Consider the following 144179-nt stretch of genomic DNA (forward strand, 5'->3'; position numbering starts at 1 on the left):
CCATTTACGTTTCTGGTCATTGCCAACATTCAAAACAATTGAAAGGGAACAAAGCACAGGCAGGGTATGTGGTATGCAGTTGTAGGAAAGCAGCATCCATCATCAGAGATCCCCACCACCCAGACCATGCTCTCTTCTTGCTGCTGCCAACAGATAGAAGGTACAAGAGCCTCAGGATTCGCACCACCAGGTTCAAGAACAGTTACTACCCCTCAACCATCAGACTCTTAAGCAAAAAGGGATAACTACACTCAAATTCACTTGCCCCATCATTGAAATGCTCCCACAACCAATGATCTCAATGTTAAGAACTCATTATCTCATGTTCTCGTTATTTATTGCTATTTATTTATATTTGCATTTGCACAGTTTGTTGTCTTCTGAACACGAGTTGATCTTTCATTGATCCTGATATAGTTATCTCAGAACTGGATATGGTGACATATATGTACTTTGATAATAAAATTTACTTTGAATTTTGGTAGGACTTTTCTTGCTTGGAATGGTTACCACCTGACACCTACTGGTGGGAATGTTGTTTCATTTCACCCTGGTCTGCAATCTTGTGCCTATCCCTACCTGGCCTGTATAGAAGGTGGGTAATCAGGAATCCATCAGCAGGGGTTCCAGTATATTAAGGCTGAAGGCTGAGGGTAGCTGCTGCTGAAGAAGGAACATTTCTGTTTTGCGCACTGTAACCACTTGTGGATGCTGGAGACTGCCTGGGTTTAGTTTCTTATCAGGTGAGTTGTCGCCTGTCGGCAAATAAAAAAATGCTGATCTTACACAAAGAGGAAAGGAAATGTTAAACTATGATGTACTAAACCAGCAAGGTTTGAATCCCAGCACTGCTGTAGCAGAAACAAAACTGAAGTGAATGTGCTACATATATTTTAAAACTAAGACTAACCCCAGTAAGATGTACATAGCACATTTCCATTTCAATAAAAAATGAGTGTCAGTTTCTCACGCTAGCAGTTTAAATTCAGCAATAATCAGGGTATTGCAACAACATTCTATCAGGTTCTTGTTGATAACATATAGCAGAAGACTGAAGTTTCCATGGAAACAGGCCTTACACATATTGCTGGAACTATTCTATTAAAGACTTTTGAGCGACTACCTGATTTCCTTTGATATAAAAGTCTGTCTTAAAAAACAATTATAAATATAACTGCCGCATCATAACAGGTAGGGTGCATGCCTGCAGATGGACGAAAGGGGCACTTTATCCAGATGACAGCCTTGCCCTATTGCCCACCAGTCAGTACTATAGGCAACCAGTATAATTTTTGACTAAATAAAAACTCTTCCCTTGTCAGGAGCACAGGGTTTATCACACGATACAATGTGCAACTTCGCTGCTCAGTTCAATGCATCATCCGTTTCTCTTGAAGGACATTTTCCAGAGATTAGAATGCAGTTGACATGATAATCTCCACAGTGCTTTGTGGGAGTGAACCGTTAGCTGGCACATGGAGCAGTGCGTTTTGGAAGAGCTTTCTTTTCTTGAATTCTTCGGTGATTTCGAGTGGTGTCTTGCCCCTTGTTTCGACTATGATGAAGGAACCCAGGACAGAGAGCGCTAAGCAGACTGCGCTGAAGATCAGGAAGCAGAGGTAGCCCAGACTGTCCTGTAACAGAAAGGGATAAGGACAAACAAATCCTTGCTGAATGAGGTCCCCTTAGGTCAAACACATAGAGAGGTCAGTGAGTGAGACTTGAATACAGTAAGGGAGTGAGATGAAGAAAGTGTGTCAGTGTAAAGATTTTGGAGAGAGACTGGCAGAAGGTAAGTGAGTGACAGAGGGTCAGTGAGAAGGACTGAGGGTCAGTGGGAAGAGGTTCAGGGATTGAGGCTGGGAGAGGGTCAATGAGTGAGAAAGGGTCAGTGAAACAGACCCGGACCCAGGGTCAGGGAGTGAAACTGGGAGAGGGTCAGGGTGTGGGAAAGGGTTGGTGAGACAGACTGAGGGTCAGGGATTGAGACTGAGAGAGAGTCAGGGAGTGAGATAGGGTCGGTGAGACAGACTGAGGGTCAGGGGGTGAAACCAGGAGAAATTTTGTGCGTGGATTACTTAGTGACTGAGACTGAGGAATTATGAGCAAGAGAGCGTGAGTGGGTAAGTGAGACATTGGACGGGCCAGTGAAGTGGAAACTGGAGGAGTTAGGACAAATGTGATGGTGAGGAGGGGCTCACTCCATGAAGAATCTGATATAAGTATGGAAGAGTTAGGACAGGTGTGACGGTGAGGAGGGGATCACTCATGAAGAGTCTGATATAGGTATGGAAGAGTTAGGACAGGTGTGACGGTGAGGAGGGGCTCACTCCATGAAGAGTCTGATATAAGTATGGAAGAGTTAGGACAGGTGTGACGGTGAGGAGGGGCTCACTCCATGAAGAGTCTGATATAAGTATGGAGGAGTTAGGACAGGTGTGACGGTGAGGAGGGGCTCACTCCATGAAGAGTCTGATATAAGTATGGAGGAGTTAGGACAGGTGTGACGGTGAGGAGGGGCTCACTCCATGAAGAGTCTGATATGGGTATGGAAGAGTTAGGACAGGTGTGACGGTGAGGAGGGGCTCACTCATGAAGAGTCTGACATAGGTATGGAAGAGTTAGGACAGGTGTGACGGTGAGGAGGGGCTCACTCCATGAAGAGTCTGATATAAGTATGGAGGAGTTAGGACAGGTGTGACGGTGAGGAGGGGCTCACTCCATGAAGAGTCTGATATAGGTATGGAAGAGTTAGGACAGGTGTGACGGTGAGGAGGGGCTCACTCCATGAAGAGTCTGATATATGTATGGAAGAGTTAAGGCAGGTGTGACGGTGAGGAAGGGCTCACTCATGAAGAGTCTGATATAAGTATGGAAGAGTTAAGACAGGTGTGACGGTGAGGAAGGGCTCATTCATGAAGAGTCTGATATAGGTATGGAAGAGTTAGGACAGGTGTGACGGTGAGGAGGGGCTCACTCCATGAAGAGTCTGATATAAGTATGGAAGAGTTAGGACAGGTGTGACGGTGAGGAGGGGCTCACTCATGAAGAGTCTGATATAAGTATGGAAGAGTTAAGACAGGTGTGACGGTGAGGAAGGGCTCATTCATGAAGAGTCTGATATAGGTATGGAAGAGTTAGGACAGGTGTGACGGTGAGGAGGGGCTCACTCATGAAGAGTCTGATATAAGTATGGAAGAGTTAAGACAGGTGTGACGGTGAGGAAGGGCTCATTCATGAAGAGTCTGATATAGGTATGGAAGAGTTAGGACAGGTGTGACGGTGAGGAGGGGCTCACTCATGAAGAGTCTGATATAAGTATGGAAGAGTTAGGACAGGTGTGACGGTGAGGAGGGGCTCACTCCATGAAGAGTCTGATATAGGTATGGAAGAGTTAGGACAGGTGTGACGGTGAGGAGGGGCTCACTCATGAAGAGTCTGATATAAGTATGGAAGAGTTAGGACAGGTGTGATGGTGGTGAGGGGCTCACTCATGAAGAGTCTGATATAAGTATGGAAGAGTTAGGACAGGTGTGACGGTGGTGAGGGGCTCACTCATGAAGAGTCTGATATAAGTATGGAAGAGTTAGGACAGGTGTGACGGTGAGGAGGGGTCACTCATGAAGAGTGATATAGGTATGGAACTGACCACTTGAAGACTGACAAAGGATACTTACAACCATGGAGGAGAACAATATTCCGAGAAGGAAAAGGCCAAACCAGTTGAGGAGGCCATTGATGACAAAGCCAGCCGGCCGATCAGACTGCAGGAATATTTCCGAGGGTAGGATGAGAGCCACTCCGCCTGGAAAATATTGTTTATATTACACATAGCTTCAAAAGGCCAATGCCTTCGCTTTTTCAGAATGCTCTGCGGTGGGAAGCAGAAACATTGCAATGCAAACAAAAATTGGAACTAGGATGATACTATCCGAGAGTCAGTCAGAATGATAGAAGCTGGAGAAGGACATCCCGTGGCAGTGTGTCGATGCTGCACAGTTTGCTGCTGTTCACTAGTGAGCAGGAAATGGGGATTCTGTGCCAGGAGTGGCAGTCTGTGACAAAACCCTCAAATACTACAGAGAGTCCCATTTTAGAGAAGCATTAGCATGTGTAAGGTCGTAAATCTAGTCAGCTCCATCTTGGGTACTAGCCTACAAGGTACCCAGGACATCTTCAGGGAGCGGTGTCTCAGAAAGGCAATGTCCGTTATTAAGGACCTCCAGTCACCCAGGACATGCCCTCTTCTCATTGTCACCGTCAGGTAGGAGGTACAGAAGCCTGAAGGCACACACTCAGCAATTCAGGAACAGCTTCTTTCCCTCTGCCATCCGATTCCTAAATGGACATTGACTCTTTGGACAGTACCTCACTTTTTTTTAAATATATATATAATATTTCTGCTTTTGCACATGTTTTAAATCTATTTAATATACATAATTGATCTACTTGTCTATTATTATTACTATTTTTATTTTACTTATTATCAGTATTTTTCTCTGCTAGATGATGTATTGCATTGAACTGCTGCTGCTAAGTTAGCAAATTTCGCATCACATGCCAGTGATAATAAACCTGATTCTGATTCAATTTAAAACAAACATCAGCAGGAACAAGAATTCTAGGATATAGTAAGCAGCTTCCAGCCAGGACCCCTGAGGCAAGGGAGCTTAGCCATATGCACTCAGAGGCCACTTTATTAGGTACACCTGCTCGTTAATGCAAATATCTTATCAGCCGATCATGTGGCAGCAACTTAAAGCATAAAAACATGCAGACATGGTCAGAGGTTCTGTTGTTGTTCAGACCAAACATCAGAGGAGAGAAGAAACATGATCTAAATGACTTTGACTGTGGAACAATTGTTGGTGCCAGAGGGGGCGATTTGAGTATCTCAGAAACTGTTGACTTCCTGGGATTTTGACGCACCACAGTCTCTAGAGTTTCCAGAGAGTGGTGTGAGAAAGAAGAAGCATCCAGTTGTGTGGGTGAAAACGCCTTGTTAATGAGCCAGGCTGGTTCAAGCTGACAGGAAGTGGAGTAACCATGCGTTACAACAGTGGTGTGCAGATGAGCATCCCTGAACGCACACTTTGACCGTTGGAGTGGTTGGGCTACAGCAGCAGAATACCATGTACAGTGGCCAGTTTATTAGGTACAGGAGGCATCTAGTAGAGAGGCCGCTGAGTGCACGTTTACATGTATTAGGAATTTGCTGTAGTGTGGTGATGCAACTTGCAACAGAACAACTTTCAGCAATGATAAGGAATAAAGAATTATAAAAAATAAAGTTTGAGGTTAAAATACAGATAAGGACTAAAATATGCAGAAATACATAAATATTAGCTTGTATTTACAATGTAATCTGCCTTACAAAAAATGGTTTCAAGTGTTTACAGTGACTAAATTGGTTGATCTGATTAACTGTTTGGGAGAAGAAATTTTTAAGATGGGGTGATGTTTTTGTTTTAATAGCCCTATCGCATTTCCCCGAAGGAAGCTTTTGGAAAAGACAGTTTGCAGGGTGGGTAGTGTCCACAAAGATTCTTCCTGGTAGACTGCAGCTAATTACCTTTCCTATTGTCCTGACAACTTTCTGTAGTTTTCATTTATTCCGAGAGGAGTCTGCACAAAACCAGACAGTAGTGGTTGATGTGTGGATGCTCCCTATGATGGCAGTGTTGAATTACACCAGTGTGTTCTGGGCAAGAAGGAATTTTACCACCTGCCACAGGAAATACATCGTCAAGACAATATTTTTATGGTTCACCCACATGACATTTGGCAAAATAATGATGGGCAGAAACCAGCATGTGAACTGGTGCTAACAGCAGAATTGTTGATGATGAGTGAGTGGTGAAGAGGGACATTTCTCCTGAAGTTGATATGCATCCTTGAAGGCATTCAGCTCCAAGTTGTTGTGATTGCACTGGGGCACTAGCTTGTAGGTGGTAACTTTCTGGTGGTACTTGGATATGTTGCCTCTGGTGATTAGTCCAATGATAGTGGTGTCTCGTCAAACCAATGGGTTGATAAAGTCAAGGCATTTAGTGCCTTGTCTGTTCTGTTGCTGTTCTGAAAGTCCAGTGCTCATCACTGCCTCTTCCACTTTTGGTGTCCGGTGTCCCCTGACAGCCAAGAGAAGGAGAAGCTCTCCCGTTCTTAGAATTTAGATGAAACAAATCTCTACCTTGTGGACAGTGAAACTGAAACTAAACCCTGAAGCAATACAAAAGCAATTCATTGGGTTGGGGCACAGCAGCAGCCGGTATTTCTACCGTCAGTAGACAGCTGACAGCTGACAGCTGTTTACAGTCTGCTCTGACAGTCAGTAGGAGCATGGCAGTTCCAACTTTGGCCTCACACCATTCATTCCCTTTGTCCCCACGCCCCTCCACTTCCTTGTAGTTTAACTGTCCATCAGCCTATGCCTTGAATACATTTAATGATTCTTTTTCAGTGGCTCCCCAGGAGATTTGCAACTATCTGAGAGAAGAAATTCGTTAGCATTGCTGTCAAAAATTGGTAAACCTTTTGCTATGAAACAATGCCTCTTATTTCTAGATACGACCACTAGGGGGAAGATTCTCCCAGCATCAAAGACTGAGATAAGTTGTTGAAGAGATTAGAGAAGAAAAAACTGAAGCAGAGTTTGATTATCTTTTCTGGCTCCCCTCCTACCCCTTCCCTTCTCATATGCCCTTCATCTCCCTCATGTGCCCCCCCTCCTACTATTTCTCCCATGGTCCACTATCCTCTCCTATCAGATTCCTCCTTCTTCAACCCTTTACCCTTTCCACCTATCACTTCCCTTTTCAGGCAGAGACCCTGCATCACTGCCCTGATGAAGGATCTTGGCCTGAAACATTGGCTGTTTATTCATGATCTTATATGCTGCCTGACCTGCTGAGTTCCTCCAGCATTTTGTGTGTGTTGTTCTTGATTTCCAGCATCTACAGAATATCTTGTGTTTATTATCTCCTAACTTCTAGCTTCATCCCCCCAACCCCCACACACCCTGCTTCCGCTCAACCTGACTTCACCTATCATCTGCCAACCTCACACCTTCCCTTCCCCCCCTAACATCTTGTTCCGGTTTCTTCCCCCCCCCCCCCCCACCTTTTGCAGTCCTGATGAAGGTTTTTGGCCCAAAAGATCGACTGTTTATTCCCCTCCATAGATGCTGCTTGACGTGCTGAGTTTCTCCAGCTGGTTATGTATTGCTCTGCATTTCCATAGTCTCTTGTGTTTTGAGTTTGATTATGACAAGTTACATTGAATTTATTGTAACTTACAATATTAACTTGAGCACAGCCCCCCAGGAGCAGTCCAGACTCTACAAATGTTATATTATTGACACAGTTAAAGGACAAAAGAACCCAGCCAACAACGTTCAATCTGCTCTACAGATGTGCAGTAGAGAGCACCCTAATGTGTTGCCTCACTGCATTGTACAGAAACCGCACGGAGGCACTGCTACGGGTTGTCAAATCTGCTCAATGCATCACCAGCCATCAAACACATCTATAAAGAAAGGTGCCTGAAATGGCCAGTATCATCGCAAAGGATCCCACCCACCCTGGTCATGGACTCTCTGTCCCACTCCCATCAGGGAAGAGGCCATGTAGCATCCACACTAGAACCACCAGACTCAAAAACAGTTACTTTCCCCAAGCAGTAAGGCTGATCAACACCTCCACCCACTAACCCACCCCTCCACACCCCCAACCACCACTACTTTATCATTTCCTGTCAGTCACCTTATGTACAGACACCCCTGTGCCTGGCATCACTTTATGGACATACAATCCATCGATGTATAGAAGCTATTTTATGTTTTTGTGTTTTTATTGTTATTATGTTCTTTACCATGGTTTGTTTCTTTGTGCTGCATTGAATCCAGAGCTTTTATTTTCTTCTGCCTTACACTTGTGTACTGGAGTGACGTTAAGCAATCTTGAGCATTGAATCTTGAACAGTTTTTGCGTTCCCTGATGATGAGCTTATACAAATCCACATTTATTTGTCTCAATGCTCTTCCATAGGGACAAAAAAAATCAATCTGGATGACCATCGTTGATACAGAGCAACTTTTGAGCCTTTTTATGGGAGAATGCATCTTCATCTTCAGTGCAGCAAGCTGCTGCTGAGTCATTATTGAACCTATGTACCGTACCTGACTTCCACTCCATTTAATCCACTGGAAAACATGCACTGGTAATTCCATAGTGCAACTGCTCCCTCAGACTGTCACCTAGGTGAGATCTTACTGCACCATCTCTGGTATCTGGCTAATACTCTTACTCATATATAATTCAATCCTTGCCTCTTCTTCAATGCTGAGGTCCATGGGCAAGGGTATTCATATCCAGGATATAAATACCCTGAAAATCGGCTTCTGTTTTGCACTGGAACACAGTACGTGACAAACATAAATTAGATTGATCTAAATTACCATACAGTAAATCACACAGTTTACAGGATAAAAAATAAGAAGAAATAAATCTGACAAAAGTGCAACTTGACAGAAATATAGTCTGAGGTAGAAGTAGTGTCCTTCAATTTGGTTTAGGAACCTGATGGCAGCAGTGACTAAGCTGTTGTTGAACCTGCAGTCATTTAAGACAACAGGGAGAGGGGAAGCAAAGTGGCATTGAAGTCAAGATTAGATCAGTTGTGATTTTATTGAATAATAGGCCCCAGCTGAAGGGCCAAATGGCCTCCTCCTATTCCCAATCACATACCTCACAAAGCTGATGAAATTGTGAAGTTAAATCTACTGGGTTAGTTCAAACCAATAGGATATGCAGTGTACTCACGGAACACCCTGGGATCATTGTGCAGAAGAGAAGAACCTTCATCATCTGCTCATTTTACATGTACAAGATACAACACGCCCACTGTATTTGATGTAAATGTCACAGCAACATCAGCTCTGTCCTGTGGCCCAATCCAAGCTGAGGTATAGAAACATAGAAAATAGGTGCAGGAGTAGGCCATTCAGCCCTTCGAGCCTGCACCGCCATTCAGTATGATCATGGCTGATCATCCAACTCAAAACCCTGTACCTGCTTTCTCTCCATTCCCCCGATCCCTTTAGCCACAAGGGCCATATCTAACTTAATATCTAACTTGAGTTTGTGCTGCTTGATTTTGTTTCAGAGAGTGGTCTGTCGGTGTGTGAGTGGCAGAGTTCCTCAGGTTACAATGAGTTTAACAAAACATTCTCATTGCAATCACAAGTCAGCATTCCATTTGAATTAAGCTCGGCGGCTACAGCTGCCTTAATTTCTATACATTCACTATTACAGGGAGTAGATTACCACCAGGAATCCACAAATGTCAACTTGAAGGTGAACCTGTAGCTTTGAGGGTGGCACTCGCCTATTTTCATGTGTGATGCCGCTGTAGGTGGTGGCTTTCAAGACCAGGGAGGTTGACTGGGGAGCGAGGAGCGCCTGCACAACTTGGCTCACCTGGACCGAGTCCATAGCTGATAATGTAAGCAAAAATGAAGATGAGGCTGCAGTACGGCATCCAGCTGACAAGATGCTGCAGAGAAAAAGCAAGGCAACGTGTCAGCTGTGGGGAACAATGCACAGCTCCTCACCTCCTCCATCCCTCACCCTTGTTCTGCTTCATTCACTCCATCTCACTGAGGACCACCGTGAAGATACAAGATTAGCAAACACAAAGTCCAGTCAGCCCTCATCCACCCTCACATCAGTCATGGTATTGTGCCGGTGAAATTTATTGGTAACTCATCCCCCGTTACTTTGCAAAGTAGTCCAGATATTTACATTGGGGATATTAGTAACTACAGAATCGTATAGTACAGACTGTGGCCAATAGTCCACTTTACCTGTGGAATTTCTGCCAAAAACTTGTCCGATTTGTCCTACCCCTTAACTCCAAGCTATTGACTTGCTAGTGTTATCTTTCCTAAAGATCAAAGTCCTTTGAAAGTTTTTAGTGAATCTTCCTCTAACGATCTTCAAATAAAACCGAACGTAGCAACTCACTGCATTAAAAATATCCTCCCTTCTGCACCTTTGGCAGTTTTCCTTAAGTCCGTGGTTACAGGCCTCCAGCCAGTTGAAATGATGACTCCCTCTTAACTCAATAATCTGTTTATGTTTTGAACATATCTATTAAATTTCCTTCACTTCCTGCCTATAAGTGGAGTCCTTTGATGCTGGTACCATACAAATAACTTTCCTTTTCTAACTCATAGCATGGACGCTGTGTAAATCTTACGTTAGTTTTCTGCAGGAATAATCACAGTGATAAACACAGACAATTCCCTTCTCTTGCCAAAACTCAAACACACTGTTGGGACTATGTGCAGTCTTTGGTGGCCCTTGGAAAACGTTGCACTTGGCGTACTTAGTGTATATATATATATACTTAGTGTAATTGATTTACTTACTTTTTTCATATATTACCATAAGGCATAGGAGCAGAATTAGGCCATTTGGCCCATCAAGTCTGCTCTGCCATTTCATCATGGCTAATCCAATTTTCCTCTCAGCTCCAGTCTTCAGCCTTCTCCCCGTATCCCTTCATGCCCTGACCAATCAAGAATCTATCAACTTCTGCCTCAAATATACATAAAGACGTCCTCCACAGCTGTCTATGGCAAAGAATTCTACATATTCACCACTCTCTGGCTAAAGAAATTCCTCTTCATCTCCATTCTAAAAGGACACCCTTCTAATCTGAGGCTCTGTCCTCTGGTCTAAGACTTTCCCACTATAGGAAACATCCTCTCCGTATCCACACTAGCAAGAACTTTCACCATTTGATTGGCTTCATTTAGGTCACCTTCTCATCCTTCTGAATTCCAGTGAATATGGACCCAGAGCCATCAAACACTCTTCATATGACAAGCCATTCAATCCTGGAATTATTTTTGTGAACCTCCTTTGAACACTATTGCTTTTATAGCAGGAATACTGTATAATATGATGAATGTGTGGTGAAATGACGGGACTGTGTGGCGGAATGAGGGGACAGTGTGGTGGAATGAGGGGACTGTGTGGTGAAATGAGGGGACTGTGTGGTGGAATGAGGGGACTGTGTGGCGGAATGAGGAGACTGTGTGGCGAAATGAGGGGACTGTGTGGCGGAATGAGGGGACAGTGTGGTGGAATGAGGGGACTGTGTGGCGAAATGAGGGGACTGTGTGGTGAAATGAGGGGACTGTGTGGCGGAATGAGGGGACAGTGTGGTGGAATGAGGGGACTGTGTGGTGAAATGAGGGGACTGTGTGGTGGAATGAGGGGACAGTGTGGTGAAATGAGGGGACTGTGTGGTGGAATGAGGGGACTGTGTGGCGGAATGAGGAGACTGTGTGGCGAAATGAGGGGACTGTGTGGCGGAATGAGGGGACAGTGTGGTGGAATGAGGGGACAGTGTGGTGAAATGAGGGGACTGTATGGTGGAATGAGGGGACAGTGTGGTGGAATGAGGGGACAGTGTGGTGAAATGAGGGGACTGTATGGTGGAATGAGGGGACTGTGTGGCGGAATGAGGGGACTGTGTGGTGAAATGAGGGGACTGTGTGGTGGAATGAGGGGACTGTGTGGTGGAATGAGGGACTGTGTGGTGAAATGAGGGGACTGTGTGGTGAAATGAGGGACTGTGTGGTGAAATGAGGGGACTGTGTGGTGGAATGAGGGGACTGTGTGGTGGAATGAGGGACTGTGTGGTGGAATGAGGGGACTGTGTGGCGGAATGAGGGGACTGTGTGGTGAAATGTGGGGACTGTGTGGTGAAATGAGGGGACTGTGTGGTGAAGTGTGTTTTGTTTTGTCATATTTTGTCTTATTTCCACTAGGACAAATACATTCTCTTTATTCTATTTAACATTTCTATCATTTTAAAACATCACAAATTGATACTCATTCATTCTACAAAACTCAAGGTAATCCAAGCTGGGAAATGGACAGTTAACATTTCGGATCAAAACCCTTCATCTGGACTCGAAAGAGTACTGACTGATGACTCAGAATGTAAACTGCACATTTCCCCCCAAGTTGCTGTCTGGCGTATTGAGTTCCTTTATGTGTTTGTTCAGATACCCAGCATCTGCAGTTTCGCTCATGTCCCTAGGTGATCTGTGTTGTTTCATCCAAAAAGTCCTTTCTCTCTTCATTTTCTCCTTTCTTCCCCTGTTCCCCTGAGGCCTGTAACTGTCTTTTTGCCCTTTCGTTAATGTCCACAGATCAGAAACCTGAATAGTTATGAATGCTTCTTTCCTTCTGGCCCCACCCATTGGTGCTCACCTGCAGAGCAAAGGTGATCGTCAAAAGTCCTGTCCACAGGCCCATAAAGCCTAAGCCCCCACAGAGAAGGGATTTTCTTCCAGTTCGTTCAACAAAGAAGCCCTGTACATTAAGATTCACAAAATAAAACACAGAGTTTAAAACACACAGAATCCCCTTTGGCTACAGGGGAAGTGCCAGAGGACTGGAGAATGGCAAATGTAGTTCCCTTGTTTAAAAAAGGTAATAGGGAGAAACCTGGGAACTATAGACCAGGGAGTCTTACATCGGTGGTCTGCAAACTATTGGAAAGGATTCTTGAGGATAGGATCTACGAGCCTTTGGAGAAGTACAGTCTACTCAAGGATAGTCAACATGGCTTTGTGAAGGGAAGATCGTGCCTCACGAGCCTGATTGAGTTTTTTGAAGAGGTAACAAAAGAAATTAATGAGGGTAGGGCAGTGGATGTGGTCTACATGGACTTTAGCAAAGCATTTGACAAGGTCCCTCATGAGAGACTCATCCAGAAAGTCATGAGGCATGGGATCAGTGGAACCTTGGCTGTTTGGATAAAAAATTGGCTTAAAGGAAGAAAGCAGAGGGTAGTTGTGGAAGGAAAGTATTCTGCCTGGAGGTCGGTGACTAGTGGAGTGCCGTAAGGATCTGTCCTGGGACCCCTGCTGTTTGTGATTTTTATAAATGACCTGGATGTAGAGGCGGAAGGATGGGTGAGTAAGTTTGCGGATGACACAAAGATTGGAGGAGTTGTGGATGGAGCTGTAGGTTGTCGAAGGTTACAAGAGGATATAGACAGGCTGCAGAGTTGGGCAGAAAAATGGCAGATGGAGTTCAATCCGGATATGTGTGAGGTGAAGCATTTTGGAAGGACAAACCAGAAGACTGAGTACAGGATTAATGGTCAGTTACTTAAGAGTGTGGATGAACAAAGGGACCTTGGGGTTCAAATCCATACATCCCTCAAGGTTGCTGCGCAGGTTGATAGGGTAGTTAAGAAGGCCTATGGGATGCTAGGTTTCATTAACGGGGGATTGAGTTCAAGAGTAGAGCAGTCATGTTGCAACTCTACAAATCTCTGGTGAGACCACACAGAGTATTGTGTTCAATTCTGGTCACCTCATTATAGGAAGGATGTGGAAGCTATGGCGAGGATGCAGAGGAGATTTACCAGGATGATGCTTGGTTTGGAGAAAAAGCCATATGAAGCAAGGCTAGCAGAGCTGGGACTTTTCTCTTTGGAGCGTAGAAGAATGAGAGGGGACTTGATAGAGGTCTACAAGATTATGAGAGGCATAAATAGGGTGGATAGTCAGTACCTGTTTCCCAGGGCACCAATAGCAAACACCAGAGGGCATATGTACAAAAGTAAGGGAGGGAAGTTTAGGGGAAATATCAGGGGTAAGTTTTTTACACAGAGGATTGTGAATGCCTAGAATGACTTGCCAGGGATGGTGATAGAGGCTAAAACATTAGGGGTATTTAAGAGCCTCTTGGACAGGCACATGGATGAAGGAAAAATGGAGGGTTACGGGGTAGTGTGGGTTTAGTACTTTTTTTTAAGGATTATATGGATCAGCACAACATGGAGGCCTGAAGGGCCTGTACTGTGCTGTAGTGTTCTATGGTTCTATAGTTACAGTGAAGCTCTGACTGTGGTTACCTTTGTCTTGGCCTTGGGAGATATTTAGTGTTAATAAACTTGGGTTGAAAGATTTATTCCCTGATCTCATGGAACTCTGATGCTGCTTTTGGTTTTCAATCCAAGGAGAGTAGACCTGGACCCACTTGTACTATTGGTGTTGTCAGAGCATCATTAAGTTTCATGCTACACATGCCTTCTGAAAATATCAGCACCTATTCATTTGTGCTGGAGATGGTCAGGTACTTAACATGGGTAGTTCTACACTCTTCAGCCACTCTTTCTAATGGGACATTAATAATTCCTTAATTTGGCAAATCCAACAGAAATCTGCTTCAGTATAAAGCTGAACAATCCATGGAGCATTGTTGCACATTCAGAAGAGGCTGAGACTACGGATGTGAAGATTGAAACACCAAGATAGAAACTGACTCCAATATTTTCACCTTATATTTTACTAGGGCAGGAAGACTTCCACAGTGCTCTATAAAACTCGGGTCATGATGCACCATCAATAACTCTCTCTGAGATGTAAAGGCGAGATATCGGCTTTTATTGACTGGAAGAAGGAACAGGCAGTGGTTGACCACCATACTACATCCTGGAGACTGAGAGGCCGGGCTCAGGCCTCAATCGCCTTTATACCGGGGTCTGTGGGAGGAGCCACAGGAGCAGTCAGCAGGACTGTCCAGACAGGTATATGTAGTTCACCACAGGTCAGACCAGAGTTCTATGTTTAGTACTAGTTGCTTCATTATAGGAAGAATGTGGAAGTTTTAGAGAAGGGGCAGAGGAGTTTTACCAGGAAGATGCCTGCATTAGAGAACAGGTCTTATTAAGAAAGTTTGAGTGAACTAGGGCTTTTCTCTTTGGAGGATGAGAGGTGATATAGTAGAGGTGTTTAAGATAATAAGAGGCAGAGATAGAATGGACTGCCCTCACCTCTTTCCCAGGGAGACAAAGGCCAATCCCAGAGGACGTCCTTTTAAGGAGAGTGGTGGAAAGTTTAGGGGAGGTGTCAGAGGCAGGTCAGTTACTGGGATAGGCTGCCGTGGTAGTAGTAGAGACTGACACTTTGGAGACATTTAAGAGACCCTTAGCTAGGTACATGGATGAAAGAAATATGGAGGGCTGTGTAGAAAGGAAGGGTCAGACTGATCGTGGAGTAAATTAAAACGACATTTTTAAATTTTTAAACGACAAAACAAACGTAGCTTAAGCCTCTTACATTGTGCAATGATTTAGGTTTATAAATGCAATAATTTCATACATATTCCATGCACTTCTAGTTAAGTGGATCACCATTTTCAAATCTCTGTGAGAGCAACCTCAACAGTGCCAATGGTGTGATGGCTCAGGCTGCCTGCCACATGGGACCTATTCTGAACCAAGACAGCAACACTGGTCTGGTGCTGCAGCTGTTACTGCTGTTCCTTCACAGCCTCAGAGGCCTGGCATTGGTTCTGAGCCCGGACACTGCCTGTGAAGAGTTTTAACAGGTAAGTTTCCTCTGGGCACTCTGGTTTCCCATATCCCAAAGCAGCGTTGGCCGGTTAACTGGCTTCCGCACACAATCTCCTTTGTTGTTCAAAGACACAAAGGGGAATGATCCCGGAAATGAGGAGTACTGGGGGATCTCATTGAAACTTGTCAAATATTGAAAGGCCTAGATAGAGTGGATATGGAGAGGATGTTTCCTATAGTGGGTGAATCTAGGACCAGAGGGCACAGCCTCAGAATGGAAGAATGGACACTTAGAACGGAGATGAGGAGGAATTTCTTTAGCCAAAAGGTGGTGAATCTATGGAAATCATTGCCACAGACATCTGTGGTGGCCAAGTCATTGGGTGATTTAAAGTGGACGTTGGATAAGTTCTCAATTAGTAAGGGTGTCAAAAGTTACAGGGAGAGGGCAGGAGAACGGGGTTGAGAGGGGTCATAAATCAGCCATGATGGAATGGTGGAGCAGCCTCAATGGATCTAGCTCCGCTCCTACGTCTTATGGAAATGATGGGGACATATGAGAGAGGATAAGTTGCAGGTATACTGGGAAATAATGAAGGATGTTGTGAGGAAGAAAATGCTCACGGCCGAGTTGTGTTGTTAGAAGGTGTGGGTATAAGGGATCTTCAGGTCTCTGTGTTCAGTTAATTCTGTTCATGATCTCAGTCAATCCAAAAGGACACAGCCAAATCCCAAAAAGAAGGCCAGTCCAGAGAAAGCGGTTTCCACACCTGATATAACTAACCGACTAAAGCTACAATCCTTCCCCATCACCAGCTATTTAGACAAGCATTGTACCTACACAGATCAGCAACATGAGCGTTTCAATCAGCCCAGTTCCGATGGACACGTACGGGATTATATTCCTGGAAATTCCTGCCCCATAGAAAATCTCAAAGGAATATGAATAGATCTGAAAAACAAAAACTGTACTAAGTTTCTTGGAGAAAAGCAGTTTTTTAAAATTGAAATTGTTTTTTAAGGTACCTCATTATCCAACAATGTATTAATGTATAAAAAAATACCACCTTCTTAAGCAATCACACTCACTGAAGCTCAGAGAGCAGTTCAGCTCCTCTGTGCTCTGTACTCTGACTCTCTAACCCTCACCTCACAGACCTTCAAATGCTTTTCTTTCTAATGTTTAGCATCATTCTCCTCTGCCTCCTTTGTCATAGTCATAGTTATAGAACACTACAGCACAGAAACAGGCCGTTCAACCCATCTAACCCATGCAGGACTGTTATTCTGCCTAGTGCCATCGACCCACAGCTAGACCACAGCTCTCCATACCCTTCTTATTTATGTACTTATTCAATGTCTCTTTATACAGAGCAGACATGATGGGCTGAATGGCCTAATTCTACTTCTATGTATAAATGCTGAAATTGAACCTGCATCCGCTACATCTGCTGGCAGCTTGTTCCCCTTTCATCTGTAATCTTTGATCTCTAGTTCTAGTCTCACCCAACCTCAGTGGAGAAAGCCTGCTTGCATTTACTCTATCTATACCCCTTCATAATTCTATCAAATTTCTGCTCATTCTCCTACACTCCAGGGAATGAAGTACTAATCTATTCAACCATGTTCAAAAAGCAAATTAAATGCATCAAAACAAATGTCCTATGTTCACTATAAATTCTGAAGATCCTCATCACTTACTGCTTTCCTTCTAATCTGCAACAATGTTGGGGAATTTCCACTAAATTTCATAGATGACACTATTGTACCTGCCTCAACCACTTCCTCTGTCAGCTCACTCCATATTCTCAACACCCACTGCATGAAAAAGTTTCCCCTCAGATCCCTCTTAAAACTTTCCACTTTCACCACTCCCCTAAATTTTGGAAAATACCGTTGCCAACCATCTTATTTATGCCTCTCATGACTTAAAACATGTTTATAAGATCACTCCTCATTCATCCATATTTTACACCATTTCATGTCATAGCTATATTTCAAAATTTGGAAGCAAATTTTGACCAAAGTTTTTGTGTTTGGTTCAAAATAGGTTGACATGTTGCTAGGCCTTTGGTTTTCATGTATATAAATTACATTGACTAAAGAACATGGTGGTGTTTAGCTATAAGTACGAGTCTGCACTCCAACTATAGGAAAGCAAGGCGAGAGTTGGAATAAAGAGCTTACTCCTTGCTTGAATATAAAACATGACATTGGGTAGGAGAGCAAAGAAACCGGGAGTATGGACACAGATACTGTTAATAAATAGCATTCAGTTGTTTAAGTACCTCTACCTTGAGTATTGGTGAAAAATGAATGAAAAGGCTGACTGTTTTATGGTTACTTCCGTTGATTATAACGGACGTAAAAATCAGAAGAGGTTTAAGGAAGCTCACTCACTGAACTATTGTACAAAGTAAGTTTCCATCAATCAGAGAATTGAGAACCAAAACATCACACAAAAAATGGAGGCGGGGATCAGCAGGTCAGCCAGCATCTATGAAAGGATGGAAACAGTCAACATTTCTCTTCATTGGCCCAAAATGTTCACTGATTATTTTCCACCACAGCTGCTGCCTGACCTCCAGAATTTTGTGTGTGTGCTCCATATTTCCAGCATCTGCAGAAGCTCCCATGTCTCTTTAGCATCATATCTTTCTGATATTTATTTAGTTTGAGTTTCGGTTTTATCCCTTCAATATCACCTAGTAAAAGTAATATTGGATTATGAGGAAGTTGTATTCCCGTAATTTGTTCCAATAAAAATCTTAAATTTGTCCAAAAAGGTTGAATTTTAGAACAAGACCATGTAGAATGTAAAAATGTACCAGTTTCTTAGTTACATCGGAAACACTGATCAGATAAACTTGGATTTAATTAATTTATTTTTTGTGGTGTAATATATAATTGATGTAAAAAGTTATATTGCACTAATCTTAACCGAACATTTATTGTATTTGTCATACTATCAAGACATAGTCTTGACCAATTTGTTTCTTCAATTTTAATATTCAAATCACTTTCCCATTTTTGTCTTGACTTATGGACTCCTTGTTTAATTGCCTGTTTTTGAATCAAATTATACATACAAGATATAAATTTTTTAATATTTCCTTTTTGAATTAAAATTTCTATTTCATTAGATTTCGGCAATAACATTGTTTGACCTAGTTTTTCACTTATGTAAGCCCTTAGTTGAAAGTAACAAAATAAAGTGTTATTTGATACTTTATATTTATTCTTTAATTGATCGAATGACATTAATATACCTCCTTCAAAACAATCTCCTATGTATTTAATCCCTTATCTTAATGGATCAGGGCTCATGCACCTTGGCCTTGACCCTAGAACAGATCACAGCAGTGATGTTGCTTGCATTCAAGGTGCTCATGCTACAGACAGGTACTGGGAGAAGTGCAGACAAGATTTGCAAGAAGATTATCAGAACTGAGAGTATACAGTTATTAGGAAAGACCGAGCGTTCAATGACTCTATCGTGAAAAAGAAAACAATAAAAGAGGACACATAAATGAGAGTCTATAAAATTATTAAGAGGTTTAATGGGCTGAGCTGAGTACAAGGAAATGTTAACCAATCAAATAGAGTATTTAGGAAGAATTGCATTACATGAGAGGGTGGAACCTACCCATGTGGTGTGATTAAAACATTGCTATATTTATCAGAAGAATCAGTGGTTATGTTGCTTATCTTTTGTAAGCTCGCGTGCTCCCTTATGATGATGTTGGCTATACTTGTGTGTCAATGGTTAACCAAAATATCAACTGCATCCGCTGTAGTTTCACACTATTACCTGTTGGTGGTGCTGTGGAGTGAGTTTCTAAAATCTCCAATTCTTTTTCTATCCAATGGACGGAAAAAATCCCAGGCAGCAGATCGAACACCATGACATGAGGAACAAATTGGAAGTGTGACAATCATTGACTGAGAGGTTTTACTAGTTTATTTCATACATATTTAAAAGTTGGGAGAATGCCAAGTGGTTTGAATAGAGATCAATGTAATCAAATTCCTACCTCCCAGTCTTAATGTGACACTAATCCATTTAAAATAAAATGAACAGAGGAAAGACTGTGAGTGTGTTACTGACAATCTATAGCTAAGAACATTCTGCAAAACGCAGTCCTTATGTCCAATCAAGTTATGGGTTTATATTGCATCTCCACTGTTCTAATGATAAAGGCTCCACTTTGTTTCATTTAACCCTTTAGTTTTGCTTTGTGCTTCACTCACTGTCAAATGTACAGGGAGTATTCTGACACTGTATATGCGCAAGATGTTTCTTTAGTGAATTAGATAAAGTTAAAAGGATGAAGCAACCACATACTATAAAATTCCGCATCTCTGTAAAATAGATCAAAATTTAAAAATGGGTAAAATTTTGGGAAGAAGGTTGGCCCACGTTTACACAGAAACATAGAAGAATACAGCAGAGTAACAGGCCATTTGGCCCACAATGTTGTGCTGACCCAGCTAAAAAGCAAATCAAAAACACCCAAACACTAATCCCTCCTACCCACACCATGTCCATACCCCTCCACCTTCCTCACATCCATCTGCCTATCCAAGTGTCTCTTGAAAGCCTCTAATGTATTTGCCTTTACCACCATACCAGGCAGCGCATTCCAGGCATCCACCACTCTCTGAGTAAAAAAAAAATCACCCCTCACATCCCCCTTGAACCTACCCCCTCTCACCTTCACTGCTTGCCCTCTGGGTCAACTAGAACTGTACGCAATACTCCAGTTGTGGCTTACTCAGAGTTTTATAAAGTTGCAACATAGCCTCAAATAATAAAAGCAAGCATTCCATAAGCCTTCTTAACCACTTTTATCGACCTGTGTAGCCACTTTCCAGGAGCTATGAACTTGGATCCCAAGATCTCTCTGCTCAGCAACACTGTTGCCCTTCACAGTGTATGGCCTCACTGAGGTGCAGCACCTCACGTTTATCTGGGTTAAACTTGTTCTGCCATTTCTCAGCCCTTATCTGCAACTTCAACTGCACAAGTTAGTTCTGAATCCAAACAATCATTTCGCCGCGGACCCCATGCATCTTAATCTACTGGATTAGCCTTCCATAAGGGACTTTGTCAACCACAATCCATGTCAACAACATCCAATTCTCTGCCCGTACCAATCTGTCTCGTCAAACAACTAGCTCAAGTTGGTAAGGTGTGACCTGCCCTGCACAGAGCCATGCAGGCCATGGGTTTCCAAATGCTCATGTGATGCTACTGGAAGCAGAAGTGACCACCTCAGAGAGCATCTACATTCGGTTCTGCACTGACGAAAATATCTTCCACCTCTACTGCCTTCTTGCCCAAACAAAAGCCATGCAAGAGCCCATTCTGGAGATACTATATGCAGACAACTGGCAATTCTCACACACACAGAGGACGCACTACAGGCTGCAGTCTCTCAGTTCGCCAAGGCTGCAAGGGCTTTCGGGTTAACTGTCATTCCGAAGAAAACTATGATCCTCCATTAGAAGTCCCCTGATGGTGTTTACAACCCATCTCGGATCACCATTGACGACCACCCTCTCTCTACGGTTGAGCAGTTCACCTGCCACCTGCCTGGGCAGTGTCATCTCCAACGACACTACCGTAGTAAGGGATGTTGACACTCGATTCACCAGATCTAGCAGTGCCTTTGGGTGCCTCCAGAAACAAGTGTGGATGAACCACCAGCTGTGCCTGTCCTGGTGTACGGGGCTGCCGTCATCACTTGGCTGCTATACGACTCTGAAGCCTGGGTCTTGTACCACGAGCAAATCCGGTTGCTTGGGCACTCCCATCAGCGCTGTCTCCGCTCTATCAGCTGGCAGGATCGTGTCTCCAACAACGAGGTCCTGGAGAGGGCTCAACGTCCCAGCATTGAAGCTGCTCAGGCCACGTGTCGCATGTGGACAACTCCAGGTCACCGAAAGCAGTACTCTACGGAGAACCTCTCAGGGCAAGAGAGATTGTAGCGTCCCACACAAGAGGTACAAAAACAAATTTAACCAACAGTTCTCTCAGGCAAATATCGAGGTTAACGAGTGGCAGCAGCTGTGGCTTGTGACAGAGGCCGCTGGAGGACACTGATCCACGGAACAGCCAAGAATTGTGAGGGATCCAGATGAGCGACAGAGGAGGAGACTCAGGAAGGATCCTACTACCCAAGCACCGGCATCCCAGCTGTTCCCGTGTCCCTCCTGCTCCAGAGTCTGCAGATCCAGACCTGCCTTCTACTGCCATGCCATCGCCCCGAGGACTCCTCTTCCCTCCTGATCTTGGCAACCAGTATTCATCATCATCATTCATTAGGAGGCCCAACACTTTATCCTCCTTGCCCTCTAAGTGCCCTAACATACTTATAAACTTAGCACTTATCTCCTGGTTCTCCATATCCTTGTCCTTGGTAAATACTGAAGCAAAGTACTCATTAAGTACCTCAGTCACATTCTCTACATCCAAGCAAATGTTCCCCCTTTATCCTTCAGTGGTCCCATCCTCTCCCGGGTTATCCTCTTGCTCTTGACGTGTATATCGAATGCCTTTGGATTCACCTTAACCCTACTTGCCAAGGGCTTTTCTTGGTCTTTCCCACTTTTCCTAATTTCCTTCTTTAGTTCTTTTCCAGTTTCTTTATAATCCTCATGTGCTCCACTTGATCCTAACTTCCAAAGCTTTACATACTTTTCCTTTCTCCTCTTGATTAAATTCATCAACTCTCTGAACATTCAAGGTTCTCTTATCTTTCAGTCCCCATCCTTCCTTCCACCAGGAACATACCTTTCCTGTACTCTGTGCAATTGATCTTTACAAAACCCCCACATGTGGACTTGCCAGAGAAAAAGTGTTCCAAATTAATGCTTCTTAATTCCTGCTTGATGCCCTTGTAATTTGCTCTACTCCAATTTAAAACTCTCTCAAGGATCATACTTATCTTTATCTATAGTTATCCTGAAAGTTAAGGAGTTGCCACTATTTCCTAATTGTTTATCTACCAAAAGATAGACTCATTACCCAACACCAGGTTGAGTACAGGGACTGTTGGGGGGGTCTGCAGTACAATCCCATCAGTGTGTTTGCACTTTCCTACTCCTGAGTTCAGCACAAATGGACTCAGTATCTGACCCCTCCATTATATCTCCTCTGATATTGTCCCCGATTACTAATGCAACTCCATCCCCTCTTTTAACTCCTCCTCTATCTTTTCTAAAACTTTGAAAACCTGGTACATTAATCATTCATTTTTGCCCCTCTCTCAACCAAGTTTCAGTGATGGCTACAATATCATAGTTCCATGTACTGATCAGTGCTCTAAGTTCATCACCTTTACCTATAATACTCATAGCATTAAAATAGACACCCTTCAAACAATCCGACCCATCATACCTGTTATTTCAATTCTGCTTTTCAATTTCCCTGAAATCTATCTTCTGGTCCAATTCTTCCTTTGCTGACCTGGTGCTCTGGTTCCCAGCCCCCTGCAAAACTAGTTTAAACTTTCTTGATTTAAAAAAACAATAAAAATGTTGCTGAGAAAAAAAAGTTTTGCGAGTAGCATTAGCAAACCTCCCAGCCTGGATATTGGCTCCCCCTCCAGTTCAGATGCAACCCGTCCCTCTTGTACGGGTTATTCCTTCCCTAGAAAAGGTTCCAATGATCCAAGAACTTGAAACCCTGCCCCCTGCACCATCTCCATAGCCACTCATTCATCTGTGCAATCAACGTCATTCCTACCTGCACTAGCCCGTAGCACAGGGAGTAATCCAGAGTATGCTTAAGTGGGAGGATGAACCACCAGAAGTTGTGGGTCATGTAGGTACCAGTGACATTGGGTAGGGCGAGTGACAAGGTTCTGCACAGGGAGTTCTGGGAGATAGGTGCTAAGTTAAAGGCAGAAGCACTAGGGTTGGGATCTCAGGATTGCTACCTATACGACATGCTAGTGAAGACAGAACCAGGAAGATTATACAGTTTAATAAGTAATTGGTGTAGGGGGGATGGTATAAGATTTTTGGATCATGGGGCTCTCTTGCAGGGGACCAATTCAGAAGGGACGGTTTGCATCTGAACTGGAGGGGTACTAATATCCCTGTGGGAAGGTTTGTTAACGCTGCACAGTGGGGTTTAAACTGGAGTTGCAGGGGGATGGGAAACAGAGTGCCAGAACAGTTAGTGGAGAGGTTGTGGAGGCAGATGTTGTTAAGACAAAGTCAGGAATCAAAAGGTTGAGCATAGTATGACTAATGTCCTCAGCTGCGTGTATTTCAATGCAAGAAGTACCGTAGGAAAAGCAGGTCATAGTGCTGAAGGAGAGGTAGCCGGTTTACAACCAGAAGAAATGTGTAGCAAGGAAAAGCTGTTGATTGGGCAACATTGCAGTGAACAGGATGAGATGCAATGTAAAATGTGGACAAAATCATAGAGAGTGAATATAGGACTGAGGGGGAACTGACTGTGCGCAGTATACCGAATAAGGTAGATGAACTTGCAGCACAATTACAGACTGGTAAGTATGATGTTGTAGGCATCACTGAATCATGTTTGAAAGATTATAGCTGGAAGGTTAATGTCCAAGGATGCACTTTGTATCAAAAGACAGGCAGGAAGGCCTTGACAGGGTGCATGTGGAGAGGATGTTTCCTATGGTGGGAGAGTCTAAGACCAGAGGACACAGGCTTAGAATGGAGATAGGGAGGAATTTCTTTAGCCAGAGAGTGGTGAATCTGTGGAATTCTTTGCCACGGGCAACTGTGGAGGCCAAGTCTTTATGTATATTTAAGGCAGAGGTTGATAGATTCTTCATTGTGCAGAGCATGAAGGGATACAGGGAGAAGAACTAGTCTACAGGAAATTGTATATGCTCTTATTCCTTCTACCAAAGTGCATGACCATACACTTCCCTTCACTGTATTCTATCTGCCACTTCTTTACCCATTCTCCCAATCTGTCCAAGTCCTTCTACAGACTCCCTGCTTCCTCAACACTACCTGCCCCTCCATATATCATTGCATCGTCTGCAAACTTCATCACAAAGCCATCAATCCCTTGAGTATGGAGCCTTTCTGCTGGCAGTTAGTGGAAAATCCAGTCATCCATCCCTTGTAGTGCAGCAACCTCATTTCTTTCTTATTGCTTTTCCATTGTCAGGTTGTCAGATTGTCAACCCACCTATCTTTGCATCAGCTGCAAATCTGGCCACAAAGCCATCAATTCCATCGTGCAAATCATTGACAAGTAATGCAAAAACAAGCATTCCCAAAACCAACTCCAGTGGAACACAACTACCCATCGCTGCCAACCAGAAAAGATTCACTTCATACTCATTCTTTACCTCCTGCCAGTCAGCCAATCTTTTACCCATGCTAGTAAGAAACCATGCTGACTTTGGCCTATTTTATCACATACCTCCAAGTACCCCAAAACCTCATCCTTAATAATGGACTGTAACATTTTCCCAACCATTGAAGTCAGGCTAACTGGCCGATAATTTCCTTTCTTTAGCCTCCTTCCCTTCTTAAAGAATAAAGCGACATTTGCAGTTCTCCAGTCCTCTGGAACTGTTCCAGAAACTAGTGATTCTTGAAAGATCTCCACTAATGCCTCCACAAGCTCCTCACCAACATTTTCAGAATCGTGGGCTGGAGTCCATTTGGTCCAGGTTTCAGCTTCCCAAGCACCTTCATCCTAATAATAGCAATTATGCTCATTTTTGCCCCCTGATATGCTCAAATTTCTGGCATTCTGCTGATGCTTTCCACAGTCAAGACTGATACTTACTGAGTATTTATTGAAATACTTATTGAGTTTGTCTGCCATTTCTTTGTCCCACATTACTAATGGTCATTTTTCAGCAGTCCAATATCCACTCTCACCTTTAGATACTGTATCTGAAAAAGTTTTGGTATCTTTTTAATACTTTTGGCTAGCTTACGTACATATTTAATCTTTTCTCTTCTTGTTTGTTTTAGGATGACTTCTGTTGGTTTTTAAAATCCTCTAGCTAATCCTACTAATTCTTGCTGTCCTATAGATAAATAGATTATTGATTCCCAAAGGAAATTACAGTGTCACAGTAGCATTACAAGTGCACAGATATATAAATATACAAATATTAGAAGAGAAGTAAGAAAGAATAAAAATAAAAATAAAGTTATCTCAACAGTCTAACAGTCATCATTTCCCCAGCTATAGGTTGGCTCATTATAGAGTCTAACGGCCAAGGGTAAGAATGATCTCATATGGTGCTCTTTGGAGCAGCACAGTTGTCTTATTATACTCTCCTCTTTGCTTTTATGCAGTCTTTGATTTCCCTTGTCAGCCATGGTTGCCTCATCCTCCCTTTAAAATACTTCTTTTTGGGATGTATCCACCCTACGCCTTCCAAATTGCTTCTAGAAACTCCAGTTATTGCAGTTCTGCCCTCATCCCTGCTAGTATTACTACCTTCCAATCAACTTTGACCAGCTCCTCTCTCATGCCTCGATAATGCCCTATAATAGTGATACGCCTGACTTTATCTTCTCCCTCTCAAACTGTAGGGTGAATTCTAATGTATTATCATCACTGCCTCCAAAAGGTTCCTTTACGCTAAGCTCCCTAATCAAATCCAGAATAGCCTTTCCTCTAGTAGACTCAGCCACAACCTTCTCCGAAAGGCTGTCTTATAGGCATTCTACAAATTCCTTCTCTTGGGATTCAGCACCAACCTGATTTTCTCAATCTTCATGCATATTGAAATCTCCCATGACTATGATAACATTGCCCATTTTACATGCCTTTTCTATCTCCACTTGTAATTTGTACCATCATCCTTGCTACTGTCCAGAGGCCTGTATATAACTACCATCACGGTATTTTTTAACCCTTGCAGTTTCTTAACTCTACCCACAAGGATTCCACATCTTCCATTCCTCTGTCACCTCTTTCTAGGGACCTGATCTCATTTCTTACTAACAGAGCCACCCACCCTCTCTGCCTACCTGCCTGTCCTTTCGATACAAGGTATATCCTTGGATGTTAAGCTCCCAATTATGATCTTCTTTCAGCCACAACTCAGTGATGCTCACAACATCATACCTGCCAATCTCTAACTGTGCTTTTAAGATCACCTATCTTATTCTGTATACTGTGTGCATTCAAATATACTGTAACACCTTCAGTCCTGTAATCATCAGCTTTTTCAATTTTGTCCCTATGTTACTGGAAGTTACATTTTTATTCCTTTCTAAACTTTTAAAAATTTATTCTGGAGACTTTTGTAACCTCTCCTGCACTCTTTTCCCCTTTTACTTTGTCCTCACTTTTCCAAGCTGTTGAACTGTTGAACCTATTATTCAGTTTAAAGGTATTCTTTAACCCTTCCCACTGACTGCAATTTTGCCTTATTGTCTGCCTGTCCTTCCTCACAGTCTCACTACACACTGCACCTACTTGTATATCAGCTTGTACACCCTATCCCCTGCCCTTTCACTCCAGTATGTATTTTTCAGTTTGCATTTTACTTTATAATAGGAACAGGAATTACCTTTAGGTTATAGAGTCACAGAGAGACAGAGCATAGAAAAAGTCTTCTGCCTCCCCAAGTCAAAAACAAGCATCAAACAACTATTAATTCCATTGATATATTCACCCCGCATTCCCAACAACTGATTTAAACCCCCCCCCCCCCCCCCCCAGAGTCACCCTCTCACCTACACGCTGTGGGCAATTGCCATGGCAATTAACCTACCGACCTGCACATCTTGGGGATGTGGGTGGAAAACAGAGCTTCCAGGGAAAACCCATGCAGTCATGGGGAAAACCAGAGGCCAGGATAGACCCCAGTCAGTGACTCTGCAAAACTTATTCAGGTTCCTCTCTGTAAGTCCTGAAGCAGCACTAAAGCTGTCAGCCTCTAATCAGCTGTCTTTTCCCTCCTGACTTTGTACCCCTTGAATAGGGAGAGACTTAGTTACTTACTGTCCATTTCACCACTGGCGTTTAGGGCAGCAATGATGGCCCTCCATCTCTGACGATGTTCAAGGCTTCCTTCATCATGTCCGTTTTCACTGCTGTCAGTCGTGCAAGTCCCGGGTGGAGATTCAAGAGTACCGTCACACTCAGATGTAGAAGAATTCTTCATTGCTGTTTCATGGGTTGTTAGCTCTGAGCTAGACCCCTGAACCTGGAGGACCAGTGGACCATTCTTAGTCTGACCTCTACCCTTTGACCTGTTTGGCATGGGTGACCCTACCAAGAGCCAAAGCATAAAGCCAGTCTGCATAGCTCTCTGCAAGTCTCTAAACCATGACAAGGTTGAGGTCCTCTTGGAGGAACTGGGAGGCAATAGGTGAACATTGGAGGGCTGCATGGTCACCAATCTACAAGCTACCCCCTTTTATCCTGAGTACTTACAGCATTAATGCCACTGAGCTGCATAAAAAATGACACCATCATGTTGATGACCAGTTGGCTTCGAACGGAGGGATCCCTGAAGAGCTCCCACACACTTCTTGATCTTTCATCCCTTATTGCGGTCCGTTCAGCTTGCATTTCTTCAAGCTCTTGATTGAAGTCACGTTTGCCCCATAGTCTTTGAAGTGCTGCAGGTATAACAGATGGAAAGAGGGCCAACGTAAGTCTGGTGTCATGGCTGCATTGGTCACCTATTGCAGTAAGGCACTCTGTGTGTATGAGCCCTTGAAGGGAGACAGAAGTATCCTGTCATAAAAATTTCTTTTCACAGAGATTGCCCAACCTCTGGAATTCTCTGCCCCAGAGAGCTATGGAGGCTAGATAATTGGAATTGCCACATGTGGAGGTGGATAAATATTTCAAAGACCAGGAGGCTGAGGACTGTGGGGAATTGGTACATCAGAGAGGTTGAGGCTTGGGCCAAATCATACTGAAAGGTGGGACAGACTTGAGAGGCTAGGTGGGCAGCTGGTCTAATCATACTCCTATTTTCTTGTGTTCTTGTGTTTCAGTCGGATTCGGTATAGCTTACTTGAATGCACTTGCAGAAAAATTTTTATGGGACCTTCAGCATGACCACAACAGAATCGTTTACTGGTTTATCAGTCCCAACCCCATGCAAGCTAAATGCATTAGTACTGAGAATCTCTTCTGTTCAAGGCTTTCCTGTTGTTAAGCAAACTCAAAGACAACAGACTTTAGGACAAAATCATTGGCAGAGGATTTATATTTTTTAATCAAATAAATGTAATATTTAATAACAAATTTTCTGGATAGCACAGTGAGAAATTTGAGCTGAAAGAGTGTGTTTTGTAAAATAAAGCCTCCTCTAGCAAGGAAGGCAGCAGGTGTAATATTGGTTTTTCAGTAGTCTCTAGATTATCAGGGCTCGGAATAAGCCTTTGTTATCAAATTTATATCAAAGTTTGATAACAAAGGCTTATTCCAAGATGAGTCACCTAACCAATTCAATCGTCCCCCTACAGTTCAATGGCCCAATACGATAAAAATCCCTATCACAAAGAGCAGAAGGAACATAATTAACTATGACTCACATTACTGCTCTTTACCTCTTTTGACAGTCACCCTTTCATCCTATCAATGCAAAGGCCCATATGCCAATTTAAACCGGTCAGTCCAAATTGAGTAGGTGATCAATGAGACCACTATTTCTCCAGATAAGTGCTTGGATACTCAGTCTATAACAGAGGTCAGTGCGGGGCTGAAATTGCTAGTGCTCCATGTCCCAATACTGTCTATTCATAATAACAATAGCAGGTGAAACCCTGAATTGCAAGAGTTGAAATTCTACTTAACCTTTCTTGCAACCATGAATTCAACGACAATGCTGGGAGTTACAAATGATTGGCTCTTTACAGCTACAGAAATGGACTATAAAGTATCACCCAGGAGATAAAGTGTTGTCACTTGCCATTTATGGTCAAAGCCCTGTTTCCTTTGTCAATCAGGAGGTATCTGGGGCTCTCTGGAAACCAGGGCAGGATAACAAGCTGTATAAAGGCAGGTATGGCATTGAAGGCCATCAATAAAGGCCATACACTTTCACTGCCTAAAATCTCTCTGGAGAAACAAAAAGAGCACATAACACAAGGTTGAGATATATTTAACGGTTCTAAAAGGTTTTCAGATATTTCTATCTACAAAAGATTTTATTGTTCTAGTGAAATTGTTAATATAAAAGACTTGAAGCGTGAAGCCTGTGAAACTGACTGCATAGTTTTTGTGCTGCAGGCGCTATTTTCTTTAAATTACCTAGCATGCTCACTCTTCAATTACCTTTACAACCACCGTATTTGGACATCAGTCTCACAGAAAAGGCCAAATTTCTGCATTAATCAGATGAAAATACTGATCCCCTACCATCACTGTCAAACTGCAGCTGTGTGATGTGGCCAAAGCCACGCTTACACAGAGATTCCAGTACTACGCTCAACTCCAGCACTTAAAAGAATAATTAACTAGAGTCATAGAACACTACAGCGCAAAAACTTCATCTCATCTAGTCTGTGCCGAATTGTTATTCTGCCCAATCCCATCGACCAACACCCGGATCATAGCCCTCCATACCTGTCCCATCCATGAACCTATCTAAACTTCTCTTAAATGTTGCAGTTGAACCCATATCCACCACTGCTGCTGGCATCTCATCCCACACTCTCACTACCCTCTGAGTGAAGAAGTTCTCCCTCAGGTTCCCCTTAAACATTTCACTTTTCACCCTTAACCCATGATCTTTAGGGCCACTTTCAGCTTTGTTGGCAATTTTTTAATGGAAGAGTTAGCTGCAGCAAAGTTCGATGCTGCCTTTGAAAATCCCACAATCCCTAATGTCCAAAGTGTGGGTAAAATTTAGGATCACTCCTAATGCCTAGGACATATGATGTTGTTCCTCTTGCATGATGGGAGAATGAGGAGAAAGCTTGCAGAGTTGGGATGGTTGCTGGACTGTAGAAGGCACCACCCCAAGAGCAGGAGACAATACAACAAAGAGGTTTTGTTCGTATCACATGCTCCTCAGAACAGGAATACCTGATAAATGAACTTCTCCAGGAAGCGGTGACGCAGGTTTGTTACATGGTTCTGTCACAGCTACAGCTGCAGAGGGAAACCAGTGCCATTGAGCCAATGACAACAATGGTCACAATAGTCATCAGATGCGCAGTGGACAGCGCCATCTTATGACTTGTGCACACTGATGCAATACAGAGATCACAAGGGCCTTGCTTCTCCAAAACAGCCAAACTCATTTCCTTCTCCTTCAACAGTGAGCAGGAACCAACCAAAATGAACCAACTGCAATGGTAGCGTAGCAGTTAGCATGATGCTAATACTCATTGGGGTTCAAAGTTCAAATCTGATGCTTCTTCCCGTGTGTGCAGTGGTTTTCTCCCACGAGCCAAAGATGTACCAGTTAGTAGGTTAATTGGTCATTGTAATTTCCCTGTGATTAGGCTAGAGTTAAAATAGATGGGTTGTTGGTCAGCACAGCCAGGTGGGCTGTACTGTACTTCTAAAGAAAATAAAATAAAAGTTAGATAATTGGAAATCCCAGAAAAACTCAGCAGGTCAGGCAGCATCTGTGGAGAGAGTGACGGGGTTATCATTTCAGGCCATTAACCTTTCAATCAGAACCTTTCTATTGAAGGATCGCTCACCTCCTTCTCACTCCACCGTATGCTGCCCGGCCTGCTGGGTGCTTCCAGCATTTCTAGTTTTTAATTCAGATTTCCAGCATCTGCATTATTTTTTGATGCTGAACAACCAGAGTACATGGCATTGCCTGGATGGCTCATCTCACAGAGCCAGGAGCCACAGACTGCTCAGAGCGCTCTGAGGCCATTATATGCAAATTCTGAGATAATTAAGCAAAGAAGGAGGAAATCCACCTACGCTCTGGGGGCAATGTCCATTCACCTAACAGCAGGATTGAGGAAGGTCATGAGAACTCCACGCAAACAGTACTGGAGGTCAGTACGCAAAGTGCTGGAGGAACTCAGGGGGGTCAGGCAACAGCAAATATTTCCAACACTATCTTTTCGCAGCTGTCATCAGACAAGAGGTCCAGAAGTCAGAAAAGCTACTTCTCTTCAATCTTTCAGGTTCTGAGCCGTATTCACTGCAGTTTAGCACAATGACCACTTTGTGCTAAAATGTCTTTTACACTTTAGTCCACTTTAATGCACTTTGGGTCGAGACCAGGTGAAAAGTATGACCCCAAAACATCACCTATCCATTTCCAGATGCTGACCTTTGATTGCACCCACGATAATGGTGTCATCAGCAAACTTAAATATAGCATTGGAGTTGTGCTTGGCCACACAGTCATTAGTGTAAAGTGAGTAGAGTACTAGTAAAGTACTAGTTGTAGTACTATCGCGATCACGAGAGTTGAGAAAGATGTTCTCCTGAGGGATTGTCTATTGAAGTGTTCTCGGGTTTCTATAGAGACTGATCCGGGATCCACAGATTCTGCTGCAGTGTGGCCATGAGGGAATGGTGACTGTGGTCAGTTGTTCAGTTTCTCCTTCCACAGCCTCCGCTTGTTCTCTGCGGCACAGTGGAGTTTGTTCTCATGTAGCACAGCTCCCTCTTCAACAGATTTCCTCCAGGTGTGTCTAGTGAGTGCAATATCTTCCCAGTTTTTAGATGTAATGTTGAATTTCTTCAGGCTTTGATGTTTCCTTTTCCCACCAGGGTTTTGGTGACCTACCTTCAACCATGTACAAGCTATACTTGGACAGCCTTACAACAGCCTCTGGGGTACAGTTGGATATCACCAACTTGATAGATACAAATGGTACAACCATGAGCTCACTCATCCCTTCACCTTCAATATCTTCACTCTCAATGGATCTGTCAAACACGCTGAATTCTAATCAAGCACTGAGGCATCCAATGTGATGCACAGGAAGCTAGAAGTGCCCTTCATTCTTTTTCCATTCGTCATTCTGATTACCCTCTCAACCCCACCTCTTCTCTTACCTGCCCACCTCTGTCTGGTGCTCCTTCTCCTTCCCTTAATCCCATGGACCACTCTCCTTTCCTTTTAGATTCTTTTCTCCTCAGCCTTTACAGCTTCTACCAACTATCACCTCCCAGCTTCTCACTTCATTCCTTCTCCCACCCACCCACCTTCCGCATCACCTGGTCTCACCTATTACTTGTCAGTTTGTATTCCTTCCTCTTCCGCCACCCCCCAACTTTTTTATTCCGGCTTCTTCCCCTTTCCTTTCCAGTCCTGCTGAAGGATCTCGGGCCGAAACGTCGACTGTTCGTTCCGCAGTCCTCTCCATAAAATTCACAGTAAGGACTGCTGGTGTCATGGTCTGGTTCTTATTGTAGTCTTTACTGTAGGCAGGAAAATCATGAGAGTGTGCAGACATGTTTGTGTAAGTTTTTTTGAGTAGGAACTTCAGATGTTGAATTTATATTAAATTTCAATACCTGAGATATACTTCTCAAAGAAACTCAACATGGCATGTAGTAGCAATGTCTTTTATTGGAACTTTTCCAAGTATTTTTCCCAAGCATTGCTCGATGCCTTTTCATGATTCCTGTAGCATACAGTCATAAACTTCCACACAAGGCTGATGTCATTGCCATTGTCCATTTATTGAAAGTGACAGAAGAACGTCTATGTGCCTGAATTATAGGAGCTAGTTCCACAATCAGGCGTCCCCTGTTCACAAGAACTGCAGACTGAATACATGATACTTTGTTGAAAAAGAGCAGAGAAATTCTCACCATTGCCCTGGTTACCTTTTCATGCCTCCAGCCAGATTGATAGAATAAACTGAAGTAATTGTATCTCCTTGTGCTTCGTGATACTGACTACTACAATAAGTACCACAGTAACTACATGGTCATGATCAATACTTTCTTCATCTTCACCACTTCTCTGTTCTACAGAGTCAGGGTTACGGTGATGCTAGGAGCCATTAAGTCCTTAATTTTTATATGAAGCATGGGTTGGTATTCAGTGGAAATGGTATTAGTATGTATCCTGCATTCCATCAACGTTATTTCATATATCTTGTTCTTGGTCCATCTGCAACAAGACCACTAGCTTACATCTAAGAGCGAAGCACAGCTCTCCATTTCAGAGTACAGCTGGCTATAAAACCATTGAGCTCACTCTGTGAGACCTGTGAGGATGGCAGCAAGTTTGTCGTCCCCTCACTCCCTCCTGCCTCCTTGATGAATTCCACAATGGACAGCTAATCTGAAGTGTGACCTGTAGGTACAGATTTATGAATATCTGATTAATAGTTGGTGCGTGTCTCCCTTTGATTTTCTTTCCTCCAACAAAAATGTTTCATCTATGGAACTTCTTTTCATCAATCAAGGCCATTAGTCCCAGAAGGGCTCTTGTTACCTTTCCAAAAATCCTCACCAGTAAGTCTCTAGCCTTTAGTGTACCCAGTCTGTGCAGAGAATTTATGTTAGATAGTAGACAGTACTAATCTACTCCTGTGTTCCAAGTGTGTGTGGCGCCAACAGGATCAGAAAACAATTTGTCCTGGATGAGAATAACTCATGAGATCTAACCAGCACATTGTTAAACTGCCATGGTAGATTTACAGATCATGTTTTTCCCTCAAAGGCTAGATTCATTTTTCAAGGTGCCTTTGTCACAGCGGCATGGCCCCTGACTACAGAAATTATCTCTCTGCTTGTAGAAAACCAAACCCTCTCACACCTCCTCTACACTTATCACTCAGCCCTCTGCGTGTGGCTAAACCCATACTCAGCACAACGTCTCCTGGAGCCTGTCCAGACTGAGGGTTAGATTGCTTAGAAGCCTGTCACTAATCTGAAAATATTCCAGCAAAGTATATAGCATTATTAAAAGTTGCTTTACATCAAGCTGACATTTACGCAACACAATTATTGGTCTACAATAACAATCAAAAATTACGCAAGAGCAGATTAAAACATTATTACTGCAACTTGCTTCCTCTAAATTTACCAGAGATGTAGCAAAGAAACTAAATGTTACAAATTTCACCTACCAGTTTTGTTACTTACCATAACAACATTTTATTTTTTTAAATAGCTTGTTAAATCTCTATAAGTATGGCCGCATCCTTGTCCTGTGCCCAGTTTCTTCATCCATCAGAGATACTTACCAGCCCCTGGATGGTCTGGATGTGCAGCTGTCAAACGTTCTCTTCACATCTGCAGCCATGTTCAGCCTCTTTCTAAAGGTCTTGCTTTCATTTACATATTTTACCTCTGAAATTACTCAGGATCACAGGCAGCCATAACCATTTATTTCATAAAGAACATGAGCAAAGGTCTGTCTCCTTGAAGTGAAAGATGGTGAAGCATTAGCTGCCACTGTGTACAGGTTGACCAATGTAAGGATTTGGACATGCAGACGATAAAGTGCTGCCGTGAAGCAGACTATTCATTCGTTGGTGCACAGCTAGTTCAGTGCCACGTCAGTGAAGAGGTCTAGAGACAATGTCACTACCCAGAAAAGGTTTATCTTTTACCAGTGATCCCTGCAGCATGTGTTTTGTTGTAGGACACGGGCAAGACTAAGCTAGGTCATGATGTCCGGTAACTTGTCATCATTCATGACCCTATCACCATCTCCAGTGAATAGAAAGGGAAGGAATCTGCTAGACAAACTGGGAAAATATTCTTATAAAACATCAGTGCTCAGAGATCAGCCATCAGATAGAAGGCAAATAACTTGCCGTCGTGGAAGAGAAGGCAAGGTGAGGGTTGGATCTGCCATCCCCTCCGACTGAGCAGATCTATGATCAAGGCACCTTCCAGTGGCGACCCGAGACCAGGCAGAGTGAAAAAGAACAGAAAACTCCAAAAAACAGAAGGGACTTCAAGCCCTCGAGTCACCGTGCAATCCCAAATGTCAGAACACCATCCCAAAGCATCTCAGCCCTCTCTCACTGTTATATTTTAATCTGCAGAACTGCCACTCTGAATGTAGAGCTTCCTGAAGCCCCTTAGTTTCTGAATGAACTCTCCTCCCACACCAGCAATAACCTGGTGGCCATGTAATCCCACTTGTGTAAGAACGCAATGAAGCATCACAAAGAGACTGACCTGAGTCCAACGATCTGTCCTAAGCATTTACCCAGGGAAATGAATATTGCAGTGGTGATGGTCACAAGGCCTCGTAACTTCTTTGGAGAACATTCCATAAGGTACATACAATGAATATTCATACCATACCCTTCAGATAGAAAGGAAATAATGTTAATCAGACCTATTATTGGAGTGCTGAAGGAATTTAAGATGTAAATTACACAAAGTGCTGGAAGAACTCATCAGGTTAGGCAGCATCAGGTCAGGAGAGAAATGAACAGTCAACATTTTGGGCAGAGACCCTTCAACAGGGTTCTGTCAATAGATGATACCTGACCTGCTGAGTTCCTCCTGCAGTTTATGTGTGTTACTCTGGATTTCCAGCATCTGCAGAATCTCTTGTGTTTCAGATGTAAGTCTCCATCAGTTCAACTAGATCCAGTGATGCTGAAATTTTGATTATTTGACACAGAAGGTTATCTTGAATGAGGAGTGTGGCATTCGTCAAGTAGAAGAAAGACCTAAGCACAGGAAGATAGCGACATCAAAGAGAAAGAGGCCATGGACTGTTATGGATACCAGAACAGGGAATGAGTGACCCTGGACAAGAAGGAAGAAAGCACTGTCACAAGATCATGTTGTTTGACATGAGAAACAAGCAGGAAGATGTGTGCAAGGCAGTATCTGTGGAGAAAGAGAGAGAATGAAAGGTTTGGGTCAGTTGGGTATCTCTGTCCACAAAGGAACTCTCTCTGGGAAAGAAGGGAAGTGGTCTCAGGTGGGAAAGGGACTGACCTTTGGAAGACTGTTCTGTAATTTATGCCTTGAAGGCAATAACCCAGGGAGGAATTAGGACTCATTTACAGAGCATTGAACATTACCAGATAGTACAGGCCCTTCAGCCCATGATGTTGAGCCGACTTGCTAAACTACTCCAAGATCAATCTAACCCTCCAACTTAACTCTCCACATAACCTTTCACAGAAGGATTTAGTTCTTAACAGTGGTGCTTTCACAGGACCGAACAGCCAGATGAGGGGAAATTAAATCAGAGGAAAGGGACAAGGTTTTTGTCAGAAGTGAAAGGTTACTCTTGTGTGAGGTGTAGGGGAGGTTTCAATGCCACTAGAAGTGGGAGGAAATTAAGGTAAATGGCGGAAGGTTCAATGTCCTGGTCATAGTGTCATAGAAGAAGATGGTTTAATATCATAGGAGGGGCAGTTTATTGTTATGTGAGGAATGGTTTAATGTCATGGGAGGGGAGAAGGTTGAGTCTTTTCTTCAGAATGGAGATTTTCGGACATTTGCCGCTCACCTTTTGCTACAGAGGGTTCAATGTAATGAGCAGCATAAGTTTACAGATTTTTAGGTCAGAGGTCATTGGTATTAGCTCTGCCAGGTATGGCAGTAGAGTCAGATACATTAGGGGCTCTTGGTTGGGCACATGGATGATGGAGAAATGTGGGGCTATGTAAGAGGGAAGGGTTAGATTGATCTTAGAATGGCTTAAAAAGTCAGCATAACACCATGTAATGTGCTGTAATGTTCTATGCTCTATGTTCTTCTAAAAGTTTTTTCCTTCCTCTTTAATATCGAGTCACATTTCCTCCAGTTACTCACAGTACATTGTTAAAATTTAAACATAGCAAAGTGCTGAGCTTGGAGTCTGCTCGTGGAAAACAGGATCGGAGTTGCGATGGAGTTTAAATATGAAGCGCATACAATTGCATTAGAAATATCATTATTTACAATCTTGCCAGAAGGTTAAAGAAATATGCTTGGTACCTGCGTTTACTCCATACAGGAATCTGGCCACAAGGATCATCTCAAAGGATTTTGCCATCCTGCTGAAACCCACTATTACCGCTCCCACTATTGCCACAACATTGTTGAATATCAGACTGTTCTTCCTGCAATGCAATGCATTTGATTTGAAAGGATCATCCAGCACATCACAATTCTCTCACATTGACCATTGCTCGCAGATGTTAGTAAAGGGGTAAACCTGCCTCAGGAAAATAGAAGCAGGGAGGTATTAGTGCAGAAGGGAAAGTGAGGAGAATACGTTGTTGATAAGTAACTCCTACCCCCCAGCAGGAGGATCAGACAATGGAAATAACTGCTGAGCAGCTGATCACTAACACCAGAGGCCGAAGTACAGTAGTAAGAGAGCATTAGGACATCAGAACTAGAGCAAAGACCCCACTGGTAATATCCGACCCAGAGCAACAACCCCACTCGTAATATCCGACCCAGAGCAACGACCCCACTCATAATATCTGACCCAGAGCAAAGAACCCACTCGTAATATCCGACCCAGAGCAAAGATCCTACATCCGACCCAGAGCAAAGATCCTACATCCAACCCAGAGCAAAGACCCTACATCCGACCCAGAGCAAAGAACCCACTCGTAATATCCGACCCAGAGCAAAGATCCCACTTGTAATATCCGACCCAGAGCAAAGATCCCACTCGTAATATCCGACCCAGAGCAAAGAACCCACTTATAATATCTGACCCAGAGTAAAGATCCCACTCGTAATATCCGACCCAGAGCAAAGAACCCACTTGTAATATCCGACCCAGAGCAAAGATCCCACTTGTAATATCCGACCCAGAGCAAAGATCCCACTCGTAATATCCGACCCAGAGCAAAGAACCCACTCATAATATCCGACCCAGAGCAAAGAACCCACTCGTAATATCTGACCCAGAGCAAAAATCCCACTCGTAACATCCGACCCAGAGCAAAGACCCCACTCGCAATATCCGACCCAGAGCAAAGATCCCACTCGTAATATCCGACCCAGAGCAAAGAACCCACTCATAATATCTGACCCAGAGCAAAGACCCCACTCGTAATATCTGACCCAGAGCAAAGACCCTACATCCGACCCAGAGCAAAGAACCCACTCGTAATATCCGACCCAGAGCAAAGATCCCACTCGTAATATCCGACCCAGAGCAAAGATCCCACTCGTAATATCCGACCCAGAGCAAAGAACCCACTCGTAATATCCGACCCAGAGCAAAGACCCTACATCCAACCCAGAGCAAAGAACCCACTCGTAATATCCGACCCAGAGCAAAGAACCCACTCGTAATATCCGACCCAGAGCAAAGAACCCACTCGTAATATTCGACCCAGAGCAAAGACCCTACATCTGACCCAGAGCAAAAACCCACTCGTAATATCCGACCCAGAGCAAAGAACCCACTCATAATATCTGAGCCAGAGCAAAGACCCCACTCGTAATATCCGACCCAGAGCAAAGACCCTACATCCGACCCAGAGCAAAGAACCCACTCGTAATATTCGACCCAGAGCAAAGACCCTACATCTGACCCAGAGAAAAGACCCTACATCTGACCCAGAGCAAAGAACCCACTCATAATATCCGACCCAGAGCAAAGAACCCACTCGTAATATCCGACCCAGAGCAAAGAACCCACTCGTAATATTTGACCTAGAGCAAAGACCCTACATCTGACCCAGAGCAAAGAACCCACTCATAATATCTGACCCAGAGCAAAGACCTTACATCCAACCCAGAACAAGGACCCCACCCATAACATCCGACCCATTGCAACGACATCACCCATTATAGCCGACCCAGAGCAAGAACCTGCACTGCATCCTGCTCAGAGAAAAGGTTCTGATCACACAATCACGCCCTGGGCAAGGACACTCAGATTTAGAAGGAGGAGTCCACCCACACCAGGACTCTATCCATCAGATGGAGGTCTTGTTCCAAGTGTGATCAAATGAATGGGGCCTTGTGCTTTTTTGCAATGCATATATACTGTACAGCCCGTGCTCTGGGTGTGATTGTATGGATGGTGACCTTTCTCTGCTTATGTTAATGATGGATTTCTTGACTTGGGTGTGATCGTATGGAGAGAAATCCAGTTGTGTGTGACCCTGTGGACGAAGCCCTTGGTTTAGGCAAAAAGATCAGGTTTAATATCACCAGCATGTGGTGTGAAATTGGTTGTTATACAGCAGCAGTACATTGTAATTCATAATGGTAAACAATGTAAATTACAGTAAGAATTAAATATATATTAGAAAGTTAAATAAATAGCGCAAAAAGAGAAAGAAAAGTAGTGAGGTAGTGTTCATGCGTTAAATGTCCATTTGGAAATCTCATTGCAGAGGGGAAGAAGCTGTTCCTAAATCATTGAGTGTGGGTCCTCAGGCCCCTGTACCTCCCCCCTGACAGTAGCAATGAGAAGAGAGCATGTCCTGGGTGATGGGGGTCTTTAATGATGGATGTCACCTTTTTGAGGCATAGCTCCTTGAAGATGTCCCGTTGTGTAATCGGCAAATTTATAGACGCATTCGAGCTGTGCCTAGCCATCCAGTCATGAGTGTAGAGAGAGTAGAACAGTGGGCCAAGCGCACATCCCTGTGGTGTGCCAGTGTTGATTGTCAGTGAGGTGAAGATGTTATTTCCGATCCACACAGATTGGGTTCTTCTGGTTAGGAAGTCGAGGATCCAGTTGTAGAGGGAAGTACGGAGGCCCAGGTTTTGGAGCTTTATGATCAGACCTGTAGGAATGATTGTGTTAAACAATGAGCTGTAGTCAATAAACAGCATCCTGATGTAAGTATTAGTGTTGTCCAGGTGATCCAAGGCCGCATGAAGAGCCAATGAGGTCGCATCTGCTGTAGACCTATTGAGACAACTGCATTGATCCAGTTCCCCGCTTAGGCGGGAGTTAATTCTAACCATTACCAACCACTCAAAGCACTTCATCACCGTAGATGTGAGTGCCACTGGGTGATTAGTCATTGAGGCAGCTCACCCTGACCTTCTTGGGCACTGGTATTACTGCTGCCCTTTTGAAGCAGTTGGGAACTTCTGACTGTAGCAATGAGAGATCGAAAATACCTTTGAAAACACTTGCCAATTGGTTGGCACAGGTTTTCAGAGCCTTACCAGGTACACCATTGGGGCCTGGCACCTTGCAAAGGTTCACCCTCTTGCAAGACATTCTGAAGTCGGCCTCCAAGACAGAGATCACAGGGTGATCGGATGCTGCAGGGATCCTCGTCGCTGTAGATTCATTCTCCCTTTCAAAGCGAGCATAAATAGCATTGAGCTTATCTGGGAGTGAAGCATCACTGCCATTCATGATGTTAGGTTTTGCTTTGTAGGAAGTAATTGCCTGCAAACCCCGACATGCATCCAATTCGGCCTCTAAGCTCAATCAAGTTGTTCTTCTCCTCTTGAGATAGCCCCCCACCCCGTAAGTGATACGTCCTGGATCACTGGACTTGAATGCCACCACCTCACCCTCGGCAGACTATGAATCTCCAGGTTCATCCATGGCTTTTGATTCGGGTGTGTAGAGTATGCTGTTTTAGACACACAGGTTTTGAAGAAGTCAGTGGCAATTGTAGCATATTCAATCAAACTGGAAAATGAATCCCGAATGCAGTCCAGTCCACTGACTCAAAGCAGTTCTGGAAATGCTTCCCTGCCTCTCTTGTCCATACCTTCTTGGTCCTCTCTACTGGTGCTGTGGCCTTCAGTCCCTGCCTATACTCAGGGAGTAGAAGATAAAGACATCTTTTAAAGCTTAACTTTATTTGTCACGTGTACATTTCAACATCAAAACATATAGTGTGTATCGTTTGTGTCAAATCAAACCAGTGAGGATTGTGCTGAGCAGCCTGTAAGTGTTGTCTTGGCTCCAGGGCCAGTGTAGCATTTCCACAATCGCTAGCCATAACACGTAGGAAAAAAACAGAGCCCTAGAGAAAACCCATCAGGATAATGTATAAACTCCTTATACCATGGAGTGAGCCTCCATCCACTCCTTCACCCCTCCATCCACTCCTGCACTCCTCCATCCACTCCCTCACCTCTCCACTCCTTCATCCAACACTCACTCCTCCACCTGATCTCCATTTTAATCCCACATCGCCTCCATCCAACCCTTCACCCTCTGCACTGTCCCTCCATCCACTCCCTCATCCAGATGTAAACACTCAAGGAAGTCAACAATCATCTCAAGCTAGAGAATGGAAACTTGTGTGAGATGGCATTGGCATCCGAAATATTTTCAGTGTACCTCTGGAACGGGAAATTCACAATCTTAGTCCAATGTTTCTGCACAAAATGAGGTGACCACAGACAAGGGTGGCAAATTCTGAATGAGTCTGTTCTTACCTTCCATATCTGGCTGACAGATGCCCGGCAATGAAAGCTCCAAAAGCAGCTCCAACTGGATACACTGATATAATGGCCGACCAGATCGTTTTTATTAGCTGCTCTTCCATCACAGTGCCATGTCGTTCCAACCAGGTCTCATTGATAAAGTACTTAATGTACTGGAATTAGAAAGAATTGAGCTGAGATCAATATTGCATTTGTACAGTGAAATGTGTCATTTCCATTAACAACCGGCACACCCAAGGACAGCCACAAGAGCCACCACTCTTTCAGCACCAACACAGCATACCCACAGTACTTGACAGGAAAACACAGAACACAGCAAAATAGAGCATAGCAAGCGAGATGTTTGAATTTAAGAAAAGCCCTGCAAGAAACAGTCAAATTTAAAGGAAGGCAGAAAATGGATAAATTCATGGGTTCATCAACAATGAATACTAGGTGACAATAATCATAAATACAAGAAAGCAAAAATGGCCATCTATATCAGAAAGATAGAAGCATTCGATTGCATAAGAGATAACTGGAATATGCACAATCAGTGAATTGAGCAGTATTTCAAAGCAAATGGAATAGCCGATGAAAAGCCAATGCCAGTTTTGTTGAGTGCATTTGGTGGAAGAGCAAGCAGTTTGCTTAAAAGTTTGATTGCTTCAACCAGACAGAGAAACATAAATGGTCTGAACAGGGAAGAGAAAAAGATAAAAAGTTAAGTTTCAGTTTTAAAATTGAAATAAGATTTACTGATATCATGAATGTAATGTAAGAACACTTGGAACCAAAACCATTGTTGATTGCAGAACACTTTAGGTTTCATAAGCAGAATCAAAAGGAAGGGGAGCCCATTTTGTTGTACTTGGCTTAATTTAAGAGATTGTCTGAGCATTGTTAATTCAACGATGGGTTTAATGATGCACTGAGAGATCTTTTCGTTTGTGAACTCTTACAAGAAAGCTTTCAAAGCTTCTAACTGAGGTACAACTCACATTTAAAAGAGCAGATGAAATAGCTGTATCAGTAGTAACAGCAGACAGAGATGCAATTGAATTGCAGTCAAGAATAAAAATGAATGTGAACAAAATTACAATGTCTAAACAGAAATCAGCCTGGCTAAACAACTTGTGTTACCACTGTGGCAGAGGATTGCATACACCAAATCAATACAGATTTAAAGGTGAAACTTGCAGAGAATGCAACAAAGTAGGACACATACAAAGAGCATGTGGGGCAGACAAAAATAAATGGACTGCACAGGGAAGAGAAAAAGATAAAAAGTCAAGTTGCAGATTTTAAAAAGAGCTTGTTGTTGATGAAAAATCTGATAATGATGAGAGTGGCACAGGACTGGATAGAGTTGAAATTTACAATATGAAAATTAACAAGCAATATGGTTTCATGAGAAGTGAACGGCCAATTAATTAAAATGGACACTGTTCCAGTCATTCCACAAAATGAGTTTGAAACACACTTCAAAGGTATTGAATTGAAGCCTGAAGATATCCAATTAAGAACTGCAGGAGAAGAGATAACTCCTGTGGGAATGACAATCATAACAGTGAAATAAAGCAACCAACACCCCACATGAGCTTGTAAAAACAGGAGGGCCAGTGTTGTGAAAGCAGGAGTGGCTGAGACCACTACAACTTGATTGGAGACCCAGCCACCACTGTTATGCCACATATCCTTTAATAGAGTCAACTGAAAGTGAACTAAGAAAGGTGCTGGATGGATGATGACACAGCAGTGTTCAGGGATGGTATTGGGAAACTCAAACATATCAAGGGTCAAATAGTGTTAAATGAAAATGCCGCACCCAGGTCTTGCAAAGCTTGTCCAGTTCCTTATACTATCCGTGATAAAGTAATCAGTGAGTTAGATCGCGTGGAGGTTGAATGAATTCTTTCCAAGGTTGAGTGGAGCCCAGGGACAATGGCAGTTGTCCCAGCAGCCAAGAAGAATGGGTTTGTCAGTATCTATGGTGATTTTAAGATCACCATCAGCCCAGTACTGAAGGCAGATCAATACCCTCTGCCCGGGATAAAGGATACCTTTGCAAATCTTTCTGGAGGAAAACACTTTAGCAAAGTGGACTTAACTGAGGCCTACTTACTGATGGAGATGGAAGAAGAGTCCACAGTATTTCTGATCATAAACAGTCACAAAGGGCTAATTTTTGGAGTAGCATTTGCACCTGCATTCTGGCGATGGACTAGGTGATGCAAGGCTGTGCAGGTACTGTGCTACCTGAATTACAGTGTTGTTACTGGTCAGGATGACAAGGAACACCTCTAACATTTCAAGACAGTGTTAAAAAGATAAGAAAATTATACGCTCAGAGCACGAGCCAACAAGTGTGAATTTATTAAACCAAGCATCACTTCCTGCGGTCACACCATTGATGCACAAGGCTTACACAAGTGTACTGATGATGCACCATCAATAACTCCCTCTGAGACGTGAAGGCGAGATATCGGCTTTAATTGACTGGAAGAAAGAACAAGCAGTGGTTGACCACCATACTACATCCTGGAGACAGAGAGGCCGGGCTCAGACCTCAATCGCCTTTATACCGGGGTCTGTGGGAGGAGCCACAGGAGCAGTCAGCAGGGGGCGTGTCCAGACAGGTATATGTAGTTCACCACAACTGAGAAAATTCAAACAGTGGTGGATGACCTAAGGGCAATGAACATGTCATAGTTGTGGTTGTTTTTAGGATTTGTCAATCACTATAACAGGTTCCTGTCAAACCTGGTTATTGTGCTCCACACCTTGAACTCATTTCTACAGATCAGGAAAAAAAATGGCAATTGACAAAGCAGTGTGAATTGGCTTTCCAAAAGGTAAAAGAAATGGTGACATCAGACATTGTACTCATGCATTATGATCCACAATGTCCAGTGAAGCTTGCCATGAACTGTTTGGGATCTTAACACGTCCAGAAGAAAGGTATCCCAGAGCTGTCAGAACCACTTCTTGCAGTCCAGCATCAACTCCTACAACCACCATGAAGGCCCCAGAAACTGACAATGTTTCCCAGCCACAAGCCTCTCCTGCCAAGCAGAGTGACCCTCACTTCCCCTGCCCCCACCACCCGCCAGGAAAGACATTGTCCAATAAGAGTAAGAAAGCCTTCACAGTGATTAGATCTTCAGGCCTGAATGGGACAACTTAAAATTACTGTGCAGAAGATATCTATATAATAGTTGTATTATATAGTATATTGTATACACAGTATATATTTATATAAGTTAAGTTGCATTCTATATTGAGTTGGAGTTTATACTTAAGGAGGGAGGACTGTTGTGTATTTTATATTTCAGTAATATGCTAGTAATATTGTAACTATATTGTTTAATTAAGGATCCTTTACTTAAATATTTCCTTAAAAGTTATATATAAAGCAGCCAGTGAGTGAGTGGGCCAGTGAAGGAGTGGAGATTTGAGACTTCGACGAGAAGAGGCGGAGGACGAGCTTGTTCCCAGTTAGTCTTTACAATGACTTGTGAGACGGTGATGTGCCTCTCCTGTGACGTGGCAGTCTTGGGGGAACTCCCCTCTCCTGCAGAGTCACATCTGCCAGAAGTGCATGCGGCTGGGTGATCTGGAAGACCGTGTGAGGAATCTGGAGCAGCAGCTGGATGACCTTCGACTCATAAGGGAGAATGAGGCAGTCATAGATGAGAGCTACAGGGAGGTAGTCACACCTAGGCTGCCGGAAGCAGGTCGTTGGGTGACAGTTCGAGGGGGGAAAGTGAAGGTGAGTTGACAGGTAGTGCAGAGCACCCCTGTAACCAATCCCCTGAATAATAAGCTTACCGTCCTGGATGCTGTTGGCGAGGATGACCGACTAGGTGTGAGCCACGGTGGCAGGGCCTCCAGCACTGAGTCTGACCCTGTGGTGCAGAAGGATGGGATGGAGAAGAGGAGAGCTGTCGTCATTGGAGTCTATATAGTCAGGGGAGCAGACAGGAGATTTTGTGGACGTGAGAAGGAAACCCACATGGTTTGTTGCCTCACGGGTGCTAGGGTCCGGGATGTCTTTGACCGGGTGCATGACATCCTGGTACGAGAGGGAAAGCAACCAGAAGTTGTGATACATGTTGGGACCAATGACATAGGCAGGAAGAGAGATAAGGTCCTGAAGTGTGAGTTTCGGGAACTAGGCAGAAGGCTGAAGAACAGGACCTCAAGGGTGGCGTTCTCGGGATTGCTGCCAGTACTACGTGATAGTGATGGTAAGAATTGGAGGAGATGGCAGTTGAATGTGTGGCTGAGGAGTTGGTGCAGGGGGCAGGGTTTTAGATTTTTGGATCATTGGGATCTCTTCTGGGGAAGGTGGGACCTGTACAGATTGGATGGGTTGCACCTGAACTCAAGGGGGAGCAATATCCTTGCTGGTAGGTTTGCTAGCATGGTTCGGGACGGTTTAAACTAATTTGCAAGGGGGATGGGACCCGGAGCAATAGAGCAGTGAAAGAAGTGAATGGAGTAAAGCCAGATCTAACATATGGAGAGGCTTTGAGGAAAGAGCAGCAGAATAAAGGGTATAAAGGTAGTAAGGTAGAAGGGCTAAAGTGTGTGTACTTCAATGCAAGAAGCATCAGGAACAAAGGTGATGAACTGAGAGCTTGAATACATACATGGAATTATGATGTAGTGGCCATTACGGAGACTTGGCTGGCACCAGGGCAGGGATGGATTCTCAATATTCCTGGATTTCAGTGCTTTAAAAGGGATAGAGAGGGGGGGAAGGGGAGGAGGGTTGGCATTACTGGTCAGGGATACTATTACAGCTACAGAAAGGGTGGGTAATGTAGCAGGATCCTCTTTGAGTCAGTATGGGTGGAAGTCAGGAACAGGAATGGAGCAGTTACTCTACTGGGGGTATTCTATAGGCCCCCTGGTAGCAGCAGAGATACCGAGGAGCAGATTGGGAGGCAGATTTTGGAAAGGTGCAAAAATAACAGGGTTGTTATCATGGGTGACTTTAACTTCGCTAATATTGATTGGCACTTGATTAGTTCCAAGGGTTTAGATGGGGCAGAGTTTGTTAAGTGTGTCCAGGATGGATTCCTGTCACAGTATGTTGACAGACCGACTAGGGGGAATGCCATACTAGATCTAGTATTAGGTAACGAACCCAGTCAGGTCACAGATCTGTCAGTGGGTGAGCATCTGGGGGACAGTGATCACCGCTCCCTGGCCTTTAGCATTATCATGGAAAAGGATAGAATCAGAGAGGACAGGAAAATTTTTAATTGGGGAAGGGCAAATTATGAGGCTATAAGGCTAGAACTTGCGGGTGTGAATTGGGATGATGTTTTTCAAGGGAAATGTACTATGGACATCGATAGATAGATAGATAGATAGATAGATAGATAGATAGATAGATAGATAGATAGATAGATAGATAGATAGATAGATAGATAGATAGATAGATAGATACTTTATTCATCCCCATGGGGAAATTCAACTTTTTTCCAATGTCCCATACACTTGTTGTAGCAAAACTAATTACATACAATACTTAACTCAGTAAAAAAATATGATATGCATCTAAATCACTATCTCAAAAAGCATTAATAATAGCTTTTAAAAAGTTCTTAAGTCCTGGTGGTAGAATTGTAAAGCCTAATGGCATTGGGGAGTATTGACCTCTTCATCCTGTCTGAGGAGCATTGCATCGATAGTAACCTGTCACTGAAACTGCTTCTCTGTCTCTGGATGGTGCTATGTAGAGGATGTTCAGAGTTATCCATAATTGACCGTAGCCTACTCAGCGCCCTTCGCTCAGCTACCGATGTTAAACTCTCCAGTACTTTGCCCACGACAGAGCCCGCCTTCCTTACCAGCTTATTAAGACGTGAGGCGTCCCTCTTCTTAATGCTTCCTCCCCAACACGCCACCACAAAGAAGAGGGCGCTCTCCACAACTGACCTATAGAACATCTTCAGCATCTCACTACAGACATTGAATGACGCCAACCTTCTTAGGAAGTACAGTCGACTCTGTGCCTTCCTGCACAAGGCATCTGTGTTGACAGTCCAGTCTAGCTTCTCGTCTAACTGTACTCCCAGATACTTGTAGGTCTTAACCTGCTCCACACATTCTCCATTAATGATCACTGGCTCCATATGAGGCCTAGATCTCCTAAAGTCCACCACCATCTCCTTGGTCTTGGTGATATTGAGACGCAGGTAGTTTGAATTGCACCATATCACAAAGTCCTGTATCAGTTTCCTATACTCCTCCTCCTGTCCATTTCTGACACACCCCACTATGGCCGTGTCATCAGCGAACTTCTGCACATGGCAGGACTCCGAGTTATATTGGAAGTCTGATGTGTACAGGGTGAACAGGACCGGAGAGAGTACAGTTCCCTGCGGCGCCCCTGTGCTGCTGACCACCGTGTCAGACCTACAGTCTCCCAACCGCACATACTGAGGTCTATCTGTCAAGTAGTCCACTATCCAATCCACCATGTGAGAGTCTACTCCCATCTCCGTTAGTTTGTGCCTTAAGATCTTGGGCTGGATGGTGTTAAAGGCACTAGAGAAGTCAAGGAATGTAATCCTCACAGCACAACTGACCCCCTCTAGGTGAGAGAGTGATTTGTGCAGCAAATACGTGATAGCATCCTCCACTCCCACCTTCTCCTTATACGCAAACTGAAGAGGATCCTGGGCGTGCCTGGTTTGTGGCCTCAGATTCTGTATTATCAGCCGCTCCATGGTCTTCATCACGTGCGACGTCAACATCTGGTGGATGTTTAGGGATCTCTTGCAGGATGTTAGGGATAAATTTGTCCCAGTGAGGAAGATAAAGACTGGTAGGGTGAAGGAACCATGGGTGACAAGTGAAGTGGAAAATCTAGTCAGGTAGAAGAAGGCAGCATACATGAGGTTTAGGAAGCAAGGATCAGATGAGTCTATTGAGGAATATAGGGTAGCAAGAAAGGAGCTTAAGAAGGGTCTGAGAAGAGCAAGAAGGGGGCATGAAAAGGCCTTGGCGAGTAGGGTAAAGGAAAACCCCAAGGCATTCTTCAATTATGTGAAGAACAAAAGGATGACAGGAGTGAAAGTAGGACCGATAAGAGATAAAAGTGGGAAGATGTGCCTGGAGGCTGTGGAAGTGAGCAAGGTCCTCAATGAATACTTCTCTTCGGTGTTCACCACTGAGAGGGAACTTGATGACGGTGAGGACAATATGAGTGAGGTTGATGTTCTGGAGCATGTTGATATTAAGGGAGAGGAGGTGTTGGAGTTGTTAAAATACATTAGGACGGATAAGTGCCCGGGGCCTGATGGAATATTCCCCAGGCTGCTCCACGAGGCAAGGGAAGAGATTGCTGAGCCTCTGGCTAGGATCTTTATGTCCTCGCTGTCCACGGGAATGGTACTGGAGGATTGGAGGGAGACGAATGTTGTCCCCTTGTTCAAAAAAGGTAGTAGGGATAGTCCAGGTAATTATAGACCAATGAGCCTTATGTCTGTGGTGAGAAAGCTGTTGGAAAAGACTCTTAGAGATAGGATCTATGGGCATTTAGAGAATCATAGTCTGATCAGGGACAGTCAGCATGGCTTTGTGAAGGGTAAATCGTACCTAACAAGCCTGATAGAGTTCTTTGAGGAGGTGACCAGGCATATAGATGAGGGTAGTGCACTGGATGTGATCTACATGGATTTTAGTAAGGCATTTGACAAGGTTCCACACAGTAGGCTTATTCAGAAAGTCAGAAGGCATGGGATCCAGTGAAGTTTGACCAGGTAGATTCAGAATTGGCTTGCCTGCAGAAGGCAGAGGGTTGTGGTGGGGGGAGTACATTCAGATTGGAGGGTTGTGACTAGTAGTGTCCCACAAGGATCTGTTCTGGGACCTCTACTTTTTGTAATTTTTATTAACAACCTGGATGTGGGGGTAGAAGGGTGGGTTGGCAAGTTTGCAGATGACACAAAGGTTGGTGGTGTTGTAGATAGTGTAGAGGATTGTTGAAGATTGCAGAGAGACATTGATAGGATGCAGAAGTGGGCTGAGAAGTGGCAGATGGAGTTCAACCCGGAGAAGTGTGAGGTGGTACACTTTGGAAGGACAAACTCCAAGGCAGAATACAAAGTAAATGGCAGGATACTTGGTAGTGTGGAGGAGCAGAGGTATCTGGGAGTACATGTCCACAGATCCCTGAAAGTTGCCTCACAGGTAGGTAGGGTAGTTAGGAAAGCTTATGGGGTGTTAGCTTTCATAAGTCGAGGGATAGAATTTAAGAAACACGATGTAATGATGCAGCTCTATAAAACTCTAGTTAGGCCACACTTGGAGTACTGTGTCAGTTCTGGTCGCCTCACTATAGGAAGGATGTGGAAGCATTGGAAAGGGTACAGAGGAGATTTACCAGGATGCTGCCTGGTTTAGAAAGTATGGAATATGATCAGAGGTTAAGGGAGCTAGGGCTTTACTCTTTGGAGAGAAGGAGGATGAGAGGAGACATGATAGAGGTGTACAAGATATTAAGAGGAATAGACAGAGTGGACAGCCGGCGCCTCTTCCCCAGGGCACCACTGCTCAGTACAAGAGGACATGGCTTTAAGGTAAGGGGACGGAAGTTCAAGGGGGATATTAGAGAAAGGTTTTTCGCTCAGAGAGTGGTTGGTGCGTGGAATGCACTGCCTGAGTCAGTAGTGGAGGCAGATACACTAGTGAAGTTTAAGAGACTATTAGACAGGTATATGGAGGAATTTAAGGTGGGGGGTTATATGGGAGGCAGGGTTTGAGGGTCGGCACAACATTGTGGGCTGAAGGGCCTGTAATGTGCTGTACTGTTCTATGTAACAGTACATGAATGGCATGCTTCATTATGCTGCCACGACATACATGTGTCCCTCGCTTAAAGTAAAATCAAACTTGACATCTTATCTCCATGCTCCCACCTTTTTCTTTCAATCAGTTTTTATTCCTTAGAGTTACAAAATATAACAAAGAGCCTGTGAGACAACAAGGCCAGTCTTGATTTATGCTGCCGTGACATATGCTTACAAAGAAACTACAGAATGACAGAACCAGCTATACTTCAAATTACTGAAAGTCCACTGAGTATATACAAATATATAGCACAAGCTAGCATAAAGAAAGAGAAACTACAAGAAAAATGACAATATAGACTCTAATCCTACGTTCCTCTATGCCAGCCCAGGCTACTCCAATAACACCTGTCCCTCTCCCCTAACACCAAGAAGAAAAAGACTGCCAGAAGCATGTTACAGGTATATTCTATAAATTCTCCTCTGGGTCACAGGTCACCCTGACTTGTGAATACAGTGAATAGTCATTCCTTCTGTTGTGTATTTAATATTTCAGTAAAATTTGAGAATTTTTCCATATACTTTAATTCATTGTGGGTTTTATGTAAAAATACGTGAATTGCATACCATGTGATATGCACACGTCTCGCTTAAAGTGAATTCGAAATTAGACTCTCGTTTCTAACTCCCATATCTTCCTTTCAATCAGTTTAATGTTTTGAAGCTACAAAGCATAACACTGGCAAGGAGGTATTTTTAAAGCTCACCCGAGACGGCTACTGACCTATTGAAGTGCAGCAAGACATTCAACCTAAAAAATAATACAGCACAGCACGTGCGGAGATGGTTGAGTTAAAAATGAAAGCAGCCAAGCGTGTGTTCTTCAGAAGGGAAGAAACGATCGAGTTTTTAAAAAACAGAAGAATTCATGGGTTCATAAACAATGAGTAACAGGTAATAATAATCATTAAAAATGCAGATATAGCCGGCTACATTGGAGAGATTGGCTCATGTAATTCCACAAGAGATAACAGGCTGAGTTATCTGGGTATACTGAGATAATGATCCCTGGTGCTAATTAGTATAAAAGAAGAATTACGAATTTAATGGCACCACTTCACATTCTCCTGACTGAGACACAGTCGCTGTTCTTTCATCACTGCCAGGATATAAGCCAGCAATTTCCTGTTGTCACATTGTCAAGAGAAAATCATCATATTAACTAGAGCAGTGGGTTCAGTGGTCAGACTTTTAATTGCACAACGAAATGAGAATTTGCCAAAATACTCTCCAAACTTTGTCCTCATGTCAGGAGCAAGCCATTTATCCCGCAGGATCCCAAAGGGTTGAATGGCCTCCCCCTGTCCTGTGCCTTAACTCCTCCATCATATTAAGATAAATGGAGGGAAATTTTAAATAAATATCACAGCATTGCAACTTCTGATTAATTGTGCCCTGGCATTCGTGGAATTTTGCAGAGATGTTTGCATGCCTGATTTAAATGATGTGCAACATTGAAATTACAGGGATTTGCCACTCCATGCAAGCTAGTCGTCTTTAAAGCCTAGGGACTGGCAAAGGAGGTGTGTTTATTTTTGTGACTCTTAGCAATGACTTGGATGAGGAAGTGGAGGGATGGGTTAGTAAGTTTGCAGATGACACAAAGGTTGGTGGAGTTGTGGATTGCATAGAAGTTGTCATAGGTTGCAACAAAACATTGACAGGGTGCAGAGCTGGGCTGAGAAATAGCAGATGGAGTTCAATCCAGAGAAGTGTGAAGTGGTTCACTTTGGAAGGTCAAATTTAAAGGCACAGTACGAGGTGAATGGCATGATTCTTAGCGGTGTGGAAGAACAGAGGGATCTTGGGGCCCACGTCCACAGATCCCTCAAAGTTGCTGTGCAGTTTGATAGGCGTATGGTGTGTTGGCCTTCGTTAGTTGGCAGATTGAGTTCAAGGTAGTGCTGTGACTCTATAAAATCCTGTTGTGTTTGGTTCTGGTTGCTTCATAATAGGAATGTTGTGGAAACTTTAGAGAGGGTGCAGAGAAGGTTTATCAGGATGTTGCCTGGATTAGAGAGCATGTCTTATGAGGAAAGATTGAGTGAGCTAGAGCCTTTCTCTGTGGAGCAAAGGACGATGTGAGCTGACTTGATAGAAGTGTATGAGATGATAAGAAGCATAAATCAAGTGGCTATCCAGTGACTTTCCCAGGGTGGAAATGAGAGGGCATCATTTTAAGGTGATTGGAAGAAAGTATAGGGGGAATGCTGGAGGGATGCTTCTTACACAAAGAGTGGTGAGTGCAGAGAATGCCTTGACGGCAGAGGCAGATACATTAGGGGGTTTTAAGAAAATATTATACAGTTGCATGAATGATAGATAATGGAGGGCCGTGTAGGAGGAAAGGGTTAGATTGATGTTAGCGTAGGTTGAAAAGGTTATGGGCTGAACTGTGCTGTAATGTTTGATGTTCTATGCTCTAAGAGTGGAGCAGGTCTTTAATAAAGTGCACCTTACTAATGAGTAAATGCCATTGCATTGTCCCCTACTAAAAAGCAATAATAAGGCAGGTCTACTCACAACAGATGGTGCGTTAATGAGAGACACATTGAGCCCATGCTGAAGTGTTCCTCCCATCCCTGTGGCAACGATCAGCAGCAGGAGAACCTTCAGATGGAACTATACGTGGAGAAAGTAAAAGTAAATTCATAAATGTAGCCATTGTAGGAATTAACATTGATACTTGCTGAAAGAAACTGAGCTCATTTGATCTGATATTTCTGTAATACCAACGGTGACCGATTTCTATTAGAGCACCTTCTATGATGCCTTCGGTCCTTGGTCTTGCCCTTCTTTATATTTCCTGCCAACACAGTTTTGATGCCGATCGGGATTTGTTTCCCAGCAAAGCCCCAGATTTAACTTCCTGATGACATTAAGTACCCGAGGTCATTTTTCTGTCTCTTACACAAGCTCTCTGCTATGTGAACATCTGGATCTTGAAAAATTCCCTTGGGAATAATAAAATCAGGCGTCTCATTCAGACCTTTAGACCTACTCTGTGACTGATCAGTATCTCAGTTCAAGGTATCTCAGTATCAAGGGATAAGTCCCTTGATAACCCTACTTTGGAAAAGAAAACATCCTCTCAAGTCTGAAAGGCCCAATGGGCACAGCATCCACAGCTTTTATTGGGAAGAGAATTACAAATTCCTGTGAAATTATATCTGGTGGAACTGCCTTCTGATTTCACTTCAAGGACCATCTCTAATTTTAAGATCTGTCAGCTTTATATGAAGGTGGTTACAGGTTAATGCTCAGCCTGAGCAAGGAATGAGTATCTAAGCTGTTCACCCCTCTATGTATAAATCTTCAGAAATCCCTTCCCTTTGTCCTTTGATCCCTCTTTTGCCCATTAGCAATAAAAATGAGGAACATCATTGTTGGTTGGTATGCAGAATATTACAGTTTTTATAATTATAATCCATGCTTCTAGTTAGGAGCAGGACAGGTTATTTGTGAGATGAAGTCCTCAGATGCTATGATGAGACCACTCTCAGGTTGGAGGAGCAACACCTCACATTCCATCTGGCTAGTCTTTGACTTGCCGGCAGGAACATCAATTCCATTAATTTCTTCCCCACCCCTTCTTCAGCCCTTTACCTCTACCACTCTACACTGGTGGTGGGGGAAATTAATGTTTAGAGTGATTGATGAGGCATCAGTTGTCCCATCCTCTCAGGAGTTGCTGAAGGTACTTTCATCCAGGCAGCTGGAGTATAATCTATCACACTCCACACTTTGGAGATGAGGCATCATGGAACAAAAGTTACTCAGCGTCTGACCTGTTCTTGAAGTATCGTGTGATTTGGTCAGTTTAACTCCAGGTCATTGAGAATGGCAATACATTGAATGTTAAGGGCAGATGATTAAGATCAGTTCTGTCGGAGATGGTCTTTGTCAAGTGCCTCTGTGCTATGAAGATTTAGAGGAGGTGTAGAGGAGACTTACCAGGATGCTGTCAAGACTGGAGAGCATGTCTTATGAGCATAAATTGAGTGGGCTAGGGATTTTCTTTCTGGAATAAAGTTGGTGACTTGATCCAGATGTACAAGATGATAATAGAAGCAGAGATCAAGTGGATGGTCAGAGACGTTTTCCTGGGGTAAAAATGGCTAATATAAGGGCATAATTTTAAGGTGATTAGAGGAAAGTATAGGGGGATATATCCCTAGTGGTATTCTTTTTATACAAAGAGTGGCATGTGTATGCAATGCCCTGTCAGGAGTGGTGGCAGAGGCAGATACACTAGGGACATTTAAGGAACTCTAGATAGTAGGCACATGGATGATAGAAAAATGGAGGGAAGGGGGGTAGGTTAAAAGGTCAGCACGGTATAATGGGCCAAAGGGCCTGTACTGTAAGATGTTATTTAGCTTAACCACTGTCTAGATGCATGAAGGTCTGTTCTGCTTCATTTGCTGAGGAATTCAGAATGGAGATAAATGTTATGCAATCATGAGCAAACAACTGCTCTCCTGACCTTCTGATTGTTGTTGAAGTAGCTGAAATGGTTGATCTCAGGACACTGCCTTCTGGGTTGTGATAAATGATGCCTGACAAGGCAGCCAACTGACTCCAGTCATTTGACTGGTTCTGCTAAGGCAAGTTAGTGCCACACTCGTCAAATGGTGTGTTGGCTGTTACTCCAATCTCACCTCAGTAAGTCATCTCTTTGGTTGACATCTGGTCCATGACTGTGATAAAGTCAGCAGCCGAGTGGTCTGTGTGAAAGTCCAGCAGGGCATCAGCGATCCAGCCAGCAAGAGTAATGACCATTCTCGAGAACTGGTCATGGCAGTCTCCATCAGATTGCAGGCAATTAAGAGAAGACTGACTGGCTGTATGAACTTCACTAGATTTGTTCTGCTTTTGGACAACAGCGCAAGTCTGGGCTATTTTCCACATTTGTGCAGTAGAACAGACTGCTAGAAGCACAGTTAATTTTGGAGGAAAGAGTCATAAACTGCAGCACCTTCCGGTTAGTAAGCCCCAAAGCAGAAAAGCATATAGCAGTGACAGACTGCAAGCAGGAACTGCTGGAGCCTTCATCCAATCTTCTGACCTGTATCTTGCATCTTCTGACCTGTATATACAAACCTCCAAAAAGTAGCCTAGATGTGGGATATAAATTACCATGGGAGATAGAAAAGGCATGCAATAAAGACAATGTTATTATGGTCATGGGGAATTTCAGTATGCAGGTTGGTTGGGAAAATCAGTTGGATCCCAAGACAGGGAATTTGTAGAACACATACGAGATGGTTTTTCAGAACAGCTTCTGGATGAGCCCACAAGGGGAAAGGCAATTCTGGAGGGGGTGATCTGTAATGTACCAAATTTGATTAGGGAGCCTAAGGAAAAGGAGCCTTTAGGGGACAGTGACCATAGAATGATAGAATTCTCTCACAGTTTTGGAGGGAGAAAGTAAAGTCAGATCTATCTGTATCACAATGGAGTAAAGGGAATTGCAGAGACATGAGAGAGGAACAGGCCAAAGTTGATAGGAAGGGGACACTATCAGGAATGGTAGCAGAACAGAAATGGCTGGAGTTTCTGGGAGCAACTCGGTAGATGCAGGATAGATACATCTCAAAGATGAAGTATTCTGTAGGGAAGATGGAGTAATCATGGCTGACAAGGGAAGTCAAAATCAGCATAAAAGCAAAAGAGAGGGCATATAATATAGCAAAAATTGGTGGGAAGTTAGAGAATTGAGAAGCTTTAATAAAACAACAGAAGGCAACTTAAATGCCATAAGGAGAGAAAAGATGAAACATGAAACTAAGATAACCAATAATATAAAAAGGATACCTAAAGTTTATTCCGATGTATAAAGAGTAAAAGAGAGGTTAGAGTAGATATCAGACTGCTGGAAAGTGAAGCTGATCAGGTAGTAATAGTGGACAATGAAATGGCAGATGAGCATAATAAGTATTTTGCATCAGTTTTCACTGTGGAAGACACCAGCAGTATGCCAGAATTTCAAGAGTGAATGTAGTTGCTACTGGTAGGGAGGAAGTGCTTGGGATGCTGGGAGGTCTGAAGGTAGACAGGTCACCTGGACCAGATGACTATATTCAGGGTTCTGAAAAAGGGTGTTGAAGAGCTTGTGGAGGCATTGTTAATTGTCTTTCAAGCATCTTTAGATTCTGGAATGGTTCTGGAGGACTGGAAAATTGCAAATGTCACTCCACACTTTAAGAAGGGAGGGAGGCAAAAGAGAGGAAATTATAGGCAGCTAGCCTGACTTGAGTGGTTGGGAAGATGTTGGAGCCCATTATTAAGGATGAAGTTTTGGGGTACTTGGAGGCACTTGATAAATAAGCCAAAATCAGCATGGTTTCCTTCAGGGGAAATCTTAACTGACAGATGTGGTGGAATTCTCTGAGGAAATAAACAGGATCGATAAAGGACAGTCAGTAGATGTTGTTTACTTGGATTTTCAGAAGGATTTTGACAAGGTGTCGTATATGAGGCTGCTTAACAAGTTTGGTTGACTGGCAGGAGGCAAAGATTGGGAGTGAAGGGAGCCTGTTCTGGTTGGCTGCATGCGAGTAATGGTGTTCTGCAGGGGTCAGTACTAGAACCAGCTCTTTTCACTTTATATCTCAATAATTTGGATGACAAAATGGTTACCAAGTTTCCAGACATTACGAAGATAGGTGGAGGGGCAGGTAGTGTTGAGGAAGGAGTGCATCTGCAGAAGGACTTGGATAGATTTGGAGAATGAGCAAAGAAGTGGCAGATGGAACATAGTATCGGGAAGTGTATTGGTCAGACACTTTGGTAGAAGGAATAAAGGTGTAGACTATTTTCTAAATGGGGAAAAACATCAAAAATCAGAGGTGTAAAAGGACTTGGGAGTCCTCATGTAGGATCCCTGAAGGTCAACTTGCAGGTTGAGGTGGTGGTAAGGAAGGCAAGTCCATTTCGAGAAGACTAAATGTAAAAGCAAGCTTGTGATGCTGAGGCTTTCCAAGGCAAGTGTCAGACCACACTTGGAGTACTGTGAGCAGTTTTGGGCCCCTTCTCTAAGAAATAGATGGCATTGAAGAGAGTCCAGAGGAGGTCCACGAGAATGATACCAGGAATACAAAATTTAACATGTGAGGAGCACTTAATGGCTCTGGGATGTATTCACTTGAATCTAGAAGAATGATGGCGGCGGGGTGGGGGGGGAGGAAATCGATCAAATATTGAAAGGCCTATGTAGAGTGGATGTGGAAAGGATGGTTCCTGTAGTGAGGAGTCTAAGACCAGAGGGCACCGCTTTAGAAAAGAGGGATGTCCATTTAGAACAGAGATGAAGAGCAACTTCTTTAGCCAGAAAGTGGTGAATCTGTGGAATTCGTTGTCACAAATGGCTGACACCAAGTCATTGAGAATATTTAAAGTGGAGGTTCATAACTTTCTTAATTAGTCAGGGCATCAAAGGTTACAGGGGGAAGGCAGGAGAATGGGGTTGAGAAGGATAATAAATCAGCCGTGATAGAATGGCAGAGCAGACTCGATGGACTGAATGGCCTAATACTTCTCCTGTGTCTTAACAGGTTGGTAAATAATAGGCTAGAGTTAGTAATCCAGTGTCTTCTAAATCCACCACATAGCTTGAGAATGTTAATTGCTTTTTGAAATTGAAAATAAAATCCTCTTATTGATGCACAAAGAGTTGTCAGATAAGTCTGCTGGATAAGTCAGAGACTTGATGTCTGCAAGTGCAATGGAAGCCGGAGATTGCCTGTCCTGAGGCTGGACGACTGTCCGTGTGGGTCAATAGGGGGGTGAGAAGGGTCTTGTTTTGCTCTTGTTGTTTTGTTGCTGTTCATTCTGTTGTGTATTGTGGACATGTTTTGTTGGTAACGGGATGCGTGGTGACCCTTACACCATATTGTTAGGTTGTATTGGTTGTTAACACAAATGATACCTTTTCACTTTATGTTTCCATGTACATGTGATAAATAGTCTGAACCTAACCTGCATATGGATCCTAATCTGAAGCTAGATCTGAATCTGAATCTGAACCCAAAATGAAGTGGTGCTGGATTTCTTTTAAGGAATGCCATGGTTATTATGGTGGTTCACACCACGCACAGAGCTCCACACCAGAAAAGTTTCCTCCTAACTTCCCCCTTAGCCAAGCGCCCTGTGTGAAGAGATGTTGGGCAATAAATGGCAGCCTGAGCAACGCCACCCACAGACCAGGAATGAACATGTGAACTCAACATTAGCAAAATCCCACTGCACCTGCTCAGCTCAGCCGCACTTCCACAGTCAATGTTCTATCCTACGATGAAAATTGCCTTCCTGATGATGCATTTAGCAGCATTACTAGTCTTTTATCAACACACCGATCATAGTCAACAAAACACAGGAAGATTGTGAGGAATATGAAGAGAGCATGTCAAAACACCAGGCGGTATCCAAAATACAGTTTAGATGTTCAGGGAGTGCTAGGAGGGTGCATACCACATCAAACGCTATGCAAATGTCCTAAAATAAAATCACAAACCAGCAGTTGATTAAATGATAGATGTCAGCAGAGAAGTAAGCCCTACAACCCCACCTCACCCATGGTAACCATAATGCCTATCACAATCATCCCATTTGCACACACAGTTTTGATCAATAAGTTTTAATATTTCATACTGACAACAAGCTAAACTGCAAGCACTTGAGAGCCAGACTTTGGAAGCCCTGAAACACATTGTTAACAGCAAGACAACCATGAGGAGAGAATCTCCCTTCCTAAAGAGTGGCTCGTGGGTTGCTGGGAGAGGGCACATGTGGTTTGGTACACAACAGTGGATTTTAACAGATTAGCTGAGCAGAGGGTGCTCTTTAGATGGCGCGCACTGCAGATGCTGTGCGATGCTGGTGGAGGGAGTGAATGGTTGACAGAGCGCCAAGCCTGCACAGCCCTTATCCTACAAATGGAAAATATTCCAACATTTCCCTGCCTTGCATCTCACAGATGGCAGAAAGGCTCTGAGGTGTCACCCACCACAGGATACCCAACCTCTGACCTGCTCTTGTCACCGCAGGATTAATGAGGTTGTGCTGGTTGAGTTTCTGGTCAGTGGTGATGCCAGGATACTGAAGCTGGATAACCTGATGATGGTACTGCCTTGGGGTTGAGCTCCATTGTGTTATGGTTGGCTGTTGTCTGACATCGGGGTGGTGTGGATATTACTTGCTACTTCTCGACACATGTCCAAAATCCCAATTCAGTTAAGAGACATGTTCACCTTCCTTTGGACAATATGTTGTAAGTGCAGGAGCTAGATTAATGGCATTGTTTTTTTTTACCGATAGTCCCATTTTTCATGGATTTTCCATAAGAAATGCTTTAGTGTAGGACAAAAGGGGAAAAAATGTATAGGACAATGGGAAAGGTCAGAGGAGTGAATGAATTGTTAGACAGCCGGTACAGTACAGGTATAATGGGCCAAATGGCCTTTTGTGCTGTATTTACACTCTTTACTAGGTACACCTGTACATCTGCTTGTTAATGTAAATATCTAATCAGCCAAACATGTGACAGCAAGTCAAAGCATATAACAATGGTCAAGAGGTTCCGTTATTGTTCAGACAAAACATTAGAAGGAGGAATAAATGTGATCTAAGTGATTTTGACTGTGGAATGATTGTTGGTGCCAGATGGGGTGGTCTGAATATTGCAGAAACTGTTGAAGTTCTGGGATTTTCATGCTCAAATGTCTCTAGAGTTTACAGAGAATTGTATGAAAAACAAAAAAAAAATCCAGTGTGCAGCATGTCTGTGGGCTGATAGGAAGGCAACAGTGACTCAGATAACCAGAGTGGTGTGCAGAAGAGCTTCTCTGAAACCACAACATGTCAAACCTTGGAATGGATGGACTACAGCAGCAGGAGACCACACTTGTACCTAATAAAGTGGCCACTTCTGTGAATCCAGTTGCAATACAGATTGAATTTTCAATATTCTATGTGCTCCAAGTTTAATTAGAAGAGATTAAAACTAGTGCACACTGTGCGTGAATAAGAAAGAAACAATCAGCTTAGAGAAATAACTATGGAACGCACAGATGTGGAAAACATTGTAATTGCTTTCTTTTCCCATGAAGTGATTTTTATAACATAGTGTATTAAGCATAGCTCTCTGAGTTTATATCACACAGATATGATGAGAGATGAAGCTGAAGTCAGTGCATCAATAAGTAATCTCTGGGTAGGTGGGTGAGCGAGTGTCACCATTTGCCGGTCCCTGCTGGTTCATCCCATTGCTACACGGACAGGGTCAGTTTGAAATAAAACCTGTTAGCTATTTCAATTAATAATTCCTTTACAGGTGCTTTGGACTGTAAGGTGATTGCCAATGATTTGGCAGATTTAATGTCCTAGTCAACTTTCATAAGTGACTATGAAATGATCAGCTGAATGGTGGGCGGATGGAAATGAACAAATCCTTTGTGCCGTTGTCCGTGGGAAGTGAAACCACCTGAGCAACTAACTTGCTTTCATTAACAAGAACTGATGGACTGGAGATTACGTAAACACACTTCGTGAGTTAATACTTATGAAGAAGTGGTAGACAAGGTTAAATAGTAAAGGAACTAGTTAAGTGGAGCTTTTATTAAGATCACGATTCAACTTTGAACATTCAGCTCTTGACATATCTTAACAGTTTGGAGTACAATCCAGTGATTTTAATTATTCTTCTCCCAACATTACACTCTGTCTGTTTACCATAGACTCAATCATACGAACTCATTTCTTTTGGAGTAAGACTGATTTATACCAATGAGTATAATTTTTACCAACCAGTAAAAGATTCAAAGTGTTACAAGAGAAAAAGACATTTGACTTTACGTGGTGTATTTATGTCACTAAGATATCCCAAAATGTTACTGCCATTGTAAGAGGAGATGAAGCAAACACAACGAACAGATGAACTAATCATATCTTGCCAGCATACACAAAATGCGTGAAGAACTCAAGTCAGGCAGCATCTACGGAAAGGAGTAATTAGTCAACCTTTCCGGCTGAGACCCTTCATCAGGATGATTCTGTTTAATAGATAGATAGATAGATAGATAGATAGATAGATAGATAGATAGATAGATACTTTATTCATCCCCATGGGGAAATTCATCTTTTTTCCAATGTCCCATACACTTGTTGTAGCAAAACTAATTACATACAATACTTAACTCAGTAAAAAAATATGATATGCATCTAAATCACTATCTCAAAAAGCATTAATAATAGCTTTTAAAAAGTTCTTAAGTCCTGGCGGTAGAATTGTAAAGCCTAATGGCATTGGGGAGTATTGACCTCTTCATCCCTCCATGGATGCTGCCTGACCTGCTGAGTTCCTCCAGGAATTTTTGTGTGATCTTCAGCATCTGGAAAATCTCTCTGTCTACGTTTTTCTGATGTTCTGTGTTGATCCGACTCCAGGCTCACTGGCCCTCTACCATCAAGCACTTATCTCCATAAAACCCATTTCCTGTAGCACTTAGCCCATTGACTCCTATGTTTTGGGATTGGGGGATTTAGGTTTTTTTTCCTTCAACAGCTCGATATGAAAACATCCAATGGAACTGATGAGGATGTTTGGGTGAATGGGAATTCGTGGGAATTAAGGAAGTAAGATTTTGCATGAAGTTTTGGCTACTGAGATGTGTATTTTGTTCACTTAGATATGTCTTAAATGTTGAGAGAGCAGCTGCCACTGCTATACTGAAGCTCGATACAATATTATTTTTATCATGGTTAATTAAAAATCATGAGACATTTTGTCAAAGCATTTCCAGCAACAAAAGAATGATACCCAGTAACCTTGTGCCCTGGGATGACTAGAATGTAGAGACAATCTCCCACACACAGACAGGCCTTCACACGTAGATTTTTATTCTGCTACCCTAGGCGACTGCTTCAAATAATTTATTTTTATGTATATTCTCAACATGGTAAACTGATTAATAGACGGAAGTACCAATATCGTTGCTGGTTTAAACAGGGCCTTTTCATTGCCACCGTCACAAACAAAGCTGAGGACATGTTTTGAGGTATTGAGGTGATACTTATCAACCTTGAAGTGGATGGTTTACAGTGAGAGAGATATTAAGATATAAAAACACTTCGAATCTAAAAGATAATAGATACACAGCTTGCACTTTTCGCAGGGTTGAAATGTCTGGATACTAGAGTTAAGGTAGGAGGAAGAAATTTCAGAAGAGGTGTGTGAGCAAGTATTTTTACATAGAGAATGGTGGGTGCATGGGATTGTGGTGCTGGGGTGGCACAGGAGTCAAATGTGACCATTTGGTTAAGAGGTTCTGAAGTAGGCTTATAATTGTATTGTGCAGAGAATGGAGGGATACAGACATTATTTAAGCAGAAGGGACTAATTCAGCTAGGTGTTCAATTACCACCTTGAGCTCAGCATAAAATTGTGGGAAGAAGGGCCTGTTGTAGAGTCATAGAGCACTACAGCACAGCAACAGGCCCTTTGGCCCATCTAGCCCATGGTGAACTATTATGCTGTCTGGTCTAATCGACTTTCACTCGGACCATAGTTCTCCAGAGCCCTCTCACCCATGTACCTATTGAAATTTCCCAAATGTTAAAATCAAACACGTATCCATCACTTCTGCTGGAGGCTCATTCTACACACACAGTGCATTCTCAGTGAAGAAGTCCTCCCTCAGGTTCCCATTAAATATTTCACATTTCACCCTTAACCCATGACCTCTATTTCTAGTCTGTTTGCATTTACCACTCATATTTTTGATAACTTCTATCAAATCTCCCCTCATTCTTCTATGCACCAGGCAATAAAGTTTTATCTTTTTCAACCTTTCCATATAACTCAAGTCCTGGCAACATCCTTATAAATTTTTTCTGCACTCATTCAATCTTATTGCTATCTTTCCTGTAGGTAGGTGACCAGAACTGTACACAGTACTACAATTAGGCCTCACCAACATCTTATGCCACTGTAGCGTACATTATTACAGCTTGGGGTGTCGGAGTTAGGAATTCAATCCTGTCGTCCTCTAAGAGAAGTTTCTGTATGTCCTCCCCGTGGAATGTGTGGGTTTTCTCCGGGTCCTCCAGTTTCCTCCAGAGACCAAAGACGTACTGGGTAGGTTAATTGGTCATCGTAAGTTATCCTATGCATTAAATTCCATCTGCCATTTTTTCCACCGGCCTTCATCCCACTGCAAGCTTTGATAGCCAACCTCATTGTCCACTACACCCCAAATCTTGGAGTTATCTGTAAATTTGCTGATTGAGTTAACCACGTTATCATCCAGATCATTGATACTGATGACAAACAACAAGACCCAATGCCGATCCCTGTGGCACACCACCAGTCACAGGCCTGCAGTAAGAGAGGCACCCATCTACTATCACTCTCTGGCTTCTTCTGCAAAGCCAATGTCTAGTCCAATTTACTACCATATTATGTTTTACAATGAAGCTCTGATCCAAGTTTTCTTCGTGGGATTGTGTGAGTTCGATTGCCAAGTGTTGCAAGGAGATGCTCATTTAAACACAAAAGATTCTGCAGATGCTGGAAATTCAGAGCAATACACACAAAAGATCTCAGCAGATCAGGCACACTCGTGGAGAGGAATAAAGAGTAGATGTTTCAGCCTCTTTATTCCTCTCCAGAGATGCTGCCCGGCCTGCTGAGTTCCTCCAGCATCGTGTGTGTGTTACTTGCTTATTTAAATATTGAAGTTGAGTTGAATTACCTGCCTCGCCTGCCATTATCACCAGTTGGCCAGGTATGGGAAGTGATGAGAATGAGTCAAAGTCATTGCTAACATTCAGAATGAAACTCTCCCCACCAACCACGAGTAAAATATTGCAATCCATGGTTTAAGGAACACTACCCAAGCCCCGGGTCATATTGCCCCTGTCATAGCATTACACGGAAACCTAGACATACAGAATAGGGACAGGCCCTTCGGTCCAACATGTCTGTGCTCTCCATGACACCGAATGAAGCTAACCCCTTCTTCCTGCGTTTGGTCTATATCCTTCCATTCTCTGTTCATACGTCTGTCTCAATGACTCTTGAAATTTATAGTTTTAGCTGTTTCTGTTACTTCCTTTGGCAACACGTTCCGGCTACCTATCACTGTCTGTGTAAAACAAACTTACCTCACACACCTCCTTTAAACTTTCACTCTCTCACCCTAAGCTACTCTATGTTGTCTAGTGTTTGATGTTTCCACTCCGGAAAGACAGAAACATAGAAACATAGAAAACCTACAGCACAATACAGGCCCTTCGGCCCACAATGCTGTGCCGAACATGCACTTACTTTAGAAATTATTTTGGGTTACCCATAGCCCTTTATTTTTCTAAGCTTCATGTACCTATCCAAGAGTCTCTTAAAGACCCTATCGTTTCTGCCTCCACCACCGTTGCCGGCAGCCCATTCCTCACACTCACCACTCTCTGCATAAAAAACATACCCCTGATATCTCCTCTGTACCTACTTTCCAATCACCTTAAAACTGTGTCCTCTGGTGCTAGCCATTTCTGCCCTGGGAAAACACCTCTGACTCTGACTATCCACACATAGTCACATCTTTCTCCAGTTTCTCTCTGAAATCCCTTTAAGGAAGTGCCTGAGACTCATACTCTGCACCTTTCAATCAGCAGCTTCAAATTCCTGGGCGATGATCTGCCCAAAGGCCAGCACATAGATGCAATCACGTGAAAGGTGTGCCGGCATTTCTACCTTCAAAGGAGGTTAAATAAGCATTGAATACCCTGAGAAACAGATGTACCTTTGAAACTATCCCAACTGGCTACAGCATGGTCTGGTACGTCAGTTCAAATGCGCAGGAACATAAGAAGCTGGAGAGAGCAGGAAACTCAGCCCAATACATCAGGAGCACATCCGTCCCCACCATCATTAGAATCTGCAGGAGGTGCTTGAACCAACTGGCACAGCCCTAATCACTACATTTTAGCAACACTATGTCCACGTTGGTCGCCTCGTACTAAAATGGACTTTCCCTTTTTTTTGCTGTATTGGTGTTCTTGCTTGTAAAAACGAGTATGATTCATTACTAATTTGTTTCTGTGAATGCTGCTTTATGCCTGTGATGTTGCCGTAAGCAAGCTTTTCATTGCACCTGTGCCTGCGTGTAATTGCACATTTTGTCTTTCATCTGATTCCCACTCCAGCACAATCCATCCCACTTCCCTTCCCGGCCTCCATATTAGCTGATGTACTTTCTCCTCAGACACTACCAGCGCCCCGCCATCATGTCCCTCCTAGAAAAACACCCTAAATCCCGCTATCCCTGAAAACCTGCTGCCTTATCCAAACCTCCCTTTCTTCTTCATAGTCCTTGGAAGTGCTAATCCCTGCAAAGTCATGCCCACTTTTCCTGGAATCACTCCAGTCAGGTTTGTGTCATGAGACTGACAAGGTTATCAGTGACATTAGGAGTCAATGCCTAAGACAACCTATGGCTCCTCGTCCTTTTCTCCTTGTCTCCGACCTTTGACATGGTTGACCACACCTTTGTCCCCGCCAACGTTCGCCTAGGTTGGACCTCACTCATGTGAGTCATTTATAGCAGTGATCAGGTCTCGTTCCTCTTGAGAAGAACCTGTCCTCACAGTAACAAGACTCATGTCAATATACTGTGAGATAATAGAATGTAGCACAGGCAAGGAAATCAGAATTTAAAGCAGAGGCCTCACGTTGGAACTGGAACTCAGTCAGCCACAGACCCCATCAGCAAGGTAAGGTATGACGAGAGACCTGGACAAAGATGGTAAGGACCCAAGTTCTGGAGTATCTGAGATTAGAATTGAGACACGATACGAGACTGAGATGAAGACGCAATTCTAAACTAGACAGACGAGAATTCAAAGTAGAGCTGATGATTGAGTGCTGAACCTCAGTTCAGCTGCTCTGTAAACATTAAAATCCCAGCGCAAAAACACGCCCGCCAATTAGCAGGGCGGGCCTGAATCTTTAAAGGATCCACGCTATCTATCTGTATTCTGGAGAGTCAAAGCGTCTAAACTGGGAAGCTGGCGTGGTCCTTGGGGCCAAATCCTTCCCAAAGATGAATTGTCAAACACCCCAAACACCCCTGTTTGTGAATACAGAATTCTTTTTACAGTGAAAACCTGTTCCCAGTCAACAAATCTGGGTGGCCGTGGGGTTAAAGATCTGGTACTCACAGGTTTTCAACTTGGAAATATGGAAAGCGGGACTGATTTTAAGGGCCCTAGGGACTGCAAGGTGCAAGCCACCGGGTTTATTTCTTTGAGAACCTTGAAGGGTCCAATGAACTTGGGTGCCAGTTTCCTAGAGAGGCAAGTCCAGAGTAGACAGCCAGACCAGTTGCCCAGGCTGTAAAGCTGGCCCCTGTCTTCTCTTGCGGTTAGCCCTTATTTCAGCCTTCTGGGTAGAAACCAACAAAATCTCTCTTGCTTTCGTCCACTTCTCCTTGCAGTATAGGATGACCGCAAGTAGCTCTCTATTTCCGATATCATAGTTCATCTCTGCTGGCAATAGCCACTTGGGGAAGGAAGCACAGAGGAGCAGTTTATTGACGGAAGGTGTCCACTGAGACAAAACTGCACCCACTGCGACATCCAAGGCATCTACCTCCACGATGAAAGGAAGGACCGGGTTATGGGAGGCCAAAGTGGGAGCTGTCGTGAATCCTGCAAAAGCAGCCTCTGCTTCAGTCAGTCAAATGAAAGGGCCCCTGGATCTCGTGGTTAGTGCTGTCAGAGGAGACACCATTGAGCTGAAATTCCTGAGGAACTCTCTGTAAAAGTGGCAAATCCCAGGGTCCATTGGACTTGTTTCACACTTGATGGTTGTGGCCAATCTCCAACTGCCTGTGTCTTACTAGGGTCTATCTTGAGACTGCCATGAGCGATGATAAAACTCAAGAATGACAAGTTGGTTCAGATTTCTCCAGCTTGACATAAAGTCCATGATCTAGAAGCCTCGTTAAGATATCTCTGACTTGAGTAATATGCTCCTCCATGGATTTCAAAGTTAGGATGTAGTCCAACTAGACAAAGATGAACATCACTGAGCATGTCGTTTATGAAGGCCTGGGAAACTGCTGGCACGTTCGCAAGGCCGAAGGGCATGGCCTGTTACTCGTAGTGCCCTGTCAGTGTGTTGAATGCAGTCTTCCACTCATCACGGGCAAATGCAGACAAGATTGTACATATCCCGCCAGTCTAACTTCGAGAGCTCCTTGGAGAACCGCAAAGGCAGTGGTCATGAGTGGAAAGGGGTCACGATTCTTGGCCATTATGTAATGCAGCTCTCTATAATCCAGGCATGACAGCAGGCTTCCATCCTTTTTCTGTACGAAGGAAGCCTGTGCCTGATGAGATGGAGGGGCAAATGAATCCCGTTGTCAGAGCCTCTTTTACCTACTCCTCTGTAGCTCTTCTCTTTGGGCCTGAGAAAACGTATAATCGACGCCGTGGAGGACAAGTACTAGGCAGTTGACCTATTGCACAGTCGTAGGGTTGATGTGGTGGAAGAGTTGAAGGCCTTCCCTTGCTGAAGACCTCATCCAAGTCCTTGTAGACACGGGATTTCAGCCAGCTTGAGTGTTGCAACTACCTCTGAACTTCCCTCCAAGGATGACTCCTGAGGCTCCTTAGGCGGCAGGGGAGTTTGGCACTTCAGAGTCTCCTCCGTAGTTTCACTAGAATCTTTTGTCGAAAAATGTGAGTACTTACCCATCTCTAGAACCGTGACCAAATCAGAGTCCAAATTGTCAACTGTATCCTCAGACAATGAGGTGCTACGAATAGTCTTTGTTCTCCTGGGACTAGAGACTAGGTTTCAAGGGTCAACGTCTAGGAGCCTTTCCCTTATACAGGACCTGGCTTGGTTGCTAGGACACCAAAATTCTTGGGCCCCTCCCTGGTGGGTTTCTTGGCTTGCTCCAGATCTAGAGACCTTTTCTTTCCAGTTCCAGTGCACCTCTGACTGGACAGGGTTGGGACTCACGTGCTCCTGATGACTGGAGCCGGCTTGCCTGCCCTTGGAGGCAGGACTGAATCCCCTTACGGCTTTCAGGTTACTCTGAGCAAAAGTCCGCCTCCTGCTCTCGGGAGAATCGGGGGGGGGGGGGGGCGGGGGGAGTCAGAACACCAAACCAAAAACTTTCCCTCTTGCCCAGACTTGACCATCCGATGGTCCTCCCTTCCTCCCGGTTCATGGAAGGGTTATGTTTAGATAGCCAAGGGTGCCTGAGGATCTGAGGTACGTGAGGAGAGTCTATGATATGGAAACTAGCGGCCTCTGCATGTCCCCCATCCTCATTTGTTAAACCAGTGTCTCCTGCAAGATCTGCCCAGATCCAGGAGGATGACCATCCAAGGCAGTTGCGATCACATGCTGGCTCAGATCTTGCAGAGGTATTTTCAGTTGACAGGCTGTCCCCAAGCTGGCTCCGGGGGGGGGTGATGGAACACCCTCTTCATGGCATTCATGAATTCTCCCGAATCAGAGCAGATCTTCCACCTCCATTCCCACTGTGCAGTGGCCCAGGCCGGGTCCTCCCAGTCAAAAGAGAGATCATGGAGGCCTCTGCATGAGGCCTCCATGTGAAACTGGGATGGCTGGAGTTCAAACATCAATGAACACTGAGTGCAGAAGCTGTGGCAAGTACCCGGGTCACTGCCGTATGTCTCTGGGGTCAGAAGCTGGACTGACTCCACAAAGCTACCGACAGCCTCACCTGAGTGAATTTGGCTTCCTCCTTGCGACGGTCTGTGCATGGCAACCTGTATCTCCAGGCTCTGTCTAGAAATGGCTGGCCACAGCTGACAAGAGGCTCCAATCCCCCACTGTCAATCATACAGTGACGAGAGACCTTGGCGAGGATGGTAAGGATCCGAGTGCTATCCAGGTGCCAAAACATGGGCACCAGCTAGCAGGTGGGCTTGAATCTTGCCAGTTACCGATATTCCAGAGAGTCAGAGCATATAAACCCCAGAAGCTGGTGCAGTTGGGTGTGTATCATAACAAAGATTTAATGGCAATTACAATAAAGCTGATGGAAGACTGGAGCTGGGTGCTCCTGAAGATAAAAAGGATAATGATACAGGTGTCACTCTCTGTTCTGAACTGATTCTCCACCTTGCACCCTCTGTAGATGAGAGCTCTTTCAGAACATTTGGATCTCTCACCAGATTTTCAGCAGGAAAGGTCATTGTCTGTCGGCAACCATCCCTGCAAACTGCCTTTTCCAAAAGGTCCCGTCTGGAAAGTGCTACAGGGGCTAGTAAAACAAAAAATTCATGGCATTTTAAAAGTTTCTTACCCCAGACAGATAATCTGATTAACCATTCTAATTAGCCTATCACACCTCCCACTGTCTATTATCTCAGTCACTGCACGATGAACACTTTAAACCACATTTTATAAAATTGTTTACATTATAAATACATGCTGGTGTTTATGTATTTATGCCATATTTATTCCATATCTGTAATTTAGCCTCTAACTAATTTTTTATAGAATTAATTATTCCTTCTGATTGCTGGATGTTGGTTTTTTTTGTTACATGTCACACCAACACACCATGGCAAATTCCCAATCCCTGTGAATGTCAATCATGAATAAAGTTGTTCCTTAATCCTTGAAATCATTTCCAGCTGTAATTTGATAACACTGCCTAGAGTGGTCGTGTTCACTTTTACTTCCAATTCTAATCTTTGTGTTGAACCTCCTCTAACCCTGATTACTGCAGAGACCAATCCAGGAGAAAGCCCAGCCACATTGTTTGCAATATTGAGAAACTATGAAGATGTTCAACTTCAGTCAACATCAAAAATTATTTTTCTCACTAGTTCGTTAAAATACAGAATATTAAACCCCAAAGTCTCTAGGGCAATCCTGAAAGATTCACGACTGAAGGAGCGGCAAGTTGGTAAATGGGTTTATAGTTGTCATATGTACTTAGGTGAAAGACTTGTCTTTCATGATGCTTGTACAGATCAATTTTTACAACAGAGCATTGTAAGATAAAACAATAACAGGGCGCAGAATAAAGTGTTGCAGTGCAGGGAAAGTATAATGGAGGTCATAACAAGGTAGATTATGAGGTTAAGAGTCCATTGACAGGGTTGACATGTTGTTAGGTGTGATGGCCTTCATCGTCCGGGGGACTGAACTCAGGAGCCTGAGGTACTGATACAGATTTATAAGATCTTGGTCAGACCCCACTTGGAGTACTGTGCTCAGTTCTGGTCACCTCACTACAGGAAGGATGAGGATGCTATAGAGAGAGTGCAGAGGAGATTTACAAGGATGTTGCCTGGATTGGAGAGTATGCCTTATAAGAATAGGTTGAGTGAGCCATAGAACCATAGAACATTACAGCACAGAAACAGGCCTTTTGGCCCTTCTTGGCTGTGTCAAACCATTTTTCTGCCTAGTCCCACTGACCTGCACCTGGACCATATCCCTCCATACACCTCTCATCCATGTACCTGTCCAAGATTTCCTTAAATGTTAAAAGTGAGCCCACATTTACCACTTCATCTGGCAGCTCATTCCACACTCCCACCACTCACTGTGTGAAGAAGCCCCCCCAATGTTCCCTTTAAACTGTTCCCCCTTCACCCTTAATCCATGTCCTCTGGATTTTTTCTCCCCTAGCCTCAGTGGAAAAAGCCTGCTTGCATTCACTCTATCTATACCCATCATAATTTTATACACCTCTATCAAATCTCCCCTTATTCTTCTACGCTCCAGGGAATAAAGTCCTAACCTATTCAACCTTTCTCTGTAACTCAGTTTCTTAAGTCCCGTCAATATCCTTGTAAACCTTCTCTGCACTCTTTCAACCATATTAATATCGTTCCTGTAATTCGGTGACCAAAACTGCACACAATATTCCAAATTCGGCCTCACCAATGCCTTATACAACCTCACCATAACATTCCAACTCTTACTTGGCCTTTTCTTCTTGGAGCGATGGAGGATGAGAGGTGACCTGATAGACGTGTATAAGATGATGAGAGACATTGATCGTGTGGATAGTCAGAGGCTTTTTCCCAGGGCTGAAATGGCTAGGGTTCATAGTTTTAAGGTGTTTGGAAGTAGGTATAGAGGGTATGTCAGGGGAAAGTTTTTCACAGAGAGTGGTGGGTGTGTGGAATGTACTGCCAGTGACAGTGGTAAAGGCAGATACAGCGGGGTCTTTTACGATACTCCTAGATAGGTACATGGAGCTTAGAAAAGTAAGAGCTATGCAGTAAGGAAATTATAGGCAGTTTCCAGAGTAGCTTACGTGGTCGACATAACATTGTGGGCCGAAGGGCCTATAATGTGCTGTAGATTTCTATGATTCTATCATACAATAGTACCTTTCAGCAATTTTAGAACAGCAGGACAGAAACTGATAAACACAAGAGATTCTGCAGCTGCTGGAAATCCAGAGTAACACACACATACACACAATGCTGGGGGAGCTCAGCAGGTCAGTGAGCAGCTATGGAGAGGAATAAGTAGTCGACATTTCAGGTTGAGACCATTTATCAGGACTGGAAAGGAAGGGGGCAGAAGCCTGAATAAAAAGGTGGGGGGGGGGGGCGAGCAGGAGGAGTGCAAACTGGCAGGTGATAGGTGAGACCTGGTTATGGGGAAGGTGGGTGGGTGGAGTGGGGTGAAAGGAAAGGGAGTGAACCATGAAAGGGAAGGAGGAGGGGCACCAGAGAGTGATAAACAAGTAAGAAGAGAATGGGTAAGAGGGGAGCCAGAATAGAAAAAGTGGGGGGGGGGGGGGAGAAGAGAAATTTCCAGTCAGAGAAATTGAAGATCGTGTCATCAGGTTGGACACTGCCCAGAAAATATGAATTGTTGCTCCTCCAACCTGAGAGTGGCCTCATCGTGGCACTAAAGGAGGCCATAGACTGACACGTCAAATGGGAATGGGGAGTGGAATTAAGATGGATGGCCACTGGGAAATTCTGCCTGATGCAGACAAAGCAAAGGTGCTGAACAATGCGCCACACCAGCTGCACCAGATACGGTAGGTGATCCAGACAGACTCGCAGGTGAAATGTTGCCTCTCCAACAAGGACAGTTTGGGGCCCTGAATGGTGGTGAGGGAGGAGGTGAAGCCACAGGTGTAACACTTCCGCTTGCAAGGAGAAGAGGGAGATGAGTAGGAAGGGACGAATGGAGAAAGTGATCCCTCTGGAAGGCTGAGAATGGGGGAGAGGGAAAGATGTGCTTGGTGGTAGGATCCCGTTGAAGGTGGCCGCAGTTGCAGAGAATGATGTGCTGGATATGAAGGCTCATGGGGTGGTAGTTAAGGACAAGAGGAACTCTATCCCCATTCTGGCAGTGGGAAGATGGGATGACAGTGCTGTCCAGGAAATGGAGGAGATACAGTTGAGGACAGTATCAATGGTAGAGAAAGGAAAACTCCATTCTTTGAAGAAGGAGGATATCTCAGATGACTTGCAATGGGAAGTTTCATCCTGAGAACAGAAAGGGTGGAAGTGGAGGAATAAAAAAAGGGAATAGCATTTTTACAAGTGACAGGTTGGGAAGAGGTATAGTCAAGGTAGCTGTGAGAGTCCGTAGATTTATAAAAACTATAGGTAGACGGTCTTCCTCAAGAGATGGAGAGAGAGAGAGAGAGAGAGAGAGGGGGGGGGGGGGGGAGAGAGAGAAACTGCCCTTGATTCTGGTGGTCTCTTCTACCCATTGTGAGGCAGGAGAAGAGAGAAAGTCCAGGATGGACAGGATCTTTGATTATGCTGGCTGCTTTGCCGAGACAATGGGAAGTGTAGAAGGAAGGCTGATTGCTACGATGTGCTGAATAGTTCTGGTTTCCCATCACCTCGGTATCCACTGTAAGCTCCATAATCAGAAAAGAGACAGTCAAATGAACAGAGTCCTGGCATGTTGAGAACACATTTCTGCAAACACAGTTCTTTATAAGTGTTATTCATGGACTCTGGGAAAGCTCTGTCAACAGGTCTTACCACCAGCTAGCAGATTTGTAGAGGGTAGATGAGGTGCAGGAGCAGAAGGGGGAGATGCAGTAGGAACCAGAGTGAGAGGTAACTTTTGATCAGATGATCTACAAACTACAATTCCAATAACAATGCCAATAAATTCAACCATGATTCACCACACGGGCAACTTCCTCGCCTCACTCTCTGATCACAGTGACTAGTTGGCCATAATGCAAAAATAAAAGGCAACACAAAGTTAGCGCCTTCTGTTGACAGGTCAGCTACTGATCTTTGTGAATGCCTTTCACAGGTATCTTCCTGCTCTAGTGTCCTATCACAGGTATCTTCCTGCTCTAGTGTCCTATCACAGGTATCTTCCTGCTCTAGTGTCCTTTCACAGGTATCTTCCTGCTCTAGTGTCCTATCACAGGTATCTTCCTGCTCTAGTGTTCTATCACAGGTATCTTCCTGCTCTAGTGTCCTTTCACAGGTATCTTCCTGCTCTAGTGTCCTATCACAGGTATCTTCCTGCTCTAGTGTCCTATCACAGGTATCTTCCTGCTCTAGTGTCCTTTCACAGGTATCTTCCTGCTCTAGTGTCCTATCACAGGTATCTTCCTGCTCTAGTGTCCTTTCACAGGTATCTTCCTGCTCTAGTGTCCTATCACAGGTATCTTCCTGCTCTAGTGTCCTTTCACAGGTATCTTCCTGCTCTAGTGTCCTATCACAGGTATCTTCCTGCTCTAGTGTCCTTTCACAGGTATCTTCCTGCTCTCGTGTCCTTTCACCGGTATCTTCCTGCTCTAGTGTCCTATCACAGGTATCTTCCTGCTCTAGTGTCCTTTCACAGGTATCTTCCTGCTCTAGTATCCTTTCACAGGTATCTTCCTGCTCTAGTGTCCTATCACAGGTATCTTCCTGCTCTAGTGTCCTTTCACAGGTATCTTCCTGCTCTAGTGTCCTTTCACAGGTATCTTCCTGCTCTAGTGTCCTATCACAGGTATCTTCCTGCTCTAGTGTCCTATGTAACATGATTGTAATGACTGCAGTATGACTGGTGGAAGGCTGTTGACTCACCAGAGAAAGCTTTGGAGGAAAAAACATGATTAAGCCCGGGTCCAGCCACTTCTAACAAATAACAAGTGGTGATAACCAACTATAGTTTTGAGTCCATTGCAGAAGTGTGTAACTAATGAAACAATGAATTTGTACAAGCTGCTAGCAGTAATATTGTAAATAAGCAAAGAGCACAAAGTCAGCCTCTCTGTATTGGAAACCACAAGGATGAGTTAGTCATACATTTAGTCGCCAGCCTATTGTTAAAGGCTTTCCAATTAAGTCCTCCCATGTTCCAATTTAACTCTTCTCTATATCCCTCCGAAACATCTCTGAAGAATCGAAGCTATCTGCATGAAGTTGCATGCCCACATTCGAGTCTATGTAAAAAAGCCACAAGATGGGACTACTTTTCCAGTAGAAATGAATATTGCTTATTATATTTTTTTAATTACAGCTTTGATTTATTTTTGCTTATTTGTTATCTAGAGCTGATGAGGGGTTATTGGTAAGTAACACTAAAACTCTTTTCCTTTCCACTAACCTGCTGAGGAGGACTCATGTACAGAGGGATGGTCTGACAGAACATGGAGTTAAATGTGTTGAAAGAATAAGTAAATTTAGGAAGGACAACAAAATTCTAGGGGCGTATAGCCCGATGGGAGTTCGGGGAGCTGGGTTAAGCACAATAGGCAGCGATTCAAACAGAGAGAGGAGAAATGGGTTAAAAATTCTATATCTGAATGCACGAAGTGTCAGAAATAAGGCGGATGAGCTTGAAGCCCAGGTGCGAATGGGTAACTATGATGTTGTTGGGATCACGGAGACATGGCTGCAGGGAGATCAGACCTGGGAAATGAATGTACAAGGGTATACGTGCTATCGTAGGGACAGAAATGTGGGCAGGGGGGTGGGGTGGCCCTGTTGGTGAGGAATGAGATTCAGTCCTTTGCAAGGGGGGACATAGGGTCAGGAGAAGTAGAGTCTGTGTGGATAGAACTGAGGAAAAGTAAGGGCAAAAGGACCCAAATGGGTGTTGTCTATAGGCCACCAAACAGTAGCATGGATATTGGGTGCAAGTTGAATAGGGAGTTAACATTGGCATGTGGCAAAGATAATGTCGCAGTAGTTATGGGGGATTTCAACATGCAGGTGAACTGGGAGAATCAGGTTGGTGCTGGACCCCAGGATAGGGAGTTTGTAGAGTGCCTATGGGATGCATTCTTGGAACAGCTTGTACAAGAGCCGACCAGGGACAAGGCTATTCTGGATTTAGTGTTATGTAATGAACAGGATTTGATAAGCGATCTCGCAGTAAAGGAGCCATTAGGAGGTAGTGATCACAATATGATAAGCTTTTATCTGCAATTTGAGAAGGATAAGGGCAGCTCGGAGGTGTCAGTGTTGCAGATGAACAGGGGAAACTATGGAGCCATGAGGGAGGAGCTGGCCAAAGTTGACTGGATGGATAGCCTAGCAGAAAAGACAGTGGAACAGCAATGGCAGGTATTCTTGGGAATAATGCACAAGGTGAAAAATCAGTTCATCCCCCAGAGAAGGAAGGATTCAAAGGGGGGAAAGGGGCCACAGTGGTTGACAAAGGAAGTCAGAGATCGCATAGCATTAAAAAAAAGGAAATATGACAGAGCTAAGGTGAGTGGGAGGACAGATGATTGAGAAGTTTTTAAGGAACGACAGAACTTAACTAAAAAGACAATACGGGGAGAGAAAATGAGGTATGAACGCAAGCTAGCCAGGAATATAAAGGAAGATAGCAAAAGCTTTTTTAGGTATGTGAAGAGAAAGAAGATAGTTAAGAAGAATGTTGGGCCCTTGAAGAATGAATTGGGTGAAATTGTTATGGGAAACAGAGAAATGGCAGAAGAATTTAATGAGTACTTTAGATCTGTTTTCACTAAGGAAGACACAAGCAATCTCCCAGATGTATGGATGGGTCAAGGACATAGGGTAACAGAGGAAATGAAACAGATTGACATTTGGAAGGAAACGGTGATGAGAAGACTGATGGGACTGAAGGGTGACAAATCTCCAGGTCCAGATGGTCTGCACCCTAGGGGCCCTGGAAATTGTGGATGCATTGGTAATCATTTTCCAATGTTCCTTAGATTCAGGATCACTTCCTGAGGATTGGAGAATGGCTAATGTTATCCCACTTTTTAAGAAAGGAGGGAGGGAGAAAACAGAGAACTATCGACCTGTCCGCCTGACATCGGTGGTGGGGAAGATGCTAGAGTCCATTATTAAGGATGAAATAGTGGCATATCTAGATAGCAGTGATAGGATTGGGCCAAGCCAGCATGGATTTACCAAGGGTAAATCATGCTTGACTAATTTGTTGGAGTTTTTCGAGGATGTAATCAGGAAGTTAGATGGGGGAGATCCAGTGGATGTAGTGTACCTCGATTTTCAGAAGGCATTTGATAAGGTCCCACATAGAAGATTGGTGGGTAAAATCAAAGCTCAGGGCATCAGGGGGAAGGCATTGACATGGATAGAAAACTAGTTGGCAGATAGAAAGCAAAGGGTAGCGGTGAATGGGTGTTTCTCGGAATGGCAGGTAGTGACTAGTGGGGTGCCACAGGGCTCAGTATTGGGACCACAGCTGTTTACCATTTACGTTAACAATTTGGATGAAGGCATAGAAAATAACATCAGCAAATTTGCTGATGATACTAAGCTGGGTGGCAGTGTGACATGTGATGAGGATGTTAGGAGAATTCAGGGTGACTTGGATAGGCTGGGTGAGTGGGCAGATACTTGGCAGATGGCGTTTGATGTGAATAAGTGTGAGGTTATCCACTTTGGGAGTAAGAACAGGAAGACAGATTATTATCTGAACGGTGTAGAGTTGGGTAAGGGAGAAATACAAAGAGATCTCGGAGTCCTTGTTCATCAGTCACTGAAGGTGAATGAGCAAGTGCAGCAGGCAGTGAAGAAGGCTAATGGAATGTTGACCTTTATTACAAAGGGAATTGAGTACAAGAGCAAGGAAATCCTCTTGCATTTGTACAGAGCGCTGGTGAGACCACACCTGGAGTATTGTGTACAGTTTTGGTCTCCAGGGTTAAGGAAGGACATCCTGGCTGTAGAGGAAGTGCAGCGTAGATTCACGAGGTTAATTCCTGGGACGTCTGGACTGTCTTACGCAGAGACTGGGCTTGTACACGCTGGAATTAAGGAGATTGAGAGGGGATCTGATTGAAACATATAAGATTATTAAGGGATTGGACAAGATAGAGGCAGGAAATATGTTCCAGATGCTGGGAGAGTCCAGTACCAGAGGGCATGGTTTGAGAATAAGGGGTAGGTCATTTAGGACAGAGTTAAGGAAAAACTTCTTCTCCCAGAGAGTTGTGGGGGTCTGGAATGCACTGCCTCGGAAGGTAGTGGAGGCCAATTCTCTGGATGCTTTCAAGAAGGAGCTAGATAGGTATCTTATGGATAGGGGAATCAAGGCAGGAACCGGGTATTGATAGTAATTGATCAGCCATGATCTCAAAATGGCGGTGCAGGCTCGAAGGGCTGAATGGTCTACTTCTGCACCTATTGTCTATTGTCTATTTCCAGTATTTCTAATATATTCTGACTTTGTACAAAATGATTTAATAGTTTTGATGACACTCTTTTGCATCTCAATATAATTTTCTTCCCTGTAGTTTATGTAATTTTGCCACCATACTCTACTTCCACTCTGTTCACTGAAAATTCATGTACTTTATTGACATTCACACAATACACTTTGAAATTCAATCATTCAGTCCCCAATGTTTCCCCACCATTTAATAAATTCATAGCTAATCTGATCTGAATCTCAACTACACATTTATATCTACCCACAGATGCCTTTCTCTCCCATGATTACCAAGCTGCTGATCCCTCCAACTTTAAAAAATCCAGAACTCTGTCTCTTCAAGGAAGAGAATTTCAAACATTGACAAAGCTGAGAGAAAAGTATTTCTGCTCATCTCTCTGAGATTGGCAACCTCTTTTTAAAATAAGTTTTCCCCACCCCAAGTTCTAGATTCTCCCACAAAAGGAAGCATCCTCTCTATATTCATCCTGTCATATCTAATTCACTTCTCTCTCCACTGAAATCCAGAGGATACAAGCTCTGCCCATCCAACCATGCCTCATTAGATTCCTGTCCATTACCTGAATTAGACTAGTAAATTTCTGAACTGCTTCCTTTCTTCCTTAAGTTGTGAGATCAATGCCTTACACAAAGTTGAGAAGGTGGTCTCATCAAAACCTATATAACAGAAGAATAACCTCTTTATCTTTGTAATAATCCCTCCCACAATAAGCAACTCCCTGAAGGAGGTATATTAATGTCATTTGACCAATTAAAGAATAAATATAAAATATCAAATAACACTCTTTTCTGTTATTTCCAATTAAGGGCTTATTTAAGAGATAAACTGGGTCAAACAATGTTATTGCCGAAACCTAATGAAATAGAAACTTTAATTCATAAAGGAAAAATTAAAAAAATTATTTCTGGTATGTATAATTTGATTCAAAAACAGGCAATTAAACAAGGAATTGATAAGTCAAGACAAAAATGGGAAACTGATTTGAATATTAAAATTGATGAAACCAGTTGGTCAAGATTATGTCTTGACAGTATGACAAATACAATAAATGTTCGACTAAGATTAGTACAATATAACTTTTTACATCAAATATATTACACCACAAAAAAAAAGATTAAACTCAAATTTATCTGATCAGTGTTTTCGATGTAATCAAGAAATTGGTACTTTTTTACACTCTACTTGGTCTTGTTTTAAAATTCAACCTTTTTGGACAAATCTAAGAGTTTTACTGGAACAAATTATTGGAATACAACTTCCACATAATCCAATATTATTTTTACTAGGCGATATTGAAGGGATAAAATTGAAATCCAAATTGAATAAATATCAGAAAGAATTCATAAAAATTGCATTGGCAGTAGCCAAAAAGGCTATTGCAGTTACTTGGAAATCGGATTCATACTTAAGTATAGATTGTTGGAAGAATGAAATTTACAGCTGCATTCCACTTGAAAAAATTACTTATAATTTAAGAGATAAATATGAAATATTTCTGAAAATTTGGCACCCTTATTTACAAAAAATAGGATTAAATATATAGGTGCTCCGAAGATAAAATTATTGGTTATCTGGGGAAATAAATAAATATACATATTAAAGCTATTATGAACTCCATGGAGCATGTGGGGATCTTCCGATATCCAGGCATTCTTTCTTTCTTTCTTTCTTTCTTTTTTCTTCTTTTTTTTTCTATAGGGATATGTTAGGGGGGAGGAGTTAAGGGGAGGGGGGAAGGGTTAATATTTTTTTTTTCTTTCTGTAACCTATTTGAAAATTCAATAAAAAATAAGCAACTCCTACAAGGGGACCACAGCCTTGTGATGGTTTGGAGGCTTGCTTGCCTTAATGATCTGGAGAGCTATGTCAGGACTTTATGCTTTGGCTGTTGGTAGGGTCACCCATGCCAAACAGGTTAAACGCTAGAGACAGACTAAGAGTGGTCCACTGGTCCTCCAGGTTTGGGGGTTCAGATCAGGGCTACAACCTTGACTGGTAAAACAAAATCGGTACAGAAACAATGAAGAATCCTTCTACAACTGAGTGTGACAATATTCCTGAGTCTCCACCCAGGGTTTGCATGATTGACAGTAGTGAAAACTGAGATGAAGCTACTCACACAATGAGAGAAGCCCTGAACACCCCCAGAGATGGAGGACCTTTGTTGCTGCCCTAAACACCAGTGGCATAACAGGTAGTAAGTTAGTACAATAAGCAATTGTGTTCTGTTAGCTTTCCTGTTTGCTTACTAGTCTTTGGGAAATCGTACATTAAGACATCCTAATCTCTCACCATTAGAATCATATGCTTTTATTCTGTTATATATATCTTTTTATTATGTTTTATTTTTCTCTTCATTGACTCTAAGTTCCTCAGTCTTTGGACAATTTTTGTATGTTCCTTTTTCATTTTCATTACTCAGTGCACTTTTCCTTTTGAAAACCAACCCTTCAAAATGTCTGTACATTAATAGAGATAGGCCCACTTGCTTGACGAATAGTCCATTGTATCATTTGTTCTTTGTTCCTGTTCCTACACTTCCAACAACTGTGTTCCTCCCTGCATCTCCTTTTTGTCTACGTTCCTCTCTGTTCTCCCAGCACTCTCCTTCTCTTTATTTGTTGTAAGCTCCATCCTGCATGCTCTCTGCTTCATTCTATTCTCCTCTCTTGCATTGTTCCAAAGGAATTTTCCCCCAACACAATGTATAAGCAATTTCTTGAACTGCATGTATCCTATTGCAATATAGCTTGTCTCCCTAATCTCCTCTGACATAGTTAGCAACAACAAAAATGCAAAATCCAAAGATATAAAATCAAAAGAAAGTCAGAAAAGGGCTTACAATCAGGAAATTGAAATATTCGAGTTCACATGCTGATAATTTCTTCATTACAAACTCTCTGCACTGAAATATACTGGTCAACAGCTAGTTAACGTTCAACTCCCTGCACTGTTAACTTGTAATAAGACCATTTTTATTCCAACAAATCTTCTGTGTTAAAAATAAAGATTTAAGAAAATAGTATTCAGAAAATGGAAAGTAGCTAACTATAATTCTATTTAAGCTTCATACCAAGAAGGTTTCCTGGTTGTGCTTCTGCTGTTAAATAGTCTCAAGCTCTCCCTAGGGGTAAATGGTTGACAGTGTTTGAAGGTCTGTGCCTATTTCCAGTAGAGACCAAGATTTTCTGTACCCATGTACTTTCCTGAGCAAGTCGAACATGACAAGAAATTGAGAAGAAGGTGAAAGCTTTATCTTTTAGTGCAGTGCATAAAAGTGACTTGACTTGACTTGACTTGAAGGGTTTAGTCTGTGAGTCTGTGTTGCCCCTCTGCTTGCAAAGCAACCCTCCTGGGGATCCTGCCCTTGGATGAGGACCTCTGGAGTCCCAGAAGAAATATTACTTGGCAGAATTGTCCCAGTGTTTTGCCCTGCAACTTCATTTTCATGAATCAAAGTATTGCTGAAGAAACAACACCATCTTCCAACCACAAAACAGATTGTCAATAATAACACCCAATGTACACATGCATGATTAAAATAATATGGTTCATACCAGCTCCTTCAGGATATTTTCCATTAGATGTTTGATCCTAAGCCACTCCCAATTTCTGTAGGTAAGGAAAAAGTTACAAAGGGTGCAAGTTAAAATGAAAGTACCAAAGGAGAAAAGAAGGATCGGATGCCCAGTGTGTCAAGTTCCGGCATGGGTCTTATATATAGTCTGTGCATGAGCAGATTGTTCCAGAATTTCTTTTCATGCTCTGTTAATTATCTTAAAAATACCTAAATTGCACTTTCTTCATATTGCAATGAGAATACCAATTAACCTTTAGAAGAACTGGACTCTTCCACTGCGCAGGTGACTCTGATGTCGCAATCGATCTACAAGTACAACCAGTGCCTTCAAGTACCATTCTTGGCCCCACACACAGACTCAATATCCGAGGCACCAGAGTGACATGGTACTGCAGCGAGTCCTATTCACAGCCACAAAGTCAATTATTCATCTAAATTCCCCTAGACTATGAGTCCTTAGCCTTGGCTTTAGCGAGTAAAGTAGAGGGAAGATGGAAGTAAGGTGTGTCCGCTAGGGATCAAAGCACCCTCACGTCTGAGAGAGGTGGTTGCTGTTCAGGAGATTTGATCACTGTATCCAGTATGACAACCCAGCATTGGGCTAAGGAAGTTCTACAGAATCGCAGGTGCTCTCGCGCAGTATGGCCATGAGTAAATGAAGGCACAAGAGATTCTGAAGATGCTGTAATTCTTGAGCAACACACACAAAGTGCCGAAGGAACTCAGCAGGTCAGGCAGCATTTATGGAGGGACATGAACAGACAACATTTTGGGCAGAGTCTCTTCGTGATGTTTTGACCTGTGAGCAAGGGACTCGACTTCCGAACCTTCAAACAGAAGCCCCTCATACATACCCACAGAACTGCCATGGAAGGCATCAAAGCAGGGCTACTACACATCTCAGTAGCCAGCAAGCAAAATGTTACTGTCAAACTGCAGCAGATCCCCATTCGCCCAAACATCCCCAGGAGGTCCACTGCATGTACTCACATTGAATTGTGGAAGAATTGTACCTTTTTCATTAATGATTTATTCTCCATTAGCCGACTTGTTAGCTTGCTCATATTCCATCTGAATAGAGAAGTTTGTGAAATGTCTTCATAAAGGCCAGAAGAATCTACATCGAGTCATAGTTATAGAGAGCAGTACAGCACAGAAACTGACCTTTCAGCTGAAATAATCTGTGCTAAACTATTCTTATTCTGTGTAGGTCAATGAGACTAGACTTGGACCATGGTCACCCATATCCCTCCCTTCCATGCATCAGAATCAGAATCAGGTTTAAACATCACTGGCATATGTCATGTGATTTGTTGTTATGCGGCAGCAGTACATTGCAAAACAAAAACATAAAACTGTGAATTACAGTAAGAAGTGTGTGTATATATATATTTAAGTTAAATTAAATAAGTGGTGCATAAAGAGAGAAAAAAGTAGTGAAGTAGTGTTCAGGTAGTGGACAGATTGTGGAGATAGATGTTGTAAGACCTCAGACAAAATCAGGAATCAAGAGGTTGAGCATGGTGCGACTAGTGTCCTGAGCCGCGTATATTTCAATGCCAGAAGTATCATAGGAAAGGCGGATGAGCTCAAGATATGGATCAACTCCTGGAATTAAGACGTTGTAGCCTTAGTGAGACTTGGTTGCAGGAGGGGCCGGACTGGCAGCTCAATATTCTGGGGTTCTGTTGTTTTGAACATGACAGAGCGAGAGAGATTAAAGGAGGAAGGTGATATTACTTGCCAGGGAAAATGTCACAGCAATACTCTGTCAGGTCTGAATGGAGAACTTGACCAGTGAGGCGTTATGAGTGGAACTGAGAAATAAGGAAGGTAAAACCACGTTAATGGGGATACTATATATTACAGACCACCCATCAGTTTACAAGATTTACAAGAACAAATTTATAAAGAGATCACAGATGGATGCAAGAAACATAATATTGTTATAGTAGTTGATAAAGGAAGTTCCCTTCTCTTCCTCGATTTCACTGTCCCTATCTACGGGGATAGCTTATCCACCGATGTCTATTATAAACCAACGGACTCTCACAACTACCTGGACTATGCTTTGTCCCACCCTGCTACTTGTGAAAATGCCACCCCCTTCTCTGAGTCTCTGTCGCATTTGTCTCAGGATGAGGCTTTTCATTCTAGAATGAAGGAGATGTCCTCCTTTTTCAAAGAAAGGAGCTTCCCTTCCTCCACCATCAACGCTACCCTCAACCGCATCTCTTCCATTTCATGCACATCTGCTCTTAGCCCTTCCTCCCGCCACTCTACCAGGGTTAGGGTTCCACTTATCCTCACCCACCAGCCTCCATGTTCAGCACATAATTTTCTGAAACTTCCACCACCTCCAAAAGGATCCCACCACCAAACACATCTTTCCCTTCCCTCACTTTCTGCTTTCTGCAGGGATTGCTCCCTACACGACTCCCTTGTCCATTCGTCCTTCCCCACTGATCTCCCCCCGGCACTTATCTTTGCAAGTGGAACAAGTGCTACACTTGCCCCTATACCTCCTCCTTCATCACCATTCAGGGCCCCAAATAGTCCTTCCAGGTGAGGCAACACTTCACCTGTGAGTCCGTTGGGGTCATTACTGTGTTCGGTGCTCCTGGTGAGATCCAACGCAGATTGGGAGACCATTTCGCTGAGATCTACGTTCTGTCCATCAGAACAAATGGGATCTCCCAATGGCCACCAATTTTAATTCCACTTCCCATTCCCATTCTAATATGTCCATCCATGGCCTCCTCCACTGTTGGGATAAAGCCACACTTAGGTTGGAAGAACAACACCTTACATTCTGTTTGAGTAGCCTCTAACCTGATGGCATGAACATCAATTTCTCAACCTTCCAGTAATGCCCCACATTCCCCCTCTTCACCATTTCCCATCCCCTTGTCCCTCTCTCATGTTATCCTCTAGCCCGCCCATCGCCTCCCTGTGGTGCTCCCCTCCCCCGCTTTTTTCCTTTCTTCCATGGCCTTCAGTCTCTTTCACCAATCAATTTCCTAGCTCTTTGCTTCATCCCTCCCCCTCCAAGTTTCACCTTCACCTGGCATTTCTCTCTCCCCTCCTCCACCTTTCATATCTACTCCTCAGCTTTTTTTCTCCAGTCCTGCCGAAGGGTTTCAGCCTGAAACATCGACTGTACTTTTTTCCATAGATACTGCCTGGCCTGCTGAGATCCTCCAGCATTTTGTGTGTATGTTGCTTGGATACCCAGCATCTGCAGACTTCCTCTTGTTTATAGTAGTTGATTTTAATTTTTCACGTATTGACTGGGAATCCCATACTGTAAAAGGACTGGATGGGATAGAGTTTGTCAAATGTGTTCAGAAAAGTTCCCTTCATCAGTACATAGAAGTCCCAATGAGAGAGCTTGTGATACTGGATCTGCTATTAGGGGATGAGACAGGGCAGGTGACAGAAGTTTGTGAAGGGGAATGGTTTGCATCCAGTGACCACAATGCCAATAGTTTCAAAGTGAATATGCAAAAGGATAGGTCTGCTCCATGAGTCGAGATTCTAAGTTGGAGAAAGGCCAGCTTTGATGGTATCAGAGATGATCTACCAAATGTGAATTGGGAAAGGCTGTTCTCCAGCAAATGTGTACTTGGAAAGTGGGAGGCCTTCAAAGACAAAATTTGCAACTAGTTCAATTGAGTGAAGGTCGAGCACCACTTCTCCGCTAAACACCTACTGAACTAAACTCCTTGGAATTCCTAGAGTTAGGGTATTAAAATAAATTAGATTATATCTGTACCGGTAGTACCATATTGCATGCTGCCCATTAGTTTGGGTTATCATTGGAAAACCACTGAAGACCAGGATCAGCATAAGAAATCTAATGAAGCAGCAGTCTGCATTCAGCTTGCTCCACCGCTGTAAATTACCACAATTACCATTTCATCCACACATTAAGTATCTCACTGGTCACAGCTCCCAACCCAAAAATATCTTACTTATTTCCACTTTCTGTTTTCCATCCACTAACAAGCACAGATCCACACCAGCTAATTCTATCTGCTTCAATGGTATTTATTAACCCCACATGACATCTTGTTAAAGATCTTTAGATAAAGCAAATGTGCCATGTTTGCTGGTTGTTATTATCTTTACTGCTATTTACATAAAACTCTAATCAGTTTGTCAAACATGAGTTCCCTTTCATACAGTGAATCCTTGCTAACTGCGTTCTCCTTAATCAGTAGATATCCTTCACATTCTACTTTCCCGTTTTCTTACCCATTTCTTGGTCTAACTTTGCTGAAATTTTCCCATTCCTTAGATGCACAGCTTTCTTTTAGGCTTTTCCTTTGACTTCTCTTCTTCATCACAGATGAACCACACATCCTGCTGTCTTTTATATGTTTCCAATAAACTGGGTATTAATTCTTGAGAGTTTTCTCTGCCAACTCCTATTAAGGCTTTTAATCGGTTTTCCATTCTATCATGTACAACTCGTACTTCATGGACAGCTGAACTTAGATGTAAAACCTTGATTTTTGATTAAACTAAATCACTTTCAGTAAAACTATCATTTAATTATTACTGACCTCCAAGGGCCAATTAGCAAAAAGATTACTGATTACCCTTTCTCACGGTCTCTACATCTAATATAACCCTGGTTCATCCCTTAATATATTAATTTAGGAAGCCATCTCTAAAGTACTCAATAAATTTATCCTCCACATTATTACTGTTAATCTGATTTGCCCAGAATAGATGTAAATGAAAGACCTAATGTGATCGTATTGTATGTAAGGTAATAGACGTTAAATGTGTATACTGTAGGGTCTAGATTTATTCTCTACCTTACATTATGAAAGCTGCTCAGAAGCAGAAAGACTGAGATGTTTGCTGACCCTCGCAGTTTCCTTGCTCCACTTAAACAGACTTTGCTTCTTGATTGTCTGAGTCCTGTTCTATTCTCTACAGCCTTTATCCTGCTTGTTATTATCAGCACTTCCTCCTCTTCCTTTCCTGTTTTGCTCAAGTTTTCTGAACATTAGGCATTCCTGAATATTTACTTCCCATTGCTGGTTACATTGCAATCATATCTCTGTAAGGGCTACATGATTGTTCAGTTAGACTCTGTGGCCACTTTATTAGGTACACCAATACACCTGCTTGATAATGCAAAGACCTGATTAGTAAATCATGCGGCAGCAACTCAGTGCACGAGACATGGACAAGGGCTTCATTTGTTGTTCAGGCCAAAGTTCAGAATGGAGAAGAAATGTCCATCACTCTGGAGTGATTGTTGGTGCAAGGCAGGGTGGTTTGAGTATCTCAGAAACTGATGATCTCCTGGGATTTTGAGCTGTAGATCTCTATGTTCTATAACAGACAGCTATGCGGTAGGGTAATTCTAGGCAGTTTGTAGAGCAGGTTACGTGGTCGGCACAACATTGTGGGCCAAAGGGCCTGTAATGTGCTGTCAATTTCTATGTTCTATGTTCACAACAGTGTCTAGACTTTACAGGCTGCACAAAAGTTCTTTGGGCAAAAATGCCTTGTTAACAAGAGAGGTCGGAGGAGAGTGGCCAGACTGGACAAAGCTGATGGGAAGGTGACAGTAACTGAAATAACCACGCGTAACATGGTGTGCAGAAGAGCATCTTCTGTGTCAAACCTTGAAGTGGATGGGACCACAGCAGCAGAAGATTACGGACAGACACTCAGTGTAGGTAGAGGAGGTACCTACTAAGGCAGCCTTTGAGTGTGTGATTCAGTGGTCAGGTGTAGTTATGCGCTACTGTGTGTTCGCCCATAGCCCCTTTGTTAGCAGGTTCACTGGGCTTTTAAAGCTCCTCAAGTTTATCAGGAGGATGTGTTTGCGGGAACAATTTTCTTGCATGGTTTGATTGACTCGGCATCATTTTAGTCCTGGAAGATTTCCGTCTGCAGAACTTCCGGCGTTCAACTGCGTGTGACGCAGAACACGCGCAGCAGTGTTGCATATCCACAGAGGGTTTATTTTCTCTTAGATAAATTCAAAGCTTCTTTGCACAATTTTGTATCATTGAAGGGTTGGATTTCTGCTGTCTTTTTTTTTGTTTCCTCTGTGTCTTAAGACTCTCCGTTTATTTGTCTTTGCAAAGTGCATCAGCTTCCATGCAGAGGTGGTCTCAGTGATGGTCTAAATTCTTGAACTATGTTCGGAAGTGACTGCTTCCCAACGCATTATCTTATCATCGGAGTGCCCCAGTGGCTGTGCCCTGAACCTGGAATCTATACTTAAGTTGGAAGCTTCAAATAATTTGTATTTTTGGCGATAGGGGCTTGCCTTTATTCCTTCTACACCTGCATTTTGGAAATGTGAGAAAAGTTGTCTGCAATTGGGTCCAAATATGTAATGTGTCCATGCGCCAAGTACAGCCAAGTTTTAAAGCTGCCAAGGACGACACAAGGTTAGGCAGAAGGACAGTCAGGGTTCAGGGGGAATGGGCAAGAAGTGGCAAATGGAATACAGTGTTGGGAAGTGTATGGTTATGCACTTTGGTAGAAGGAATAAAGGTGTAGTCAGAGTTGCAAAGGATCTTAATTAATACAGGATTCTCTAAAGGTTAACCTGCCTGCTAGTTGTGTCAGTAGCAAGGAAGGCAAATACAATATTAGCATTTATTTCGAGGGGAGCGGAATATAAAAGCAAGGATGTAATGCTGAAGCTTTAAAGGGCTCTTAGAGTATTGTGAGCAATTTCCGGCCCCAGAGGATGTGCTGGAATTGGAGAGAGTCCAGAGGATGTTCACGAGAATAATCCTGGGAATGAAAGAGTTAACATATGGGGAGCATTTGATGGCTCTTCGCCTGTAGTTATTGGTGTTTAAAAGAATGAGGGAAATCTCATTGAAAGGCCTAGACAGAGTGGACATGGAGAGGATGTTTTTAATAGTACGTATCGAAGTCCAGGACCAGAAGACACAGCCTCAGAATGCAAGGGCAAAGATGAGGAGGGATATTTTTAGCTAGAGTGTGAATTTATTGCTGCAGATGGCTATGGAGGCCAAGTCATTGGGTATATATAAAATGGAGTTTGATAGGTTCTTTTTTAATAAGGGTGTCAAGGTTTACAGGAAGAAGGCAGGAGAATGGGGTTGAGAGGGATAATAAATTAGCCATGATTGAATGGCAAAGTAGACCCGATGGGCTGAATGGCTTAGGTTTTGCTCCTATGTCTTATAGTCTTATAAGGTACAAAGTCATAACAAAGTAGTTTGTGAAGTCAAGAGTCCACCTTATCATACTAGGGAATCCTTTGATAGTCTTATAACAGCAGGACAGAAGCTATTCCTGAGACAGCTGGCACGTGCTTTCATGATCTTGTATCTTCTGCCTGCTGGGAGGGGTGAAAAGAGGGAACGACAGAGATGGATGAGGCCTTTGAATATGCTGGCTGTTTTATCGAGACAATGAGAAACGTAGACAGAATCCATGGAGGAGAGGCTGGTTTCTGTGAAGTACTGAACTCTGTCCACAACTCTCCAGACATGGGAAGAGCTGATACCATACCAAGTCACGATGAAGACGAGACATATATTCTTTCAAGTTTAGAAGAAGAACCCACTGAAATTTACCAAGTTCACTCAATGAGGATCCAGTGCAGCTGTTTTCCCTGGTGAAGGAGTCTGGAACTATGGGTTATATTCTCAGAATAAGGAGTAGACTAGTTAGTACAGTGATGAGGTGGATTTTCCATAGTCAGGGGGTGCTGAATCCTTGTAACTCTCTACCATAAAGAGCCGTGGAAGCCTATTGAGCTTATTAAAAACAGAGATCGATAGTTTCTAGATGATAAAGATGTTGATGGATTTAGGGATTAAATATGAAAGCCGAGCTGAGGTAGAAAGTCAGCTGTGACATCTTGGCAGAACAGGCTTTAAGGATTATATCTGCTCCTATTTCTGATGCTGTCTTCTTAAGTAATTTTCTTTCCTTTCAAAAAGTTTCAACCCATTTCCAGCATCTGCAGACTATCTTCTGTATATAATACAATCACCATTCTCACTAACGATCCATCTGTCCACTCAACTATCACTCCTTTTCCAGCTTTTTGTCTAGAGGGCACAACACAATTGAGTTGACTTACAGTCCCATGCCCTAATCAAATCCCCTGCTCAATCATGGAAACATCATTCATCAGAGCCATAAATTATTTTATTTCCTGTGATCTTTTTTATCATTTAATTATCCTGGACATAGTTTACAAGTCAATGACATTTACTCCATGAGGTAATGAATCATAATTCAACCAGGACTGACTTAGCTTTTCTTTTATCCTAGTAGATGCTACCACGACTTCTATATTCCAAAGAACAAACACTTTATAAACAGAAGAGCAAGGTACAGATTAGGCCTCTTGCTTTGCAAACGTGCCAAATAATTATTTCCAGCATCTTGTGCTTTACCCCTGTGTTGTACAGACAACGGATATATTTTGCAAGTAATAAATATTCAGTTTAAACAACATATTTATCCTGCAATTTACAGTGTGAGTTTATTTTGTTTATCAGACCTATTACATGGGCATTTAAATCTGTAATACTGCTTTTGCAAAAATACAAAATCATTCAGCAGTTTTTAAGATTGTTGGTTCACTGAAAAGTCACTTCACTTCAAATATAACTTCTCCCTGTGCCAAATGGACATTGGCATATCTGGACACCTGGCAGTTAGAAGGCTGGACACTGTGTACCTTCTATAAACACATCCTGCTCTCATCATCTGAAATTGCTTCTAGCAATTCAGTTCGATGACCACAATGACATTTTACGACACTCAGATGTTTCTGAAGTGCACAGGTACTAAGATAGAGGCGGCCTTGTTTTGTAAGATACCGTGGCGTGAATCGTACAGTCCGTTGACCATGGAATGCGCTGCTGTAAAAGTTTCCATGGCATCTGTCACAAGTTACCTGAACTGTGCTGCTTTAAGGAGTAGTATAGAACCACTCAACCCGAGCAAATGGCAACTTTTCCCACAACCCACAGATGCTACACAGAGGACAATGGCATCGAGACAAGACACCTGGGGGAAGCCTAGGTTTTTCCAATAGTTGCAGTCTAAAATGCTATAAACTCAAACTAATCTCAGTCTTTCAAAATGTATCTTTTATAGCACTAAAAGAGCGCAATTCCTTCAATTAGAATGAGCGGCAGGATAGAATGTAATTGATAAACGGGCATCAACGTTATACATTTCTGTGTTAAGTTTTAATGAGACAGAACCAGTTTTAATGAAAGAACTACAATACCAGGAAGTAATTAGGTGGTAAGTGTTTGTGGCAGGTGCAGAAGAATAAAGAATTACTTAGCCATATTTATTATCAGTTAATATTATTATTATATTTATTATTATTACTAAGTGTGTTTTTAAATGTTTTTGTTGTAACAAAATATTTTCTCACTCGGAATCAATAAAGTACTTATTATTATTAACATGAGAGGAAATTGATAGGGATAGTTCAGAGGTTTCAGTAATTAAACTAGACCAGAAAATTTTGGTTAGTTTCCCTGGAACAGAGAGAGTTGAGAAGTGAAGATTCACGACTGTGTTTGTTAAGATGCATGGGGAGAATAGCTGAGGGGTCAAGGACTGGAAGAAACAGATTCAGAGAGATTAGGAAATGCTGGAACGGCACAGATATTAGCTCTGCTGTTTCACAGCTCCAGTGTCGCTGCCTCCGGTGCTGTCTGTGTGGAGTCAGCCTACTCTCTCTGCTACCTTCGGGATTTCCTCCAGGTGCTCGGAGCCAGTCGGTGGGTTAATTGTGTGCTGCCAACTTCCCCAAGTATGCAGATGAGCCGTGGAGGGGTTGATGGGAGTGTGTAAGTGAAAGTGGGTGATTTGTTGGTCGAGGGTGAGAATGGGAGCAAGATGATCAATGTAGAGTCAGCCACTGAACAGCCTGCTTCCCTGCTCTACCTTCAATCACTGTGTGAACGGAGTATTTTCACAGTTAGTCATTATGATCTGGAATTCTCCATGTTGAGGAAGCAGATTTAATTTTGGCTTTCAAAAAAGAATTGTACAAAGTGAAGAACAATCACTAGGCACCGGAGATGCTACTGACAGAACTGCACAGGAAGTAACCAGCTCAGGTCAAGGGGTTAAATGACCTTCTTCAATGCTGTAGTGGAATGAGTAGTTTTATTTGTCACATGTCTATGGAAACATACTGCAGAATGCATCAAATGAAATCAGTAAGCATTGTGCTACAGGCAGCCCACAAGGGCCACATAGCGTGCTCACAACTCACCAATCACTAATCCTAACGGCACGCTTTCGGAACGTGGGAGATCCGTAGGGAGCACGAACTCTGGTTTAGATCAGTCGGGTTGAATGACCTGTTTTTGTGTAGTAACACTGTGATCGTAAGACCACAAGGTATAGGAGCAAATTAGGCCGTTCAGCCCATTGAGCCTACTCCATCATTCACTCATGGTTTGTTTTTTCCTCAACTCCATTCTCCCTCCTTCACCCTGTAACACGTAACCCCCTTACCAATCAAGAACCTATCAATCTCCATCAATAATATCAGTAAGACATTCCACTGCCATCCATGGTAAAGAGTTCCACTGTCCTCTGGGCTGAAGAAATTCCTCCTCATTTCAGCTCCTTTATTCTGCGACTGTGCCCTCTGATCCCGGCTTAGACCACTTGAGTTAAATGACCTTTTTATGTGTCATAACTCTAGGAAATTATACGATCTCCTGCTCTCCTACAAATAGAAACATCCTAATCCCGTTTAGGTGGATTTATTTTTAAATTGATAGTAGCACTCCAGGGCCATGCAAATAGCTTCAACTTGCTTGCAGCAAACCGAGATTCTTTTTTTAGAAAGTACACATGACTCAACCAGGCCTCATAACTATTTTCAAACTGAATCGTGACAGTCTCGAATTTGTGTAAAATAGGAACCATGCAAGGAGAAAAGATACCCTTCATTTTGTAGTCGGCATCAACTCTGACTTCATGGCCAAGTACTGAAAAGGTTGGACTAGTTATTCTCACATCAAAATGATGTCTTGGCAATGCAGAAACATAACATTGACTAAGAAAATCCTCTGACTATCACAATGCCTGTGATTCATACTCGGTACTCCACCTCTCCTTAGTAAAGAGCGTTCTGTCTCCCTGCACTGACAGATGATGCACCAGTGGGAGGAGAAGCTTGTTCCAGATGCCATGGACACAACGCAAACTCTCTGGGAGCTGGTTCTGTCACTGCTTATAACTGTTAGAACCAGAGCATTCTGACTGCCCTCAAACGGTCAGGATTATAACTGGGCAGAAGGGCCACAGAAGCCACTAAAAGGAAAAAAATTACTAAAGTAAGGCTGATATCAAAATTCAAAATTATTTCAAAGTTTAGACTATTAGCCCATCTAGATCCTGCCGAATTATTATTTATCTCTTAAGATCATAAGACCATAAGATCATAAGAGATAGGAGCAGAATTGGGCCATTCGGCCCATCAGGTCTGCTCCACTACTTCAAACAACGCACACAAAATGCTGGAGGAACTCAGCAGGCCACAGAGCATCAATGGGAAAGGGTCTCGGCCCGAAACGTCGATTGTACTCTTTTCCATAGATGCTGCCCGGCCTTCAGCATTTTGTGCGTGTTGCTTGGATTTCCAGCATCTGAAGATTCTCTCGTTTGTGATTCTGCTATTTATCACATCTGATCCAGTTTCCTTCTCAACCACATTCTCCTACCTTCTCCCTGTAACATTTCATGGCCTGTCTAATCAAAAACCTATCAACCTCTGCCTTAAATACACCCAATGACCTGGGCTCCACAGCAGCCTGTGGCAATAAATTCCACAGATTCACCACCCTCTGGCTAAAGAAATTTCTCCTCATCTCTGTTCTAAAGCGATGTCCCTCTACTCTGAGGCTGTGCCCTCCGGCCCAAGGCTCCCTTCTATTGGAAACATTCACATCCACTCTATCTAGGCCTTTCAACATCAGTAAGTTCCAGTGAGATTTCCCACCATTCTTCTAAATTCCAGTGGGTACAGGCCAGAGCCATCAACTGCTCCTCATACGATAACCCATATAACTGGTGTTTCCTCCCCTGGGCGGCTGTACAGGCAACTTTGTGGCATGAGGGCCTGGTCTACGTCACAACCGAGGCTAGGCAGCTACCGCACCAAATGAACTAATGAACTGGACTTGCAGTATTTTGTATTACCAATGTCCAGCAAGAATAACATTTAAGACAAACCTATGCACCATTTTTTGGACCCAGAGATGCCACTGCAACCTTACTGGCTGGTAAAGGATGCCCTGCCGCTCACCGTGTAAGTCCTGCCCAGGTTTGTCCTTCCTCCCAAAGTGGTTACACCTCACACTTGTCTGCATTAAATTCCACCCACCACTTCTACAGGGGTTCACATCCCACTGCAAGCTTTGCTAGCCTTCCTCGCTGTCCACTATGCCCCCAACCTTAGTGTCATTTGCTAATGTGCTCATCCAGTTTACCACATTATCACCCAGATTGTCTGATAGATAGCAGACGACAAACAACAACAGAAAATGAAAACTTGGTACCATAAGTCCTTGCTTAATGGGACAAGCCAGTATTCTTGTATTAAGCTCTCCTAAGCGAAGGAATAAACTGCGATATTTGCACCAGAACATAGATTCGAGCTCCTTTCTCTGGGACTCTGTTCACACACACACCCACTGAGGATGTGCACTGAGAGGGAGGAGTGGGCCTTATTTTGCTCTGGTTGTTTTTTGGTTTGGTAGGTTCTTTGTTACTCTGCCGAGCATGCTGGGCATCCTATGTTGGTGATAGAATGTGTGGTAACACCCCCGCATACCCTTGGGTGCACTGATTGTTAACGTAAGTGACAGCTTTTGCCGTACATTTCCATGTACGTGTGATAAATAAATTTCCATGAACGTGAACCTGAATCATTTCGGTGTTGCTCTTGTTACCATCAGAAGTTCTAGCCCCACTTTATCTATCACATCAGCTGCTTTAGTCATACAAGAAAAAGTCATCTGTCCTCCTTAGAAATTAGAAGTTTAGTCAAAACCTTGGCATCTATTTTAATTCAATTTACCCTTCCAGGACATTAGATGCCAGTACTGCCAGAGATGTTCACACCTCATGAACAAATAGATGAAAGCTCTGCCATTTTCACATGCTCCAATCCTTCCCACCTATTCTCATCATTACAGACAGGACAAAAAGAGGCTTTCCATTGGGAGTTATTTTATTTTTATTTTGTGTAGATATGCAAAAAGCGATGGCTTTCATGATAGCATTAGAAGTCACCCAACTAACTTCGTATACTAAAACTGTTAAGCAGAAGTAGAGATGCTTTAAATAGATACAACCAGAGAAAGTGGAATTCCGGTGCTGAAAATAGAGAGGACGGGACTGAATACACTGTGGAATTCCGTTGGAGGGATTAGAGACAACAGGTTGAATACACTGTGGAATTCCAGTGGAGGGATTAGAGAAGACGGGACTGAATATACTGTGGAATTCCGGTGGAGGGATTAGAGACAACAGGTTGAATACACTGTGGAATTCCAGTGGAGGGATTAGAGAAGACGGGACTGAATATACTGTGGAATTCCGGTGGAGGGATTAGAGAAAACGGGACTGAATACACAGTGGAATTCTGGTGGTGGGATTAGAGACAACAGGGTTGAATACACTGTGGTATTCTGGTGGTGGGATTAGAGAGGACAAATTTTAGCCCAAATGATTAACCTATCAACCGGTATGTCTTTAGACTGTGGAAGGAAACCTGAGGAAAGCCACACAGTCACAGGGAGAACATGCAAGCTCCTTACAGTCAGTGGCGGGAATTGAACCCGTGGCACAAGTGTTGTACTAACCACAATCCAACAGTGCTGATCCCTATTGTACAGATATTTTGGGTGTCATTCACACACTGCAGTCACGAGCCTATTACAGCTCCTATTCTCAACACAAAAATATTCATCACAGGAAGGGACATGGGGGCAGACCATCGAAAGGTCAATTTCAGGAACACTGGCAACTCCCTTCATCCAAATTTTCTTGGCCAGCTACTTTGGTTTCACAGCTCTCAGGGGCCATACTCCCATGTGTTTAAGTCACTTTGAGGGTTATAGATGCTCCTCTACTCAAATAACTGATCATATTATTCACTGTGAAGAGCAAAGAAAAAAAGCTGCACTGTGAGGTGCTTCACAGATCTCCATGCAGTTATGCTCAATGTAACATCAAAACACTTCCCAAACTATTTCATTAAAATGATCCATTATTTAGGGAGTGATAACTAAATCAGCAATGGAGCTAACTAAGGTGGCTTGGTAATCCAAGCTCATTCCAACATGGTATTACTTGCTTTGTCACGTTAATCTGCAGAAGAAGATGGTGCCTGCAACCAGCGTGACTAAAGACGACGTCCTTCAGACTGTTCAGAAATCTACTTCTTCACTTCTTCCTTCAAATATGATTCTGCAATGAAGCTGGATGTAATTGGAACCTGTGATGTAGATTTTGATGGCGTGCTTTCATGGCGATGGAGCGATCCTATGCTTTGATGTCTCCGAGGGAGTTCGGTGAGGTTTCAAGCAGAGCGATCAGTCTGGAGGCCTGGAGATGGGGGCGATTGACTCCATTTCTTGCTGATCTCGTTGGTTAAAGCGTTGAGCAAGATTAAAGACAATGAGGACAAGAGCGGAAGGTGAGTGTGTGTTCAGTGCTGTCTCCCTCTCCTTCACGCTCACTCCTGCTGGAGGAAAGTACCTGCATTTGACCGGTTCTTTCTCTCTCTTGATCGATGTTCCCAGAGGAAGGCCATGTCTCACTGATCTCTCTCTCTTGATGCTCCCAGAGGAGGATGCCCATGGCTCACTGATCTCTCTCTCTTGATGTTCCCAGAGGAAGGTGCCCATGTCTCACTGATCTCTCTCTCTTGATCGATGTTCCCAGAGGAAGGTGCCCATGTCTCACTGATCTCTCTCTCTTGATCGATGTTCCCAGAGGAAGGTGCCCATGTCTCACTGATCTCTCTCTGTTGATCGATGTTCCCAGAGGAAGGTGCCCATGTCTCACTGATCTCTCTCTCTCATGATCGATGTTCCCAGAGGAAGGTGCCCATGTCTCACTGATCTCTCTGTCTTGATCGATGCTCCCAGAGGAAGGTGCCCATGTCTCACTGATCTCTCTGTCTTGATCGATGTTCCCAGAGGAAGGTGCCCATGTCTCACTGATCTCTCTGTCTTGATCGATGTTCCCAGAGGAAGGTGCCCATGTCTCACTGATCTCTCTGTCTTGATCGATGTTCCCAGAGGAAGGTGCCCATGTCTCACTGATCTCTCTCTCTCGATCGATGTTCCCAGAGGAAAGTGCAAATGTCTCACTGATCTCTCTCTCTCTCTTGATGCTCCCAGAGGAAGGTGCCCATGTCTCACTGATCTCTCTCTCTCGATCGATGTTCCCAGAGGAAAGTGCAAATGTCTCACTGATCTCTCTCTCTCTCTCTTGATGCTCCCAGAGGAAGGTACCCATCTCTCACTGATCTCTCTGTCTTGATCGATGTTCCCAGAGGAAGGCCATGTCTCACTGATCTCTCTCTCTTGATACTCCCAGAGGAAGGTGCCCATCTCTCACTGATCTCTCTCTCTTGATCGATGCTCCCCGAGGAAGGTGCCCATGTCTCACTGATCTCTCTGTCTTGATCGATGTTCCCAGAGGAAGGTACCCATGTCTCACTGATCTCTCTCTCTCTCGATGCTCCCAGAGGAAGGTGCCCATGTCTCACTGATCTCTCAGTCTTGATCGATGTTCCCAGAGGAAGGTGCCCATGTCTCACTGATCTCTTTCTCTCTTGATCGATGTTCCCAGAGGAAGGTGCCCATGTCTCACTGATCTCTTTCTCTCTTGATCGATGTTCCCAGAGGAAGGTGCCCATGTCTCACTGATCTCTCTCTGTTGATCGATGTTCCCAGAGGAAGGTGCCCATGTCTCACTGATCTCTCTCTCTTGATGCTCTCAGAGGAAGGTGTTGGAGTCTTGAGTCTTGGGCAAGGTTTAATCAACACAGTTTGTGAATCCGATTCTGCAGTTCAGATTATGATGTCTTTCTGGTTTCTGGTTATTCCGTTTTTATTGGTATTTTGTGCGATTTTGATTGGAGCAGACTGGCTCTGTGGCCTGTAGTCAACGGACGACACAGAGCTAAATTGAACTGAACTGAACTAAGCTCGACATTTCTGGACTGTTTCAACGACTGTGGTTTGATGTTTCATATTGTGTGTTTTTTGCTCGTTTTTTTCTGTTTGTGCAGTTTATTTTCTTTTTGTTGCTGGTTAGGTGTTGTTTTCTTTGAATGCATTCCATGATGTTTCTTTGTTTCGTGAGGAATCTCAAGGTTGTATATTGCATATGTACTTTGATAATAAATGTACATTGAACTTTTTGAACTTTGATTGCTGGCTTTGTATATATTGTCATAAAATTACCACTTTTTGTTGAGTGTAGTAAATATGAACTGGAATAGAAGATTAGACTTCAAGATCAATATTTGTTTATTTATCATGCGCATAGAATCAGAATCAGAATCAGATTTATCATTGCTGTTATTTTTGCTGTTTTTCAGCAAATGTACAGTGCAATACATAAAATACACTACAAAGTGTGTGCCTTTAGGCTCCTGTACCTCCTCCATGATACTAGTAATGAGAAAAGAGCTTGTCCTGGGTGATGGGGGTCCTTAATCTTTTGTAAGTGGGCAAAGAATCAGTGAGTGGGCAGTGGGAAGTTGTAATTATTCAACATGAACCAGCCCTATGGCCCAACACATCAAAGCATTTACGCTAACCACACTCGCCCACATTTGACCCATATCCCTTTAAACCATTTTCTCCATGTGCTGTGCAAACGTCTTTGTAATTGTAGCTGCCCCCCATCACCTCCCTGGCAGCTTGTTCCATATACCCACCACCTTCTGCCCCTTTAAATCTTTCCCCTCTCACCTTAAACCAATGCCCTCTAGTTTTCGACTCCCCTACCCTGGGAAAAGGCTACCTATTCTTACAATCACTTTATAAAAACTTCATAAGATCACCGACCAACCCCCCCACCCCCCACAGAATTCCTTCACTCCAGGGAAAACAGTTCCAAACTATCTAATCTCTCCTTATAACCCAAGTCCAAGCAACATTCCTGTGAATATTTTCTACATCCTCTCCAGCTTCACCACATCTCTCCTCTAACCTGGTGACCAGATCTGCACACCATAGTCGAAGAACAAATGACGGAGCAGACTTGATGGGCTGGATGGCCTAATTCTGCTCCTATGTCTTATGATCTTAGATCTTCTCCCCATAACCTTTGACGCCCTTACTAATTAAGCACCTATAAATATCTGCTTTAAATATACCAAATGATCTGGCCTCCACTGCCATCTGTGGTAATGAATTCCACAGATTCACCACCCTCTGGCTAAAGAAACTTCTCCTCATCTCTGTTCTAAAAGGATGTCCTTGTATTCTGAGGCAGTGCCCTCTGGTGCTAATCTCTCCCAGTATAGGAAACACCCTCTCCACGTCCACTCTAGGTCTTTCAATATTCGATAGGTTTTAATGAGACTCCCCCCTCATTCTTCTAAATTCCAGTGGGTACAGGCCCAGATGGTAACCCTTTCATTTCCTTGAACATTCTCACAAACCTCCTCTGGACCCGCTCCAACGCCAGCACATCCTTTCTTAGATAAAGGGTCAAAAACTGCTCACAAATATGGAAGATGACATCCCATCCCCTATACTCAGTGTTGCAGTTGATCAAAGATAAGGACACCAAATGCTTTCTTTGCTCCTCTATCTACCTGTGTCACCGCTTTTAGGGAGATAAGTAATTGTATTTGTACTTTATAGTTTTGTTATTCATTAACTCCCTCCAGAGCCCTGCCACTCCCCAGTGACCTGGGGTGATTCACCTATCCTGCTTGAGATAAAGTCTGAAACTCATTTCCTTGTTCACCTTCCCAGTCAACCTAAATCCTACTACAAACTCTGACTACCTCCTTCACCGTTCACTACATCACCAGATTTGGTATTGTCTGCAAACTAACTCATCATGCCGCCTTCATTCTCTTCCACCTCATTTATATACACGGTGAACCATCACCAATCCCTGGAGCATACAATCCGTTTCAGATTTTAGTCAACTAAAACAACCCTCCACTGACACTTTCTGCTTTCCACCACGAAGCTAACTTTGTTTATAATTTTCTATCTCACCCCAAATCGCATATGGATCAGTGTACCAAGCAAGACCCTGTCTAAAGCCTTACTGAAGTCCTATATTCACTGCCCTGCCCTCATCATGTCTCCTCAAGAAACTATATTAAGTTTTTGAGGCATGGCTATCATTAATCAGTCCAGTTTCACAGTCCTCCAGCTAGAATAGATCCTTCAACCACCTCCTTCTGTCTTCTTTGGGTAAACAAATTCCAAGTCCAAATGGCAAATTCACCATGGAACCCATGCATCTTAATCTTCCGGATGAGCCTCCCATGAATAACTTTGTCAAATGACTTACTAAAATACATGTAAACAACATCCACAACTCTACCTTCATCAATCACCCTCCTCAAAGAACTCAATCAAGTTAGTAAGACACATCTTTCCTACATAAAGCCTTGCTGGTTCTCCCTAAATGGGCCATGGTTCTCCAAATCCTATCCCTAATAATTCTCTCTCATAACTTCCCTACCACTGATGTGAGACTCACTTGTTATAGTTTCCAGGATTATCCCTATGGATCACTTTTTGGAAAATGGAACAATAATATCTACTTGCCAGCCTTCCGTGACCTTTCCGTGTGATGAAAGAGGACATGAGGATATTGGTCAAGCCCCAGCAACCTCTTCACTTGCCTTTCTCAATAACCTGGGTACATCCCGTCAGGTCCTGAGGACTTATCCACCTTAATTCTCTTTAAGAGCTCAGCACTACCTCTTCCTTTACCTCAAAGTGCCCTAGCATATCAATACACTCAGCATTGAGCCCCCTATCCTCCACGTCCTTCGCCTTGGTAAATACTGATATAAAGTACTCATTAATGACCTCCCTCACATACCCCACATCCAAGCAATTATTCTTGAGTGGTCCTACCCCCTCCCCAGTTATCCTTGTGCTTTTGATGTATGTATAAAATTCCTTTGGATTCTCTTTAATCCTACTTGCCAAGGCCTCTTCATGCCCCTCCTGGCTTTTTCCCGTACAGTAAAAGCACTAGGTGGGATCAAGTTTGTCAAATGAGTCCAGGAATGTTTCGTTAATCAGTACATTGAAGTCCCGATCAGAAAAGGTGCGATACTTGATCTGCTATTAGGGAATGACATAGGGCAGGTGACAGAAGTTCGTATAAGAGAACACTTTGCATCTAGTAACCACAATGCCATTAGTTTCAAAGTAAATATGCAAAGAGATAGGTCTGGTCCACGGGTTGAGATTTTAAATTGGAGAAAGGTCAATTTTGAAGGTGTCAGAAATGATTTGGCAAGTGTGGATTGGGACAGGCTGTTTTCTGGCAAAGGTGTACTTGGTAAGTGGAAGGCCTATGAAAGTCAAATTTTGAGTGTACAAAGCTTGTCTGCATCTGTAAAAATAAAAGATAAAGATCACATGTAGGAACCTTGGTTTTCAAGAGATATTGAGGCCCTGGTTAAGAGAAAAAAGGAGGTGCTTAGTGGGTTTAGGCAGGTAGGAACAAATGAAGTGCTTATGGAGTATAAGAAATGCAAGAGAACAGTTAAAAATAAATCAAGAAAGCATGAGGTTGCCCTGGCAGACAAGGTGAAGCAGAGTTCTAAGAGATTCTCCAGATATGTTAAGAGTAAAAGAATTGTAAGGGACAAAATTGGTCCTCTGTAAGATCAGAACAGTAATCCATGTGTGGAGCCAAAACAGATGGGGGATATCTTAAATAAATTAGTTGCATCCATAGTTACTCAGGAGACAACACCGAGTCTAGAGAGGCAAAGTGGCATCAATTACATGGAGCGAATGCAGATTACAGAGGGTGGGATGTTTGCTGTCCTGAGGCAAATCAGGATGGATAAATCCCCAGGGCTTGACAAGCTGTTCCCTCAGACCCTACGTGAGGCAAGTGCAGTAATTGCTGGGGCCCTAGCCGAGATATTTAAATCATCCTTAGTGACAGGAAAGGTACCAGAGGATCAGAGGATGGCTGTTTAAGAAATGCTCTCAACATAAACTAGGAAACTATAGGCCAGTGAGTCTGACATCGGTTGTGGGAAAGTTGTTGGAAGGTATTCTAAGGACTAGATATATCAGTATTTGGATGGACATGGACTGATTGAGGAGAGTCAGCACTGCTTTGTGTGTGCTAGGTCATGTCTAATCAATCTTATAGAGATTTTTGAGGAAGTTACCAAGAAAGTGGATGTTGTCTACATGGACTTTATTAAGGCATTTGACAAGGTCTTGCATGAGAGGCTGGTCCAGAATGTTCAGATGCTCGACTTTCAAGGTAAGGGAGTCAATTGGATTAGACAATGGCTTTGTGGGAGAAGCCAGAGGGATGTAGTATATGGTTTCCTCTCTGACTGGAGGCCCAAGACTAGTGGTGAGCCACAGGGATCTGTGCTGGGACCATTGTTGTTTGTCATCCAAATCAGTGATCTGTGGTTAACTGGCTCAGCAAATTTGCAGATGACACCAAGATTGGAGGTGGAGTGGACAGTCATGGCTTGCAGAGGGATCTGGATCAGCTGGAAAAAAGGGCTGAAAAGTGGCAGATGGAATTTAATGCAGACATGTGCAAGGTGTTGCACCTCAGTAGGAAGAACCAGGATAGGTATTACACTGTGGACAGCTGTGCACCAAGGAGTGTGGTAGAACAAAGGGAGCTGGGAATACAGGTCCACGATTCATGGAAAGTAGTGTCATAGGTAGGTAGGGCTGCAGAAGCTCTTGGCACATTGGCCTTCATAAATCAAGGTATTGAGCACAGGAATGGGATGTTACGTTGAAGTTATACAAGACATTGGTGAGGCCTAATTTGGTGTATTGTGTGCAGTTTTGGTCACCTACTGGAAAGATGTAAATAAGGTTGAAAGAGTGCAGAGAAAATTTGCAAGGATGCTGCTGGGTCTGGAGGACTTGAGTTATAAGGAAAGATGGAATAGGTTAGGACTTTCTTCCTTAGAACGTAGAAGATTGAGAGGAGATTTGATAGAGGTATAAAAAATTATGAGGGGTATAAATAGGGTAAATGCAAGCAGAATTTTATCACTGAGGTTGGGTGGGACTATAACTAGAGGTCATGGGCTAAGGGTGAAAGGTGAAAACTTTCAGGAGAAACCTCTTCACTCAGGGTTGTGAGAGTGTGGAATTAGCTGCCAGCACAAGTAGTGCATGTGAGCTCGATTTCAGTGCTTAAGAGAAGTTTGGATAGGTTCATGTAGAGTGGGGATATGGAGGGCTGTGGTCGATGGGAGTAGGCAGTTTAAATGGCCTCTGCATGAACCAGGTGGGCTGAACAAGCTGTTTCAGTGCTGTACCTTTCTATGATTCTCTGTCCCTATGAAAGTTTAGAGCAGTGGTTCCCAAACTTTTGGGGTGCCACCCCCTTGGCTCTCAGGTATCGTCCTCCAATGCCCCCTCTTCCTTTATGGCCATTACATAAAAACTATAAACAATTTTGATTTACAATGCAAGGTGAAAGAAAATAGGAAATGTAAATTCAAAGCAGTGACAAATAATTGCAATATTTATTCAAATCCATTTAAAGCTACAAATAAAATTATTTCTTTATTTAATTACAGTAAAAACAATTTTCATCAACAATTGTGGAATAAGACCATAAGACAGAGGAGCAGAATTAGGCCATTCAGCCCATTGAGTTTGCTCCACCATTCCATCATGGCTGATCCCAGATCCCATTCAACCCCATTCACCTAACATCTCACCATATCCTTTGATGCCCTGACTGATTAGGAAACTATCAACTTCTGTCTTAAATACACCCACGGACTCGGCCTTCACCGCAGTCTGTGGCAGAGCATTCCACAGATTCAACACTATCTGGCTAAAAAATATTCCTCCTTATGTCCATTCTAAAAGGTTGCACCTCAATTTAGAAAGCTGTGCCCTTTAGTTCTAGATACCCCCACCACATGAAACATTCTCTCCACATCCTCCCTATCTAGTCTTTTCAACGTTCAGGTTTCAATGAGATCCCCCACCCCCCCCTGCATTCTTCTAAATTCCAGTGAGTACAGGCCCAAAGCTGCCAAATACTCCTCATATGTTAACCCCTTCATTCTCAGAATCATCCTCGTGAATCTCCTCTGGGCTCTCTCCAATAACTACACATCCTTTCTGAGACATGGAACACAAAACCATTGACAATACTCCAGGTGCGACCTGACCAGTGTCTTATAAAGCCTCAGCATTATCTCCTTGCCTTTATATTCTATTCCTCTCGAAATAAATGCAAACATTGCATTTGCCTTCTTTACCACAGACTCAAACTGTAAATTAATCTTTTGGGAGACTTGCACAAGGACTCTTAAGTCCCTCTGTACCTCTGATGTTTGAATTTTCTCCCCATTTAGATAATACTCTGCACCATTACTCCTTTTACCCAAATGCATAATCATACATTTCCCAACAGTGTATTCCATCTGCCACTTTTTTGCACATTCTTCCAATTTGTTAAAGTCCTTCTACAATCGTATTGCTTCCTCAGCACTACCTACCTCTCCACCTATCATTATATCATCCGCAAACTTTGCCACAGAGCCATCAATTCCAATATCTAAATCACTGACAAACAATGTGAAAAGTTGTGGTCCCAATACTGATACAACTCGTTCCCAACCACTGAGGTTAGGCTAACTAGCCTATGATTTCCTTTCTTTTGCCTTCCACCCTTCTTAAAGACATTTTCTATTTTACTGTCCTCCGGGACCATGCAAGAATCAAGTGATTCTTGAAAGGTCATGACCAATGCATCTGTTATCTCTTCAGCAACCTCTCTGAGGACTCTGGGATGTAGTCCCTCTGGCCTAGGTGACTTAACCACTTTAAGACCTTTGAGTTTGCCTAGTACTTTTTCCTTTGTAATAGCAATGACACTCACTCCTGTTCCCTGATACTCACGGACCTCTGGCACACCGCTAGTGTCTTCCACTGTGAATGTACATTAATATTCTAACTATTTACTACTTCATTGTGTTTTCAGTGAGATGGATGGGCTTGGTTCAGAGATCAGGCTGAATGTCACTCAGAAGGTGTCTCAGATCCCCACATTCAGTAGTTTGCAGTCTATTTTGTTCCTTTGAAAGAGGTTGGGCAACTGCACTGAAATTGCATACCACTAACAGGCAATAAAGAACATCTTGAACTTTTTCCAGTGCAGGATAACGTTCAGAGATTTCTTTCTGCAACCAAAAGTCTTGATATAATGTTTCTGAACCTCCGATTCAGCTCAAAGTCATTTTGTAGTGAGATCAGTTCTTTCTCCATCCATCCTATTAATTCCTCATTACAAGTGCTCAGGAATGGATTTTTACCCAATCTGGAATTTGGATTGAGAAGATCCTGAGATCTCTCTGACACGTCTTTATGCAGCTCACCTGGGTAGGCACAATATACTCGAAGATCATCATTTGGTATTCCTTCTTGACAGCCAATGCTGCACTTAGGGTTAACTTGGACAGAAACATGGGAGATAACTGATTTGACTTTGATAAGATTGACATCATTTCCTTACAACTGCAAACTGATTTTATTAAATTTGCAAATAATTCTGACAAATAGCATGTCATGCTTAATATTCTTGAATTGATGACTGAATGAACCATTTGAGTCTTCAAAGCATTTTATCATTCTCAAAAAGCACTTAAAACCTTCTCAGGCAGTTTCGTTTTGAGAGCGCCTGTCTTGTGAGAGCAACAAGCCTTCAAACTATTCATCATTCTCAATAAATCGTTGAGAATTGAGAGGATGGGATTTGGTCTTGTTTACTGCTGTGGTAACAGTATGTAATGACTTGTGCAGCCACGGTTTTTGCAACAAGATGTTGTCTGTAAATTACAGTGAATGGTAAATAGGGCACCATGACGGTGTAGCAGTTAATGTGATGCTATTCAGCTCAGGGTGTCGGAGTTCAATTCCGATGTCAATCTGCACATCCTTCCAGTGGATGCACAGGCTTTCTCTGGGTGCTCCAGTTTTCACTCTATGGTCTAAAGATGTACCAGTTGGTAGGTTAATTAGTCATTGTATGTAAATTTTCCTGTGAGTAGGCCAGGGTTGAATAGGGGGTTGCCGGCGTGGTGCAGCTCGAACAGCAAGGAGGGCCTACTCCATGCTAGAACTCTAAATAAAAATGTTTGGTGCAGCGTTTCTCAGGAAAATAGGAACCCACCCGGCGCCCTGCCATTGATGGTGGCCCATCCGCTACACAAGCAAGAATGCTGGCGAGTGGAGTGTTCTTCTCTTTGAAAAAATTGCTCAACAATCCAAAAATATCAACTCCCCTTCATACCCGTTTCTTGTCTCCTTGCAAAAAACAACCCTTGAACCATGCTTTCATCACAAACATAACTAAGAAGCAAAGATTAGTTGCGTGGCAAATTTGACTCATCCAAATGCAGAACAAATCCCAGGGTTCGGGCGGCAGAGGAGGATGGGGCAGAATCCCCGCCGGGCAGCAGCAGGAGTCCTGACAAAGGGTCTCGGCCCGAAACGTCGACAGTGCTTCGCCTTATAGATGCTGCCTGGCCTGCTGTGTTCCACCAGCATTTTGTGTGTGTTGTTTGAATTTCCAGCATCTGCAGATTTCCTCGTGTTGACTCCCCTTCATATCTGTTTCTTGTCCCCTTGCAAAAAAACAACCCTTGAACCACGCTTTCATCACAAACATAACTAAGAAGCAAAGATTAGTTGCGCGGCAAATTTGACTCATCCAAATGCAGAACAAATTCTCCTGTCCTAAGAACGTTGCATGTCTTCCACAATCTTCGACATTTCATCTATTCATCTTTGAACAGTCGTCACTGAGCGGAGTTGCTTTCTTTGGTTTGGTGATTTATGCAAAACCCTACTCAAAACCTCTCTTACAGCTGGCAGAATCAGTTCTTCTTTCTCTTTCATACACACACACACACACACACACTCTTTCATTCTACCATTCTCGATTCCATCCTATCTCCTATTTCTTCACCCTTTGCTCACACAGTAACCTCCTGTTCTCACTCTCCTTTCTCCCCACTCATATAAAATGGCTGGCAGCAGAGTGAAAAGATGCTTCCATGGCATCAAGTATATCTGTATGGAATGTTGGGCATGCACCTCTTGTTCCCCAAGTAAGGTGTGTGGGTAATATTGCTGCCCTGGGGGCAGGAGTTTCTAAAAAGGCAATAAATATAAAGGGTGCAGTTAATAGCAAAGGAGGCAGTCCTATTCAGGAATGTTTGACAGGATCCAATTTACTCCAAATCTTTCACGATGTACCTCGTCAGCATTTGTTTCATCCACCCAAACCCTTTACTGCAAATCCTTGTTTGTTTTAAACAAACTGCTTTTCCATTAAAAGATAAATAAGTCACAAATTAAAGCCTTCATTGGAAAGAAAACCCAACTTTACTGTAACTGATGTATTATAATACAGATGCTTGGCATTGTTACAAGGAAATGTAACTTTAACAAATATTCCTTAATTTTACACTGTTCAGTTGATATGTTCATTGTTCAAAGACTGGCTTTATATGCAACCTTTCAGAAATTATACTCTAAATAATTTAATGTTACATTTACTTCAACAGGCACTTCAATAATTTATTGATGCAGGCATTGAGAATATTGATACATGTGGTAGGCTCTTTTAATAGCAATTGGTATAAATCAGGAAGGTGGCAAAGTCAAAAAATTACATCTTCAGCTTCACAATTCCACATGCTTCAGTGCAATGGCTTATTTACTAAATGCCACTTTTCATACACAGATTATCTATATGTACAGCACTGCTAGAGGTTCTTTCTCATGCACTTGTGTCTTCTAATTTATGATTCAGCTTCTATGCTTTAAAGAACACAAGACTAAAGTGTGCTTAACTTATATAATTTAAAATGTATAAATAAATATTATCCAGCTTTATTGGTACTTTAAACTGTGCATGTACTGTTCTCCATATAAATGTCCTTACATTTGGAGAGAATGAATTAGTATTTTCAATGTCAAAATTTGATTGTTGTGAAGCAATTGGTTTTCCTGCTGTCATACAGATTCTTCCAGCATCCCAGAAGTATCAGAATCGCAGATCAATGTGAATTGAGCTGAGCTGTGGCCGGTGGTTTCCAAGCTATTCAACTACAGATGCTCCCAGCTAGCATGTCGTGGATTCACATTGCCCCATAAAGCTTAGTGTCTGATGCTGGCATATCCACCTCTTAGGCTGAATTCCCAAGTGTTATGCTGAAGGATCCACCTATCTGACTGAACACTGAGCTGTCCTCATTGAACTCATTCAAAATTCTCCAAGCTGCTGCCCAATTTCATTGAAACATCTGAAAGTTTAAGACAACTGATACAATCTGAAAAATAAGCTTACAAGTAGTTCACCTTTTTAAAAAAAATAAGTATTTAGATATTAAAACATCACTAAGATTATTTGCTTTCTTGATTCAAATCATCTTTTCAAGTTGTATTTATTTTTCGGTACTTTAGAAACATAGAAAACCTACAGCACAATACAGGCCCTTCGGCCCACAAGGTTGTGCCGAACATGTCCCTACCCTAGATATGTCTAGGTTTACCTATAGCCCTCTTATTTTTCTAAGCTCCATGTACCTATCCAAAAGTCTCTTAAAAGGCCCTATTGTATCTGCCTCCACCACCTTTGCCAGCAACCCATTCCACGCACTCACCACTCTCTGAGTGAAAAAAACTTACCCCTGACATCTCCTCTGTACCTACTCCCCAGCACCTTAAACTTGTGTCTTCTTGTGGCAACCATTTCAGCCCTTGGAAAAAGCCTCTGACTATCCACAGGATCAACCTTCTCAACATCTTATACACCTCTATCAGGTCAACTCTCATCCTCCTTCGCTCCAAGGAGAAAAGGCCAAGTTCACTCAACCTATCCTCATAAGACATGCTCCCCAATCTTGATTTTTATCTTTTTAATGACGTGTTTGAACGTGCATTTAATAAACATTGAAACAATTTAATGTTTTTATGTGACTTTGTACATGAATGATACTTAAAAAGTTTTCATTTTTAATTATATTACTGAGATACTTAAGAATAATGCATTTTGAAAGATGAGGTCTTTGGAAGCACTTTGATTGGTTTGTCAGGGTCTATAGGAAAGTTCCAGGATTCCGGGCTGTGGCCTCACTGTGGGGTCAGTCAGACTATGTAAATGGACACGTGCATCTGCACCAGGCTAGTATAGGAATGGGATGTGCAAATCCAGATGTAAATTGAGCACAATATGGCCCATCTCATCTTCAATGAGTCTTCTAAACACATGTCATCTCTCTCACCCTCCTCTTTACCAAATCAATGCCAAGGACCACTGTTGAAAGTAGGATAGGTGTACTTGGACAGGTAGAAACAGAAATATACCTTTGAGGAAATAACAAGCAGGAAAGTCAAAGGAGAATCAGCGGATGTTGTTGACTTGGGTTTTGAGAATGCCTTTGTCACTGGTGAGGCTCTAAGCAAGGTAAGAGCCCATTGTATTACAGGATAGACACTAGCAAGGATAACGAGATTGGCTGACTGGTAGGAGGCAAAGAATGAGAATAAAGGAGGCTTTTTCTGGTTGGCTGTCAGTGACAAATAAAGTTTCACAGGTGTTTGGTCCACTACATCTCATATTATATATTAATAATGTGAGTGACATAGTTGATGGCTTTGTGGCCAAGTTTGTGAATGATACAAAGATAGGTCTCAGCCCGAAATGTTGACTGCTCATTTCCACGGATGCTGCCCAACCTGCTGAGTTCCTCTCAGCTTGTTGTACATGTTGCTTTGAACCCAGCATCTGCAGTGTACTTTGTGTGTAGAGAAATGTATGGTTATGCACTTTGGTAGAAGGAATAAAGGCATAAACTATTTTTTAAATGGAAAGCAAATCCAGTAACAAGGTGCAAAGGGACTTGGGAGTCCTTGTGCAGCATTCCCGAAAGGTTAATTAGTAGGTAGTAAGGAAGGGAAATGCCACGGGAGCATTCTTTTTGAGAGAATTAGAATATAAAATCAAGGATGTAATGCTGACGCTTTATAAATCACCAGTCAGGCCATATTTTGAATATTGTGAGCAGCTTTGGGCCCCATATATAAAAAAAGATGAGCTAGCATTGGAGAGTCCAGAGGAGGTTTGTAAGATTGATCCCAGGATTGAAAGAGTTGATGTGTGAGGAATGTTTGATGGCTCTGGGACTGTATTTGCTGAATTTAGAAGGTAGAGAGATCTCATTGAAGCCTATTGAATATTGAAAGGCCTGTACAGAGTGGACATGGAGAGAGAACTTCCAATAGTGGGAGAGACTGTAACCACAGGGCACAGCCTCAGAATACAAGGATGTTCCTTTAGACCAGAGAGGAGGAATTTATTTAGAAAATAAGGTGCAGGAGTAGGCCATTTGGCCCTTCGAGCCAGCACCGCCATTCACTGTGATCATGGCTGATCATCCACAATCAGTACCCTGTTCCTGCTTTCTCTGCATTTCCCTTGACTCCGCTATCTTTAAGAGATCAATCTCTTTCTTGAAAGCATCCAGAGAATTGGCCTCCACTGCCCTGTGGAGCTAGGTTGTTTGTATGTTTAAAGCAGAGGTTGATAGGTTCTTGATTAGTATCCATCATTGTCAAAAAGTCCTTCATGACTTTGGATTCACCTTATAACCAGATCAGTACTTCCAGCATTTCCTGTCATTAAGTTCGAAAGCTACAGAGACTCCCAGGCTACGGACTGCCTGATCTGTGGAAATGTGGTGTACATCTGTAAAACATTTATCTAGATAGCATAATAATGTTCTGTGGTATTTGTGAATAACTGGATACATGTATATTCAATTAGTTTACTTATGAGAGTGAGTATACAATGAAATGATAGAATTATAGAAATTATATGTAGAGCGATTTGATATGGGCAGCAGTGGGAAATGAGTATTTCTCAGGTACAGAGAAATTGGCTTACAGTTGTCAGGAATGGAAAAACATATAAAACCTAGGGGCTGCCTAAAGTTGGGGAAATTATTTCTCATAAAGGTATAATCATGAGCTCAGTAAATTGTTGGTTCTATTGATCAACTTTATGAATCAATCTGCAGATACTTGAACATGTGACCTGGATTATCAACAACTATTTCTGCTGTAGGTTCCCTGCCCAGTGACGGAGAAAACTAACAGCAAAGATCAGCTGCTCTACCCCACACTGCATGAAGGCAGAAAAAAAGCATATGGAAGAATATTGTTTAAATGCAGGGTAAGAAACTACCTAACCTGCTGGAAACACTCAGCAGGTTAGGTAAAACAAACTGTGCTAATGTTTCAGATCATAAACAACCTTTCTCTTTCTAACTCACAAATGCTGCCTGACCAATTATTATGCACCAGTATTTAACTGGACATCAGAAACAGAAGTAGCCCAGAGACATCTCACTATCAAATATTAAGGCTAATCTGTCCACTCAGTACTATTTTCTCATGCTAACTCTACATCCCTAAAATCGATCAACCTTTACAAGTACACTCAGTGGCCACTGGATTAGGCACATTTGCTCATTAACATAAACATCTGATCAGCCAATCATGTAGCAGCAACTCAGTGCTTAAAGCATGGAGACATGGCCATAAAGTTCAGACTGAACATCAGCATAGGGAAGAAACGTGATCGGAGTGGCTTTGATCGTGGAATGTTTGTTGGTGCCAGACCTGGCGGTTTGAGCAGCTCAGGAACTGCTGATCTCCTGGGGTTTTCACACACAGGCTCGAGAGTTTACAGAGAATGGTGTGAAAGAAAACACAAAAACACCCAGTGAGCAGCAGCTTTGTGGGCGAAAACGCCTTGTTAATGGGAGAGGCGAGAGGAGAATGGTCAGGCTTGGTCAAGCTGACTGGAAGGTGACAACAATCATGCACTACAACAGTGCAGAAGAGCATCTCGGAACACAAAGCTTGTCAAACCTTGAAGAGCACGGCTACAGCAGCAGAACATACACTCAGTGGCCACTTTATTAGGAGTAGGAGGTACCTCACAAAGTGGCCCTGAGTAACATATGCACCAAATCAGCCTCCACAGAAGCACATTAGTAGAGACTTGCTAAGATTCACCAGCCTCCAGATGATGAATTTTCTTCTCTCTCATCCTGAACGTTTAAATCCTTATTTTAAGAAAGGAATCCTTGGTTATTTATGTTTTGAGAGGCTTTAACGTAGTTTTGTTGCTTTATCTTCACTTGGTCTACTTGAGCCCTCTGAAATTTTGCTTACGAAACTCCTTTGAAATTTCAAGAAAGGTCTTTCCTTTTGTTTCGGGCAGGAAGACTCCAATAAAGACAACGAAGAAGAAGCTAAGGGAAAGGAATGGCACATAGCAGAAACTGCCCAGCCCCTCCTGAAAGAGAGAAAGACAGGGTGAGTGCAGTACAACAGATCTTCATTACAGGATCAAAGCAACTTCATCATTTACTACTCTCTTCCCTTTTTGTTTCACCCTGAAATTATTTTTTTAAACTATTTAATCTTCTGGAATCTGGGCATTACAAGAAGTTATTGCCTATTTCTAAATGCTCTTGAGAAGAAGGCAGTCAGCTGCTTTCTTGAATAACTGCAGTCCCTCTGCTGAAGGGGAGAGAAATCCAGCATTTAGACACAGCAGCAATGAAGTGCCGGTGATATATTTCCCAGCAAGGATGGCAAGTCATGCTATTCCTGTTCTTCATACCACCCAGCAACAATAATATAATTTGCATCAGGATTGAATCCCCTCTGCCCTTCAGACGGTAGGTTTTCCAAAGAGCAGAGGGAGTGGTGGGGAAGGAATGCATTTTATTTTGAATAGACAAGGACTGATTACAAAAATCCAGCAGAACTCTACAAGAGTTTTTGTACCCCTGATGATCTTATTCTGTCTTCAGCAGGGGCCATTGCTTGATGCTCTTACACCCCTATCAAAGGGGATCAGTGTAAATGAATGTTTACAAAGGGCTTGTTTCCTTGCTGCTCAGTCACCATCACTCAAAAGGCATTGCTGTTTAGGTAATTGACCCTGCCTTGCAGAGGTTCTATACGTGTCTGTTTTAACACAAAGTAGCACACAAAAAGGAACTCAACAGATCAAGCAACATCTACAAAGGGGAATAAGCAGTCAATGTTTTGGGCCGAGACACTTCATCAGGATCTACATTCCATTTCTAGTATCTGCAACATCTCCTGTGTTTTCCCTGCTTAACAATTCCTCTTACCTCCCCTTGAATAACATAGCCATCACTGAACCATTATTCCATCTTCCTGGACCTCTTCCATCCAGAAACTCCAGAGATGCCACCCTTCATCTCACACACCTACCTCTACTTCTTTTCTAATATCCTCAAGCAGCAGCCCCATTGGAGCTGTTGATTTAGCTTATTCTGGCCTCAGCTTTCCTTCAGTCTTAACTCTACAAAAAAAATCAATGTTTTCATATTCACATTCATTCCATATCCAGGACAAGCTCTCTTTTCCTATTACCATTGGGGAAAGAGAAACAGGAGCCTGAGGACTCATGCTAAACATTTTAGGAACAACTTCTTCCCCTTTGTCATTAAATTTCTGAATGATCTATGAACCTCTGAATGTTACCTCGCTATTGCTCTTTTAAACTATTTTTACCTTTTTTGTATTTCACACAGGTCGAGTACCCCTTATCTGAAATTCCAAAATTCAAAAGCCTCCAAAATCAGAAATTTTTCCGAGCACTGACATGACGTCACAAATGGAAAATCCCCACAGGGTGCTGGGAAGGTTCCTAGGCGATGTGCCGGTCTCTGCACACCACAGAAATTTCAGAGAAGTGACCTCACGTATGTAATGAAGAGAAGTTAATGAGAAATCGGAGGAAAAAAACACATAAAATGAACAATGAATATCTCGACCATGAGTGGATTCGTCAGTGTGAACATATGCCTCTTAACGGTACGCTGATCATGAAACAAGCAATGATCTATCACGACAAACTGAAAATGGAAGATAATTGTGAAAATTCAGCAGGCTGGTTGCAGAAATTTAACAAAAGGTACCGCGTTAAATTCTTAAAGATGATATAAAGTTTAAAGTCTGCTGATCATGAAGCAGTTGAGAAATTCATTGAAGAGTTTCGCTGATGAAAATCTAACACCAGAACAAGTCTACAATGCTGATTGCTTTTATGCCTTACATGAAACCTAAAAAAATACAAATATAATGCACTATAACATTTTAATGAAAACATGACATCCTAGGTGGAGACTGAAAACCTGTTGTTGTTCAACTGCTGATTCAGGAATTCTCCTGATGTTGCTTTCCTTATATTTCACATATACGCACACATATATTTCCATTATATTAATTGTATGGAACAATTTTTACTGTTAAGTATGCATGTGTGCTGAAGAAGTGCAAGACAAGGACTGCTTGCCAGTAGCACACAAATTCAGAGTTGGAAAGGATGGCAATCACAAGCTATCTCATTATACATTAAAAACTCAGAAACTCTTCCACCCCCAAGCATTGTGGGTAAGTGGCACTCAAACTGTAGTGAGCTTTGTCTTGCATTGTACTCCTGCCACAAATATCACAACATATGTCAGTGATAATGAACTTGATTCTTATTTTGTCCTAAAGTTCACAGACTTGTTATCTGCAACTGTTTGACAAGTGCAGATAATAATTGCACGATTCACATCCACTCATGCACTTCACCCTCCTTTTCTTCTTCACCCGTCCGATTATCACCCGTCTTTCATTAAACTCACTTACCCACCTCTTCATATCCTTTCCCTTTCTTCCTTCTCATCCTGATGAATTCTCATTGACCTGAACTGTTAACTATTTCCATGCCACCATACCTGGTCATTTCTAATCACTTTCCATTTTTACAATATAGACTATTTATAGAGATAAAAATGATTAATTTGTTCCAATATTATACATTGTCAATATTCATGATACTTACAACGATAAATGGGAACGTTAATCCAATAATAATAAAATTTATCCAGAAAAGGAATCCATTGATCATATATGCTGCAGGCCTTGCGGTCTGGTCAAAGATCTCCATCGGAATGATCCCAGTTACCCCTGCTACGGGCAGAGCAATCACAATAAAGTTACTCTAAACAAATAAGGACATCAGTAACTCCTGACAATTATTCGGATTCTACTTATCACATGCAGGAAAGTATAAACACCATTAGCAACACCAACTATAGAGTTAATAACTACATCATCTGTAGCCGTCTAGATACTTCTATATCGGGAGACTGAAAAATTTTAGTGCAGGGGAGTAGAATACATCTACTATTAATTATATACTGGGCAATGAGTTGGAGGTAGAAAGAAATATTCCCAAAGCAAATTTATTTATTCAGAAAAAGACTATTTAAAAGGCAGGGGGAACAGAAACTACAGCTACTTTTCCCTACAAAAGTGGAGGAATTTAATCAGAAAACAGTGAGTGAAGGACAGGTATATACAAATTATATACACAATCACTAGCCTGACTGATAGGCAGCCTAGCCAATCATCTCCACTTTGGTTGTAGCATTGATGCTTTATGCATTGAATACATCTTCCACAAAGCACTCACCAACAGATCCCCCATCAAGCAGGGCAAACTGGTGAATGGAACATGGTTTTCTCCATTAAAATGGTTACACTTGATTCATCCCTCCAATCATTTCCATATTTCTGACCAAAATATCTTCAGTAACTTTGTCTTTTTTATCTGAACTCCACAAGAACAGATCACTTATTTTGCAGTTTTGAAGGACTCATGATGAAATATTAAGTTTTAATGTCAACAGCTGCTGCATTTTGTCAACAATTGGGATTTTCTTTGTAGACTACAATACAGAATCTTACCTGGGCCAATTCCAAAGCTTAAGATGGACGCAAAGATGGAAATTACACTCATATATGGCATCCAGCTAATCTTGTCCTAGGTCAAGACAGATCACATGAGTTAAACATGCAGGGATTAGTTTTCCAACTACCGGTAGTCATTAACAGTACAACTGAAAACATGCTCAGGGATGAAGTTCAGAGCCCTCAACTGAATACAATTTTCTTTTCTTGCAACAACTGACCCGCTCAAGCTTTGATTCTGTTTTGATTTGGTTGTGCTAGATATGGGAAGATGTGCAATAATCAGTCTCATCACCTAGAGTTACCATTATTTATTTGTTTAAAGATACAGCGTGAAACAGGCCCTTCAAGCCACACCGCCCAGCAACACACTAATTTAACCCTCGCCTAATCATGGGACAATTCACAATGACCAATTAACCAGTCTCTCTCTCTCTCTCTCTCTCTCTCTAGATACCTTTCAGTAATCGGTGCTCCGGCTGTCATTCACTGGATTTAAGAAAGTGAAGTAGGAACAAACCTTGAGATCCTTCAAGCCTGATCTGCTACTCAGTAAGACTGTGATTAACCTAAACTTCAATTTGGCTCCACTTTCCTGCCTGCTCCTTATAACTTTCGACTATCTTACATTTCAAACATCTATCCACCTCTGCTTTGAATACATTCAGTGACTCAGCCTCCATTGCCCTGGGGTAAAGAATTCCAAAGAAATAATCCTCATAAAGAAGTACATCCCAATCTACATCCTAAAAAGGCAATTTCTGAAACTACTAGTTCTAGATTCTACCCCAAGATTCTAGATTCTAACCTGTACATCTTCAGAATCGTTCAGATTTTCAATGTGACTATATCTCATTCTCCTGAAGCTCAGGATACTATATAATCCAATTTGCTTAGTCTTCACTAATAAAATAATCATTTTATCCTGCGAATCAACTTAGTAAATCTCTTCTGAACTGCCTCCAAACAAATATATCCTTTCGTAAATAAGGAGTGCTAAACTGTACCCAGTACTCCGAATCTATTCTCACAAATGCTCTGTGTGCTTACAGCACAAGTTCTCCTATGATGCCTCCTTCTGTTTGCTTTCTTTACACTTGTTCTACCTGCTATGCTAATATGGTTAATTACAAATACACCAAGAACACTCAGTACCACTATTCCTAAGTTACTCTGTACTTAAACAATGTTCTGCTGTACTATTCTTCTGACCAAAATGGACCACATTACATTATACTCATCTTCCAGATTTTGGCCTCCTCACTCAATCTTTTTATATCCCTTTGTGCAGTCTTTTATGCCTTCTGCACAACTTGCTTTCCTGTCAGTATTGTCAGCAAAGTGGGCTGTGAAACTGAGTTCATTTTCCTCCTGTCCAAAATCTCTGCAGCAACGTCCCTGCAGGCAACAATTTTCCCCATTCACAGGCATGATTGATGCACTTCCATCGTGGCTTTGAGCATCAATGTCCTAGAAAAGAGCCAATGACTTCAAAATAGAAGAATGGGGGAAACAACAATGAAGCGAGGAAATAAAGGACAGGAATTTATCATTTTAAGGGGAAAAAAAGTAGACTTGTCTGTACCACGCTCTTTTACCTATAACTTTGGCACAGTAAACCTTTTCTTTTTAAATTAACAATCAGAGGACCTTCACAGGAATGTTTCACAGGCCAAATCATAATTATCAGTGACAGCACAACAGCAGTAATTTGCATTCATGTAGCTTCATTTAATCAAAAAGCACCTTATTATTCATAAATCTACACTAAAGAATTGAAAAGATGTGAATTATGGTTGAGAATTAAGGAGATAGTGTCTCACAGGTCCAATGACCCAGGTTCAATCCTATGTCCGATCTGGTCTGTGAAAAGTTTGCAAATCCTTCCCCTGGCTGTGTGGGTTTGATCAGACAAGCAGTCTGAAAAGACAGAGAGAGTGGAAGACAGCAGAGGAAGGTTGAGAGAGGTGCACGGGTTCAAGATGGTGAACGGAAAGGCACAGTCGTGCAGTAATGATAATGGTCACAGATCTTGGAGGCTACAACATATTTAAGGGTTTTAGACAGCTTCAATGAATCAAGACCAGATTATAAGAGTGGAAGAACATTGAAAAGCTGAGTTTCAATCATACACACTATTGAATTAGTACCACGTGGATCCAGCAGCATTTACTTCTGTCACTATATGGAGAAGAATAGGTATCCTGCACAAACATCTAGAAGTTCCAATCATCGATACATATGATTCATTCCATTAAGTTCACTGCATTCCAGTGTTTTATTCCTAATGTTATCCAGCATATTTGGGACCATTTCCCAAGAAATAAAAGCAACCGGTTAAGCCTATACCCTGCAGCCACCCATCACACATGTCAAACCTGAATGAATGTCCTATTAACAACCTTCCCCGGCCACCCCCCACCTCGCACACTCTCATCCTGCACTGGTCACTTCTCATTTTCCATTGCTGCTGTTGCATGGTTGAATGACTTTGCTTTGTCACCAAACAATTGATACTAGAGCGTACAATCATCACAGTGATATTTGATTCTGTGCTTCGCGCTCCCTGAAGTACAAACTGAAGTAAATATAATAAAAATTTTAATTATAAATCATAATTAGAAAATAGAAAAGGGAAAGTAAGGTAGTGCAAGTCAGGTCCAGATATTTGGAAGGTACGGCCCAGATCCGGGTCAGGATCCGTTCAGCAGTCTTATCACAGTTGGAAAGAAGCTGTTCCCAAATTTGGCCGTACGAATCTTCAAGCTCCTGAACCTTCTCCCAGAGGAAAGAGGGACAAAAAGTGTGTTGGCTGGGTGGGTCGTGTCCTCGTCCTGCTCCGACAGCGTGCAGTGTAAACTCAGGTGCAAAGGGACTTGCGAGTCCTCGTGCAGGATTCCCTAAGGGTTAATTTGCAGGTTGAGTCAGTCACAAGGAAGGCAAATCCAATGTTAGTATTCTTTTTGAGAGGTGAGGCCTCACTTGGAGTATTGTGAGCAGTTTTGTGCTGACATTGGAGAGGGTTCAAAGGTTTACAAAAATGATTTTGGGATTGTCATACGAGGATCATTCAATGGCTTTGGCCTCTATTCGCTGGAATTCAACAGAAGGAGAGGTGACCTCATTGAAACCTATTGAATGTTGAAAGACCTCAACAGAGTGGATGTGGAGAGGATGTTCCCTATGGTGGGGGAGTCTAAGACCAGAGGACACAGCCTCAGAATTGGGGGGAGTGTGTGGTGGAGTCATTTTAGAACAGACGTGAGGAGGAATTTCTTCAATCAGAGTGGGGAATCTGTGGAATTCATTGCCACAGGGGAGGCCAAGTCATTGGGTATGTTGAAAGCAGAGGTTGACAGACTCCTGACTGGCCAGGGAATGAAGGGATATGGGGAAAAGAAAGCAGATTGGGGCTGAGAGGAAAAATGGATCAGCCGTGATGAAATGGCAGAGCAGACTTGATGGGTTAGATGGCCTAATTCTGCTCCTGTACCTTATGACCTTAACTTGAACTGTACTAGATTAAATGGTACCATTCATTTTAGTGAGAGGCAAAGCTGAAAAAAATGCAATTCAATTGTTTTTAAGTGTTTTCTTGCATAATGTGTTTGGTTTTTTATTTACTGTAATTGTTTTAATAAATTTGAACACAGTTGTAACGTAATAATTAACTTTTTTTTCATGTTTCTGGAGATTAGAAATGTCTGAGATTTTCACAAACTTTCAGGCAGCTTTGCAGCTCATCAGCCATTTCAAATGGCTTTCCCAGCTGTCGGTGGGATTTACACTCCAGAGATCTTGTGTTATCATCTACAACCTCATTCATCAGGATTGATCTGAAGGTCTCTGTTCAAATTAAGAATGACTTCAGTAGGTAGGTGAATTTGGAGAAATACTGGATTTTGAAAAGTAAATTGTATAACTTTCAATCTGAATGACCTGAAGCACAAGTTTTTTCCCCTTGTTTTTCTTTTGGGTTAAATATCTAAAGATTTTTTTTAAAGCTAAAGTTTCATGACATTGAATGCTGCTAATTAGAATGGTTGAACACTGCTCCTCATTACATTAATCTGATAATCAACCCGGAGTTGCTAAGCACAGGGCTGGACATTAAAAACCCTATAAGGATGTCAAATCAAAAATTCCTCAACTTCTTTATTTTGGTGTCATTCTTGCATTTAGTCAACTAGAAACCATGAGAACTCCTGTATGGGAATTTTGATATCAATGCTATTCACAAGAGTTTCTACTTCTAATCACTTTAAATAAAGAACACACAACATAGAGATAAAAATTGTCTCTGAAATAGGAATCACGCCCTGAAAGTTGACTAATTCCAACCTGACTCTCTTTTTAAACTCTGAAAAAGAGACTGTGACTCACTTGAAGAGCCAATGAGATGGTGAAAAATATTCCAGAGATAACCATCAGACCATAACCTCCCATAAGCAGCAGCCTGCGCCCAGCTCGGTCAACGAACAGATTCTAATGGAGGAAAATCAAATGTTAGAACACGTTAATAATACATCTGCAAGAAAGAACTGTTGGGCATGAGGTGACGACTCTGTCAGAATCGTGTATACTGTCCATAAATAGCAAAACACAGAGTGCAGTGTAAACCCAAGTCCGTGATTCAGCTGGACCCTGATTTTGAAGATTAGACTGATCTGCCGTCACACAGGGTCTGGTATTGTCATACAGCATGGCAACAGGCACCTCTGCCCACTACATCCATGCCAACCAGTGGAACACCATTTGGCTGCCCTTGATGACTCCTTTTTACCCAGATGTCAGGCCTACAGATCTCTAACTACCAGGCTTCTTCCTGAAAATACGGACCACATTTGCTGTCTTCCAGTCACATGGCCAAAGGAGATTTTAAAATCTCAGCCTGAACCCCAGCAATCTCTTCCCTCATTTCCCCACAGTATCCTGGGATAATCCTCATCTGGCCTCAGGGTGTTGCCACCTTTAAGTCCACTGAGACAAATTAGAGGAGGCCGCATCGGGAGTACCGGACGCAATAGACGAACCCAGCAGACTCGCAGATAAAGTGTTGCCTCATGTGGAATGGCTGCTTGAGGCCCCGAGTGGAGGTGAATGGGCAGGTGTAGCACTTGGACAGCTTGTAGGGATTGGTGCTGAGAGGGACAAAAGGACAACAGATCCCTGTGGAAAGCAGAGAGTGGGGGTGGGGGGGGAGGTGAAGATGTTGTTAGTTGTAGGATCCCTTTGAAGATGGAGAAAGTTGCAGAGGATGATGTGTTGAATGCTGGGGCTCAGAGGGTGGTAGGTAAGGACAAACAGAGCTCAATCACTGTTAAGACAACAGGAAGATAGATAGATAGATAGATAGATACTTTATTCATCCCCATGGGGAAATTCAACTTTTTTTCCAATGTCCCATACACTTGTTGTAGCAAAACTAATTACATACAATATTTAACTCAGTAAAAAAATATGATATGCATCTAAATCACTATCTCAAAAAGCATTAATAATAGCTTTTAAAAAGTTCTTAAGTCCTGGCGGTTGAATTGTAAAGCCTAATGGCATTGGGGAGTATTGACCTCTTCATCCTGTCTGAGGAGCATTGCATCGATAGTAACCTGTCGCTGAAACTGCTTCTCTGTCTCTGGATGGTGCTATGTAGAGGATGTTCAGAGTTTTCCATAATTGACCGTAGCCTACTCAGCGCCCTTCGCTCAGCTACCGATGTTAAACTCTCCAGTACTTTGCCCACGACAGAGCCCGCCTTCCTTACCAGCTTATTAAGACGTGAGGCGTCCCTCTTCTTAATGCTTCCTCCCCAACACGCCACCACAAAGAAGAGGGCGCTCTCCACAACTGACCTATAGAACATCTTCAGCATCTCACTACAGACATTGAATGACGCCAACCTTCTAAGGAAGTACAGTCGACTCTGTGCCTTCCTGCACAAGGCATCTGTGTTGGCAGTCCAGTCTAGCTTCTCGTCTAACTGTACTCCCAGATACTTGTAGGTCTTAACCTGCTCCACACATTCTCCATTAATGATCACTGGCTCCATATGAGGCCTAGATCTCCTAAAGTCCACCACCATCTCCTTGGTCTTGGTGATATTGAGACGCAGGTAGTTTGAGTTGCACCATATCACAAAGTCCTGTATCAGTTTCCTATACTCCTCCTCCTGTCCATTCCTGACACACCCCACTATGGCCGTGTCATCAGCGAACTTCTGCACATGGCAGGACTCCGAGTTATATTGGAAGTCCGATGTGTACAGGGTGAACAGGTCCGGAGAGAGCACGGTCCCCTGCGGCGCTCCTGTGCTGCTGACCACCGTGTCAGACCTACAGTCTCCCAACCGCACATACTGAGGTCTATCTGTCAAGTAGTCCACTATCCACAAGATGGGGTGGGTGCAGATGTTTGTGAAATGGAGATGTAGACGAGGGCAGGACAAATGGTGGAGGAAGGGAAACTCCATTCGCTGATGTCCTGGAATGGAAAGCTGTGTCGTGGGAACAAATACAGTGGAGATAAAGCAACTGAGAAAGGGGAATAGCGGGAAGAGGTATAGACAGATAACCATAGGAATCGGTAGGTTTATCAAAGATGTCAGTCAGCAGTTTCCTTCCAGAGATGGGGACAGAGTTTGAGAAAGGAAAGGGAGGTATTTGTAATTGCCTATAGGTCAGGTTGGGTATAGAAAAATAGTAAACCTCAAGGCTTGGGTTGGTATGAGTCAGACATCTATCTGCCCCAAACCAACCCAAGATCCACTTTTGCAGATTAATTTTACATTTTATTTTGACATTTTCTTTGTCCCTAACAATTACAAATCCCTGTAAGATCTTCTCTCAGGTGTCTATTTTTCATGATGAAAAGCCCAATCTCTGCAATCTATTTTACAATACACACACTTAAAACTGGCAACCTACCCTTGAAACTGACAAACAGCTTATTCTCCTTGTCTGGTATATAAATGCAAGCTGTGGTTTCATTGCCTCCAAACTTTGAATCTCTCTCTCTCTCAGGTCACCAAAAGCCAGTCAGAAATTGGAATGTGACTGATGCACTGAGCAATTTTATCATCATCTCCTTATAGAATAGCTGACTGTTTTGACTATTTAAAATTCCCACTGGCTTCAATGATTGCAATTGGCAGCAGGTCTATCACTTTGTCTTTTCCATCCACATGTTTAAAATCTTTTAATGTCATTTGTGGAGGTAAATCCTGCTGGGAGAGAGATATACACCCATCCCAAAGCAGTTTTCATAGTAACATTTTTTTTTTGTTTTTATTTGCGGATTATCCCATATTCAACCAGAGTGGTTCATAATGTAACGTGCTCCACTCTGAATCTTTGTTTTACTCACAGCTCAGCAGAATTATTTTCCAGACTGTTTATTATCTTCCACTTAATCTATCCTGCAATGTGTATCACACATTCTGAGCAATGCACTTCACCCAATTAATCTTATTGCAGGTATTCCTTCCCTTTTGTATCCCTTCTACACATTACACACTTGCATTCTTCAGCCTGTATATTATACAGTGTATCACACACTTCATTTCTTTAAATTGAAAATTAGGAAAGATCCTGGAGAACTCTTAAATTGCTTGTAACTAATCATAAGCCTATACAAGAAGTGGGAAGGTGACTTTACCCAGGGGCTATTGGATTCTCCTTAATTTGTGTATGAATAAGAGTCAAACAAAACTATGAGAGCCTTCATTATAAAAAATTACGCACACTTGTCAATGCAGTAACAAGCTCACAGCACCCAGTTCCGATAGCAACATACGGGATGTTTTTCTCAGAAATTCCCACAGCACGAAAAACATATGCAGCATAGTAGTACATCTGTTGGAGAAAAAGGAATTAAAACTCTGAATCCAACCACATATAACCTGTTTCTGCTAACACATCAGACCGGGCAAATAATACAAGCACACAGCCGATTTGCTGTCCCCATGTAAGAGTCTGTTAACATTTGATATATAGTGTGATTTGCTCCTCCCTGGGACACACAGTGTTATATAAAATATATACACATGCTCAGCTATTTCAAGAGTTTATATTGTTATGCAAGATGCCCACAAAATACTATTCACTGTAATATACAGTGTGTTATATACTATACGGTGTATTCTAATGTATTTGATCCACATTACTTCTATTTTCTGTGTTGTTTGATATCCTTTCACTTTAATAGCTGATGTGATTTTTTGCAGTCTTGTTCCCAGGTAGTTTGTGTTTGAAGTTTTCTGACTCTCGTATTGGTCTCTTCCTTTAGTCCCATTCCTCAGAAACTCCTTGGCAGATGGGCGGCATGGACATTGAAGTTGAAATACAAATTTATATTGAAATTTCCTTTCAGTCATGCGTAAACAAACTGGGCAATAGTAAGCCAAACAACCAGAAAGACACATTCCAGACCATAATATAGTATGGAGGGCTCTCAGAGGTTACAGGGCATTGATAGGATGGAAAACTGGGCTGAGAAGTGGCAGATGGAGTTCAACCCAGATAAGTGTGAAGTGGTTCGTCTTGGTAGGTCAAATATGATATTAATGGTAAGACTCTTGGCAGTGTGGAGGATCAGAGAGATCTTGGGGTCCAAGTCCATAGGATGCTCAAAGCAGTTGCACGGGTTGACTCTGTGGTTAAGAAGGCATACGGTGTAACTAATCGTGGAATTGAATTTAGGAGCCAAGAGGTAATGTTGCAGTTATAAAGGATCTTGGTCAGACCCCACTTGGAGTACTGTGCTCAGTTCTAGTCCCCTCACTACAGGAAGAATGTGGAAGCCATAGAAGGGGTGCAGAGGAGATTTACAAGGACGTTGCCTGGATTGGGGAGCATGCTTTATGAAAACAGGTTGAGTGAACTCGGCCTTTTCTCCTTGGAGCAACGTACGATGAGAGGTGACCTGATAGAGGTGTACAAGATGAGAGGGATTGACCCTGTGGATAGTCAGAGGCTTCTTCCCCCAGGGCTAAAATGGTTGCCACAAGAGGACACAGTGCTGGGGAGTAGGTACAGAGGAGATGTCAGGGGTAAGTTTTTTATTCAGAGAGTGGTGAATGAGCTGCCGGCAACGGTGCTGGAAGCAGATACGATAGAGTCTTTTATGAGACTTTTGGATAGGTACATGGAGCTTCGAAAAATAGAGGGCTCTGGGTAAGCCTAGTAATTTCTAAGGTAGGGATATGTTCGGCACAACTTTGTGGGCTGAAGGGCCTGTATTGTGCTGTAGGTTTTCTATGTTTCTATGTTTCAAGTCCAGTCTTCTGTACATTTTGATTCACTTTGCATTAAATATCAATTCCTTTGCCAACACAACAGAATCCATTGGAATTCAAGTGCATCACAACTACAAATATATCTCTCGTTGCAGTTCTACATATTAGTCCATTTTAACATGTCCATGCCTTACTGAATTCTAAGTATGTCACCCAGAGCAAGTCCAGCAGAAGCTCGCAGATCTCCCATTCACACCTTTATCTTTTTGTGCTGCCACCTTCAAAGAAACGTCTATCTGAATGCACAGATGGTTCACCCTACTTACAGCGTCATTCCCACATAACTGTATGGCAGAGCCCAGCACAATGGTGATCATCAACTGCCTTCGGACACTACGGTCTACGAACATATCCCATATTTTCTTGGCATTTTCACCTTCAAGTACAGATTGCTCTTCCAACATTTCATCTATTTCTGACGTCAGGTTGGCATTGCCACGCAGTTGTTTTAGCGCTGTAAAGAAATACAGAGGGTGATGTTACTGGCATTCAGAGGGTCAATCATAAGCTAATATGGTCTGGGGTACTTGCCAATAGTCGTGAATTGCACTTCTCTCACATGATGCGACTGTGAATGTTCTACAGGATGGGCCAAATCCTGCTAACCCAGAATTTCCAACTACAGTCCCCCAATTAATCTCACTGGCTTTGTGCACCGTGCAGGCCAGCAACACAAGGCTCCACCAAAGGACTCTAGAGGAAGCTCAGCCGCAAAGCAAAACTAACACTAAATCTAACGCAATGCACTCAAGCTAACAACAAGTCATTCGCTTCCACATGTGGCAGTGGACACACAGAGGCCCAGGGCTACTGCATGTGAATGGCATAACGTAGTGAGAGCCATATATTAATACTGAAATTAATTTCTCTTCCCTACAAAAAAAAATTATCCAAATTTTTAAATTTATTTATTTACAGAAAAGACCCTTCTGCTTCAACAAGCTTCACCACCCAGCGACCATCTATTTAACACTGGCTTAATCACAGGGCAATTTACAATGACCAATTAACCTACTAACTGGTACATCTTAGGACTGTGGGAGGAAACCGGAGCACCCAGAGGAAACCCATGTATTCACAGGAAGCACGTAGAGTTTCATCTAAACTAGCCTTAACAGTTTCCATGAAGAACAGGGTGCCAGATTTTAATCATGCTTTGTGTGAACTGTTTCCTCATGAGGGGTGACTTGATCGAAGTGAATGAGATTTTAAGGGGCATAGAACAAGTTGATTTCCAGACTTCCTCCCAGTGCAGAAATAACTACTATGAAGGGGCATAATTTTAGGGTGATTGCAGGACAGTACAGGGGAGATGTCAGAGGCAAGTTCTCTCCCCCTCCACAGGGAGTGGCAAGTGCAAGGAATGCTCTGCCAGGGGTAATGGTAGAGGCAGATAGACACATTAGGGACATTTAAGAAACTTTTAGATAGGTACATGGATGACAGAAGTGTGTGTGTGTGTGTGTGTGTGTGTGTGTGTGTGTGTGTGTGTGTGTGTGTGTGTGTGTGTGTGTGTGTGTGTGTGTGTGTGTGTGTGTGTGTGTGTGTGTGTGTGTGTGTGTGTGTGTGTGTGTGTGTGTGTGTGTGTGTGTGTGTGTGTGGTTAGATTGATTTTAGAGTAGGCTGAATGGCACAACATTATAGGCCAAAGGGCCTGTACTGTGCTGTAATGCTCTATTTTATCATCCCTAATTCTGAATTCCCTCTCCTTAGCTTTCCTACTAACCCTTCAATATCTTCAGTTTCTTTATAAAATGTTAAGGGATGCTATAATCAGAAATTTAGGCACTTCAGCTCTCTTCATAAATTACTTCCGGGAGATACTGTGCCTTATAAAAGTATTCAACCCCAACCCTTTGTCATATAAATAAGTATTGCAACCAGGGATTTTGATCAATTTAACTGAGAATTTGTATTTGTGAATCACATGCTCATTTTTTCAACAATACCACCCAAAATCGGGGGAAAAAAAATTCAAAAACTATAATGTCAGCATTTCAAAAGTATTCATTCCTCTTTGCTCAGTACTTAATACATCCAAGAGGTGGTCATGGGAGGCAGAAGAACGGTTACAGGACTGCCTTGAGTCAGTGGACTGGGCAAGTCAGCTGTGGACGAGTGCGTCCCAATGAAATCATTCCACATTTTCTCCAATCAGAAGCCCTGGATGAACAAGGAAATCCAGAACCTGCTGAGAGCCAGATCAGAGGCAATCAAGTCTAGTGATGAAGAATGCTACAAGAGGTGCAGGTATGATCTCCGGAAAGCCATCTCCTGGGCGAAGCGGAGATTCCAGACTTGACTAGAATCAATGAGGGATGCTCGACAGCTGTGGCTGTGTTTGAACGCCGTAACGTCCTACAAGGCTAAATCTTGCGACACAGGGGCAGCAGAGCTTTGCTTCCTGCTTTGACCAGCAGAAAACGGAGGATCCATCGCATACCCCCATGTCTCCCGATGATCCTTTGGTCTCAGTATCTGAAGAGAAGTATCTTCAAGAGAGTGAGTCCAAGGAAAGCATCCAGTCTGGACCGAGTACCTGGCTGAGTACTGAAGACCTGTACCGACTATCTGGCTGGTGTATTCACAGATATCTTCAACTTCTCGCTCCAGCAGCGTGTGGTACCCACCTGCTTCAAGCAGGCTTCAATCATATAAATGCCCAAGAAGAACGTGGTAACCTGCCTAAAATTCTATCACCCAGTGGCACTTACATCCACAGTGATGAAGTGTTTTGAGAGCCTGGTGTTGAAGCACATCAGCTCCTGTCTGAATGGTGACTTGGGTCCACTCCAAGTGGCCTCCTGAAGGAACAGGTCTACAGCAGAGGCCATCTCATTGGCTCTTCACACAACCCTGGAACATGTGGATAGCAAAGAAGCATACATCAGGATGCTCTATCAATTACAGCTCGGCATTTAACACCATCATCCCCTCAAAGCTAATCAGTAAACTCCAAGACTCAGGCTTCAATACTCCCTTCAGCAATTGGATCCTGGATTCCCTCACCTGCAGACCCCAGTCAGTTTTGATCAGCAAAAATATCTCCTCCACAATCTCCATCAGCATGGGAGCACCATAAGGCTGTGTGCTTAGCCCCAGTTCTACTCATTTTACACCTTTGACTGTGTGGCTAAGTACAGTTCCAACACCATATATGAATTTGCTGATGACACCACTGTTGTGGGCTGTATCAAAGGGGATGATGAATCAGCATACAGGAGGGAGGTTGAAAATTTGGCTGAGTGGTGCATGAGACCAAGGGGCTGATGGCAGAGGGAAACCAGGAGGTCCATGAGCCAGTAATCAATTGGAGAATTAGAGGTGGAGGGGGTTAATAACTTTAACTTCCTTGCTGTCACTATTTCAGAGAACCTGTACTGGGCCCATCATATAAATATTATTATGAAGAAAGTACAACAGCGCCTCTACTTCCTCAGGAGTTTGCTGAGCTTTGGCATGGCATCGAAAATCTTAGCAAACTTCAATAGATGTGTGGTGGAAAGTGCGCTGACTGGCTGCATTACAACCTGGTATGGGAACACCAGTCTTTGAGTGGAAAATTCAACAAAAGGTAGTAGATTCAGCCCAGTCGATCTTACTGTCGCTATCTCCGGAGACAGCTTATCCACCGATGTCTATTATAGACTGACAGACTCTCACATCTACCTGGACTACACCTCATCCCACCCTGCTACTGGTACCAACTTCCACCTATCCCTCAAATTCACCTGTCCGTTTCCAACACCTCCCTTTCCTTTCTCGATCTCACTGTCGCTATCTCCCCAATGCCATTAGGCTTTACAATTCAACCGCCAGGACTTAAGAACTTTTTAAAAGCTATTATAAATGCTTTTTGAGATATTGATTTAGATGCATATCATATTGTATGTAATTAGTTTTGCTACAACAAGTGTATGGGACATTGGAAAAAAAAGCTGAATTTCCCCATGGGGATGAATAAAGTATCTATCTATCTATCTATCTCCGGAGACAGCTTATCCACCGATGTCTATTATAGACTGACAGACTCTCACATCTACCTGGATTATACCTCATCCCACCCTGTCACTTGTAAAAACAACATCCCCTTCTCTCAATTCCTGTCTCCGGTGCATCTGCTCTTAAACGAAGGAGATGTCCTCCTTTTCCAAAGAAAAGGGCTACCCTTCTTCCACCATCAATGCTACCCTCAACCACATCTTTTCCATTTCACGCACATCTACTCTTACCCCATCCTCTCGCCACCCTACCAAGGAGGGTTTCTTGTCCTCACCTACCACCCCACCAGCCTCCGCACCCAGCACATAATTCTCTGAAACTTCCACCCCCTCCAACAGGATCCCACCACCAAAATGTCGACTGTACTTTATTCCATCGATGCTGCCTGGCCTGCTGAGTTCCTCCAGCATTTTGTGTGTGTTGATTAAGGGTATATTAAACACCCAGACCAGATGAACTGCACCCTAGGGTTCTGAAAGAGGTAGCAGCAGAGATCGTGGAGGCATTAGTAATGATCTTTCAAAAATCACTGGACTCTGGCATGGTGCCAGAGGATTGGAAAATTGCAAATGTCACTTCACTCAAGAAAGGAAGGAGGCAGCAGAAAGGAAATTATAGACCTGTTCGCCTCACCTCAGTGACTGAGAAGATGTTGGGGTCAATTGTTAAAGATGAGGTTAAGGAGTACTTGGACATGATAGGACACGACAGGACAAAGTCAGCATGGTGTGCTTAAGGGAAAGCCTTGCCTGATGAACTTGTTGGAACTCCGAGGAGATTACAAGTACAATAAAGGGGATGCAGTGGATGTTGTATACTTGGACTTTCAGAAGGCTTTTGACAAGCTGCCATACATTAGGCTGCTTACCAAGTTAAGAGCCCTTGGTATTACAGGAAAGTTACTGGCATGGTTAGAGCATTGGCTGATTGGTAGGAGGAAGTGAGTGGGAATAAAAGCATCCTTTTCTGGTTGGCTGCCAGTGACTAGTGGTGTTCTGCAGGGTCTGTGTTGCGACCGCTTCTTTTTATGCTGTATATCAATGATTTAGATGATTAAAAAGATGGCTTAGTTGCCAAGTTTGCAGCTGATACGAAGATTTGTGGAGGAGCAGGCAGTGTTGAGGAAACAGGTAGACAGATCAGGAGAATGGGCAAGGAAGAGGCAAATGAAATACAATGTTGGAAAATGCATAGTCATGCACTTTGCTAGTAGAAATAAATGTGCAGACTAGTTTCTAAATGGGGAGAAAATCCACAACTCTGAGATGCAAAGGGGCTTGGGAGTCCTTGTTCAAAACACCCTAAGGATGAACTTGCAGGTAGAGTCGGTGGTGAGGAAGGCAAATGCAATGTTAGCATTCATTTCAAGAGGTCTAGAATGCAAGAGCAGGGATGTGATGCTGAGGCTTTATAAGACACTGGTGAGGCCTCACCTTGAGTATTGAGAACAGTTTTGGGCTCCTCATCTAAGAAAAGATGTGCTGGCATTGGAGAGGGTTCAGAGGAGGTTCACAAGGATGATTCCAAAAATATAAGGGTTATCATACGAGGAACATTTGATAGCTCTGGGTCTGTACTCGCTGGAATTTAGAAGGTTGAGGGGGAATCTCATTGAAATCTTTCGAATGTTGTAAGGTTACACAGTAGATGTGGAAAGGATGTTTCCTATGCTGGGGAAGTCTAGGACAAGCGGGCACAGCCTCAGGAAAGAGGAGCGTCCATTCAAAACAGATGTGGAGAAATTTCCTCAGCCAGAGGGTGACGAATTTGTGGAATTTGTAGCAACGTGCGGCTGTGGAGGCCAGGTCGTTGGGTGCATTTAAGGCAGAGATTGATAGGTTCTTGATTGGACATGGCACCAAAGGTTACGGGGAGACGGCTGAGGAGTGGGGCTGAGGAGGGGAAAAAAGGATCAGCCATGATTTGAATAGCAGAGCAGACTTGATGGGTCAAATGGCCTAATTCTGCTCCTATATCTTATGTTCTTAAGGGTATAGCCCTCACAACCATTGAGCACATCTATACGAAATGCTGCCCACCCAGGACCACTCTGTTTCCGCTGCTGCCGTCAGGTAGAAGGTACAGGTGCCTCAGGACTCGCACCACCAGGTTCAAGAACATTTACTATTCCTCAACCATCAGGCTCTTAAACAAAAGGGGATAGCTACACTTATTCAAGGACTTTGTAATATTGTTATTTCATGTTCATTATTTATTGCTATTACTTTTACTTTGAACCGCCTCTTGTAGCTATTATTAGCCAGTAGTTTCTTTAGATAATTCTCTAGTACCTTTGCACAATGTGATGCAGCAAGATTTGTTCATTCCTCCTTGCAAAATTGCTCAAGATGTACCAGGTTAGGTAGGGAGCAGCAGTGGACAGCAATCTTAAAGTCTTGTCAGAGATGTTCAATTGGGTTAAGGTCAGAACTCTGAGCAGGCTACTCAAGGACATCAATTTTCATCATTTGAAGCCACACCCCAATGGATCTGGCAGTGTGCTTTTGGTCGTTATACTGCTGAAAACAAACTTACTTCTTATTTTAAGCTTTCTGGCAGAGGCTAGCAAGCTTTTAATCCACAATCTCACAGTAATTAGCAGCTTTCAATTTCCCATCAATCCTGACCAGATTTTCAGTCCCTGCTACTGAAAAGCATCCCCATAACATGATGCCACCTCCACCATTGCTTACCATAGGGATGGTGCTACCAGGCTGATGCTCAGTATTAGATTTACACCATACAGTACGTGTTGAGGTAAGAATAGTGCACTTTAATCTCATCTGACTACAAGACCTTCTTCTACATCTTTACAGTACCTTGTAAGTGACACTTTGCGAAGACTTTACAAGCAAGGATATGTTTTTAAAAAGAAGCCAGGGCTTCTCCCTTGCCAGTCTTCCATAAATTCATTTGTTGTGCATGGTTTCAGAGATTGTGAAGCCATGAGCTTCATCTTCAAATTGACTGTTGGCATCACAGTAATCTCTCGCACAAGTGCTATTCCTAATTATTTATTTAATATCGTACATCCAAATGAGTAAAAATCTTTATGTTGTATCTCCATCACAATGTACAAGAAATAAAGAGGGGAAATGTAGGATATTGGCCAAACTCAAAGATTGTATACATGATTGTTTTGTATACATGTCTGTAACGTCTAATATGTGATCAGATCACTATGATAAATCTGATGGCCCGGGGAGAGAAGCTGTCCCATACCCTGTTGATCCTGGCCTTAATGCTGTGGTACAGTTTGCCTGACGCTAGCAGCTGAACCAGCTTGTGTTTGGAGAGGCTGGAATCCCCGATGAACTTCCGGGCCCTTTTTAGGTACCTGCTGCAGTAAATGTTCTGAATAGAGGAAAGATCACATCTGCAGATGCACTGGGTTCTCCGCACCACTCTCTGCAGTGTCCTGCGATTGAGGGTAGTACAGTTCCCGTACCAGGCGGTCACACAGCCAGTCAGGCTGCTCTCAATTGTGCCCCTGTAGAAAGTCCTGAGGATTTGAGGATTCATACTGAACCTTTTAAGTTTTCTGAGGTGAAGAGGCACTGTGGTGCTTTTCTCCCCACACAGCCGGTGTGTACAGTCCAGGAGAGATCCCCGGTGATATGTATACTGAGGAACTTGAAACTACTCACTCTCTCAACTACTCTGGAAACTAAGTTTAAAGGGGCAGCCTGACCTAGGCAGTGTGGTTGTAGTTTCCTATTTTTCCCAATATTTCAGGATGGACTTCATTGAGCTCCGAAGAATGTTCAGTGCCTTAGAGGCAGCCTTGTACCCTTTCCCAGATAATCATTTCCCCAACTTGCCTTGAATGCTTTTGTCTTCAGTTTGGTTTAGTCTGTTGAAAATCTACCATCCTATTGGACCTTACAGAGAGAGCGAATTTATTTAGGGGATCCTTCAGTCTTCTCCATCAGCAAAATGGGAGAGTTGATAAGGGCATTTACTGTTACAGTACTGCACCTGAGGAAAGTTAGTGCAGTATTTACAAAGGGGATGAATACTTCATCAACTTCACAATTTTGGGTGTTTTAACTTTTAGTAAATTGTTGACAAGTTTTGGAATTTTTCTTTCGATTTCACATGATGCACATGCATCATAGATTAGTTTAGAAAATGTTACTTCAATATATTTCAAATTTAGAAAATGAGGCAGTGAATTGTGAAAATAGTTGTGGGAGCTAAATACTTTTTCAAGGTTCTGTATATGTCTTAATATCAAGTGAAGCTGCAGAAGAATATCAGAAATAGGAGCAGGAATAAGCTACTTGCCCCTCTCTTCACAACTGATCTATGCTGGCCTCAAATCCTCCTTGATTGCAGTTACCCCATAACCTTCAAAAATCTGAAAGAGGTCACAACAGTAAATGCCCTTATCGTCTCATAGGTAAAATGACCAGTCCATAGAGTACATGAAGACCAGCAGATGAGGTATCAAAGAGCTGGTTGATCCCACTGGACCCATTCACCATCAAGACAAAGCTTTCTGCACTAGAAAATGAAAGCAGTTTCTTTTACAATAGTACAAGTCATGCCTCTGATCACTGGCTATTCCAGCTTTCTCCATGATCCCTAAGCCAAAGAATAATGGCGTATATTCTCTTAGCATTTCTCACCCTTCATGCACATATCCTTGTCCTCCCTGTCGATCAGCAAGTACCTGGGACTTTCTGGGCACCATGGAAGAATGGCGAGCTGGATTAGAGCTGGTACTGCAGAGGCTGACAGCAGGATGGGCCATGTTTCTTCTCTGCCCAGTACCTCACTGCAAGCATAATTATAAAATGACTTCACTTGCTTAAGAATACAAATAGTACAGCCAACCAACACAGTAACAGCATGTGAAAAGGATCACCAGAGAGTACATCAGTGGTGCTGGGTCTGTTGCCATTTGTCATTTATATTAATGATCTGGATGACAATATGGTAAACTGGAGCAGCAAATTTACAGGTGAGGCCAAGATTGTGGATGTACTGGAGGGTGAGGAAGACTAACAAAGCTTGCACTGGGTTCTGCACCAGCTGTAAAATAGCAGACGGATTTAATTGACACGTGTGAGATGCTGCACTTTGGGAGGGCCGACCAAGGTAGGTCTTACACAGTGAATAGTAGGGCACTGAGGAGTGTGGTACAACAGAGGGATCTGGGAATACAGGTCCGTACTTCCTTGAAAGCGGCGTCACAGGTAGATAGGATCATAAAGAATGCTTTTGGCACATCGGCCTTCATAAATCAAAGCATTGAGTACAAAAGATGGGATTGTTATGTTGAAGTTGTGTAAGAGGCGAGGCCAAATTTGGAGTATTGTCTGCAATTTTGTTCACTCATCTACAGGAAAGATGCCAATATGATTGAAAGAATGCGGGAAAAAATTTACAAGGATGTTGCCAGGACTTGATGACCTGAGTTATAGGGAAAGTTTGAATGGTTTAGGATTTTATTCCCTACAGCATAGAAGATTGAGGGGACATTTGATAGGAGGTATACAAAATTATGAAGGGTATCGATAGGGTAAATGCAAGTAGGCTTGTCTACTAAGGTTAGTTGGAACTACAACTAGAGGTGATAGGTTAAGGATGAAAGGTGTAATGCTTAACAGGAACAGGAAAGGGATCTTCTTCACTCAGAGGGTAACGAGAGTGCGGAATGAGCTGCCAGCACAAATGGTGGATGCAGGATCAGTTTCAATGTTTAAGAAAAATATGGATGGGTTTATGGTTGAGGGGATTTAGAGTTCTATGGTCTGGGTGCAGGTTGATGGGACGAGGCAGATTAATGGTTCAACACAGTCCAAGATGGGCTGAAGGGCCGGTTTCTGTGCTGTACTCTACCTAGGACAGGCATCTGGGAGTGTATTAAAGACTGGATTGTAATCTAATGCCACACAACTGTTAGTGAGCACAATGAATAGCACAGCAGGATTCTCTGGGGTTGGACAGATTGCACATTTATACTTTAGGGTGTAGCTGTAGCTTTCTCAGTTCTTAATCAAAAGTTCACATGTTGCAGGGATACAAAGTAAGAAGATCTCATTTTTGGTGCCTTCATCTTTTCAATTAACTTACTTAGCAAATGACTGCATTTAAATAACATTTTTAAAAAATATAATCAAACATTCAGGGCTGTTCACGGAAATTGTTATCGAGCACAGTTTGACAATGAGTACACACGAAGGTGACAGATGAGGCAACCAAAACCTCTGCCACAGTAGGAACATCCTAAAGAAATAGAGACACAAAGAGAGATGGAAATGTTTCCTGAGCAAATTCCAGAGTTTGGGCACAGACCTTAATGTTTAGTTCCTGGGTGTACTGGGGCAGAGGAGCAGAGGGAAAAAAAGGATCAGCCGTGATTGAATGGTGGAGCCCTCGGTGGGCCAGACTCGATGGGCCAGATGGCCTAATTCTGCTCCTGGGGCTTATGGTCTTACACTTCTCTTTACAACTACATTGTGAGCAATAGATTTTATTCAGGTTTTGACAAGAGCATTTAGGTACACTAGAGCAATCATCTATATTGTAAATAAGGAAATAACTGAACTTACCTAAGGCCTAAAGCTTGTCCAGTCACTAAACCCGCTGCAGTGAACGGAGCGTATGACAAGGCCACTATGCCTCGTATCTTCTTTGGTGCACTTTCACCGAGGTACATGGGGTTGATATTCAGTCCCACACCTCAAGAATAAAAGCAAATGTTAGCTGCATGAGGTACAGATTTTAAAACAACAAATTTTACAACATTTGTCAGTGATATTAAACCTGATTCTGGTAGAGATACTGAGCTCAACAGAATTGGATATTTCAGTCTATTTTTATTTCTAGTTTTCCCCAAGTACAATTTTCCACTGCTATGTTCTACCTATAAACAACCCACTGGTTTTACAACTTGTGTGTCAGCTTTTGTAAATCATCTGGACTTCTTTTAACCTTTCTTCCTCCTTGATGGAGCTTTTCCCTGGCTCTACTGATGCTGTAAGGGAAGATGGTTCCTCACGCAAAGTCTTAATGTTAATCCATTTAACCACATGGAGGGGAAAGAGATCACATCACGGTCCAATGTCCAGAGAAACCCCACTTCCAGCAGTTTCAGAGGGCATTGATCATGATTGTGAACAACAATTCCAACAGAATTTACACAGTTCATACAAAACTACAGCACACGCTGTCTGCGCCGAATATGATGCCACGTTAAACCAAATATCTTCAACCTGCAACTTATCCTCCTTATCCTCAGGTCAACTGCTCCTGATGACTTTTAAATCTGGAAATTCCATACAAGGAGAAGTAGATTGTCTCACAGCGGACCAGAAAAGAGCAAAGGGTCACTGTGGCTGAGGTTTAATAAAATTAACAGCAGATGTTTTCTTCCCACATTGCCCTACAACATTAAGGGGGGGCCATTTGTCCCAGCAAGTCCATGCCAGCTCTCAGAACAACCCTCTCAATCACATTCACTCACTTGCTTCTCCCTTACATGTCCAGTAACCTCTCCCTGAACCTCCGATTTCCCATTTCACACAAAGTAGCCAACTAACCAACCAACATATATATGGTTATATATGTCAATGGGGAAATGAGAGGGAACCAGAGCACTTGGGGGAAACCCACACAGACAGAGGAAGAACGTGCAAACTCCACACAGACAGTGCCAGAGATCAGCACTCAACCCACCTAGTTATGCACCACGCCACCCATTACGAAGATATTCTCAAATGAGATAGAGTATCAAACTTTAAAATCAGCCACCGCAGTGTATCCAAATTACATGAACAAATTAAAGAACTGGTTAACTTACCACAAAATTTAATTGAACGTAAGATTTCAATAACCTGTAAGAAAACTGTGGTGCGAGAGCAATCCCTACCCCATTCCCACGGCCACACCAGCCTACAACATGCGTGAATGAAAACCTAATATCCCAAAACAAAAGTGACCACCTGAGCTTATTCCAGTAAAAAATCTCCCGATTAAAATCATTTCAAAGGATTTGGCCGTCTTGCTCAGTCCCACCAGCAAAGTACCAATGAGCACAAAAATATTGCTCAGTAGCAGCGAATTCCTCCTGAGAGAAGAGAAATGGAAATCAGTTAGTAAAATGTGTTGGCAGTGTCGTTATGTTGATTATAGCAGCAAACATGTTCTGCTTAGAGCTAGTTACTTCATACTGCAAGCTTACTCTTTTGAATGGCAGTCTTGTCTCGCTAACAACATAGAACACAAAGAGTACAGCCAGTAACAGGCCCTTCAGTCAGTAATGTAGTGCAGAACTAAATTAGTAATCAAATGCCCAAGTAAACTAATCCCTCCTCCCTAAGCAATGCTCCCGTCCTAATTCATGCGCCAATTTATGAGCGTCTTAGAATGTCATCAGAAATCCATTCGCCAGCCTTTCACAATAGTAATAAATCCTGAACAATTTTCAGCAAAATACTTGATAACAAGTACGTGAGAAAATGCAATCTGAAGTAGGCTACTCAGCATCCCCCAACCCATTCAAATATTAATGCTCAAAATCATCTATGCCAATTCCCTATAGTACTTAATTCACTAAAATATTTAAAAAGTATAGCCCCAGTGATCCAGACTCTAAAAGCCTCAGGAGTAGAGAACTCTAGAGATTCATCATTCTCTGCGAGAAGTTGTTCCTGTGGAGTTATAACCTTGTAACCATCTCCCCATGTTCAAGATTTTCCCACTATGACATCTACTACCCTGTTGTGCTAAGGGTCTAGAATACTTCAATAAGATCACCCATTTTCCTAAATTCTGCAGAAAATTTCATTTGCCATGTGACAGGATAAGTCTCTCACCTCAGGAATTAGCCTAATGAATCTCCTTTTCATTGTCTCTATAATGCTTTCTTAAATAACACCAAATCAGTTGTGGCCTCACCAGTACAATGCATAATTATTATCAATACTTCTGTTTCTAATACACCCCCTCTTGCAGTAAAGGCCAACATGGCATTTGCCTTCCTAAGCCATTACTGTACCTGTCTGCTAATGTCCTACCATCCATACACAGGAACACTCAGATCCTTCTGTACTTCATTCATCTACAGTCTTTCCCAAACCATCAAAAGAGATGATATTCACTTGAGTCGGTGATGGACTAATTTACTCACACAGATGAGACAAGGGAACATCTCACAGATCTCTAGCAAATCACCAAGGATAAAACAGATGGTACAAAGTCAGGTTTGGCAAGAAGAGTATGCATATGCAAGACAAGTTTCTTCACTGTACCTCGATACATGTGACAATAACACAATTTAGCATTCATATTGTCATAGGTATGACTGTTGATTTATAAAGGACTGCCAGAGATCTGTACGTAGATTAAACCATGTCATCATCCAGCAAGTTGTGTAAAATCAGTTAGAGTTAAAGAGAACTGAACAGGTGAGTATCATTTAAGGTTTAAAGGGAACTGTGTTAATGGAAATAGCAGATTAATATCTAATGGAGGTATAGCTTCAATGAACTATTAAAGGAAAATTGGAGTATTATGATCTTTGACCTGTTTTACCCCATCTGGAAGGTTTCAGATCAGATTCAGAACGTGCAGTATCAGTGACCTATTGCAGAAAAAATGTCACATTTACCAATCAGTTACCTGCAAAAGACCTTTCTGGAGGACAAGGAAGGAGCAAAAGGAGGAATATTACCACCCTATCCTTCAAAGTCCATGAAGGCAGCATAATCTCAAAACCCAAATGACAACAGATTTTCATAAACAACTGCTCATGAAAGTGAAAGGTGTGAGAAGAGGAAATAATTACAAACATATGGAGTAAAAAGTCAGAGACAAGCAAACAAATAATATTTTCCCTACAAACTAAGCTCAATCTGAACTTTAATTTGCGGACTGTTGACAGATACAGGATGGTCACTAGCAACACCAGGCACTTATGTTTTCATACAATTCATAGCTAGATAGGTATCTTATGGATAGGGGAATCAAGGGATATGGGGACAAGGCAGGAACCGGGTATTGATAGGAATTGATCAGCCATGATCTCAAAATGGCGGTGCAGGCTCGAAGGGCCGAATGGTCTACTTCTGCACCTATTGTCTATTATCTATAACTGTACTGTAATTCACTGGTGCTCAGACATGTCTTGAACTTTCTAGAGTGTTGTTAAATGACATGGAAGGTGAAAACATTCACACTGGCCTCCAGAGCATTGGTTTCCAAAGTTGGGGCAAGTCTCTTGAGCTGATTGTGGGGCAGTAAAAACAGGCCACTATATCTGCTCTTTCAAATAAATGCCAGCCCACACTTGGCAGATCTTCACTTGGTGTCATTGTTGAACTTCATACTTGACAAGACTTGTGCAAGCTAGGGGAGTGAAGTAAGAGGAACTGTGTCACCCAACTTCCTAACCTCAATTAGCTCACTCTTTCTTGCTCAGGTAACATTCTCAGCTGCCAACTAGCAGTGGGAGAGAGAAACAGGCCACTTCAACAAACTCACTGAGGACAATTTAAATCCCCAAAAGCAGCTGGTTTTGGGTTGGGTAAGATGTAAAGGATTTCTGAATCCAAACTGTTGTGAACTCTCCCAGTTCCAGCTTTAACAAGTGTGGGAAAGAGCAGCAATCAACTAACTTGCCCAAAGTGGTTGCTCGATATTTTATTGAGGCTGCTAGTGATTAGTCAGCTATCTCAGGCCAAGGATGAAAAAATAAACACCAAGAAGTTACATGGACCTGTACCACCTTCCAGAGTAAGCAGGCTTCCCATTCCTCCATCCCTGCATTCACCATTCCAAACTCTAGACATTTGTTCCAACATTGGACCTGTCCGTGCCTCCCCTTTATGCACCACAAGTATTCTGTGCCAACTTTGAGTACTTGTGAATTTTCCGTTCAAATATCTATCATCATGAAATTGGACCAGGCATTGACTGCCATAGTTCACCTTAACAGGGGTTTTGGTTTCCATCCAATTTTGTTGATCACATGATGTCAATGTGATGGCTTCATTTTAATAATGTAATGACAGAAGATGGATCAACAGGACACACAGTACAACCTTCATAAATAACAGCCAAAAAACTAAATTAGTGAAACCTACAGAGATTACAGTCACTCCCTGTGATATTGTGTTTATATACAGCCCTGTTTAAAAAAGAAACTCAGTAGTAGCAACCCTTTATAGGTTATAGTGGAGGTCAGCAGACCCTCCATCTATGGCCACAATGTTGTACTGATTGATCCATGTGCTGTTACTCCCTCCCCTCCTCATTTCCCATTACTCCTAGATTCCATCGGCACCATGGCTTCCTCAGGGAAAAGGCATGGTGTTGGAACGACCTTAAGTCAGCCACAGAAGAAGAATTAGAAATTTGCCTGGCTCTTGGTCCACATTCACAAATCAACATTTTGCCGTGGGAAGGTCCTTCTACCACTCATAACACATAATGATAGGTAATAGTTAAGCCAACATTCCTACTGTAGCTCCTACCTGCCACAGGTTATAGCCATGGGTCCAGCAATAAGTGCACCGACCAGTCCTCCAACACAGAAGGCAGTTATGATGATAGTCCAGAGCAATGTGATTACTCCACTTTCCAGAGGTTTGCCGTAACGCTCGATCCAGGTTTCATTGATGAACATTTGAATAAACTGCAACATTGAATTAAAACAAAGTACAGTGTTGATTCTGCAAGTGCTACCAATCATTTCAAGTTGACCATAGCTCTGGACTCACGGTTGTTGGTGCGTTAATGATCGTCAGGTTCAACCCATACTGGAAGGTACCACCAATACAGGCAGCAAAGATGGTCAGGAGGAGACCCCTCATTTGCAGCTAAAAGGAACAAAAAAGAAAATGGAAAGGATTACTTCCCAGCAAGCTTTTCCACACCTACACTCAGAGTTTCACTAACATTATCGCCAAAACAACATCTCAGGTGATCTGTCCTTCTCCATACTTATTATTCACAATTTTGCAAGTAGTGAAGTGTGAGTGGGTCACAACCTTATGGAAGATGTAAACACAAAGCACACTGCAGATGCTGTGGTCAAATCAAGACGCACAAAAAGGCTGGATGAACTCAGCAGGTCGGGCAGCATCCGTTGAAAAGAGCAGTCAGCGTTTCGGGCTGAGACGTTCCTGACATTCGGCCTGAAACGTTGACTGCTCCTTTCAATGGATGCTGCCCGACCTGCTGAGTTCATCCAGCCTTTTTGTATGTCTTATGGAAGATGTGAAGCCACTGAGTCCAAGGATATAGCCTGCTTCAGTTTCACCACTCTTACAGCTGCAACAGCATTGAGACTATTTAGTCTCAGTGCTTCAATTCGAACATTTGGGAATACAAGAAACTGGTCTCCACTACGCCTCTCATCAGGGGCACATCCCTCCCCACAATCCGCAGTAACTACAGGAGGTGCTGCCTCGAGAAGGCCACATCTATCAACAAAGATCCCCGTCACCTGGGCCAGGTCGCTTTTTGCAACCACCATTGAGCAGAAGGTACAGAAGCTGCAAGTCCCTCCCGCTACTTCCCTTCAACCATTTGGTTCTTGCACTAACTGGAAAACCTTAATCACCACAATTTAGCTGCATTATGAACAACTGCCACTAAAATGGATGTTTTTTTGCTCTAATTGTAAACTTCTGGTAAGATGGTGGTGCGTTCAGACGCAGCGGCCTCTTGGGGACCAACCAGCTTTTTTTCTCTTTTTTTTAAAAAAAGAATTGCAAGATAATGCTGGACACCGAGAACTTCAAGCATGACAGGTTTATTCCCATCAGAAGCAAGTGGACTTGGCGCTGACTGTGTTACTGCCTGCTACAGAAAGGCAGAGTCAGTGCGCAAAGGCAGTGTGTAGTCTAACAGAAAAGACTGTCTTGGATGTATCTCTTGCAATCAAAGACCCTGCTGGACATTGGTAATGTAAAATGGTGCAAGTCTGTTTCCTTTGTTTATTAGTGAGACAGACAGTGAGGGGAGCCGTGCGGCCTCAGTTGTAGCACAGACTTGGCCTCAGGTCGTGAGCTTGCCTGTTGTAGCAATTCAGCACTGGAGACACTGAAGGCAGTGCAGCGAGGGGTCCATGTTGAGTTGAGGCAGGACCCTCCCATCCGTGCTGCCATCCCACGTTCAGTCGGTGGAAGGACAAGCCGGATTGTGTACATACGTTCATTTGCGGACTGTTGAAAACTGCTTGTTCTTGCCGATAACACCCATCCACCATCAATTTACAAGACATACTTCTCAGTGACTTGGGCCAATTAATATTTTTTGTGCGACTCTATGTTTACTTGCTATCCTATATGTGCTGTGTGCTGTTTATGACTGTTGGTACTGTGTTTTGCACCTTGGCCCGGGAGGAACGCTGTTTTATTTGGCTGTGTTCATGTGTATTCTTGTCTGGTTGAATGACAATTATACCACTTGCAGGGATAAACCAGGCAGAAAACTTATCAATAACAGGGAAGATCTTAGAAAGTAATCTGAGAAGCAGGATTGAAAGATAGATAAAATAGACATAGCCAGCATAGTTTTGTTGTGAGGGTGGGGCAGTTTGACTCAATTTTTGGAAAAAATATGTGACTGTCTCCTATTGATTATAGGAGGCAGGATTTTTGTGTGTTTGGAAGCTTCTGGCGAGTGAAGCACACAGTTTTCTCACTGCTATACACATTAATGATTTAGGTATGAATGTAGCAGGCATGATTTGTGTTTGCGATATTGGTGATGTTTTTGATAAATGAGAGTGGTTAAATGTTGCAGAACAAAGGCAGATGGAATTTAATCTTGGTAAGTGTGGTGTGATGCATTTTTGAGGGCTGGTCAGACTAGGCCATGCAGAATAAATGGCAAAACCCCAGTGAGTACTGAGGAACAAATAGACCTTGGTGTAAACATCCAAGGATACTTGTAGATATCAGCACATATAGAGAAGGTGAAGGCGGCACATGGTACAATTACCTTCATTAACAGAAAACAAAAGAGCAAGGAGGTTATGATACATTTGTCAGGCCAAAGATGAAGCACTGTGTACAGGTCTGGTCATCACACCATAGGAAGAATGTAATTGCATTGGAGAGGATGCAGAAGAGATTCACCAGGATTTCAGTTCCAAGGGTGGACTAGGCTGGGTTTGCTTTCCTTGGGATGAATGAAGCATGCAAAATTACACGGGTGTATATAGGGAAGAAAATGAGAAACATTTCCTCACAGCAGAGTTGTCTAAAACTATAGCTTTAAGTTTAGAGGAAACATATTTTTCACCCAGTATGGTTAGAATATGGAACATACTGACTGGATAGTGGAGGCAGTTAATCCTAAAATATCATACTGAGTTCTTGCATCACCAAGGCTTAGAAGGCTATAGACCAAGTACTGGCAATTGAAATTAGTATAGATGGTCAACACGGTCACATTAAGCTTAAGGCCCATTACTGGGCTCTATGAACATGACTCATATGCAAAATTGGTGGCTCACAGTGCTGATAATGGATCAAACATTGTAAAATCCTTAATACATCAAAAGAAACAGGGAAGCAAACAATGAACATGTAAAATTTTGACATGAAAACTTCATGATTCTTGCTCATCTCATCTATACAAAGGGAAAAGCAACTGAATGATAATCTCACAGTCCCCACCTTACTCAGTACAAGATTAAACCCCAAATATTAACATCTCGACTCCTCTAACATTTGGTCCGTGGGTGACAACAAAACACTCCGACAGTATAGAAGCAATCGCCTTAACTGATGGTAAATGAGAAGGGAAGGAAAATTCATGTCAAGCTGGTTAAAGTTTTAACCCAATCTTGTATCTTTCCAAAACTGTGCTTAGCAGTATGATGTAAAAAAAAACATTGACCCTTATCAGCTGTTAGATTTAATAATCTAGTATTTACATAACAACATTTTTGCTCTATTTCACTAAAAGCAATTTTACTTCACGACAATCAAATATACAACTAACTTTTACTGAAATGGCCCAATTGATATTATAAACAGGAGGGAATGCCCCAAACTTTGTGACAGAGTTTTAGTGGT

The 144179-nt window shown here is 42.8% G+C and overlaps 2 protein-coding genes across 7 annotated transcripts in view; both read right to left on the reverse strand.

The window, feature by feature from the left end:
- Window positions 1-325: 325 nt before the first annotated feature.
- Window positions 326-86058, reverse strand: LOC140738240 (solute carrier family 2, facilitated glucose transporter member 11-like). 3 transcript variants are annotated; one of them, XM_073065383.1, is made up of 12 exons: window positions 85975-86058; window positions 52996-53094; window positions 41615-41775; window positions 37220-37344; window positions 35453-35582; window positions 29289-29437; window positions 27797-27984; window positions 16229-16339; window positions 12288-12389; window positions 9477-9552; window positions 3678-3805; window positions 326-1634 (listed from the first exon to the last, which is right to left on the reverse strand). In XM_073065383.1, the coding sequence occupies exons 2-12, from the start codon at window positions 53050-53052 to the stop codon at window positions 1413-1415; spliced, it is 1449 nt and encodes a 482-aa protein (XP_072921484.1). In that variant the 5' UTR covers window positions 53053-53094; window positions 85975-86058; the 3' UTR covers window positions 326-1412. The 3 variants fall into 3 exon arrangements, with proteins under 3 accessions (XP_072921484.1, XP_072921483.1, XP_072921485.1); XM_073065382.1 differs by lacking the exon at window positions 85975-86058 and adding an exon at window positions 81695-81816; XM_073065384.1 differs by lacking the exon at window positions 85975-86058 and adding an exon at window positions 55134-55227.
- Window positions 86059-107353: 21295 nt separating this feature from the next.
- Window positions 107354-144179, reverse strand: part of LOC140738245 (solute carrier family 2, facilitated glucose transporter member 11-like) — a 40117-nt gene continuing 3291 nt past the window's right edge. For 3 of the 4 annotated variants that reach the window (XM_073065395.1, XM_073065396.1, XM_073065394.1), the window contains 11 exons: window positions 140868-140966; window positions 140622-140782; window positions 137091-137215; window positions 135699-135828; window positions 133770-133918; window positions 125403-125590; window positions 123584-123694; window positions 120228-120329; window positions 115842-115917; window positions 114934-115061; window positions 107354-112356 (listed from right to left, as the gene is read on the reverse strand). In XM_073065395.1, coding sequence (XP_072921496.1) covers window positions 112204-112356; window positions 114934-115061; window positions 115842-115917; window positions 120228-120329; window positions 123584-123694; window positions 125403-125590; window positions 133770-133918; window positions 135699-135828; window positions 137091-137215; window positions 140622-140782; window positions 140868-140966 — 1422 coding nt within the window. In that variant the 3' untranslated portion in view covers window positions 107354-112203. The remainder of the gene's footprint in view (window positions 112357-114933; window positions 115062-115841; window positions 115918-120227; window positions 120330-123583; window positions 123695-125402; window positions 125591-133769; window positions 133919-135698; window positions 135829-137090; window positions 137216-140621; window positions 140783-140867; window positions 140967-144179) is intronic. The other variant, XM_073065397.1, reaches the window with a different exon arrangement.

The sequence above is a fragment of the Hemitrygon akajei genome, chromosome 14 (genome assembly GCF_048418815.1).
Source record: "Hemitrygon akajei chromosome 14, sHemAka1.3, whole genome shotgun sequence".
Taxonomy (NCBI): domain Eukaryota; kingdom Metazoa; phylum Chordata; class Chondrichthyes; order Myliobatiformes; family Dasyatidae; genus Hemitrygon; species Hemitrygon akajei.

What these genes read in the sequence shown, in the direction of transcription:
- LOC140738240 (XM_073065382.1), bottom strand. Translation starts at nt 81,718, where the DNA reads ATGGAAAATATCCTGAAGGAGCTG. An exon ending in AGCTCAGTGGCATTAATGCT is followed by an intron (nt 16,340 to 27,796) that starts GTAAGTACTCAG and finishes TTTGTTTTTCAG; the next exon opens with ATCTATTCATATTCCTTTGA. An exon ending in CGCTCATGTTGCTGATCTGT is followed by an intron (nt 12,390 to 16,228) that starts GTAGGTACAATG and finishes CTTAATGTACAG; the next exon opens with GGCTTCTTTGTTGAACGAAC.